The sequence below is a fragment of the Coffea arabica genome, chromosome 6c (assembly GCF_036785885.1).
Source record: "Coffea arabica cultivar ET-39 chromosome 6c, Coffea Arabica ET-39 HiFi, whole genome shotgun sequence".
NCBI classification, from domain to species: Eukaryota; Viridiplantae; Streptophyta; class Magnoliopsida; order Gentianales; family Rubiaceae; genus Coffea; species Coffea arabica.
The window spans coordinates 8,817,622-8,939,517 of NC_092320.1; the positions used below are offsets into that span (position 1 = coordinate 8,817,622).

At 37.1% G+C, this 121,896-nt stretch overlaps 13 protein-coding genes, 1 long non-coding RNA gene, 3 other non-coding genes and 1 pseudogene across 22 annotated transcripts; 6 read left to right on the forward strand and 12 right to left on the reverse strand.

Annotated features, from left to right (window-relative positions):
• The first annotated feature begins 8,510 nt into the window (after positions 1-8,510).
• Positions 8,511-11,368, forward strand: LOC113691348 (trihelix transcription factor ENAP2-like). Of its 2 annotated transcripts, none has more exons than XM_027209452.2 (2): positions 8,511-9,807; positions 10,906-11,165. In XM_027209452.2, exon 1 carries the CDS (start codon positions 8,723-8,725, stop codon positions 9,800-9,802), a length of 1,080 nt encoding a protein of 359 aa, XP_027065253.1. In that variant the 5' UTR covers positions 8,511-8,722; the 3' UTR covers positions 9,803-9,807; positions 10,906-11,165. The 2 variants fall into 2 exon arrangements, with proteins under 2 accessions (XP_027065253.1, XP_027065252.1); XM_027209451.2 differs by having other exon boundaries at positions 8,512-9,807; positions 11,078-11,368.
• A 629-nt stretch (positions 11,369-11,997) lies between these two features.
• On the reverse strand, positions 11,998-16,268 carry LOC113692407 (ARF guanine-nucleotide exchange factor GNL2-like). Its single transcript, XM_027210819.2, has 2 exons — positions 15,238-16,268; positions 11,998-15,147 (listed from the first exon to the last, which is right to left on the reverse strand). The coding sequence occupies exons 1-2, from the start codon at positions 16,266-16,268 to the stop codon at positions 12,045-12,047; spliced, it is 4,134 nt and encodes a 1,377-aa protein (XP_027066620.2). The 3' UTR covers positions 11,998-12,044.
• Positions 16,269-17,142: 874 nt separating this feature from the next.
• Positions 17,143-25,095, reverse strand: LOC113691522 (DNA mismatch repair protein MSH7). The gene is made up of 17 exons (XM_027209685.2): positions 24,464-25,095; positions 23,265-23,814; positions 22,583-22,678; positions 22,407-22,462; positions 21,944-22,010; positions 21,715-21,810; positions 21,399-21,530; positions 21,271-21,304; positions 21,079-21,126; positions 20,688-20,884; positions 20,481-20,607; positions 20,097-20,374; positions 19,375-19,569; positions 18,667-19,074; positions 18,456-18,552; positions 18,150-18,277; positions 17,143-17,820 (listed from the first exon to the last, which is right to left on the reverse strand). The coding sequence occupies exons 1-17, from the start codon at positions 25,078-25,080 to the stop codon at positions 17,338-17,340; spliced, it is 3,609 nt and encodes a 1,202-aa protein (XP_027065486.2). The 5' UTR covers positions 25,081-25,095; the 3' UTR covers positions 17,143-17,337.
• Positions 25,096-29,149: 4,054 nt separating this feature from the next.
• Positions 29,150-29,863, forward strand: LOC113691272 (multiprotein-bridging factor 1c). Its single transcript, XM_027209356.2, has one exon. It carries the CDS (start codon positions 29,296-29,298, stop codon positions 29,728-29,730), a length of 435 nt encoding a protein of 144 aa, XP_027065157.1. The 5' UTR covers positions 29,150-29,295; the 3' UTR covers positions 29,731-29,863.
• A 786-nt stretch (positions 29,864-30,649) lies between these two features.
• Positions 30,650-35,781, reverse strand: LOC113691270 (aldehyde dehydrogenase 1-like). The gene is made up of 9 exons (XM_027209354.2): positions 35,583-35,781; positions 34,450-34,592; positions 32,377-32,760; positions 32,177-32,266; positions 31,924-32,097; positions 31,670-31,807; positions 31,390-31,527; positions 31,225-31,286; positions 30,650-31,123 (listed from the first exon to the last, which is right to left on the reverse strand). The coding sequence occupies exons 1-9, from the start codon at positions 35,695-35,697 to the stop codon at positions 30,850-30,852; spliced, it is 1,518 nt and encodes a 505-aa protein (XP_027065155.2). The 5' UTR covers positions 35,698-35,781; the 3' UTR covers positions 30,650-30,849.
• A 5,060-nt stretch (positions 35,782-40,841) lies between these two features.
• Positions 40,842-44,208, reverse strand: LOC113691271 (aldehyde dehydrogenase family 2 member C4). Its single transcript, XM_027209355.2, has 9 exons — positions 43,982-44,208; positions 43,571-43,713; positions 42,971-43,354; positions 42,733-42,822; positions 42,420-42,593; positions 42,203-42,340; positions 41,463-41,600; positions 41,296-41,357; positions 40,842-41,219 (listed from the first exon to the last, which is right to left on the reverse strand). Exons 1-9 carry the CDS (start codon positions 44,082-44,084, stop codon positions 40,946-40,948), a joined length of 1,506 nt encoding a protein of 501 aa, XP_027065156.1. The 5' UTR covers positions 44,085-44,208; the 3' UTR covers positions 40,842-40,945.
• A 2,855-nt stretch (positions 44,209-47,063) lies between these two features.
• On the reverse strand, positions 47,064-50,041 carry LOC113691286 (aldehyde dehydrogenase family 2 member C4-like; annotated as a pseudogene).
• Positions 50,042-55,553: 5,512 nt separating this feature from the next.
• LOC113694082 (uncharacterized) lies at positions 55,554-56,276 on the reverse strand. Its single transcript, XR_003449247.2, has 2 exons — positions 55,957-56,276; positions 55,554-55,817 (listed from the first exon to the last, which is right to left on the reverse strand). It is a non-coding gene; the product is annotated as an uncharacterized lncRNA (long non-coding RNA).
• Positions 56,277-66,912: 10,636 nt separating this feature from the next.
• On the forward strand, positions 66,913-70,891 carry LOC113692410 (ras-related protein RABF2a). Of its 4 annotated transcripts, none has more exons than XM_072052671.1 (8): positions 66,919-67,430; positions 67,836-67,913; positions 68,004-68,171; positions 68,450-68,498; positions 69,074-69,147; positions 69,443-69,536; positions 69,680-69,804; positions 70,527-70,891. In XM_072052671.1, exons 2-7 carry the CDS (start codon positions 67,851-67,853, stop codon positions 69,778-69,780), a joined length of 549 nt encoding a protein of 182 aa, XP_071908772.1. In that variant the 5' UTR covers positions 66,919-67,430; positions 67,836-67,850; the 3' UTR covers positions 69,781-69,804; positions 70,527-70,891. The 4 variants fall into 4 exon arrangements, with proteins under 4 accessions (XP_071908774.1, XP_071908773.1, XP_071908772.1 ...); XM_072052670.1 differs by having other exon boundaries at positions 66,919-67,426; XM_072052673.1 differs by lacking the exon at positions 70,527-70,891 and having other exon boundaries at positions 66,913-67,426; positions 69,605-69,803.
• Positions 70,892-71,082: 191 nt separating this feature from the next.
• LOC113692659 (uncharacterized) lies at positions 71,083-73,135 on the reverse strand. Its single transcript, XM_027211127.2, has one exon. It carries the CDS (start codon positions 72,754-72,756, stop codon positions 71,884-71,886), a length of 873 nt encoding a protein of 290 aa, XP_027066928.2. The 5' UTR covers positions 72,757-73,135; the 3' UTR covers positions 71,083-71,883.
• A 424-nt stretch (positions 73,136-73,559) lies between these two features.
• On the reverse strand, positions 73,560-80,508 carry LOC113692658 (uncharacterized). The gene is made up of 6 exons (XM_027211126.2): positions 80,186-80,508; positions 79,885-80,017; positions 78,076-78,179; positions 76,240-76,384; positions 76,017-76,157; positions 73,560-75,797 (listed from the first exon to the last, which is right to left on the reverse strand). Exons 1-6 carry the CDS (start codon positions 80,224-80,226, stop codon positions 74,004-74,006), a joined length of 2,358 nt encoding a protein of 785 aa, XP_027066927.1. The 5' UTR covers positions 80,227-80,508; the 3' UTR covers positions 73,560-74,003.
• A 1,902-nt stretch (positions 80,509-82,410) lies between these two features.
• Positions 82,411-86,569, reverse strand: LOC140008418 (uncharacterized). 2 transcript variants are annotated; one of them, XR_011815800.1, is made up of 8 exons: positions 86,201-86,569; positions 86,032-86,101; positions 85,801-85,906; positions 85,126-85,224; positions 84,898-85,038; positions 83,494-84,827; positions 83,099-83,407; positions 82,411-82,951 (listed from the first exon to the last, which is right to left on the reverse strand). XR_011815800.1 is itself a non-coding variant. In XM_072052674.1 (6 exons), exons 1-6 carry the CDS (start codon positions 86,337-86,339, stop codon positions 83,571-83,573), a joined length of 1,812 nt encoding a protein of 603 aa, XP_071908775.1. In that variant the 5' UTR covers positions 86,340-86,569; the 3' UTR covers positions 83,469-83,570. The 2 variants fall into 2 exon arrangements, 1 of the variants encoding a protein (XP_071908775.1); XM_072052674.1 differs by lacking the exons at positions 82,411-82,951; positions 83,099-83,407 and having other exon boundaries at positions 83,469-84,827.
• Positions 86,570-86,641: 72 nt separating this feature from the next.
• On the reverse strand, positions 86,642-86,722 carry TRNAL-AAG (transfer RNA leucine (anticodon AAG)). The gene has a single exon. It is a non-coding gene; the product is annotated as a tRNA-Leu (tRNA).
• Positions 86,723-86,811: 89 nt separating this feature from the next.
• Positions 86,812-86,892, reverse strand: TRNAL-AAG (transfer RNA leucine (anticodon AAG)). Its single transcript has one exon. It is a non-coding gene; the product is annotated as a tRNA-Leu (tRNA).
• Positions 86,893-86,993: 101 nt separating this feature from the next.
• Positions 86,994-87,074, reverse strand: TRNAL-AAG (transfer RNA leucine (anticodon AAG)). The gene has a single exon. It is a non-coding gene; the product is annotated as a tRNA-Leu (tRNA).
• A 2,936-nt stretch (positions 87,075-90,010) lies between these two features.
• LOC113693767 (kinesin-like protein KIN-13B) lies at positions 90,011-95,614 on the forward strand. The gene is made up of 12 exons (XM_072052675.1): positions 90,011-90,721; positions 91,080-91,307; positions 91,632-91,817; positions 91,992-92,099; positions 92,237-92,314; positions 92,386-92,471; positions 93,208-93,363; positions 93,452-93,754; positions 93,853-94,071; positions 94,154-94,682; positions 94,767-94,832; positions 94,933-95,614. Exons 1-12 carry the CDS (start codon positions 90,557-90,559, stop codon positions 95,110-95,112), a joined length of 2,304 nt encoding a protein of 767 aa, XP_071908776.1. The 5' UTR covers positions 90,011-90,556; the 3' UTR covers positions 95,113-95,614.
• Positions 95,615-98,216: 2,602 nt separating this feature from the next.
• LOC113692232 (heat stress transcription factor C-1) lies at positions 98,217-100,016 on the forward strand. The gene is made up of 2 exons (XM_027210605.2): positions 98,217-98,618; positions 99,109-100,016. The coding sequence occupies exons 1-2, from the start codon at positions 98,409-98,411 to the stop codon at positions 99,913-99,915; spliced, it is 1,017 nt and encodes a 338-aa protein (XP_027066406.1). The 5' UTR covers positions 98,217-98,408; the 3' UTR covers positions 99,916-100,016.
• Positions 100,017-117,943: 17,927 nt separating this feature from the next.
• On the forward strand, positions 117,944-121,462 carry LOC140007962 (indole-3-pyruvate monooxygenase YUCCA2-like). Its single transcript, XM_072051613.1, has 4 exons — positions 117,944-119,198; positions 120,059-120,307; positions 120,742-120,864; positions 120,965-121,462. The coding sequence occupies exons 1-4, from the start codon at positions 118,488-118,490 to the stop codon at positions 121,160-121,162; spliced, it is 1,281 nt and encodes a 426-aa protein (XP_071907714.1). The 5' UTR covers positions 117,944-118,487; the 3' UTR covers positions 121,163-121,462.
• The last annotated feature ends 434 nt before the right edge of the window (positions 121,463-121,896 follow it).

The window sequence follows — 121,896 nt, forward strand, 5'->3', positions numbered from 1 at the left end:
AAATTGCAGGGTCACTACGCGACGCGACCGGGGATGCGGAAGGATGTGGATCTCCTGCAGTTGGTAGGAGAAAATGAGCTACACAAATAGTTAGTGGTGAGGAATGGCAACTGTGGCGAAACAGAAGATGGGATCCCCATACAGAAGATGGGATTGGGCTTTTCATCTCATCTCGTTGACTCATTTTCGCCCTTCTTTTCTCGCAATAGTTGGCATTAATATTTTTTGGCCATGGCTTTTCCAGGGTGGTTGTTTGTTTGTTTCTTAGGTAGTTTGGACGAGAACGAAAAGAACGGGTTGTTGGAGATGATGATGCTGTTGGAAATTAGGAGTTCTTGGAACGATTTTTTACTCTCTCTTTTTTTTTCCATGTTTTCTTTTTGCTTTCCTATTTTCCGTTATTACTCTCACTTTTTCCTAGCATTGTTGCTCCATGGCTTTCAACATTTAATTCCCTTCTCTTTACTTACTATTTTTATTTTTTTTAAAATCTTTCTTGCTTTATCTTTTATCTATGTTTCGTCATTCGGCTTTGTCCTGAAACAAAATTCATTTTGCAGGGCATACATTCTCCTGGAGCGATTAATTGTCAGTAGAGGAAAATGAATTACAGAAGAGATAAAGCATCAATAGAGATGCGAAACAAAACATAAACAAACGAGGAACAAGTTTACAACAAGAAATTAATTCGGACTTGCGAAGAACATAAAACATTTCCCATTGTGCTTGTCCCGATAAATAATTTAGCTGTTTCAGCCCCCCCAAGACTAGAGTTCTCCACCAATCCCACCTCCAGCTCCACCTCCTCCGCCAAATCCTCCTCCTATCCCACTACCACTACCAACGCCTACGCTCGAACCTCCTCTAAAGCTGCCACCTCCTCCTACTCCTCCAAACTCTCCGCCAGCACCTCCTCCAAATCTTCCACTGCCACCAAATCCTCCACCTCCTACACCACCTCCACTTCCACCACCTACACCAATTCCTTTGCCAATGCCATCTCCAAATCCTACTCCTGCACCACCTCCTATAACCCCTGCTGAACCGCCACTACCGGCTCCAACCCCACCACTTGCACCTCCACCTCCGCCTCCTATACCCCCTGCTGAACCACCACTACCGGCTCCAGCCCCACCTCCTATTACTCCACCGGTACCACCACCTGCACCTCCACCTCCTATACCCCCCGCTGAACCACCACTACCGGCACCAGCCCCACCTCCTATTCCTCCACTGGTACCACCTCCTGCACCTCCACCCCCTATACCCCCACTCGAACCACCTCCAATGGCCCCGCCAAGCCCTCCACCCTTACCAGTTCCACCTCCTATTCCTCCACCCGAACCACCCCCAGTGCTACCACCTTTACCAATCCCACCTCCAATACCTCCACCTTTGCCAACGCCACCTCCTATGCCCCCTGCTGAACCACCACTACCAGTTCCAGCCCCACCTCCTATTCTTCCATTGGTACCACCTCCAGCGCCTCCATCCCCTATACCCCCACTTGAACCACCACCGATGCCTCCACTAGAACCACCTCCAATGGCCCCGCCAAGCCCTCCACCCTTACCAGTTCCACCTCCTATTCCTCCACCCGAACCACCCCCAGTGCTACCACCTTTACCAATCCCACCTCCAATACCTCCACTTTTGCCAACGCCACCTCCTATGCCCCCTGCTGAACCACCACTACCAGTTCCAGCCCCACCTCCTATTCTTCCATTGGTACCACCTCCAGTACCACCTCCACCCCCTATACCCCCACTTGAACCACCACCGATGCCTCCACTAGAACCACCTCCAATGGCCCCGCCAAGCCCTCCACCCTTACCAGTTCCACCTCCTATTCCTCCACCCGAACCACCCCCAGTGCTACCACCTTTACCAATCCCACCTCCAATACCTCCACCTTTGCCAACGCCACCTCCTATACCCCCTGCTGAACCACCACTACCAGTTCCAGCGCCACCTTCTATTCTTCCATTGGTACCACCTCCACCCCCTATACCCCCACTTGAACCACCACCGATGCCTCCACTAGAACCACCTCCAATGGCCCCGCCAAGCCCTCCACCCTTACCAGTTCCACCTCCTATTCCTCCACCCGAACCACCCCCAGTGCTACCACCTTTACCAATCCCACCTCCAATACCTCCACTTTTGCCAACGCCACCTCCTATACCCCCACTTTTGCCAACTCCACCACCTTTACCAATCCCATCTCCAATACCTGCACCCTTGCCAATGCTACCTCCAATGCCTCCACCCTTGCCAACGCCACCTCCTATTCCGCCACCCGAACCACCTCCAATGCCTCCACTCTTACCAATCCCACCTCCTACTCCGCCACCCGAACCACCTCCAGTACCACTACCTTTACCAATCCCACCTCCTATTCCGCCACCCTTGCCAACGCCACTCCCTATTCCGCCACCCGAACCAGCTCCAATGCCTCCACCCTTGCCAACGCCACCTCCTATTTTGCCACCCGAACCACCTCCAATGCCCCCACCAGAACCACCTCCAATGCCTCCACCCTTGCCAATGCCACCTCCTATTTCGCCACTCGAACCACCTCCAATGCCTCCAGTCTTACCAATCCCACCTCCTACTCCGCTACCCGAACCACCTCCAGTGCCACCACCTTTACCAATCCCACCTCCTATTCCACTACCCTTGCCAACGCCACCTCCAATTCCGCCACCCGAACCACCTCCAATGCCCACACCAGAACCACCTCCAATGCCCCCACCCTTGCCAATGCCACCATCTATTTCGCCACTCGAACTACCTCCAATGCCTCCACTCTTACCAATCCCACCTCCTACTCCGCCACCCGAACCACCTCCAATACCACCACCTTTACCAATCCCACCTCCTATTCCACCACCCTTGCCAACACCACCTCCAATTCCGTCACCCGAACCACCTCCAATGCCTCCACCCTTGCTAACGCCACCTCCTATTTCACCACCCGAACTACCTCCAATGCCCCCACCAGAACCACCTCCAATGCCTCCACCCTTGCCAATGCCACCTCCTACTCCGCCACCTTTACCAATCCCACCTCCAATACCTTCACCTTTACCCTCGCCAACGCCACCTCCTATTCCGCCACCCGAACCACCGAAATTGAAGGAGTGGCCGAGGCTGTAGCCCTTCGAAATACCACCACTGCCTAGACCCTCATTCCCACTCCAACTAGCAGCAGCAGAGCTACCACCACCAACAAACCATTCTGGTAAATTCTTCTTCACACTCGCTCCCACTTCCACATCACCGTCATTAATATTCTTTGACTCCCAACTACTCTCTGCACATATTGCGGCCGCCAACGTTAAGAACAAAACGAGAACCAGGACAATTAGCCTCTTCCCAACCATGTCAGAATCCTTGCCACTAGTTATACAAGAATCAGTACAATCTAGCTAGCCAGACACGATTAGCTGTTTATAGATGAACAAAATGGGGTGATGCTCTGGCGTTAGTTAAGGAGAACACGACGTTACTCTCCACTTCTCAACTAAATGTTCTCTTTTCCATCCAACTTGTTATTCCCTACTTATTCGCTTTTATGGCAATTGTACGTAAGAAGCCAAACAAGGGAAACCATAAACTATTCTAGAAAAAAGGTTCTGGGTTGACGGGGCAACGATCCTTGAACAAATTCATTGCCTGCTGTGATCAATATTGTGCTCTTTACAACAAGCATCCGGCTCGCTCAAGTCATGACCAAGTGCCCCCTCCGTGCATATACTACTCTACTGTACCAGTACGTACGTGACTGCTCTAAATAGCGCCGTAGCCAGGCATGGTCTCCATGGCCACCGCGCCGTGTTGGATCATGCATGTCCATGCTATGCTGTTAATATTTGCTCCATCTCTTACATCACACGCAACCATGCAAGTATGCATGCAACTGGCTAGCTAGCTAGGGAGCATATGATGCAAGTCCAATTTCCAATCCTTCATTACTAACTAAATCTCCAATTTTGCTTGTCAAGATACGGGGTTGAAAAGTTTCCATTTTCTATCGTTACTATTCACCAAAAAAAATTATAAGTGCAAATTTCTTTTCACCTTTTTACGCAAAAAAATTAATCTGATAAATACGTTATACCATATTCTGGAGTCAATTGATTATTAGATCAATTTTAACTTGAACTATAGTTTCATTTTCATGTAGTCTTGATCTCTTTTTCCTTCTCTAAGCCAATCAAAAGTCCTTCTCAGAATTTGTGAACTTATCAAACATTAATATAAGTATTCTGTCTAACTTTTGAATTTGTTTAATTTGTCTTTATCAAGTATTTATAATCCAAATAGAATTGTTGCTCATATTTCATTACAAGCGTAGCGTGTGTCGCCTTTTTCCTGAGGTTAAATGGACCGGGGGGGGTTTGGGGTTGCGTCTATGGTGGAAAGCTGAGTCAGCTTTGTACCGTAGGCAGAACAAATGGAATCAGGACAGCACATGAGCATGGGCCAGGCAAAGGACAGCGACCGTGAAATAGCTACCGAAACCGGGCAGAAGGAGTTGTAAAGATGGGACCCACTTTAGTATATGAACTGTATTATTGTAAATAAACATGCACCCGCACAAGTTGTGGGCATGTTTTATGAATCCCAAAACAAACTACGGTTACCTGATGATGATTAACATCAGGTAAGCATTTATAGTTTAAGATTGGAGTACACATGGCTTAATTAGATGATTTATTAGAAACATAATTAGCACAGTACTTCAAGAAATTAGAATCGTGACATAATTGACCCAGTAGATTTTAATTTAAATTTAGAAATTAGATAAATAATCTTATATGTAACATGGTGACTTTTAAATTAATATCAAATTTGTAGATGGTAATCATAAACTTAATTAACATAGCACTTCAAGAAACTAGAATTGAGATTGTAGATAAAATAATCATAAATTTTAGAAGAAAATACTCTCCTCTTTGAATAATAAAAAATTTAGAGTGGCAAGTATTAATCTCTTTTTCTTGGTAATCTTATTAATATTGAAAAATATATATAAAAAGAGAGAGAGAGAGAGAGAGAGAGAGAGAGAGAGTGAGAGAGAGAGAGAGAGAGACCTAGAATTTGTCTTATGCACTAATATAATATTAAGTACCAATCATTCATTGACTTTTCTTTCTCTTTACTTACAATTGATCATTAATTCATTTTGCATACTCTCAAAACATTAAGTTTAAAAAAATTACTCATGGTTTGGGGATTGCATCACATATTTCATTAATTTTCACAACAAAATGATCTACACAAATTATGGCATGCATCTAGGTAGTTAGTTATACACTATCAATTTATTTTAGATTAATCTTTTTTTATACCATCCATCCAATATTTGGAATTTCCGATTTCAATTTCGTTTTATAATATATATATTAATATTTATTTATTTATTTATAGATATAATAATATTTTTTATTTCAATTTCATTTTATAATATGTATATTTATGTATATTTATATATATAATAATATTTTTATAATATTTTTATATATAATAATATTTTTATAATATATTTATATATAATAATATTTTTTATAATATATGCAATATAAAATTTATATTATATAACAACACATCTAACAAAAAAGAAAAAAAAGGTTTCCGAATTCGGTGAATTAAAAATTTACCAAATTCCGAATCGAATTTGGAATTGAAATCGAAATCGGAATTGGTGAATTCGAAATTGAAATCGATCGGTAATTCCTATGCCAAAATTCCAAAAAATTTCGAATTCAAACTTCTGAATTACCGAATTCGAATTCGATGCACACCCCTACCAAGAAACTAGAATTGAGATTATAGATAAAAAGTTCATAAACATAAATCACATAATACAAAAGTTTCAAAGATTGAACGTTTGAACTATTGAAATAACTAGATAGTTACCAACTTAAGTTCTAACTCTGCAACTAGTTGTACTGGACATGACAAACTATAAATCACAAAATTGACTAGTAAAATAGTGTCAAAATTTGAGAATTTTTAAATATTAACATTATCTAATGATAAGGATAACCAATTATAGCAAAAATCAAAATTTACTCTTAAAAGTAAGTACTGAATTAAAAGATTTTGTTGTGATAAGGATTATCTAATAAGAGCAAATCCATTGAAACAAACAAACAATGACATCTATATAAATGTCAATTACAATCTCGTATTCAAATTAATATACATATCCAAACAATGCACTTGACGATAAAATAAAGAGGTGAGATCCAACACATTATTTAAAACACCAACATTGTTTAGAGTAGTTACAGTAGTTATATTGGCAAAATGTGATTAAGTAGTCAGAGTAAAAATTAGTTTTTCTTTAAGGATAAAATAGAAAGTTTGAAAAATGACATAAAAATGTTTACACTAACTGCGATCTCTCTAACTTTATATGTTGAATAGATAGTAGCTTTTTAATTAGAATCAAAATTATAGATGATTTATTAGAAACATAATTAACACAATACTTCAAGTAACTATAATCGTGACATAATTAACCTAGAAGATTTTAATTTAAATTTAGAAATTAGATAAGTAATCTTATATGTAACATAGTGACTTTTAAATTAATATCGAATTTGTAGATGAGTAATCATAAACTTAATTAACATAGTACTTCAAGAAACTAGAATTGAGCTTGTAGATAAAATAATCATAAATTTTAGAAGAAAATACTCTTCTCTTTGAATAATAAAAAATTTAGAGTAGCAAGTATTAATCTCTTTTCCTTGGTAATCTTATTAATATTGAAAATATATATATATATATATATATATATATATATATATATATATATATATAAAGATTAGAATGGAGAGAGAGAGACACAGAGAGAGAGAGAGAGACCTAGAATGTGTCTTTTGCGCTAATATAATATTAAGTATCAATCATTCATTGACTTTTCTTTTTCTTTACTTACAATTGATCATTAATTCATTTTGCATACTCTCAAAACATTAAACTCGTGGTTTGGGATTGCATCGTATATTTCATGAATTTTCACAAAAAAAATGATCTACACAAATTATGGCATGCATCTAGGTATTTAGTGTATACACTATCAATTTAATTTAGATTAATATTTTTTTATACCATCCATCCAATATTTGGGAGCATCACTAAGTGTTGTTAATACACATTTTTCATCTATTAAATTCCTTTTGTGTCTTACTATTAAGAGTATTTAATATTTCCTCACATATATAAAAGTTACGGTTTCTTGAGTAGTTTTGTTAATTAATTATTTACCAATTACTCACCCTCCTTTCTGTGCCTTTCTTTTGTTTTTAAGCACTTCATTTGTAAATTTTCAGTTAATGTTAGTAATTACCAAATAAGTAAATACCGTACAAAAATCACCATATCATAAAAATTCTTTTACAAATTAAATTTCAAATTGAAAAACCAATTTTCATGAAAAAATACATTTTTAAATGACCATAAAATTAATTATTTCTACATACATAGGGAAACTTAATGCAACAGTGGTAGAATTTAAGTGATTCTTTGACTTTGTTCTTTTATTTATTTATTTATTTATTGCTTAAGTTTATCAATTATTGATCCATTTTTCACTCTCTTATAATATTAAGTTAAAAAAAATTAGCATCTACACCAACCAATTTATATCAATGTTGCTGTCCACTGCTTCAGGTAATATAAACTTTGCCGGTTACCTTTGGGACCCAAACAAATAGACAAAGATGCCTATGCTGAGTTGTCATCTTAGCAATAGTTCTGCCTACGGTGCATAGTTGATCCGACTTTCCACCGTAGAAGCAACCGGGGGTTTGGTGTCTAAAAGGGAAACTTGTATGTATGCCCTGTTCTTTTGTCTGCAAATCTTTCAGGCAATCCGATCGTGACCTGTTGTGCCAGAAGACTCTGATCATCGATGTCAGGTTAAATAGTAACAACAATGGAAGCAACTTTACAATTTTTGGTACCAAAATATTTTATTCACGGCCAAGGCATTAGTCTTCTCCTTTTTGGGTGCATTCCAAAAAGAACAAACGTGTCTTGAATACTTTTCAACCAAAGTACTACTGTAATAGTAGTATTTTTGTGCCACGTCCAAGACGTTTTTAGAAATGTTTGCAAATACAGGCATCGGCACAAGCTGATAAATAAGTTTCCCATTCGAAACCAATACTATTTAATGAAAGTGTAAAATAACAAATTGTATATATAGATAAGAATAGATGTATGCCTGCTTAGGATATATTATACATAGCTCTTGCAAAATTGTATTCCCTGAAGGAAAATAATTAAGTGGACTTTCATGATATCCGAAAATAATAAAAGCATCAGTTTGCCTTTATTCCATCGTAGCAATTTTGTGATTTTGGTTCAAATACTTAAAGTCAAGTCCCCTATTTTATCTTTCTCAATTGTAAAGTTCAAAAATATCTTTTAAAATTTTTTTTTTAAAAAAAAAGAAAGATATTCTTGTAAAAAGCATACCCAGTGGCAAGTCACCCATTGAAAAATAGCAAATCCTATACGCCAGTCAAAAGCTTACGTCATCTTCTGTCTATTATCCTTCCTGATTTATGCCTTTCCCCGCCTCTCACTGATCCTCAAAACCCTAATCAAAACCTCAAAAAATTGATGATATTCGAGGTTTACATAAAATTAGTAGTTTTTTCCTCTTTTCTTATCTAATCTAAATCTAATCGTTTGAGCAATGGATGATTCCGATGAAGAAGGTCCGTATTTAACAAAGCCCACATTTCGATCAAAGCCAGCAATTCGAAACCCTCACTCTTATCCGCTCAACACCCATTACACCACAAACGACGCCATCTTTGCCCAGGAAGATGACGAATTTGAGGATGACGAAGAAAGCCCACAATTTCAAAATGCTCAAAGCGGGTATTATTATCAATCTTTCTATGAGGATGAGCCCAAGCGAAGCAAAAAGAAAAGAAAGTTGGAATCTTTGGTCCCAAATTACGAGCTTGCCCCTCGCGCTGGGCTGAATGCACCAAAAAGTTCCAATCTTGGTGGTGGGAGCTCGAGGGATTCCTGGAATGAAGAGGAGAGCTTTGTGCTGTTGGAGGTTTGGGGGGAGAGGTATTTGGAGCTGGGGAGGAGGAGTTTGAGGGCTGAGGATTGGGCTGAGCTGGCCGAGAAAGTCTCCGAGATGAGTGGAAGGGAGAGGAATGAGATGGAGTGCAGGAATCAATTGGATGTATTAAAGCAGAAATACAAGAAAGAGCGGGCGAAAATGGAGAAAGTTGGAGGTGGATTCTTGAGCAAGTGGGTGTTTTTTAAGAAAATGGATGTGTTATTGAATCTGAGGATGAGAGGGCATGTTGGCTTGGGTTGTGGGGTTGATTCTGGGGAGTACGTGTTTATGAATCCGCGGGTGTATTTGGATAAGTCTAATGTGTTGGATGAGATGAGGGATAGTCCTGGAGTGTCTGATGAGGAGAATGAGGAGGAAGAGGAGGGTTTGGGACTAGGGAAGGACGAGGAGGATGGAGAATCGGCTAGACTGTTGGCTGACTCGATTCAGAGGTTTGGAGAGATTTATGAGAAGATTGAGAGTAGTAAGAGGAGACAAATGATGGAGCTGGAGAAGATGAGGAGAGATTTTCAGAGGGACTTGGAGTTGCAAAAGCAGCAGATAGTTGAGAGGGCACAGGCTGAGATTGCTAAAATAAGAGAAGGGGTTGAAGAGGAGGATGATGACGAGGAAGAAGATGATGACGAGGAGGAGGAAGATGATGACGATGTTCAGAATGAGAATATCCAGGTGTGATACAGGTAATGCTCAGCAAATCACTCAAGTGTGCCTGATTAAATACTATTGTCTACAAGGCTTCTACATGTGTTAGTATAAGAGTGTGGATGAGTGTTGCTTTGACACTACCTATTCAGTTCCTGTTTGCCTGCTGCTAGTTTTTGATTATTTGGAAACTTTAGTACCTTTTCTGTCGATAGTTGTATGCATGTAAGAGTTGTGCTTGGCATTAAACTATAATCTTCATTAATTGAAGCTGATTGCTTTTCTATTTGTTCCAAGTTGGAAAAATCCTATACGGCCTACGAAAAGACTTGAACTTTGTCTTCTCAAAATCAATACTCCTTTGACAAGTGGTCTGTTGCATATGATTTCCAAGCCTGTTTCGTTGTGTACCATAGAATTTTGTCTGATCAAATTATTGATCAGAATCAATTCCTCTGCTGTAGTAAAGATTGAAGTTCAGAGAATTTTTTTTGTGGTTCTTTTCTTCCTTTTTTTTTTGACAATTCTCTAGTAAAACCTTTTCTTTTTCATATAATTAACTCTTCCGAAAGGGAAGAATATCTTACGAAGATAAAGAGATGAAGTTGTTAGGTTGATTACAAATTGTAGAAAATTCAAATTCTACTTTCTATAGTTCTTTGCTGCTATTATGAGGGCAATGAGTTGGACATCAATATCAGAAGAGGAGAAGTTGAAATGTCAATTCCTCCTGGCATTGTCTCTATGATGTACTCGTCATGAAATTTAGGGATATTGATGACCAGTCTTAGCTTTATAGAAAGACTTGCTTGAGGTTTCAGCATAGCAAGTTATATTTGTGCAGGGTTGTAAGCTTGTCAAATATTGAAATAGCCTCGTAAAAGAGCAATGTGGAAATATTTATGAACTGTGAAGTGATCAGGGTCATCGGATGTCTTGCACCTTTAATCTTTTTTGTTTTTATAGGCATAAGATTGTCTTTAGTTTAAATTAACAATACGAGAAGGTTCCTTATTGTCTTTGAAATTTTTGGATTAGTTTTGGTGCAATGATGCTCAAAACCTTGTAGTAAATTGGTAGCTTTTCTGTATCTTTATCACAAAAAGTCTGTTTAAAAAGTACACTTGGTTATGCAGTTTATGTGCAGCGCTCCGAGGCAATCTGCTCGTTGTGGTCAAACACATAATTGCAGCATCACCAATTAAGTGTTGCTTTTGTCCTACTAAGACTTCGCCTGATATTTAAATTTTCAAAGAACAGTTTCATGTTGAAAGGACACGCATATGACTGTACTTATTCTATTTGCAGGAGGGAGAGCGTTTATGAGAAATGAAGGTCACCCTTCTACTGGACTTCAGCATCGATGGCCAACTGCCAGAGTGGTTGTTTTGGGAAAGTTTTGGCTCTTTTTGAGTACCTCGCCATATACCTTTTGTTTCTTTTTTGGTGCAAGGGTAATTTGGAATTACTCCATCTTGCAAGTATGACAATGAATTTCTGTATCTACTGTTAGGCTTTAGTATGAAATCTGGTATTTTTGGTTAGGTACAGTAGCTTTCTATTCTCTATCTTTCTAATTACCACAACATGTTAGCTCAATTTTGTTTTCCACCAGCATCTACTTCTTGTTTGATATGAAACAATAAAATGGGAATCCATGTGAAAACACATTCTTGATCACCTTATTATATGTCATACATTAAACTATCAAAATACTGTAACATTATTCGAAAAACATTTTTCCAGGTGATGGGCAGCCCAAATGGATTTGCACCACTGGCAATATTCTGTTCCTACTTGACTTTTATCAGCACATTCTCGTCGGAATTAAAGCCTCACTCACATGACATCTTATGAAGGGAACTCATTTGTTGCTCATCAGTGCCATTAAGATGTGCATCATTAGCCGTTTCCTTTTCTTTGTATTACCCTATTTATCTACGTTGTAATTTAGCGTCTGACAAATTCAAGTTTATCACACAGAAACTGGTCATGCTACAAACAAATGCAAAAAGTTTAACTCGATTCTGATCTGTTATCATTCTCTTTCAAATGGGTTGGTTGCGCAGCTTTGGGTAATCGGTCCAACGGCATAAACACAACTCGTTGGGCATGATAATTTCTTTGGTTTGATAACTCTCTACTCTCTCTTAAATAAATTAACACTGCATTGAAAATCTAACGAACAAAATAGATCCACTCCTAGACAGTAGATACATTTGGCTGGATCAATCAACCAGCGTAAAAAATGGAACATGGTAAAATGAATTCCCAACTACGGTGCACCAGGAAATAGTTCGTCCTTGAGTGACGGAGCAATCCACTGTATCTGAACATAGGTTATCTCCCACAGGTCATCACCTTCTTTGGGAATTAACAACTCGTTTTCCTTCATTATTGAGATAATCCTTTTTAGTAAATCCGGTATTACCTCTTGCATATCTGATTTGCCATACCCTCCCAAATCTACCTTCATGCACGTATCCATTCTTCGCAACAGTCCCATCCAGAAAGGCCTAAAATGAGGACTTTCTGATATCGGTTTCAAAAGCTGCGAATAAACTTCCACTAAGACCTCCATTGCACGCTTCAAACTTCCTTCCATGCTTCGAGTTTCTCTTTCTGCATTCTCCCTCCTTGAATATTCCAGCATCTTCTCGTGTATATCATCAACCATGGCAAAGATCAAGCTGTTAAAACAGTAAATACAGTTTGCCGGTGTAAAACACAGCTCCTCAGCCAGGATGAAGCTTCTCTGAAGAGAAATGACCGCATGGTTTCTCACTTCTTCTCTCCTGGCTAAGCATGTCCGTCGAAGGGCTTCACCTAGTTTGACAAATAAGTTCATGATGAAGCTGGCAGAGCTGCCTGATCTTGCATTGTCTTCCGTGGAAGAGGCGCTTGCGTTGCTTCCCGTACTAACATTGCTACCCGGATCTGAGTACCCACTTCTAAACCACTGAACCAACAATTTCACTGAATCAGACATGAGGTCCATAATTTTTATGTTCTTTTCAACTGGACTATTCTTGAGTGCAACAAAACCAAATGCACATTCAATACAGGAGGCATAGTTAGTCCGCGATATGTGCATTCCATCAGACATCAAATTGATGAGTGACTCAACTCCTTGATCATATGTTTCAGGATGACGTCCAGTGACTGACAACAAATGCAGGACAGTCTTCCATCCTAGGCTACTCTGCAAATTTGCAGGGTACTCGTTCAGGATTCTGCTCACCGACTTTACTAGGAACTCTGAGCAAGTGTCAAGAATTTCTTTTTCCAACTTCCACATTAGATTTATGGATTTAAAGATGAGTTCCTCAGAGACTTTATCAAGTTGATATGCAGAAAGGATCTTGAGGCAGATTTTCATCTGAGCTACAATGGCTTTTTCTGCAAATGGGATTGGTGAAAACAGAGGAAATTGGGCAACTCCAAGCAGATAATCATGGTAGTGAGGCCAAATGGTTGAGAATCTGTGCATATTAACACAAGAAATGATGACAATCAAATCCCAACAGAATGCCACAGTTTCTTCCTCCTCAACGGGAGTGCTGAACTTTTGGCCTTTCCCAGCTGATGCATATATAAGAGCACGCCCAAGATTCAGTAATGATTCATCGGGTAAACTTGAACTGGTGGTGAAAATGTTTTCAATATGGCATTGCTGGATAATGTTTTGATTCTGTTCAAATTCACTGACTCCAAGGTTTAGAGATTCTTCCACGCTCTCCAATGATAAGAAGTGTGAAAATCGACCAATTAAGCCAGAGGAACGGCGTATATGGTTGAATTTTGTATTACGGGTTGAAATAGATGCTGCTGACTCATTTTTATCATGCTTCGTTCCAATAGATGCATCTGAAGCAATTTCAAATTCGACAACCGATTGTGGAAGTAACTTGAGCCTTCTGAGTTTCAACAAGCACTCAACAATAGTTCTCCAACTCCCTCGAAGGGAATTTTTGAAAGTGTTTGCAATAGTGAAAACTGCGAGTGTCGCCATCCTTGGCTTCATATCATTGCTGAAAGCATACAGGGTTTCTTCTGCTGATGCATAAGGATTGAGCAAGGTAGTGAATTTGCAAAACGAACAAATAAGCTCATCAAGATTGTCTTCTAATTCATATTGAGCTATTCTAGCTATTGCAAACAATAACTCAATGCATTCATGGAGAATTTCCTCTTCTTCAGTTTGCTCAAAAATTGCTGCAAGAGTTGCAACTGAGGGTCCAGCAATAGCAGCAAACATATCTCTTCCTAATCGACGATCAAAATTACACAATACATATGGCTTCATGAGTTTGGCTCGGTTGACTAGCTGAATCCATCTCATCGGATTCATTTCTGCAGGTGTACCTGATTGACCAAAGAGTGTGATCGCTTTGGATGATATAGAATGAAAAAGCTCAGATAAATATTCTCTAGGGAGATCACTTCCGCCATTGATTTCTCGATTGTTCCTGATGAATTCCTCTTCTGTCATCTTTTTCTTAACTTGCGGGTTGTGTTGATCAGTGTTCAGCATGATGAGAGAATAGCAAAGAACAAACACGGCATCCTTGCTCACAAAAAGTTCCGAGGACTGCTGATCATAAAATCTTTCTGAAAATGCTTCAAGTATTCTGTGAATCTTCTGAGACTCTCCCGGTAATCTGAAAGTCTCCAAATAATTCCGTAAAGCTGAATCCAATATCATACCTGTAAATACAAATGTATTTGTAAATTCATTGAGGACTTGAATATGGAATTCATCAGGATCACCAAGATAATCCCCAATCATGGTCTTGTCAAGTCTTGGGGTGAAACGGAAAAACAAAGCGAAAGCTTTTGGATCAGGAGGATCAGGGATTAAGTGAGAAATTTTCAGATACTCCAACCCTTTCTTGTCATCTTGATTGAAGTGATTTCCAGCAATGAGTAGCTTCTTCTTTTGTGCCTTTCTTACTCTAACAAAAGTCACCCAATCCTCTAGACCATCATCTTTTGAAATCTCCTCCCAGAAAGGTGTATACTCAGTGATTTCAACTGGATATGGTCCAGAAGGGCATGTATCATCTTCCTTATCGATGTTCTCTGCAATATTATGAATGACAAGTACAAGGCCTTCAAATGCTTGGACCTGTAAACTTGTCAAAGGGCCACCAGTTGGGAATGCATGCTTGCAAAGCAACCTGCCTATTTCTTCAAACGCATTCCCAAAAATAGGATCACAATCATAATTCACATAGACTTCGATTATGAAGGTAGATTGCCGACAGAAATTCACGATTGCTTCAGTTGCAAGTTCTTGGAGTTGGGGAGAGCTTCCAAGATTTGCAGCTCTGAACAAAACAAATGAGAAGAAAGCTTCTAATTGTAGACGAACGGACCTGCAATTGGCCGAGGCATTTCGGTTAATTATTGATTGACCTTTATAGAAGCCCAAGAATTAAGTTTGTGCTTGATTTGGATATGCTAACCTGCGAAGGAAGTGATAGATATTCAGAACAGTACTGCAGATCATTGACAAAACTAGTGGGCTTGAGTACGTCCCGTAGTATATTAAATGGTGAAATAAGTCATCTTGGACCATCCTCAAAAGCTTTGGGTGCTTACCTATGCTGTCACCACTCAATTCTATCGCAGAATTGATCAAAGCCAAGGCAAAAAGCTGAACGTCTCCATCAGTTGTATGAGCATGCAAAACCTCTGACTCTGCAATTTCAACCACATTAAGTAAAGAGCATAAGAATTGAAAGATATCCACAGCCGAGCGAATTCCAAACCCCGAATCCAAATTGCTATCTTCTGTATCTGATTCAGAGTTCTCCCAATCATTCACCTCAATATCTGGCAACCGATAATATATTATTTGGATCAGTTCCTGCATTGTGTACCTTGCACTGCGCTGAAGCAAGTTGCCACGATGGGCCGACTGTTGGACAACCTGAAAGCATGTATTGACCACAGTACAAACTGCATGATCAGTGAGCAAAACAGAAGCTTTATGCCTCATAACAGCAGTCAAGACGTGCAAAATTCTCATCATGACAGCCTCCTCAGAAACAGGATCAGTTTTCTCCAGGCGACAAGCCGTGATTGCAGTCACAGTTGCATCCATAACATCTTTAGCCCCAGGAGTCTTCTCATCAAATATATCAAGCCTGAGGATCTTCAGGATGGATGAAAGGGCCACCCCCGTTGCTGCTGCAGGAATGTCATCGCTTTGTATTACATCAAGAAAAGGTGACAGGTAGAGAGACGGATCAATCTTCCGCCATTCTTGCTCAGCATTGAAGATGAGTGACCTTAATGATTTTAAAGATTGGAGTATCGTGGAATCATAATTTTCTTCAGAAGGGTGGTGAAATTGGGGGTTTGCTTCAGGTATTCGTCGAATCACAGCTAGAACAGCTCCAACCTCAGCATTCAACATGCAAGACAATCCCAGCTCCTTTCTTTTTATCTTAGTCATGTTGTTGTTGTTTCCTCCTTCTTGCTGATCTTCCATTAATCCTGTTTTGCAGATTTAGTGCTGATAAAAAACATCTCTTGAAGTTCGAAAAACGGTTTGGAAATAATGGTGGTGACGGGGGATGTGTCCTGTTAAGTCAGCGGATGAAGTTACTTCTTTAACCATGTAGATCAATTGTGTAAAGGACTAAGGATGCATTGTGAAATGTTAGAAAGATAGGCGGAATGTTTGCTAAAGAAATGGCTGTGATAATTCACTGAAGTTATTATTTGGTTTGTATGGTTAAAACTGCGTGCTTTGAATATGTCTGCCACCGACCTCTCCTAGTCTTTTTCCTTCTTCTGTTACACTTGGCAATAAATTATGTATGTTAATGCATATGATCAATTAAGCGTGAATTATTACCGATTTTTTTGTATGTAAATTGGAGATTGTTTCGAACAGTCAATTAGTTCAGATTTGATATAGTTTACTAATTCGTGTACCGTTTAGGTTCATTGTACCTTCCTTATTAATTGTAAATCTAACCTATGAATGGAGATGCTGTTCGAGTGCAAAGATAATAATGAAACGTAGACAATTTCTCGCAATTTCTGATGTTTTGTAACCAAATATTTTTCATGTCAGTGACCTTCATTCATATAAAAGTGGTGTGACTTACTAAAGATAAATGTGAATATATTTAAAGAAGTTTTTTTCCGCGTTCTAAAGGACTAAGGAGGAGAGGACGTGATTGCTTTGATCTGTTTTTCAACTGAAAAATAGATCATCACGATTGGCCCACAATAATTTGTCGTCCGCATTTTCGATTTCTTCATTTTGGCATTACTTTTGGTCGCCTTTGAGATATTAGACAAATGAAGAAGGAAACTTTGTGACAATGACCAGCATGCCATGCAGCAGAAACAAATTCAAGAAACTTTGTGCTACCGGCATTCGAGTTTGCCTCTGTCCTCTTTGTACATCCATCCGGCATCCTTCCTCACGGCTACACATTGGAAACAAATATTCAACGAGTCACTCAGCATGTACGAATTAGTTTTAAAAATGATGGAAACATTCCTGTGCAAGTCAAAATAAACAGAGAGTTTCTTCTACTGTTGTGTTAAATATTTTTAATTGCTCCCATTTTCTTTGAGCTCTTGAGCTCGTGCCACAAGCAAAACAATGTATCAAACTTATCGTCAGAATCAGTCTCAGGTGCCCTGGATATCGCCAGCAGAGTTTTGAGCCACTGTTCATGCAGGGTAGAGAAGTTAGCCCTTTGTTCGCTTGACTTGAAACTTTCTCCTATTAACTTCTTCATGATTTGAGCAGCCCCTGAAGCACTTTCAACAACCATCTCAGGGACCCCAGCCATTTTCGCCACTTGCATACCATAGCTCTCAGGACATGGTCCAGAAGCTAGCCTATATAGAAAAATCAGTTCCTGCTCACCCGGAGATGACTTCTTGGACTTCAGCTTAAAAGAGCAGGCCATATGTTGCAGTGAAACACGAGGATGAGAAGCAAATTCCTTCGTGAGAGGATGATAATGTGTAGCAAATAACAAACGGCAGTTCACTGTTTCAACAAGATAACGGAATACCTAGACAAAATTGGAAAGATATTACAAATAACAAGTCAGCCACAGTAAAATAATTTACAGTAACAGATAACTAGATCTAAAACCAGCTCCAATTTAAATTTTCAACAACAGAATCATTTGCAGTCAACTTTTAAAGTTTCAGGCTCTGAGCAACATCAAATCCCCAAATTTTTCATTTCTTTTTAATGTCATAGTCCCAGGTCACTACCATTTAGAGTCAACTTAAGATTGTTAACAAAGAATATTTTGCAGTTTACTTTGTCTTGAGAATATAAAAGCAAGATTTATTGCAGCTGGTAAGGTAAATAGCAAGTGAAAATGAATCTCACAGCATATGCAATTGCATAGCCATCAAATGTGCTAGTTCCTCGACCCAATTCATCAAGGAGGACAAGGGAATCTTGTGTGGCAGTTTGTAACACTGCTGCTGTCTCAGTACATTCAATAAGAAAGGTACCTACAAAACAATCAAAGTGCATCATGCATTGTAAGAAGCAAGCTTCCTTGTAGAACTATAGCTACGTTAAGAAAATAAAACCAAAAGATAAATTATTTGACCAACAAAATAAACTTTCAGATTAATGATCAAGAACAACTCAATCAAGAATCAAGTAGAGTCCAATTGCAGAGCATACTCTCGCCTGTCATAATTCTATCAGTGGCTCCAAGCCGTGTAAATATGATGTCCACAAGTGAAAGGACACAAGTCTCACAAGGCACAAAACAGCCCAGCTGCAAAGTACAAATTTTAGGCAAAGAAGCAAAATCAGCAAAAATTAAACATCAGGATAGCAAGGAAATCAAGCATATTTTAGTTGACAAACAGTAGGAAAAAGAAAGTTGAACCTGAGCTAGTATAACAGTTAAACAAGTTGCACGTATAAGGGTTGACTTCCCACCCATATTAGGTCCAGTCAAAAGCAAAGTACAGGGATTATAAATACTATTGTTGCCCCCAAGATGCATGTTGTTCGGAACAGGCAATCCTCCATTCTCACCAAGGGCATACGGATGCCATAAACCTTCAATTGAAAGTATTGGTCCTCCTGTCTCTGAATCTACAGATCTTGAATGAGGTAAAATTTTTGGTCTACACATAGCCCCAGAAGAAAAACTTGTGGTTACAGCAAATGATCTTAGTACATCTAAGCAACTTATAGCATGGATTACTTGAGACCATTGCATAGCCTTCTCTAGGAAAAGTTCCATTAAAATTGATAGCGTTTCAGCACTTGAATCTGTAGCATCATGGTCCTGTCACCATGCAAGGAGAGAAACAAATCAGGCTGCTTATTCTCCTATATGCAATTCATGAAATAAATCCAGCTCATGGGTACAGGAAAAAAATTGTCAAACAGGTAAATTTTAAAATTATCATATTGCAGATAAACACTAAGATGAAGACCAACAAAGGGAGTGGGACACACTACTAAATTTTAAAACTTGAAAACCTTGCCTAAATATCAGCAGACACTTCCCCTGTAACATTTCTCCAGAAAAGTAACATTGCATCTTGAGGACCAAAAAGTAACATTGCAACAAGAAAGTCGTGACCTGATAATTGGGAAAGTCACTGTCAATTGCTGCCTCAAATTGTGCAAGAAATTTATCAAGCCCATCATTACCAATTAACAGAGGAAGACAAAGAACTTTTGCTAATGAAGATGTCATAAACCCTTCCTTCTGTAATAGCAATAACAAATCCATTCCAATACGCAGGCCTTTAACAAGTGATCCAAACGCTTTAACCTGCAAGAAGACAAAATTTTGAGTAAACATATTGGTTGAGTACTGAGGATAGATCTTGATTATACAAGGCAAAGATTAGAGAGGATATTTGCCCGTAAACACTACTTGATGAGCACCTAAAACAGACAGTCACTGACCACCCATGATCTCCCCCATTGAGGGAACCAAGTGTCTTTGCACTTTAGCACAAGTCTTAAACGAAAACATTGTCCCTGACAAGGCATTCTCATGACAATGCTTTTTTGATTCCACTGTCTAGAAGATGTGAAAGAATAAATAGCATGAGAACTTAATTTAAGCATTGATGGGGAAAAAGTATTATCATTGACTAGCAACTTCATAAAGACTCAAGCTAACTAGGAATTGCAGTTTGCACTACTGCATTCTCAGAAATAATATTGCACTGTTCATCAAGAGTTAGCCGAAAAGAAACCACCAATCTTGAGCTACCGATGAAATGATGCAAGTGTGCACGCACAACAACAAGAGTACATACACAAGCAAAAAAACTTATTGAGAAAGCTTACTCGCTGTTTCAATTTTTTGCTGCCAATCAGTGGCAGCAAGAGCACAGCAGAAGAGTTAATGCTTGCCTTAACACGCCCAAGCAACCTCTCTAAGTCTGGAATCTTGCGAAGATATTGAGCCACAAGTAACATGATATCTGAATGTGCTATAAGCTCCTCAACAACATCAAGCCTATGATTGATTTTCTCGACATCTCTCAGAGGATGACAGATCCAGTTCCTTAAAAGCCGTTTACCAGATGCAGTGACACAATTGTCAAGATATTTGTACAATGTACCTATATATTAATGTTGCTTAAATTAACATAGGAGGAAGCATAACCTTCAGGTCTTATATTCTAACATAACTCTTTGATATACACTAAATTATACACGAGCACTTGCCTGCCTGAGCACCATCAGCATTGTTATTAAAAATCTCAAGATTGACAAGTGTCTGCCCATCCATTCTTAGACAACCCTTGTAGAGTTGATACGAGTAAACGTCTCCATTATGTAAAGTGTCATCTAACTGTTCAACAAAATAACTTAATTCAGAACAAAAGACATTGATGTTGAAGGTTGTACTACAAACAATTTTCACAGGCCTACCATCATTCGGGATAAATGGTTAGTGAGTCCTCCAAGAGCACATAACGCAAGATCCTGATGCATAATCCCCTCAAGAATGTGATCCCACCTGTTAAGAGATTCTTTGAAGTAACCCTTCAACTGAATGAAGTTTCTCACTTCTGATGCATTACCAAAATCAGCATGCAGAGCTGGAGTCAACATTGATACAGTAGAGCCTACAAGCCAAAGTTAAATAGGCTTCTTATCCAAAAGATCCAATCATCAATAACAGCAACCTTTGTAAATAGCCAAAACTAAAGAAAGAGACATCAAGCAGTTTCACTAAAAAGAAAAGTTGTAACTGATAATTGCAGTACAGAAGAATGTGCCAATTTGCAGATGAGAACTTAAAAGGTTAAACTGTTGTCACCTGTTAGCGAGTACTTTTTCAATGCTTTCTGTGCCTCTTTGGACAGTCCTATAACAGATTTGAGTAAATGACCATCAGGCTAGGGCTCAGCAAGATTAATATTTCTAACATATGACAGCTTTTTGCCTGGTTTCTAGAAACTCCTTAAAAGAAAAGTAAAAGTTGGATGTGAAAGCAATTTAATAGACTTACCTTGACTATCATAGATCACTTCCCTAGGTGACACCTAAAAGTCAAACCAAAAGAAAAAGAAGACCAATCATCCCCACTAAATATTGCACACAGAGCATATAACAGAAAATTAAGACCAAGGAGCATACTTGCATCAACAAAGCCCCCAAAGCTGCATAAGAAGCATCGTCACTGATGGAACCAACCCAAAATTTTAATGCAGCACAGTCGACAAAAGCAAACCCAAAAGAAGTTGAACCATTATCTGGACAAAAGCAATCCTAGATACAGAATGCAGCAAGATGTTAATCATTTTATAATTCTTATTTGCAATGAAACTACCCTATCTAGCTTTACTTGTACAACTTTACCAAATTTGAGAGCTCATGACACATTTTTTCCTACACCATCAGTAAGAACAATATGGTAAAGTACGGAAAGCAAAGAAAAGGTTTTCAAGCCAACCTCTTTTATTGCAAGAAGATGTACAGCGTTTGGCCCAATGTTGCCCTCAGTTGTGGTGGATGGTGTGAGAACGCCAATTAGCTTCCTTTCAATAACCTAAAACCAGCATTGTAAGCCATGATTAGATTTGAATGACTATCACCTACAGTTTGCCAGAGACCATACAATGACAGGCACAGGTCCATGTGGATAACGGAACTGCACAAACACAGGTCCATTTCAAACTTACAGAAGCAGAACCTCTTGATTTTGCTTGTTCTGAGGTCTCCAACTGCTCAACCCGTCCAACTTTGTAGCTTTAAATAAGAAATGACGAGTAAAAAAAAAGGACAGGATCAGAATGCAGCAGGAAAACAAATAGGATCTCTACACAAATATATTAATATGAAAGCACCAGTATATCCAGAAATTAGTAAATACTGAATAGATGTTCCACAAGAAAAGAAAACCAATCTGAAAACTAAACAAATCAGGATGCTTGATTTAACGTATTGATACACATTAGCCACAGAACTTGCTTACCAACCCCTTTGACAATTATAAAAGATAAAAGAAGCATAAAACAAGAAATTAGATAGAGTAGTGAATAATGAATAGAGGCTCAATTACCAAAGAAAATTAATATGAAACCAAACAAATCAGGATGCTTAAATTAACATATCAATGCACATTGACAACAGGAATTTGCTTACCCACGATCAATCAATTTCTGAACAGCATCATCAATCCCACTCTCAGATATCCCAACCTAATAGCAGCGCAAAGGATCAGTATAGATATGATATTGAGTAAAACCAAACACCTACCACTGCAAATGCCTCAGAAAACACTATAACAGGATGACTATAACTGTAGATCGGGACATTACCTGTCGACATTTACCCACCCCGCTTAATGTCATTTTCCAGTCAAGTTCCTTGTGACCAATTTCAGCATCAAGTTCATAGAGCTCATAAAACTTTCCCTGAAATAGAAATATGAGTGTTTTAAAAGAGTATTGCAAAAGACAGACATGAAGGGCATATTTTTTTTTATCTTCAACAGAGTTCTTCATTCACATTTTGCAGAATAAATTCATAAAAAATGGATATAAATTGGAAGCATGATAATCACAAAGCAGTATGGCACCAAAATTAGTTTGGACAATCTATAAACCAAAGAATAGCAAGTAATGTAAATCAAGCTTATAAATCTAACTGAAGTTAGATGATCCCTGTACCCTACTACAGTTCACTCAGAAGTCACAGATTCCTAATCATTAGTCTTATTTCATTACACAATGAAATCCCACTGGAAATCTCTGATAAGTTATAAACTGAAAGTCTTTGATTTTTGAGAAAGTGCCTAGAATATGAAATTAATCATCAAAAATTTTGAAGTTTAGAAATCATTCAGCAGTCACCCATTTAACCTATTGCAGAAGCTCACCTGTTAGGTGACTCTTTGAAATAAATGAAGTATGACGAATAAATTAGATTCACCAAAAGAAACAAGGAAAAAAAAACATCCTTAGTGCACTGTAATGAAGGTATGGGTTCGAATGGACTGACCACTTTAAAGAAAAGCACCACATCCATGTATTGACATTTAACTTCCCAATATTGCTTTTGTGATGCCGACATCTTTCTTAGAGCATCTGGTGGTATTAAGAGTGTTCTTTGGTCATATAGAGGATCACCTGGCCTTTTTCCCTTAGCATCCTTGATTCTTGAAGGATGAAGCCATTCAAACTTGCTAGCCATTTCAGAATCCTCTAGATATTTCTTTTCACCATCTAAATCCTGAAGAAATTTCACCCTTTTGGTAGCATTTGACTTGGAGAAACCACTCTTTTGCTCGAAATTACAAATATCATCATGTAACCTTTTTAACCGAGGGACTGAAGGTCGCATGCCTGGCGTGTCTGGTCCAAGAACATCAATGTCATCAGTTCCAACAACCAATGGGCATCCCTCACTCTCTTGCTTTGTTGTCCCATTAGTATGGCAAATACTTTGCCTCCCTATTTGCTTAGAAGTCAAGTTTCCATCTTCAAACTCTTTCTGCGACTTCGATTTATCAAGAACAGAACAAATATTGTTTGAGACACTTGCTTCCTTCCTGCCGTTTTGCAGTCAATATGCAATATGTGGGTCATAAGCAGACAAAGAATTTAAATGCTGCTTGGCAAAAAACAAAGGAAAAAGTAAAATAGCTAATTAACGAATTGATATAGTTAACTTTATGCAGTAATGCTACCTAAAAAGAATTGCATTGAGGGTATATAGAAGTTATAGGTCTCTTTCTGTAAACAGTTGAATTTCCTCAATAAGCTAGTGCAACGACTATCAAATGATCTACATTTTTATCAAGATAATCGTAGTAAATTATCGAGTTCATATAGGTTATATACACTGCTACATCTACCTCAAAAGAGAAACAGTTTCTCTTCACCTTCCAAGTACACCAGCTAGTACAACACTTCGGAACGTCACAGTATAGTCGCGAAATAAGAACAAAAATAGTGAATATAGACAGATGTACACTCACGAGTCATTTATCAGAACATATATTCAGAGGCTATCAATTTCTTACCGCAAAAGTTTACAAAAGTAGCTACTTAATGCTAGCAACATACAATTAAATTAATCCAACTTTACCAACCTATCATCGATGAGTATTTCAGTTTCATAGTCAAACATTTAAAAGAAAGAAATAAAAAACCAAAAAAAAAAAGGGGAAAGGAAAAGGAAAAGCATGAGAAACCTACTCATTGCAAGATATTTTCGTAGTATCGAATCTCGCGAACTTGTGCATGATACTGGAGAAGAGCGAATTTTTGCTTCCGCTCTCAATGTCGTTGACGGGGAAAATCTGACGCGGCACTTTTTCCGGCGGAGTATCGGTTCCTCTGACGTCATCAACCGAATCGTCAATTGTGGAGGTAGAAATAGCTTTGGTAAATTCAATACCAGCTCCAATCTGATTCTGATGTTTGGGAGGAAAATGAGGAGCTCGGCCGCCGGAGTTCTGTTGCTCCGCCGACGGTCTTTTGAGAAATGAAAGAATCGACTTCTGACGCTGCATTTTTTTTCCCCCCTGGTTGTCAGCGATTAGGGAGAAGAGGAAAGCCACTGACGATTTTAAATCAGAGAAAGGAGACAGTGATAAAGAGAATTGGCGCCAAGTTTTGGCTCCAAAATGGGTAACATTTTGGAGGTTCTCAGCTGGGCGGTGTATTCGTGGCCGTTCGATCCGTTTTTCGGATTTTACTGTTACCAGTGGCGCGTGGTAGACCGCGGAGAAATTTCCACTTGCCCCAGTAACGAGCGTCAGATGGGGAAATTCTAGGGCAATTTGGCTCTTTGCACCAATCCAGCCATCCATCCTTCGAAGGTGTCAATTTAATTATGTACCAGAGAAAAAAAGGGAAAAAAAAAAAAAGATGTCAATTTAATTTAGTCTTATACACGTTAACTCTTTTTTGATTTCCTGATTAAATAGTATTTCACCATAATGGTGTTCCATACCAATTTACGCACGTCTTAAATCAGTCCAGTGCCCTGAAATACCTCAAATTACATGTTAAGTATATCATTCACACGAGTTTTATATGATTAAACCAAAGTGTAAGTGTATGCTTCACCAAATTACATCATTTCTTTTTATTTGACAATTATTCAGTTTTCAACTATAATGACACCCAACATGGTACAAACCCGAGAACATTTTGCATCTAGTTGTGTCATTTTAAGCAATAGTCTGAGGCCAATTAGGCAGATTTCCCAATACGAGTAGTATCAATATCAAAATATATATATATATATATATATATATATATATATATATTGTAGAATAACATGTTTTGCATCTAGGACTAATTGCATTTGTTGGCTTAGACACGGTTAGGTAGATTAATCTCTTATGAGGCCTATAATCGTTCACTGGGCATAAAGGGGTTAGTTTACAATTTACATAACATTGATACCCTTTTGCTAAGTTCGAGCTCAGATCCTTGTTTTGTCTTGTATTTGTAATCTTTGACGTGTAATTTTGGAATCCACATGGATGAATGTAATTGCATAGAAAGAGATAAACGAAGTAGTAAACTTTTAATCAAAGGTTAATTTTGCATGTGTGTGTGTGTGTTTAACCTCATGTAATTTCTTGATTATCGTATACAGATAATTGAATAAGGGAAAACTTGTAGAGAAAATACGGAAAACTTTAAAGTAATGAAATTTGATTATTTCGAAAGTTATTAGACAATTGATTTTGGTTTGAAATAGATTTCTTCTTCTTTTTTTCCCCCTTGGATCAAGTGGAGCCAGAAGTGTAGATCCGATATTAGGAGAACGGAAAGACATACGGTAATTTTTCCTAATAAGGGTAATTTTGCCTTCAAGAATTTTGCAATGTGTATAATCTTCTAGATGTGGACACATTTTGGCTTTCTAGAATAATGCAAACGCCTTCTGTGAGCTTCAACTAGGGCTATCAATGAGGGGTCGAATTGATTCTAACTCGACCTGTTTGCCCCAAAACAAAAGGGGTCCAACCACTATAATTATGGGTTGGGTAGAATTTAGGCATACATTCATAACTCGATTAAAATGTGTGTCAAGTTTCGGTTTTTATAGGATCAAATTGATTAGAGCCTGACCCGTTGTTATATATGTGCGTGCATATGTATTCTAATGTATATAACTATAAATATCTTATTTTTAAATACATAATGTATGATTAGACTATTAGTAATTAATATTGGTTTTGAAATGATTTAGATTCATTAAATAATTATATTTAAAGAGAAAACTCTATTAGTATTGACTATTAATCATGTATTATTATTATTTTCAAGTATTTAAAAAGAATTGTTGACAAAATTTTTATTGATGAACTCTTAATGAAATTTAAACTAATTTATATGTAATTTTAATATTGTATATTACAAATTAACTTTACTACTTAATGGGTATAGTAATTATATTAAAGAAATTAATGAGTAATAATTGAATATGAGCTAAACTTGAATTAAACTCAAAATTCAAATATATTGTGAGTTTAAGCATGAACTTCGCACATATTAGCCCAAAACTCATTATTTGAAATCCAAATATCTTATTAACTAAATAAATCGAGCATGAGGTTGTTAAAATCCAACTTGGATGGCCCGACCCAACAAAGGCCTTGCTTGGATTGAAGGTTTTCGTCGGAAAATATTATCGTTTTCCGTGATCACATTTCCCTATCACCTTTTTCCCTCACATATATCAAATCGCTACAGTAATTTTTCCATGAAAAATGACGGAAAATGCAATCCAAACACAACCTTAACTTCAACTAGGATGTATGTATTAACTTTCAATTTTTATTAGTAGTATTTGAAACTAGAATATCTATTTTCACGAGGTGAGTCGAGCAGTGAATCCTTTAAACAACCTCTAGATAGATAATTAAACAAGAACAACTTGTTGTCAGAGGCTCAAAGAAAAATTTAAAGAAATTTGTTCAATAATACCTATTTTTTAATTATTGAATGTTGTAAAACTAATAAATGAAGTAAAAAACTGCAGAGAAAAATGTTATATTATTCATCATTTGAGCATTCGAGCGAATATAATAAACATTCTCTCTGCTTTTGACTACTTCTATCTATTCTATTATATTTTGTTATTTCATTAGTACTAGTTTCACAACATATTTATCAACATGAATATCCAACTTTAAGCAAAAGGGAAACATGTGTATCTAAGTTTGAGCAAGTACAGGTTTCTACATGTGTTCAACAATCATTTAAAATTGAAACTTGTATTTGATAATTCAAAATTATAAACTTGTACTTATTGACTAAAGTTAGATACTCATGCTTCACATTTATTCAAAGTTAGACACTTATGCTAATAACGTGTTATGAAATTAATAAAACATAAACTAATAAATGAAGTAAAGAAATGTAGAGACAAGAGGATTAGAAAAAGAGATTATATTCAAATATTTTTCCAAAGATTTCAAATAAGACTTGTGAACCGTCTAAGGGTCTGTTTGATAACATAAAAAAGTGCTGAATTTGAATTTTTTCAGACATTCAGATGTTTTGAGTATTTGATAAATAAAAATCTATTTGCTGAATTTGTTAAGCAGTGCTGAACCTGTGTGTATTTTTTTCAGCACAAGAATCCTAACTGAATGCTTAATTCTGGTAAGAATCAATTGAATTACTTCAACTACCCTATCTTATCTACCAAATCTACCCTTGTTGTTAATTATGTTCAAAATTCTTATATAATTAAACAATATAATATTCTCTATCTAACGATTTTTAGTTTATCTTTTCTCACTTTCTAATGACTTTCACAGCTTCTCCATACTCCTTTATATAATATATTTCACATTTTATATTAATTTGATTTAAAAATAAATATTGTCATTTTCATACCTAACAATTTTAAACTAATTAAATGATAGATTCTATTTCTTTTTGGAATGAAAGGATATAAGGGCAAAATTGTCAAATTAAACTTATTAAGCATTCAACTATAAATATTTATCAAACAATATAAATAGGTTTAACATTAAAATTCAGACATTTATATATATTTTTTAGTGCTTAAAATTCAACAAATTAATTGTTTCAGTATTCAGATTTCAGAATTCAAACTTCAAAATTCAGATTCAGTTTTATCAAAAGGAACCTAAGTGATACAAGACTAAAGGCACACGTATCAATATTAATATAGATATACGAATTTAATATTTCAAATACATAAATTTATCAATGAATGTACCAAAGGATGAATGCTTAATGCATCTCCTAGGGAGATGAATATACATCACACATATCATTTCATTAATTTCATAAATTTGAAGATGTATTTGTAGTTCTTCTAACAGGAAAAAAAAAGGTTAATCACATTTTGTCCCCTTAAAAAATATCTCATTTCTCAGTTTACCCCATAACCTTTAATTTTGCTCACTTAACCCCCTTTAGGATAAAATTGCCCTTGCATTATTTTGACTTTTAATTTATCTTATTTTCCTTTCTTTTATTTTTTTTCTCTTTTTTTAAATTAATAGTTATTAAATCTTAAGAAAATAATAAAGAATTAAAATATAATATTTATGAATGAAAAATAATAATATAATAAAAAATAAAACAAAGAATGACACGCAATGTGGGACAGACTTTCCGCGCGAAACGGGACAAATGGCACATCTCATTCGCTAATATCCATCGTTGACCAAGAGCCAAAGAGGCCAACCCTTTTTAGCGTTTTACTTGGGCACCAAGTTCTTGCAAAGACCAACGTGGCTTCTTTTCAACCAATCAACAGCTGCCAACTCACCAATCAGAGAACTGGATATTCACCACCACACCATCCTTGGACAACAAGTTTAGTAGTACCTCCGCGAACCTTCGAGATCCATAGCTATCACCTCGTGCCTTTCCTTTTTCCCCTAGCCGACTCTTCCTGAATCCCAACCCCATATAAAACCCGTCCTGGCCCTCCTCAAAAAATCGCTTTTGATGGTTAGTTTGAAAGAAAGACAGGAGGCAGAAAGAAGAAGAAGAAGAAGATCAACCTGCTATTTTTGTGAAGGATGCCGAGTAGATTTCAGGGGGCGATCAAGCAGGAATGGGAGCCGGTGGTGCTGCAAAAGTCTAGACCCAAGGCTGAAGACCTGAGGGACCCCAAGGCGGTGAACCAAGCTTTGAGAACAGGTGGTCAGGTGCAAACAATCAAAAAAGCGGATGCCGGAGCAAATAAGAAGGCAGCCCCCCCTGCTGTAAATGCAAGAAAGCTGGACGAAGCTGAGGAGCCTGCGGCTTTGGGGCGGGTATCGACGGAGGTGAGGCAGGCCATACAAAAGGCGAGAATTGAGAAAAAGATGAGCCAAGCCGAGCTAGCGAAGCAAATTAACGAGCGACCTCAGGTGGTTCAGGAGTACGAGAATGGGAAGGCTGTGCCTAATCAGGCTGTATTGGCTAAGGTGGAGAGAGTGTTGGGGGTTAAGCTTAGGGGATTAAGAAAATAAATGGCATAAATATAGGCTGAACGTTAATGAAGTTTTGTAAATGAACAGTCTGTCACCTTAGGTTGAGAATTTCAACCGTTGGATGTAAATTATTATTATTGTTGTTATGTCGGACGGTGATGTTTCTTGCTTACCTTGAGCATTTACTCAGCCGACAAATGATGCATGTTTATTTTATTTTTGTTGTCTTCTTTGATTAACAAAGGCGTATTTTCGGAATTTCCAGCAAGGCACGTCGATTGAGTATGGACTATCTCAATCGGAAGCACTACTGTTTTTTCAACTTTTTTGCAGGCAAAAGGAGTCACGCTGCGATGTAGTAGCTGGGTTTAAAGTTTCAAGCCTCCTTTCCAGGGACCACCTCAGCAGCAACCCCCCCCCACCCCCCCTTTTCCTTCCCGGCGGCCCAAAAAAAAAAAAAAAAAAAAAAAAAAAAGAGGAGGCAACGCTATTCTACTAGCACAGGCGGCCGGCGGCTCTTTCCTATAACTATTAGCTAATAAATTACTTTCGAGCTAGGGAAACAATCAACTGGGCTTACAATTGGAGTTTGCTTTTCGTTGTTTAGCTATTAAAGAATCTTAACAAAGCTATCCTCATTTTGGATTGTCTGGGACTGCTGAGACAGCATCCTCATTTTAAATACGACGGCCCCCACCCAAAAAGAAGAAAAGGAGAACGCTGGAGCCTCTTCGTAGTCCTTTCTCGGAAGAGTCTGTTCTCCCTTGCTTCGACGTTGAAATCCTGTCTCCTGCCTAACCGATGTGAAAAGATGGTAGCCTTTTTGTCATTTCTACCCAAAAAAGAAAATTTTCTTTTTGCTTGGGTTGGAAATTGCCAGAGAGAAACCAATATTCCAAGCTTTAATTAACCGTTTTAACGAGCAACTTAATCCATCAGAACTCGGGCGAGAGAGACGTCAATTTAATTTTCGACTGTCTTCTTTTTTATCAGCGTCGCAGGTAAATAATTTTACAGGAGAGTACGAATAAAAAAGTGCAAGAAATTCATTCTCAAACTGACATTATTTAATCCCGCATGAGGATGTATCCTCATTTCGCCGCCTTTTTTTTTTTTTTTTTTTTGTGCTTTTAAAAATTTCCCGATGCTACAGGATGCTTACAGCCAAGGTGAATTGTAAATGGGAGTAGCAACAGCTTTAACTACAAGATACTTCTTGAGGCCATCCATTCCCATGTCTCTTCCAAAACCACTCATTTTGTAGCCTCCGTATGGGCTGTCCCTGTCGAAGGCAAAGTAACAATTTATCCAGATAGCACCCGCACGAATTGATCTTGCGACGGTGTTGGCAATGTTAATGTCGTTAGTCATAACGCCCGCTGCCAGTCCATATTTGGTCGCGTTTGCTCTCTTGATTGCCTCCTCAACGGTCCTGCGTGTGTTATTTAGTATGAAATATTACTTAGCATGAACACGTGTCCAGGGAAGGAATAAGGCGTTTGAAGGCTTATTAGTCAGTACTAATTGACTTACTTGAATTTGAATACTGACATAACAGGCCCAAATATTTCTTCCTGTGCAATTGTCATCTCATCCTGCAATGCATCAAGCAAAATAATTATTGATTAATTGCAACAGGAATCCAAAATGCTTTTTGCCAGTCTCAAATCTGGAAAGTTGTTGATTCAAGAGATTTACCGTGACATCAGTGAATATTGTCGGCTCAATGTAGTAGCCCTTCCTGTCACCAGGCTTGCCACCATGGAATAAGGTGGCACCTTCCTTCTTCCCGAGCTCAATGTATGAAAGTATTCTATCGTACTGCTTCTTGTTAACCTGCATCAGACGGGAAATGAAAATTGAGAATGCAACAACCATGGAGAACTCGTCTCTCAGCATTGTGAGGATGATATCCACAGATGAGATGATGGCGATTAGATTTTGCTACTGGACATAAACCAGTTTCTGATTCACATACTTGGGGTCCTTGATGAGAAGTTGGATCAAAAGGATCACCGACCACCCAATTTTTCACCTTCTCCTTCAACTTCAGTAGAAACTTGTCATAAATCCCCTCTTGAACAAAAACACGAGAGCCAGCAACACATATTTCACCCTGGAATTGATTTTTTTTTTGTTTTTGTTTTGGAAGAACAAAAGTAAGTCAGCATTCTTCATCTTTGATCGAAAAACAGATCACACAGACGAAGAAAGAAATTAATGAAAGACGACCTTGTTAAATAGAGTTCCCTGCAGTGCCAGTTCTGTAACTTTGTCCACATCTGCATCATCGAAGATTAAAATGGGGGACTTGCCTCCCAGTTCTAGACATACGGGCTTCAAGTTGCTTGTTGCTGCAGCTTGCATGACAAGCCGCCCTACTTCCGTAGAACCCGTGAAACTTACCTGAACATAACAGGCACGTGTGTCAAATGAAATAATCTTTTTGCACGATACTCGTAGACACAATTCAAGTAAAGCTTACCATATCAATGTCCGTATGAGAGCTAATTGCCGCACCAGCTGTTTGTCCGAATCCTGTTACAACGTTAAGCACTCCATCGGGGATTCCAGCCTGTTTCAAGTAGCAGAATTCGTAAGTGCTATTAAAAAAAAAAAAAATTATGGGTCGCTCAATTGTTGTCTCGTTTAATTTCACTAAGCTCAAAGAAAATGCAAGATTACCAGCTTCGCTAAATGAGCGTAATAGAGAGCTGACAGAGGCGTTTGTTCCGCAGGCTTGACAACCATGGTGCAACCAGCAGCTAATGCAGGGCCAACCTTCATAGCAAACATTTGACTAGGGAAGTTCCAGGGAATGATGTGTCCAACAACTCCGACGGGCTCATGCAATGTGTATCCCTGTAGCGCGGTCGACATTTTCAGAGTCTCCCCATGAATCTTATCTGCCGCACCCGCATAGTAGCGAATTGTTTCTGCTGCTCCTGGAATTTCCATAATCTTGCAAAGGAAAAACAATTTTCCAGCATCAATTGTCTCCAGGGTGGCTAATTCTTCATTGTTTTCATCTATTAAGTCTGCAAACTTCATCATTATCTTGCGCCTCTCCTGGTAACAACGCATACAGAGAAAGAATGCTTAGTTTCAAGCAGTCCAAACCATGCACACTCTCAATTGCTCACAAAGCCATTGAGCTGTAAAATGGACAAATGTAAAAAGCTTTTCTGGATTGAGACTTGCAAGTTCAACCAAGAAAAACGTTTAAAGAAACAGCTGATTGCTTAAATCTTGAAAATATGGCCAGAGCGAACGGAAATTGATTTGTGGAAAATTAGGACGATATATTCACATCATATAGATGCTGAACTTCCAAAAGCCTCCAAATTAAAGCAAAGCATCGCATTCTGGTGATGATGACAGATACTAATGGTGAATTGGTGATTGAGACAAAATGTATACTTTTCTGGGCCATGTAAATCCGGAGTGAGTCAAAACTCGACGGGGAAGAAATTTCAGCCTATGGTCCCATGTATAACAAATATGCGTGTTCAAGTTTTCCACGCATGGCTTAAATTAGTACTCCTATTAGTTTCTTTGTCCTCTTTTTTCTGTTTTAAAAAAAAAAAAAATTAGTACTCCTATTTTTACATCTATCATATATCAAGTCATCATAATTCATACATAACTTAGGATCAATTTTATTACATAAGTACATCACAATGTAATTTTTGAATGGAACACATGATCTACTAATAAGCCGATGGTGAGTATAAAAGAGTACTATTCTTTAAGCGCAGAGTAGGCAATTTATATTTATTTGGTGGATCCCAGAACCCACAAGTGTAGGAATTGTGGCGGCACCCAGCTTAGGCGGTAATAAGATAATGATAGTATTGAAAACAACTACTCCTAGCATTAAAGAGTTTGATCCCAGAGTTGACTTTTTGAGTTCTCCCAGCATTTGCCAGCGGAAAAATAGGCTTAAGAACATGAAGCTGTCGGATACCATTAAAATATTACCTGCTACTTGCCGCCTTCCCCTTTTTTTTTTTGGGTGTATCCTGCACTGCACTAGAGGGAGGGGAAGGACATGAGGAGCTCTGAGAGTAACTCAGATATGACTGAATCACCGTCGAATCAGACGGGTGTACCACGCATCCATCTGATTTTTTTTGAACGGAACCACTTTTAATGTGACAAATTGATGGGAGGTAATGATAATTTTAATGCATTGGTGGTGGTCTGGTGGTTGACTTGCCCCCTTCCAGCTTAAATTTCATAGGCTAAAAACTGATAGTACAACAAATTGTACAACTAATCAAAAGTGAAAACCTGGCAATTAAGAGTAAAAGTTCCTGCATCGAAATCAAACAACAAGCAGGGCATTTAGATGTGCGTCACCGGTCATAATTGCCTTGTAGAGGGGGTATCAATGATTAATTCTACGTTGAGGTGTTCAAATATTCTTCTATGCAGAAAAATCAAAGTTCTATCGTCCAAAGCAAACCATATATTTCTCGTGGCCACTATTTCGGTTCAAAGTCTTTATCTTTGACAAGACTTTGAACATGGAAGAAAGGCCAATAAACAAATTCTTTAACTCGATTGATCCGGCAGGTTAGTTTGGTTGGTCCGGATACTCAATCTTCTAACTTATTAATTTGTCAGTAATTAACTTGGATATCATGTGTATCATTGACTCACGTAAAAAAACAGAGATGAATTTTAAGGCGATTACGGACTGTAACTACTGAAACACTATTGAAAGAAAGGAAGCACTGGAGAGAAGAATCTTACAAAGCCAGGTAAACGAGGCCATGGGCCGTTGTCAAAAGCTTCTCGGGCAGCTTTGACAGCCAAATCGACATCTTCCTTGTTCCCCTCGGCAATTTCTGCAATCACCTCCCTGTTTCTTGGATCTATTGTCTGAAAAGTCTTTCCTGTGTGATCAAATTTCCAAAAAGATTAGTCTCGTCTAAGGTCTAACAACGTGAACGAGAACCTATGCAATATCAACATCAAAGGTCTTCGGTTTTCGTATTATGCAAATGGTATGCACACTTGCAAACGACATGTTTAGAGGTAGAGATATTTATTGACCACGCCGCACCAGCCGATCGATATACACAATTGGAGATTGGGAAAACCTATAATCATATTATCTCTGTTTTTGAGGATACGTGTCTCGAATTCCAGAAGTTGGTTCCGATTTGTTTTGTATATGCATCGGCAATGCAGTATTGAGAATGAACTGTTGCAAGCAGACGAAAGGTTAAAAAGAAATGGTTATTGTTTGGCTCATCGACTTCTGAACTATCTTCTACTGAATGAATTATTTGGAAATAATTTTCCTTAGTAGGTGACGGTTTGGAAGGAAATGAAATGTATGCTGTAGCCTCTTCTCTGTCACTAGTAAAGAATTGCACCTTTCTAACGCCGAAATTCATATCCGGGAAGAACGGATTAGGTGCATCAGAGGATGGTTGCAACCAGCTGGGCTTTATCACTTGCGATGATCATGATGGATGACAAAACTATTCTTGGCCCTCCAAAGAGATTGGAAGAAATCGAGGCATAGTAGGATTGCCAAGAAGAAGACACCAAAGTTTGTATCAATGACTAAAGATTAATAGCTTTGCTTTCAGATAATCTGTAACCAGTACGGAAAACAGATGATTTGTCCGGCAAAGTTGCAGCAGTACGAATTTCTTTCCTGAAAAAGAGTTTCTTCAAATGCCATGTGCTATAACTGAAGCTCCCTTTTCCCTATCCGCCGCTCTTCTTTGTGCAGTAGAAAAAGAGTTTCCGTTCTCACGAAAACGTAAAACACATGCACTTAGGAAACATCGGAACAGACCTCTGTGTTTATTGTTCAATTAATGAGCGTGACAGAAATGATAGGAGAACATAAGGAAGAAAAAAGTAGGAACCTGAAACAGAATCAACGAACTCTCCATTGATGAAGAGCTTGGTGAACTTTATCTGAGGAACAGGAACCTTGACGCGAGAATCCAAGCTTCCATTGCCGTTACTTTGGACAGCCATCTCTCGAGCAGAATCAACACCTCGGTTTTTTGTAAATAACTCACCCTGTCTCCCACGTTATCTCCACTGAAAGAAACACCCCACGCTTGGACGACTATATATACACACACACACACAAATTAAAGAGCAAGGCAAGGCACGAGAGAACCCATACCTCACGCGTCACTGAACTGGGTCTTTTGTTTTTTGTGCTAGTCCAATTAAATATTTAGAATACGTCACAGGCAGCCAGCCCAGTAGAGCCGCTCGGTATTGGGCCCCCCTCCTATTGTCATCGCAGACAGATTCCTCCGTTTGTTTGCGTAGTCATACATTTATTATTTCTCCAAACATTAATTTGCTTGCTCACAATTACTACAAATCTTCAATAAATATGTCATATGTGCATTATTATTTGATCAGCTTTATGATCATTAATTATTGGCAATCTAGCTAGTGCGTTTCTGTCTGGTAAAACGAATTAAATTCTTCAACACAAGAAGAATCAATCACAAATTAATAAAAGCATATTTGAGTTAAAGCATTTAATGTTCGTAGAAGTTTTAATTTTAGCTTTAATAAACCTTTTTTTTCAAAATCCTTGCACCCCTCCCCACACCCTTTCTGCCCTCTATTATTATTAGGTCGAACACTGGACATAGTAGCGGAAAAGGTTCTCCAAGTTCACCGTCCAATAAATACAATTTCAAATTTGTTAGAATAATCAAGTAAATTTGAACTTTTTTTTTTTTTTACCAGTTGAATATTCAACGCATTTAATCTTATATGTACCCCAAAAGCTATGGGAATCTGGAAGAAGACGCGAAACTTTTCACCTAAAAGTTAAAACCCTTAATTAATCACGTTGGCTGCGGTAAAGCTATTGACCGCTGAAAAGGCTTACACTTTACCCTCGAATTTCCTTGCAGCTTGGCTCATTTTGCGGATTGTTAATTGGGTGTTCTGCGTTGAATTAGGAATTTATATACCATCTCTCATTGACTTTGACAGTCTAGACCAAAGTAACTTTTTTTTTTTTTTTAAGATAACAGATGGCTAGTAAAGTGGTTGAATGTTAAACGCAATTTTTTCCTGAGATTTTATATTACTGTACAATACTTTCTTGAGCAAAGGTGTGCCAGATTCATATTTATAAACCGGAAAATTCATCTTCGTCGTAGACTTTCAATCTCATGAAACAAATCCAAAGTGAGACGTAGGAGGATGAACCGATGAAGGTAGTTCATCATCAAGGTTTTGCTAATTAATTACATTCTTGTGACGATAAACTGATTTTTATTCCTTTTGATGAGATAGGCAAGCCACAAGAATTTATGAGAACATTGATTGGACAACTGCGCAAATTGATGATACCATCCTTAATTTAGATTGCTATTTTCCTAAAATACCCTTACATTAAATAAAGTACAATTTTATGGGAACTTGAATTGATGGTAAAAAAGATCAACTCTTATTAAATGGGGTAGGTTTATAGTAACAACAACTTACATTAAAGAAACAACTACATTCTTCAATTAGAAAGTGGACTACAATTTGGGACAGACGAAAAAGAAAAACAGGACTATCAAAGTGGGACGGAGGGAGTATAACAATTTGCTTGATTTGATGCGAACGCCCCCACTGACTCCATGTACATTACTACATGAGTAGTTGCGTTTTGACTTTCATCATCTTCCAATTTGTTAAAGTCGTGAAATATATAAATGCTTGCGGGGGCTTCTCTAACTTTGACAAAGTTTGGATTATGCTTTTTGGCAGAAAAATTAGAGAAATGTTATATACACTTTCACTATCATTTTTGTTATATAATTTTTATATATTAGATTATATAATATAACAAATGATAGGAGTATAAACAATAAAATATGAAGTGCAAATAATAATTTTCGAAAACTATCGGAATATTTTTTATATAATTTTTAATTATCTTTTTATTTCATATACATTAAATCGTTATACTATATCTTCTAGCGAGACAAACATTTACATGGGGGTTGAAACTGATCGCTTCTAATATTAATTGTCTCGTTATTTTAGAGAGAGAGACTTATTTATGTATACATCTAATGTTGGATATTAGAAGCTGGATAATATTCTAGAATGCCGCATCAAGTTTGTCGCTGCTTCTCTCTCATCACAAAACACTCTGCCTGTACTGCTTGACGATCATTTAAGATCCACCTCTAACATAAGCACTAAATTGCCGATTCACTTTCTCATTTTGCAATTAATACAGGATATCATAAGTCATGGTTGTCAAAATTCTTATGATAAAAGGAAAAAATTACAATTGGAAACCTTTTTGTATTATTGATTGAATACTTTTTTTTGTTATATATCTTGACGATTATCTCTTATTTACATCGCATGAAGAAAAATATTAAAGTGAATTAATTGAATATCATGAAGTATAGGAATTTTAGTTACAATCTATTGCATTCCTATTTCGCTTGGAGAATATGGCAATCTTGTAGAAATTTAAAAAAAAAATTGCCTATAAATGAAAATGTTAATTTGCAATGAAATTATGGAAAAAAAAAATGGTCAATCATTCATATAAGCTATTCAGGTGAGAAATGTCAAATACACCGAAGTTTGTAATTCCACGATGCGTTACTTGAAATTTTTTTTATAGATAACCATACGAGACAACTCGAGAATTTTTTTTTCCCATTTAAATCTTCTGCTCTAAAAAATAAATTTTGAGATAAATTTGAATATTAATGTGATAGGCCCAAAGAGCCAACAGCCATTGTATATGTCTTTACATATATTGAGCTAATTAATTGTTACATGTTGTGTTAATTTCAAAACAAACTTTAGCATAAGCATTTATTATTATTAGTATTATTTTAACATTTATGGTATGGCTAGTACTTATTCCGTCCCTCACATTAATATTGAACTTTCATTTTCAAGAAAAACCATTTCGTCTACGATTAAGTAAAATGTCTTAAATGAAGATTGTGAAATCACCATCAGCAAGTCGACTTTCCCATTGACGTGCCACTTATCAGAATAGAGCCAGAGGTTTTTCTGTCTACGCAACTGTTTAACTTTTTTTTTTTTTTGCCCATGCTCGAGCATTTTCAATGGGCTGCAAACTGCCAAATCTCTTAAATGGGACAACGTTCACAGGGTTGACGTTGACAATAATATAAGAAGCTCCTGATTTTATCTTCCTTTATTTTGGGGCAAAAACCTCTTTTAATCCTCAAATTATTTTTCATTAGTAATTGATCACTAAACAATTTTATCGAACTGGTAATTATTTAGTCGATAATTGCTCTTAATAAGTGAAATTAGCAGTATACACATGACATATTGCGGGGGTAATTTTATCCAACATCTATGCGACGCTATTTTACAGATTAAGTGCTAATTTCATAAATTATGAGTAATCATTGAGATCAAATGATCACGAGTTTACTGATCATGTTGTTTAGTGGTCAATCATTGATAAAAAAAAATAATTTGATGGCCAAAACACGATCTGATCAATAGTTTAGTGATGACGGAAGTTTTTTTCCCTTTGTTTTATCTTTCTCACGGGACTTTGGAGTCGAAAATGGGTCGACGGTCCAGTTGGGTTATGGAAATCCGCAGCCGCCGTCCAATTGAGCTCAGGCAATAGCAAGTTGACAAATTGATCATTTAAAATGGGGTTTCAAATTATACAAGCGAGATTCATTGTACGTAATCCGGCGGCCACAGCCCCAGACGCAGGCGATAGTACCCCCGTACCAGCACTCACATTTCCGCATCCATCGATTCAGTCAGGGAAAAAAAAAAGGCATTCCTCCTCATTTGACGGACTATTATTTCATGCAATACCTCTTTGGTGATAAGTATATATATTGGTCCGTTGCGTGATGATAATGCGTTGCCTAATTCAATACTCCTATCTAAGTTGACTTCACAATTCAAGTCTTGCATTCCATGACATTGGGTCAACATCAAAAAGAACCTTTCTTTCTTTCCTTCTTATTAAATATTAAAAGAGAAGCTAAGGGCAATATATTTCCTTCCTTGACGGACTATTATTTCATGCAATACCTCTTTGGTGATAAGTATATATATTGGTCCGTTGCGTGATGATAATGCGTTGCCTAATTCAATACTCCTATCTAAGTTGACTTCACAATTCAAGTCTTGCATTCCATGACATTGGGTCAACATCAAAAAGAACCTTTCTTTCTTTCCTTCTTATTAAATATTAAAAGAGAAGCTAAGGGCAATATATTTCCTTCCTTGACGCAAGACTAATAGACGCAACAGAACACACTAATCGGTGAGTAAAATAAATGCGAATGCTTCCGTCGTAAGATCATCCCCGTGTTGGCTAATTTATTCGTCTGCTGAAAGTCCAGCAAATGCCCAAGAATAATGCAGGTATCAGAAAAAGATATTGCTTCGATTTACACCCTCCCCAAGAATAATACGGATGAAGATTAATAAATCAAATGTATATTATACCGAAGAAGATATTAGGGACGGTCAATGTAATAGTAGTTAATTACAAGGTGAAAGAAGTATGTATCGTGTGGAAAGCTCTTGCAAAGTGGACTAGTTTCTTCTACCTTCGTTTCTAGCCAGGTCCATGCTACCTCGCAGCATCTATTTCTCCTCCTTATTTGTTTTGGGTTAATAAGAGGGATAAATGCCGTGAAAAGAAAACTGATTTGAAGGAACATCACAAATTGACAATCCATCATGAATGATGAGGAAAACAAATATTAATCTTGCTAAGGTCTGGAAACGGACTGTTTTTGGTTTGACATTAATTATGCTTTCATTCGTGATGTGAACCTTTCTTATTTGTTTTATTTTAAACAAAGCACCAAATTTGGTTCTTAAATCGACTTGAGCCAAATTTGGTCGTTGCTAAACCACACGGGGACAATCAAGAAGCCCAAAAATGTTGGAAAATCTGTCTTTTTTTGGGGGGCTAGTTATAAACAATCATAGGGGTAAGTCCAATAATATCATGGTGTGCTTAAATCAGAAGAACCAAAACTAGGGTTGTGGCTTTGCCCATAATAAAACTTTAAAAGCCTGAGCCCTGTACTTGTTTTTAGTTGGCTTTATGTCTATGCCAGGTAATTTATCCCAAAATAAATAAAGAAATAAAACATAAAACATCATTCAGAATAAACATATGTTCCAATTAGGAAGGCAATTCTCGTTCACTCATGTAACAGGAAATGTGCCCGGCAGTCTTAAGACTCGACTCCTAGTCCTAGACGGCTCAAAGCCAAGGTGAATTATAGAGAGGAGTTACAACGGACTTCACTTGAAGATACTGATCCAGGGCTTGCATTCCAAAATCTCTGCCAAACCCACTCATTTTGTACCCACCATACGGGCAGTCAATGTCAAAAGCCCGGTAACAATTTATCCAAATGACACCTGCCCGTATTGATCTAGACACCGTGTTGGCTATGTTCAAGTCATTGGTCAAAATGCCTGCCGCCAGTCCATACTCTGTGGCATTGGCCCTCCTAATCGCCTCCTCAACAGTCCTGCAGACGTGCCCCCGAAAATTTTAGTACATTGGCGGCATGCAGCCATGCAGGGCAAAGCCCAAGTAAAACTTACTTGAATTTCATGAGTGAAATGACCGGTCCGAAGATTTCCTCCTTTGCTATTCGCATATCGTCCTGAGAGGTGTGCAGAAAGAAGAGCGAAACAATCAGAAATCAAGAAGGTGTCCTTTTTGAAACATCCAAGGAAAGCGCAAGCTGTAATCTACATCCACAGCTTACCTTGACATTTGAGAAGACAGTTGGCTCAATGTAATATCCCCTGTCGCCGCATGGTTTGCCACCTGTTAACAATGTGGCGCCTTCTGCCTTGCCAATTTCAATGTATGATAGTATTTTGTCGTACTGTTTCTTGTCTACCTGCAAAATCATACTATTGACTTTACAATTACAGTGAAGGATTGGTATCCTGCAAATGGAAATTGGCAATTATTCAATGAGGAATTCATTCCCTAATGGAGACAAAGGTTCAACGTGTATGAATTAAAATGCTCCCAGGCCAAAATTTGAACATGACAAGGCCATCCCACCCTCGTGAGTTGTGACCCTCCCTCCCCCAAAAGCAAAGAAACAAAAAAAAAAAAAAAAACCTTTTCTGCTGGGACCGCTGGCTCTCTGCTTTCGTCTGTCATTTTTCATATCGAGTTGGTCGGATGCATAATCACGACAAAGAAAAGCAAGGTAGGAGATGGGACTTCTCTGGAGTTTAGCAGATAGAGATAGTAGTATGATCTAGTTGGCACTTGGAACTACGTAGAAACTGTTTCTTCTCTTTTTACTAGCCCAAGTATGCCTTGCATTCTTTCTGAAGGACTGTAATCACTAGAGATGAATCTTACTAAATTGGGGTCCTTGGTCTCAGCGAGGATCAAAAGGTTCAACGTGTATGAATTAGTAGTATGCCCTAGAATGCTCTCAGGCTTTCCGCAATAAAGAAGAAGAGATTCAATGATCAATCTTACTTGGGGCCCCTGATTTGAGCGAGGATCAAACGGATCACCAACAACCCACGTTTTTGCCATCTCCACTAACTTGTTGGAAAATTCTTCATAAATCCCTTCTTGGACAAAAATACGAGAACTTGCTACACAGACTTCGCCCTGGAGAAAGTATTACTAACTCTTATCAGAACTACTTTTCCGTAGATGATTTAGCTAAAATAATTGCTACAATCTTCACCTTGTTAAATAGACTGCCCTGAAGTACAAGATCAGCTGCAGTATCAACATCTGCATCATCAAAGACAATGAAAGGGTTCTTGCCTCCAAGTTCCAGCGAGACTGGTTTCAAGTTACTTCTAGCTGCAGCTTCCATTACTAAACGTCCAACTTCTGTGGACCCGGTAAAAGTAACCTACAGAGGGAAAAAAAGCCCGAAAATGCTTGCTATTATGATGTCAAAACACAAACACATTTAATTTCCTAGCAGGCTTAATTTTTCAGACGGCATTTTTCCATGGAAAAATAAGCAGCTGCAGAAGTTGAAGATTGACCTTATCAATTTCCATGTGAGATGAAATGGCAGCGCCAGCGGTATGCCCATATCCGGGTACAACATTAAAAACGCCATCTGGAATGCCAGCCTGCAGATTGAATAACGTCAGAGGATAATCAGTCGTTGAGCCCAAAAGAAAAAAAAGGTTGTTACATTAATAGCCTGTGGTAATTTCTGTACACAACTGATTGATATTACTCTAGAGGTGAATAAAGCTGACCGAAATCCAATCTTACTTTCTTTGCTAAATGAGCAAAGTAAAGAGCTGTAAGAGGAGTCTGTTCAGCTGGCTTTATGACAACTGTGCAGCCTGCAGCTAATGCAGGTCCAACTTTAAGAAATAGAAGATTGCTGGGATAGTTCCAGGGAATGATGATTCCAACGACTCCAATTGGCTCGCGCAACGTGTAACCTTGAAGTTCCCTTGTCATCTTCAAAGTTTCTCCGTGGATTTTATCAGCTGCTCCTGCATAGTATCGCAGAGTCTCGGCTACAACTGGAATGTCGACGGCTTTGAGCCAATGGAACAGCTTGCCAGCATCAAGTGCTTCCAGGGCTGCTATTTCTTCTACACTTTCATCAATTAAGTCCGCTAACTTCATCATTAATCTTCTTCTCCCCTGATTTCATCATCATCAAATTATTAAGGTTGTTTGCGCGAGAGGGTTCAACTTCTAAGTAATAGCATGATTCACTACCGAGTACTGACATGAGCTCAACTACTTAAAACTGAGGATGAAACTGGTGGAGAAATGAATTACAATTCAGAAGGTTGAACCGTGATTCGTTTAAAGTAGGAAACGAAAAAAATTGGATGGGAATAGAAAAGAACATACGGGGCCTGGGAAACGAGGCCAAGGGCCATTGTCGAAAGCCTCTCGTGCAGCCTTTACAGCTAAATCAACATCTTCCTTGTCACCTTCCGCAATTCTTGCTGTTGGTTCCCCAGATCTTGGATCAATTGTCTCGTATGTCTTCCCTATAGATGATAAAAAAAAAAAAAAAAAAAAAACCTGATGCTAGTGATTCCGTAATGGTTACATAAAAAAGGAACTGATAAAACAATAAAATCATTGCGTTGATTATGCTTGAGCTTGCTTAGAGTTGAAATATAAAAATATCTAGAACCATTCATCTTAACTTGTAAACTCCAATACCAACAAGAAGTTACAGCTCCTGCGGGTATACAACAATAAATCAAAGAAACTTAGACCCAAAAGATTTCATAAAAAAAAAAAAGCAAAGACCTGAGACAGAATCAACAAAATCTCCGTTGATGAATAGCTTGGTGAACTTTATCTCAGGAACCATGAAGGAATCCTCTAATTTTCCATTGCAAACAGCTGCCATTGAGGTGCAGTATGGAAAAATGGTATAGTAGGTCTGTGAACTGTTGAAGCTATTGGAAAGTGAGAGTAATGTAGCACTACCACAATCCTACTCTAAAAAGCCGACGGATGACAATGAACTGGCACTGCCCCTGACTTACTTGTAATGCGTGGATGAGGCCAAACGACAGGGATAGCGTGTTCTGTTTAAATGTTTAATTGCACGCAGATCATGACTTCTTGAAAGCTTTGGTATAATTTATTCACGACCTTTGGAAGCTTAATTGGATAAGCCAAAGTCTAATTGATTGCACCTGAATCATGACTTTCGGAAGCTTAATTTTCAAGTTTTCCCCTTCATGCATGAGCCAACGCCTAAACGGGAACCTCTTTCGTATACCCATTTTTCCTTCCTAGCTCTGGCTTCACGGCACTATTGTTCTAGATACAATATAGGAGTAGTTATGCTTTTGTGACTGGAATTTGAGTGGAAAAGACAGACATTTGATTTTGAGGGAACAAGAAAGGAGATGCCAAAAGATAAAACTTTGAATTTTCCGTCGGAAACTTGGAAAAGTGTCACTGACAAAACCAATTGCGTTGCGTTGCGTTGCGTTGCGTGTCAATTATTACGGCTCCATTTGGATCAGTTGTTTTTGGGGTTGTTTTTAAAAAACAACACTGTAGCATTTCGTTTTTGAAATACAAGCCCGTTTAAATTAGTTGTTTTTGAGATTATTTTTCAAAAACTATATGAAAACTTTTACTTGAGATGTTTTTTGGATTATTTTTAGAGGTATTTTTAAAACATATTTTTTGGTATTTTTATAATTTATAATTTTTATTTTTATATACATTTATGCATTTATAATACATTTATAAATATTTATAAATAAGTATATTTATATATTTATATAAAAATATATAAATGTATTATATTATATATAATACATAATATAAATATATTTATAAATGTATAAGTGTATATTATTATAAATGTATGAATTATAAATTAATATTATATAAATGTATAAATTATAAATTATATATTTTTTATATAAATATACATTTATGCATTTATAATACATTTATAAATATTTATAAATAAATATATTTATATATTTATATAAAAATATATAAATGTATTATAAATTTATTATATTATATATAGTACATAATATAAATATGTATAAGTGTATATTATTGTAAATGTATAAATTATAAATGAATATTATATAAATGTATAAATTATAAATTATAAATTTTATATTTTTATATAAATATACATTTATGCATTTATAATACATTAATAAATATTTATAAATAAATATATTTATGTAATGTATAAATTATAATTTTATTAATATATATTAATATTATGTGTAAATGTATTAATATAATTAATATAAATGTACAAATGTAATATTATGTATAAATGTAAAATTAATATTATGTATATTATTATAAATGTATAAATGTATTATATTATATATAATACATAATATAAATGTATATTATAAATATATAATGTGTAAATGTATATTTATGTAAATGTATAATATATAATATATAATATATTATACATAATTTATATAATATATAATATTCATATAAATATATTATAAATATATAAAATTATTTTTTAAATAAAATAATATATTTATAATATGTATAAATAAATAAATAAATATTTAATATATAATATACATTAATATTAATTACAAATATTATAATATTATAAATATGATGTTATATAACATTTCAATTTGTAATATTTATTCTATATTTCATTATATAAATATTTATATAATATATAATATATAAATATATAATATATAATTTTCAATTTGTATAATATACATAATATAGTATATATATAATATAATATACATAATATAATATATTTATACATAATATACATTATTACATTATTACATATTATGTATATTATATATTATACATAACATTATTATGCATTATTATACACAATAATGTACATAATAATATTATGCATTAATAATGTATATATTATAATATAATGTATATAATATATTATGTATAAATATTTACACATTTATGTATACAGTATTACATGTTATGTATATTATATTATATTATGTATAATATACAATGTTATGTATAATATTAATGTATATAAATATTTATTTAATATATAATATATATAATTTTCAATTTGTATATTTCAATTTATATTAATATAATATATATATAATATACATAATTGAAATATACATATGTATTTATTTTTGATATAATGTTTGGATATGGTGTTTTTGGAGTTGTTTTGGAAATACACATTTACTGTAGCATTTGGAATGTGAAAAACAGTTTTTCAAAAACAGCCCAAAAAATCAGGGATCCAAACGGACCCTACATCTTTCAAAGACGGGCGTAGGGACTAGGGACCAATGATGGGCCTAAATGCCGCCATTTACCTAAAAGCAATCTTGGGCCTAAATGCCTACAAACTCATCGTCATTAATTGGCCAATTTTTCCAAAACAATCACAAATTGTCGTGATAAATCCCTTTCTTTTTTAACGTGATTGTAACTCTAAAACAATTTTCTTTACAATTGTGGAAAAAATTCAATTTATATTTTGCTATTATAAGAGTTTTCAGCCAACATTAATGTAATATTTCTTATCTGAATGTGCATGTGACGTGAGACTAAAAACAAAATAGTTGGACATATCATTCTAGTTTTCAGCAACAATTTCTTGAAAAATTAACCATTAAACTGGAGCCTTAGTGCTTAGTTGGTTTTTTTTTTTAAAAAAAAAATTATACCATTTTAGTTCTCAGTAACAATTTCTTGAAAAATTGACCATTGTAATAATAGTTAATCATTCTTTTGAGATCCTATCCCCTTAAAAAGAAATCCCGATCTATCCCATATGAAATCCGTAAACATCACTGAGAAATTTAGGCCTTGTTTGGATTGTGATTTTTCGTCGGAAAATTATATCGTTTTCCGTGATCACATTTCTCTATTACCTTTTTTTCTCACATACATCAAATCGCTATAGTAATTTTTCTATGAAAAATCATGAAAAATGCAATCCAAACACAACCTTAAACATCCGTAAAACAATTACATCATCTCAAGGAAGGCATTTCGCGTTTCCTGCAACAGGAAAGCCATTCACCCAGTGGTCAAAGCCAAGGTGAACTATAGAGAGGAGTTTCAATAGACTTAGTATGAAGATACTGATCTAGGGCTTGCATTCCAAAGTCTCTGCCAAACCCACTCATTTTATACCCACCAAATGGACAGTTAACATGAAAAGCCAGGTAACAATTTATCCAAATGATTCCTCCTGCCCGGATTGATCTTGACAGGGTGTTGGCTATGTTCAAGTCCTTGGTCAAAATGCCTGCCGCAAGTCCATATTTTGTGGCATTGGCTCTCTTTATCGCGTCCTCAACCGTCCTGCAGATTCGCAACACGGCCCCAAATTTAAAAACAAAATCAACAGTCCGATAAAATGGTTATAGTGCTGATTTGTTGAACTAGATTGCATTAGAACTTGCTGCAAAATATTCCATTTGGAGCCAAAGCCCATGTAAAACTTACCTGAACTTCAGGAGCGAAATTACAGATCCCAAGATTTCTTCCTTTGCTATCAGCATATCGTCCTTAGATGCATGCAGAAAAAAGAGCGAAACAAAAAGAACTACAACATTAATCAAGGCGTCTTTTCTGAAACATCCGGAGAAAGAGAGAGCCTATAAGTTAATTAAAGACAAAGCTTACCTTAACATCTGAGAAGACTGTTGGCTCAATGCAACTAATATCCCTTCTCGCCGCAAGGTTTGCCACCTGTTAACAGCGTGGCACCTTCTGCCTTACCAAGTTCGATGCATGACAGTATTTTATCAAACTGTTTCTTGTCCACCTGCAAAATCGTTTGAATTTTAGAGCATCTGAAGGATCTTGTTAGGCTGTTGCAGAAAATTGTGTATAAAGGTTCTGTAAATGGAAATTGACAATTATTCAATGAGGAAATCATTCCTTGATGACCAAAAAGCTTCAACCTGTACGAATTAAGAAGCTCTCTGGGTTTCCATAACGGAAAAGAAAGTTTCAAATGATCAAATCTTACTTGGGGTCCCTGATCTGAGCGAGGATCGAAAGGATCACCAACAACCCAAGTTTTTGTCTTCTCCACTAATTTCTTGAAAAATTCTTCATAAATCCCTTCTTGGACGAAAATACGAGAACTTGCCACACATACTTCGCCCTGGAAAAAGAATTTAACTCTTACCACACCTACTTTCTGTAGATAATTCAGTCAATATAGTTCCTACAGTCTTCACCTTGTTGCATAGACTGCCCTGAAGGACAAGACTAGCTGCAGTATCAACATCTGCATCATCAAAAACAATGAAAGGGTTCTTGCCTCCCAGTTCCAGTGAAACTGATTTCAAATTGCTTTTAGCTGCAGCTTCCATTACTAAACGTCCTACTCCTGTGGACCCAGTAAAAGCAACCTATAGACCCCAAAAAAAAAAAAAAAAAAAAAAAAAAAAAAAAAAACCAAAACTTCTTCAAATTGTGATGTCAACGTGCAAACATGTAATTTTCAAACCAAAAATTTTCCCGGAAAAGGAAGCAATTCTTTAGAAGTTGAAAATTGAACCTTGTCAATATCCATGTGAGATGAAACGGCAGCACCAGCGGTGTGTCCATATCCTGGTACAACATTGAATACTCCATCTGGAATGCCAGCCTGTACATCGAAAATGTACGAGGATAATCAATCATTAAGGCCAAAAGAAAAAAGAGGTTGGATAAGTAGCCTGCTATGATCTGTATACACCGTTCCGTTGACATTACTCCTGAGGTGAATAAAGCTGACCAAAATTTGATCTTACTTTCTTTGCTAAATGAGCACAGTAAAGAGCTGAAAGCGGAGTCTGTTCAGCTGGCTTTATGACAGTTGTGCAGCCTGCAGCTAATGCTGGTGCGACTTTAAGGAACAGAATATTGCAGGGATAGTTCCAGGGAATGATGATTCCAACAACTCCAATTGGCTCGCGCAAGGTGCAACCTTGAAATTCCCTCGTCATCTTCAAAGTTTCTCCGTGGATTTTATCAGCTGCTCCTGCATAGTACCGCAGAGTCTCAGCTACAAGGGGAATGTCAACGGCCTTGAGATAATGGAACAACTTCCCAGCATCAAGTGCATCCAGGGCTGCTATTTCCTCTACATTTTCATCAATCAAGTCCGCGAATTTCAGAATCAATTTTCTCCTCCCCTGATTGCATCATCATAGAGAAATTAATCAAAATTCAAAAGGCTGTAATATGTGTTACTTTGCCTTCAATCAGGAAAGGAAAGATCTAAGGGAACAGAAGAACATACGGGGCCTGGCAAACGTGGCCAGGGGCCATTGTCGAAAGCCTCTCGCTGCAGCCTTTACAGCTAAATCAACATCTTCCTTGTCACCTTCTGCAATTCTTGCCGTTGGTTCCCCTGTTCTTGGATCAATCGTCTCATACGTCCTCCCTGTAAATGATCAGAACCGATACTGTATCATCTCATAAAATTTTTCATTAAAAAATAACTGATATAAGAATACCATTGATTGATCATAATCATATGCTTGAGCTTGCTTAGAGGTACATATACTACAGTAGCATATTCAAAAATTAGAACCACAAAACTTGTGAATGTAAACACTACCAGCAATATGAAAACTTATAATTCCAAAAAATACAAAATGAAATCACAGAAACTTAAGCCAAAAGAATTCAGGAAAAGCAAAGACCTGAAACAGAATCAACAAAATATCCATTGATAAATGGCTTGGTGAACCTTATCTTTGGAATCACAGATGAACCCTCTAATTTTTCATTGGTCTCCGCAGCCATTGAGGTATAGCATGGAAGCATGGTAGCAGGTATACGAATTGCTAAAGCTATTGCAAAGCGAAAATAATGTTGTAGGACACTGAACTGACACAATTCCCAGATTAGTTGGAACACATGGACGGGGCCAAATTATACGGATAGTGTGTTTTGTACTGAACTTTGCATGTGAATCAATAATCATGACTTCCTGCTCCTGGAAGCTCCCTTCAATCATAAGCCAAAGTCTTGTGTACCCGCAGGATCACGGGTCTCACGCGTTCAATTTCAGTCCAATTGAGGGCAAATTAGTTTCTTTTAATTTTCTTATACTATAACCTTTGCTTGTTTACACTTTGTCTAGATTTATTTGACGGTATACCTTTACCTGTTTGAACTGGAAGTTTTGGAGCCGCTGGTGTGGTGATTATGGCACCTCTTGCATCTTTTTACGCAGTGATGATAGTATAGCTGGTTCACGTACTCACGTCACTACTGCGTCGGCTAAAATAGAATTTTTACGTTTTTTATTTTCAAGCTAGTGAATTAAATTTGTTAGTCTACTCTTAAAATCATCCCAAATCCCTTTAATTATTTGAATTATTTAGGAGGTATTTAAATATATAAATTACAAATTATTATGATATTTGAAATATATTTTGATAATTAGTGAATTATAAATTTGAATACCTCTTAAAAAAATCCAAATAATTAGAGAGATTTGGGCGGATTTCAAATCTTTCATTAAATCCCTTAATTCGAACGAAGGATGAAAGTTCTTGGTAAACTATTTGAAATTCACTCAAAATCGCTCTAATAGTTTGAATTGCTTAAGAAGTTTTAGATTTGTTATTCATTAATTATTAAGATACATCTTAAATAAATATTATAATAAGCAGTGATTTACAAATCCAAATGGCTCCTAAGTAATCTAAACAACTAGAGGGATTTGAAAAGATTTTAAATCTTTCACCAAATCTCTCAATCTAAACGGAAGCAGAGATAATTTTTTGATGTTTAGTTTCGATAAAATAACAATGGAAATGACGTTCAAAACTGCAATATTAGTTGGAAACTTGACTAGTCCGAAGCCGGGTGTAAGGCAGTGGAGATTTCAAAAGCGCCCCAACCAACAGAGCGAAATTCATTTGGGCTATCATTCAGCTGAAAATGATCTTGGGCCCAAATCACGGAGACGGATCCTAACCGGGTTGGACTACCATTTATGGCGTTACGACTCTTAAACTGTTTAGCCGTCTGTTCCCTCAAGGGAAGTCTGACAACGACTGATATCTGTGGGCCGAAATGGATTCCGGGGTTAAGAAAATCATGAATGTATATATTTAAACCCAAATCCCGTAAGAAAATCATGGGTTTGGGTACATGTGATCATGTAAGGTTTGTACTCGTATAATCTGAACCCATATTCAGACCGAGATTTGATGATATTTTTTTATCAAGAGAGTTAATTGACGATGTTTTACGCTTATTAGTTCATAATTCTTACTTTTAACATTCTTGAACGTGAAATTCATTTCTGCATCAAATCGCCTTATGGAATTGCCAGTCCAAACTTCTTGGATATCAATAATATTGGTATTTATGTCATTTAATTAGTGCCTTGCACATTTGGAATCAAAGTCAATATAACCACAGTGCAAGAGGGTAATATGTCATGTTTAACTTCAGAAGGGTAATTGCCCAGATTTTGACTGCAACTTTTTCTTTCCTTCCTTTTTCCTCAATTTCTAACTCCTTCAAACATATCTTCTATCAGAATAATGGCCTAGCACCCTTAAACTTTTTTTCACTCAATGGCCTCTCAATATGGAAGATGAATTACTCTCTTTATCTATTCTACACAAATAGGTTTAGATTTGTAGTAACGTAACCTAATAATCTCAGAAACTCTTTGTAAAATTTAGTTATGCATGCTTGTGGCAGTAATCTAGATTTCAACCGATGGTGTGCAGAAAATCTTTTGCTAAAGTCATCCATTATATACAGGCAACCAATTATCTCTGATTGATTAACCAGGTCTTTTGAGTTTCTATTTGCTCTAGATTAACTCCATCTCCTACTTTTATCTATAAAAGACAAGGTACATACAATACGGTTCAGCGAAATGGAATTCAAAGTCGTATTACCATCCATGCACTTTTTTAACACTCCTCTCCATACAATACACCCCATGAGCTCCCCATGTTTGAAGAACAAGCCTACGAGCTGAGTTTCTGTGGAAACCATGCTCGATCAGTTGAAACTGAGTTTCCACCAAATAGATGCATTGAGCATAAAGATATGACTCAAGATTGCCATAAACCAACATCTTGATCACCACACTACTTATGCCTTCTCCACAGAACATGATCACTATACATTAAGCCACCACTAAAACGTACTAATCAAAGTATTCTTACACGTCCGCGTCGATCCTTTTCATGAAAAATGCTTGGAGGGATCAGCAAAGCGCATCGAGAAAGATCGAGACAGGAGATCATTCTGAACTGGTTCATCATCTAACATCTGCCCATCATCAAAGTTCTGCATATAACTTTGTGCATCGTAAGGGGACTTCACCTGCACCCGAGGCTCAAGTATTTTCCTCTTTTCCTTCAGCAACTTTCTCCATAATGCCTTCAAGGACTGCTTCTTGAATCCTGGGGAATTATTTTCCTTAGCTGCAGCGAACTTTTCGAGCTCGTTGTAATCGTAGGGCCGTCCCAGATAGATGTTTCGTGTACTGCTCGACCTGCGCGGCCAATTGCCTGTGACGTCCATAGCTGTACAGAGCAGCCAAGAAGCAAGTTACGCATCACCGCAGGGAGAAGGCCGTCATATAGGAGGGCCTATCTAACTAATAGAGGTGGGGTGGTTTTTGATGACTAGATTAGTCCAAATTGACTACCAGAATTTGCTATCATTGTTGGAGTATAAATTTCTTCGATCAAATTTGACCGGCCAACCATAAAAGAATTGTGTTTGGTCAGGGAAATTTATTAAAGATTGGGATTTGACAATTGGTACAAAGCGGGTGTGGAATTTGTAGCAGCTTGCTTATCCAAGTTGTATTTGTATGGGTCCTCCATATATAAATATATCCTTTTTGACCTTCAACTAGAAGCACGTGATTTGCACAAAGGAGGATCGTTTTGGGCAATTTGACACAGCTAGAGCTTTTTCTACTAAGCTTCCAGGGTCCTTAACCAAAAAAAAAAAAAAAAAACTAATAAGCTTCTGGGGTTGGACTTTAGCCTAAAATGATGCCCAAAAAGATCCTGTTCAAAGGTTGCTCTTATTGACATCTAAATAATAAACCGGAGCTAATTCTTGATTTGGCCCTTCAGAATAACAAATGTGTCATCAAAATAGAGGATTGCGTACATCAATTGAAACGCTCAACTAATTGTACTATTTTTTTTTTCCATTTTGACACTCCCAAGCTCCAAAAGTGTTCGATATCACTCCTATAACCGTGCAATTAGTTTCTGCCGTTTTGGCCCTTTAATTACAAAAAGGCTTTGATGGATCAAGTGAAACCTTCGGTATTCCAGGGGCTCAAACCACAAACAATAGAATGCTAATGTTCAAGATGAATAACTAATTATCAAAATGGTGAATTGGCACGTTCACAAATCACATGTTTTGGAAGAGTAGGCCTGTTGTAGACGGAACAGAAATTAAGCAAGACGGTGATAAAGAAGATTGATAGCATTCCTTTGGTGCAGGGATATTAAATCTCAATACAGTGCGCCCCAAAAGAAATGGGATACGGGCTGCAACCGTTTGTGCCGATTGTCCTCATTTTGCACTGCGCGTAATATTGGTTAACACGATGTAACTTTTTTTTCACAGGATGTATTTTTAGAACAGATAGTGGTAGACCCCACACTTGGCGCGGAAATCGAGTTACATGGTGTAATCTCAACCGCACAAAATTTTGAGGGCAAATCTTGGCCCTTAACCGTGCAGGGACGGTCATCAGTATGACCGTCCCTGCCCCAAATCCAAAGAAATGAGGGAGGACTGGGTATTGTTGATTTGACATTATGGAATAGGTGCTTGGCGTTAAGGGTTATATGGAATATTTGCAGCAAATAAGAGATTCTTTATGGGTTAAGTGGGTATGTGCAGTTTTGCTCAGGAATACATCATTTGGTGCGTGAAAATACCTTGAAACTGCTCGTGGGAAAGGAGAAAGATTTTGCAGTTGAAAACCATGTTTCAGCCTCACATTGGGAAGGTTCTTGGAAACGGGAAAAGTATAAATTTCTGGTACGAAAGTTGGCACTTAGTGGACCATTTGTACTAGAAATATTCCATGAAACTTTTGCATTGTTTTGGAATTTCTTCAGCTGATCGTGGGGCTAATTGTATATCAAATGGCAAGTGGAGATGGCCTGTAGGTAGGAAATGCACTAGAGAAGTAAAGGAATTAACGAGAAGCTACTCCTCAGCTATTAGTGCCTTTAGCTGATCAGGAAGATGGCACTTATTGGGCTGCTCATGCTTCTGGTAACTTCACCGTTAAATCTGCTCTCAAGTTGTTGAGACGATTACATGGTATAGTGCCTGGCACCCTTTAATTTGGGGAAGAAGCAGTATTCCTCTGCTTTCTTTCATTTTATGGCTGTTATGCAAGCGATGACTGCATATGTTAGTTGAATATACCAAAGATTTTCATCCATATATATATATATATATATATGAGGTGTTGAGTCACTCCATTCATTGCCAATTGATTTTGACACAAAAGTCCAACTTATTTTAACATATTATCAGAGTTGGGCCTTGTGTTTGTTTGTCATTTCATGGGTTTGTTTGTTACTCCGTTTATTTCATCCGTGACTTGGCTCTTGCTCTAGTTTAAACCCATTTGTCAAGTCACGTTTGCGAGAGGGTGTTAGTTGAATATTCCAGATTGATATTTTAAGAATTTTCAATCATATATATAAGGTGTTGAGCCACTCGACTATTGCCAATTGATTTTGAAATGAGAGTCCAACTTATTTTAACGGAATACATTTGATAGGGTGTGAAGACAGGGTATGGTTCTTCAGGATAGTAGCTGCGTGTTTTGCTTGGAGGTTGAAGAGCCCATAGATCATATTTTCTTTCAATGCAGGGTTGGGACCTGGGCTTTGGGATGGGGATTATCATTTCAATGCTTTAGCAGTGTAAATAGTTAGCTGTTTTTTCCCCCCTATCTAACTTTCTTGCGGAAATAAATAAAACATCTTTGATTCTTTTTTTTTTTAAGAAACAAGTGACTCACATACTTATTCTATGATTAACAACTTAGTTTTAGCAACGTGACACGTGCGATGACTGTTGGTTCGCCCAAATATTAGGAGTGCATTACTCATTTTGATTCATGTGCTGAAGGAAATTGTAGAGCAAACGTCTATCTAATGATCCAGCCATTAAGATAGGAGCTGCAAGGTATAAAACGATCAGAATGAATTAAAGTTCTTGACAAATTTAACAAAATTAATGCAAGTGTCCACCAAAACGGCAAGAGCAACTTGAAACTCTTGATCATTGATTGAATAGCCAAGAAGCCTTGTTGATGCCTTCGTTAACTCATTCAACGTCAGGAATTGGGCAATTACGACAATTATCGCCAGAAATGCTTCTTTTTTTTTTTATTATTATTATACCTCTGAACCAATTTCTTTACAAGCGTAGACAGAAGTACAAAAAATGTCATATATCTCCGTCCAAACAAATGGAGAAAATACATAAAGAATTTAATCAATACTAGTAATTTCTAAAAAAAGAATTGGGGCCCAGAAGAAAGAATGAGCTCAATGAACCAAGTATGTAATAGCCAGCGCAACCACTAGAAGAACATAGGCAACCCCTTGATCAATTGCAGCGCCTGCATTCAAAACCATTAAGAATAGATTAAGACTTAATTGACAACAACTACCAGTAGCTGAAAAATGCTAAAAGTAAAAGGCAAAAATCGAATCAGGACTTGATTAGAACAAGACGAAGAATATGGAAAAGGGACTCACCATCATTAGAAGGAGGGCCGATCGGTGCAGGGGAAGGGGCCGTGATGCTTTGTCCACGGCTCAATTCAAAAAGCGCCAACATGATGAAACCGATAATTGGAAGTGCAAACGATCTGGCGGAGTTCATCCTGTCTATAATTGGAAGAAACAGAGTAGTATTCCAAAGGGGAGCAAAAAAAAAAAAACAAAACAAAAAAAGGATTGAATTGTCTGTGAGGTTGAAGGGAAGAAAAGTTGAAAGAATTGGCGAAATGGGAAACTGAGGATGGGAGGACGAATGAAGAAAGTGCGGGAGGTCCTATATATATATATATATGTGTGTGTGTGTGTGCGTGTGTGTATGTATCTATACTGGGGGTAAGGGACAGGGGGGGGGGAACGTGGGTACGGAGTTGGTTAGAGGGCAAAAACAAGAAAATGAAGGTTCTGGGAAATACTAGCTGGAGAGGAGCAGGAGTGAGGTAAAAGGTACGCGCCAAACTAGCACGGTGTCTATAATTTGACGACGCGGCTGGCGGCTCCATTGACCCAATATTATTATTTCCTGTGGGAACTGGGAAGAAAGGAAGCCATGATGGTGGGGCGGGGAAGAGTGGTGGGACGGTATGATTGGTAGGACGTGGACGTTAGTTGAAGAATCGACCACTTCATTGTTCTAGAAGTCAAATTAGTCAGCCAAATGATAATACCCCCTCCAACGCCAAATTTGCCTCGTTAGTTAGTGCAAAGAAAACTAGAAAAGAAAGGTCTTTCTCTGCGACACCACACGGAGAAGAGAAAAGGAAAAGGAAAACAAAAATAAAGCAGGGGAAAATGGTCTTGGTACCTAATTTTCAGTTTTTTGTAACATCTACCACATGGCATATGCTTGCTTGTTGCTTTCCAGATGTTAGATTATTGGTACGAGTTTTGCAGCAGTCACAGTTAGGCATCGTCGTTTAGATCTTTGAGGCTAAGCAAACTTTTCAAAAATTTTCAGACTTCTTTAAGTCAAGAAAGTTTAGTCCTATCTACTTGGTGGCTGTTGCCTCTTCTTCTTCTTCTTCTTCTTCGGGTGTTAAAAATACGAGGGGAACTAGAGAACGGGGCTTCTGTGTCATATCGCAAATGGAAAGCGCCATCTGAGAACGGGCTGGGATTCGGGAATACAGAGCCATGTGACAGATGGGGCACCCTGGCGGTTGCCAGTCTCTGCAAGAACCTTGGGCCAGTTTTTATGTTCACAGTTTCTGGATTGACTACAAAACTACTATACAGATGATGGGCCGGGGAAGACTTCTAGTGTTGGGCCGATGAATAACACAAATGAGACCCAGCTGATACAAGGAAGCCACCAAATTCTGTAATGTTTAAGGAAGAGTCGGTAGCAGTAATTCCGTCGAAGGATTTGCCTTCTACAATGTTGCATAATTGTAACTTGAAAACAAATTTGATTACTTAAATCCTTCTCGACTAAGATCACCGGAGAGATTAGAGATTATACATCACCCGTCCAGTCTTACTCGGGCATATGCATCCAAGAACTGTAAAGATTAGACAGCTACAGGCCTACAATTCTACCAAAGAGAAGGGGAGGCTAATATTTGGCAAATTGTAGCTAAAAGGTGACCAAATCCTAGCTTTAGAAGAAACTGAAGTTTGTATAATGTGTATCTCGTTACAGAACTCCTTTTTACATAGCCATCCAAAAAAAAAAAAGGAACTGGTGGTTTATCTGATATGAAGAGCAAGAAAGATATTGTGCATGGGCATCAACAAACCATCGTATCCAGATAATTTTTGACCCAAAATGATGTGATTTCCTAATTGCATTCCATTGATTTTCTCTGCTCTACAAGAAGACCTGAACAATCCTCGACCCATTACTAGCTTGCACTTGCAGGGGCAACTTCAAAATGTGAAATGTGACCTACCAAGAAGTCAAGTGTGCAGGTAAAGAGCAAGTACATCTTCTCACATCTTACCTGGAACGGCATCAGTTCTTCTGTGTCTTTTTATGGAACCCCTGACTAGGAACTGCATCAGCATCACCCCACTCCCTGTCCCCTAAACCAGAAAGGCCGTTTAAACAAAAAGCCGCCCTCGTGTACGTACATATGATCCAACACAATATCAGTCCCTGTTACTATCACACTTGCGAAGGAAACCACCAAAATAAGACTATGTCCAATGCCTTTCCGAATATAGATTTGCTTTCCCCTACATCATGCTTTAATGAGAAAGTAGAAACCTTCCTGGTTTGATTCGCTGGCAAATAATTGGCCCCTCAAAGTTCAGCTCTTCCCTAGACAGTCGCAACAAAACATAGAAGAAACTTTTTCCTTTCGCTGTAAAAGAATGTCCATTCAGGCAATTATGAGACTTTTCACTCTTGCAGTTAAAAAGATTTCCATGATAAATTTGGGATCATCAGTTTCATATATACTGAAATGAAAAAAACCAAGTTTACACAGTGTTAGTAAGTAGCATTTATTATGCAAGAAGTGATTCTCCAGTCCTAGAAACCACTGAGTTTAGCTCAATAGCCACCATGGAGGACTTAAGTCCTTCCTTGGGCTGTAGGTAAGGGTTCAAATCTCACCTGCAGCAAAAAAAAATCTAAGGATAGCGCTATAGCATTCCATTGATTTAGATGGGTCCGTAGCCCCTAACACAAGCCTCCTTAGACTCTTCTTTCCCTTAGATTAGGATAGAGTAGGTTATACCCTAACACAAGCCTCCTTAGACTCTCCCTTCCCTTAGATTAGGATAGAGCATGTTATACAATGCATCGTTACTGGTAAAAAAAAAAAAAAAAGATTGTCCAGTCCTGGAAGCAACTGTGGTAGTGTGTCTGGACAAGTTTATAACTATGTTTTAACTTATCAGGCCATGGCTCAGCGAGAGTTAGGCAACTGTGACTCATTTCGTCGGACAAAGACAAATCAGCTTACTTACTAAGCAATTACAACAGGACGCCTTGTACCGTTAAGCAAGGCAATCATACCCGAAACTTCCTAACATCCCTCCTATGCTATATACGATGCCAAAAATTCACAAAACCGTACAAATAAGCTACCAGCATATTAATACAAGAGCAAGAACAGAAGAGAAAACGATATCAGGCGGATTCAAGCAAGAAGATGTGCCATCAGGACGGGGGATATTCATATGCAGACTCGAGGAACTTGGAGGCGCAAAGGAGAAGGCGTGGCTTCCTGGAATCTGGTGAGATCGATGACTATATACAAAGAACAACGAGAGCGTCTGAATCTTCAGGACGAGCAAACGTGGCGAAGCTGCAATGCCTATGTTCGCCCACCCATCATCCAGGCTCCTTTAGGTGCAGACAGCATCAGGCTAAATATGTGTGGGGGGCGAGGTTGTGCAGGAGTTTTGGAAGCTGAGTAGAAGAAAGGATACAGTTCAGTCCGTGGATGTTCACATGTAACAACATTTCTGTGGTTCACAGGATGGAGATTTATATCATCATGTATACAAGTTTGCTGCCTCTGTCCAAACACTTCGCTCCTTCAATCCCCAGGATCCTCAACCAAATGCTCGTTGCTGTACTTTCAAATTAATTAATTGTACTGAATTTTAGTCTCTTGAATAAAATTTTTTGCATCCAGATACGGGAGGATACAAAGGCTTGAAAATTAGTCCATCAAATAAGATCTCAAACAACTATCCATACGCTGCAATTGAGTCCACGGCTTGGATTGCGAATGAGTTTGCGTCTACTTTGCAGGTTCCTCAGTGTACTCAGTCATGTGATAATCGTCGGACTACACGTCAGCCGCTAATAAACCTGCGGCAATTCGACTCATTTCCGCCAGACAGTCATCTTTGCTGATCTTCCCTTATCCTTTTACTAGTTGAAAAAGGCCGTCATTCGTTTTCTTTTCTTTTTTTTTTTTATATACTTTTGTCCAGCAAAACAATTCCCAAAATGAAAAAAAAAAAAAAAAGTTCCCAATGACGCACTAGACATTAAATACTCTGAAGTGGAGAGCGGTGATATGACAATCCAGAGCAGGGTGGGCAAAAAAATCCGAAAATCCGAAAACCCGATCGACCCGCTCTGACCCGCCCCGAAAAGTAGGGTATCCAACCCTATTTTTATCAACGGAGCAAATAGGGTCGGGTACCCATAAAATTCGGATACGAATACGGATCACAAAATCTAAAATCCGCGGGTACCCGACCCGGGATATATTTTACAAATATTAAAAAATATAGGGATAAATTTATAATATTTTAAAGTTATTAACCCTAAGTTCCTAACATATCCTCACTTCAGTCGACACTCCAGCCTTCAGTCTTCACTTCAGCGCCGCCGCAACTTCTTCACCTTCAGACTTCACTCTTCAGTCCTAGTTTTGGGCTTCTGGACCTTCAATTTCTCAAGTCCCAAACACTCAAGTTGTACAAGTGCAACGCCAACGCCGACCTAGTCGATCTGCAAATCCATAGCAAAGAATTTTTGAATTGTACCATGTTGTTTAATACATCCGTATAGGTTTTGTTTCTGTAGTTTCGGCATGGAGTGCTAGAATTTTGGTAGAGGCATCATCAAGGAAGTGAATTTTGTGTTAATCTTCGAGGTAGCGTAGTGTAATTTTAGAGGTAAACTCTTTTCCAAAAATATTTCCTCATTGCGGCAGGAATTCTCAGCCTAATAGCTCTTAGCTTTTCTGGACCAACATGTCTTTGGAAGGCTGAGGTATACAGCGTTTTGTAGGTTTACAAGAATTGTGGTGTATGGAGACCTTCAGAAGAAGTACAGTAGCATAGCTTTGTCTGGATAAAGATTTTTCAGAAGTGCCCTGTTCCTTGGAGAGTTGTTTTTTCCACCTGTGCTTGTAGTAATTCTTTTACGGTGGAAAGTAGTTGGTGCTTGTACCTTGTTAGTCTATGAAATAACATCTCAAGTCTGCACGTTCCCCCTCCTTTTTTTTTTTTGGCTTTTCTTATGCTTCAATGAAATTGAAATTCCTTTTCAGTGTGCTAAGAAATCCTCGCGTGTGTGTGTGTGTGTGTGTGTTCGGCTACTTCAGCAGAGGACTTCCATTAACCTCAATTCTGGCAACTAAGGTATTTGGTTTTGCCAGAAAGAAGACCGTAGTAGCAGCCAGGTTCATCTTCTAAGATGAAATTGCAAATTTGTTTGTTTTGCTATTGTCTTTGTCTTTGCATTCATACAGGAATTCGCATTCTTTAATAGGGGCGGGTACCCTATGACCCGCCCCTATTTTTCGGGTATCCGAAGATCGGGTATCCGAGGGCAAGCGGAGCGGATTAGGGTCAAAAAAATAGTGACCCGATATGTTAGGGTCGGGTCAGTCATTTGACGTTCGGGGCGAATACCCGACCCGTGCCCACCCCTAATCCAGAGTGATCTCCTTAAATGCTAATTCTTTAGGTAAAATTAGGAAACAAGAATTTAATGGAGGTGTCAAGCAAAGAGTTTATTTGGACGGTAAAAAAAAAAAAAAAAAAAACTTTTCAATTGCATCGTAAACAACCATTCAACTTTGGCTTAGTGACCACAAAAAACAGGACTAAAAAATTTCTATTTGAACTGTAGGTAGGTGAGGGATTAAATTCTACTTGCAATAAAAAAAAATTTAAAAGAAGTGTCAAAGCACCCCTTTAGTCTACTAGCTCCCTAGCTTAAGATAGATTACGTTATAAAAATATTTTTTTTCTCTTTAAATTAGGAAAGATTACGTTACAAGAATGTTATTAGAGCACCCTTTTGGTCTACTAACTCCCCAGATTCTGATAGATTAGATTATAATAATGTTATCACCTTTAAATTATGATAGATTAGATTATAAAAATGTCATCGTTACTGTAAAAAAAATTGCGTCTTTTTCAATCAGCTTTCATGTTCAAACAAACCCAATACAGTGATTGGCTTGTAAGCAAATGGACGAAAATGCGGAAGCCAAATGAGCGATACGGTTGACGTTAAATCATCTCACCTTATCCTCTCAAGGACCAGTAAGTATTTGGCGCATTTTCCCCCAAGGAGGAAAAAAGGAAAACGAGAAAGAAAAAGGTGGGTATCAAATGACTAGGATATTACGACATCTCTATCGGGCATGATCTGAGCATGTACCTAATTCAATTGAACTTTATCCAATGGATTATGACATCGAAAGAGATACACAGACAGGCATCAATTAATTACCACATCCACTCCAATCGCTTAAGAAACTCGAACCAACCCTGTGGGATATCTTTGAATCATTAACATAACATGGCCAGGGGGAAAAACGTAGAGATGAATTAAAAAGTTCCCAGACCTACCGTTACCCTTACCCACCTGATGGAAGTGGAACCACTCGCTCAATTCATTTATCAATAAAAATAGAATATTGCCAAGTGAATTTTAGGTCCAATAGTTATTATTTATTTGTACCGGCTGCCATGCCATCATTATCGTTATCCTGATCCTGCTCTAGAAATTTTTTTTTTTTTTTTAATTTTTACCCCGTTGGCCTTTTTCACGGCGCATTAATCTCATCGTTTAGAAGGGGAGCTGGTTAAGTGCTGGATGGTGGCATCCATATTATGTGATGATGATAATACTTACTAGTAGTCTTCTGTGTATTGATAAAAAGGTTATCCTCCTGGAGATAATTCTCGTACTAAAGATAGAAAAGGAGGCAATTCCAACTTGTAAAGAGGTTTCTTCGTCGATGGCTCCTTTGCGTTAGAATTTTCCGTTTTAAAATAATCATCAAAAGTTAGATGGAAACGAGAAAGACAACTAATGCAATTATGGGTGTGCGATGACAGCTAAATAATGAAATTTCTCTTCAGCCGAAGCCGAAGGAAGCCGCTTGTCGTCGAGTTATGGGGGGAGGCACAGCGGAGAGGATCTGAATCCATCGAGGTTAATAGTAACATAAAGGACAAAATCCAATCCATCGTGCTTTACACAACCAAACTGGCAGGTGGATCCCAAGTGCGTGCATCTAGTACTCTACCTTTAACATCTGACTCCACGGAGATTGCAGTCATGCAGAAATCCAGGATCCATATTAAAACTGATTGTGCTATATAATAACCATGCCTGAGATTGCGAAAAATATAAACTGAAACGAGGATGTAAAAAGGCAGCCAGGGTAATATTTGCCGGTTGATCAACAATCTTAGACGTAAGAATATACAAGAAAAGTCATACACACACACACACACACACATATATATATATATATATATATATATGCTGGCTGGCTCCATGAAAAAGCAGCAGTTATATAATATTGCCCCTTTTTTTCATGAAATTGCCAAGAAGTTTATGCAAAAACAGAGGCATCATCACACAAGGAGGCAATTAATTGATTGAGGACTTAATACTAGTACAAGGGCTCCCTGATCATGTGGATTCAACCGATTTGGGAGAAAGAGAAGGGCTGTTGTTATGGACAGGCATGGACTTTGATCTCTTGAAATAGGCAGTAGAATTGGAGCGGTGAAACCTGCACCTGAACGATCCCTGATGAGTCGTGGGCGAGCAGAGACACTGCTGCTGCTGCTGCTGCTGCTGCCCTTTTGGAGACGAAGAATTCTGGCCGTTGGCACTCTTGGGGGATGTTGTGGTTTCCACCGTAATGCCACCGCCAGCTGGGCCGCGGGGGTGGTGGGAGGAGGCCATTTAATTACTACCAGAGAGAGAGAGAGAATGGAAGAAAACCATATGATATGGCAAGAGAGTCTTGTTGTGGTGCATATGATATAAGAAGAGGAGATCTGATTCTCAAATATAAAAAAGGTTTATCCCCTTTTGGTTTTGTGGGTGGAGGAAAAAAAAAAATAGAATACTAACAAAAAGGAATTATCTTCATCAAGTGTGAGATCATCAAGTGTTATTATGGTGTGGCCCTTTTCTCCTTACTTTTTCTTCTTTTATTTATCAATTTCTCATTTTTTTTTCTCTCTTTAGTGGATTTTCCTTTTATTTATCAATTTCTCATTTTTTTTTCTCTCTTTAGTGGATTTTCCACTTTACCTCCTCAAAATTCGTTATCGTTTTACTTTCCTTGATTGGTCTGCATTTCTAGGGAGGGGCTACTGTTGATTTCATTCTTGGCTTTTTGTGCGCAGAACTAGACTACTGGTCTTCAAACGTTCTTCCCATCCCTGGGAACGGGAATGGAGCTGCAGCCTACAGTGCAGCCCCTCTCGAATGGACGCGGGGCTGGAGCGATTGTCAGAACAACCGCTTCGAAAGGTGTAACATCATTTGTACATGGTATAACATTATCTGTACAAGGTGTAACAATAGAACAACAGCGAATAACATTAGAACAACATTTTTGTGGGTCCCACACGGCGTGAAAATCGAGTTACAAGACGTGATCTGAGCCGCACAAATTTTTGAAGCCTCATCCAGGCCGTGAATTGCCTGGGACGGTTGTCAGAGACAACCGTCCAGGCCCCTCGTCCCTCTCGACTGGGACGAGGGGCCTGGACGGTTGCCTAATCGTCCCAGGCCGTGAATGACAACCGTCCAGGCCCCTCGTCCTGGGACGAGGGGCCTGGACGGTTGCCTAATCGTCCCAGGCAGTTCACGGCCTGGATGAGGTCTCAAAAATTTGTGCGGCTCAAATCACGTCTTGTAACTCGATTTTCACGCCGTGTGGAACTCACAAAAATGTTGTTTTATTTTACTCGCTATTGTTCAATTGTTACATCTTGTACAGATGATGTTACACTATATACAAATGGTGTCACACCTTCCGGAACGATTGTTCTGACAATCGCTCCAGCCCCGCGTGCTCTCGACTGGTACTTGTCAGATGACCCCATCTCATCGTATCGCGAAACTGCCAATATTCTTGTCACTCCCTGCATAAATTGCCCAAAGATAGTTGGGACACGGGACGTTGAGTTAAGTGGTCCATAGAGATAGAAAGAGTCATGCTAATCTCTCAGCCGAGAGGCACTTTTGTGCATTGATTATTAATTAGGTAAATTTCTTTGGAGCGAGTGCATATTCGATTTGTTTTTGCCAAAGCAAAGGGTTCGCTGAGTAAAGCACTCTGTGGATTTTTTTTTAATTAATAAAAGAATTCGCATTCGAGTGCACTGCATAAACCCCAGCCTCGTTTGAAAACCCCAGCCCTGTTTGAAAGATGAATTTTTTAGGTGTTTATCTAAAATTTTACTGTAATTTATGTAGAAGTTTTTAAAAAAATTTTTGAAGTGTGTTTTTTTTTAAATATTTTGAAGTGTATAGTTTAAAGTTTTAAAAAGTTTTTTAAGATTATTGTAGTTAATTTTTAAAAAAATTATAACAAATAAACTTGACAAAAAATTTGGCTTCCAAACAAGACCCCGTTTCTGCCAATTATATGGAGGGCATCGGAGTAATTTGCGAATTGTGAGTGCAATGGGTAATTCTAGCATATTTTCCGTTCTACTTCCCATCGGATGTGACCCTTTGAAATACAGGTGACACCTAATTGTGGTTAGGATAGGATAAGACTAACGAACATTGAAAGTTTAGTGAAGTAATTTTAATTTAGCCCACAAACTAGTAGTATTAGCTACTAACCATGGTTGGGCTTAATTAACACACCAGCTGTAACTATAAGGCACGGAACAAAATCCAAGCAAGCACGTGGGAATGCAATGGGGAGATGGGTCCATGAAGAGATGATGTTCCGTCTGGGACATCATGTTTGGATCTGCGAACACGTATTAGATTCTATGATCCTGTCTCTATCAACAAAGACTAGTACTCTATTATCAACTCCAGGGGTAATAGTTATTCAATACTACTCTGTCTATTACCAGAATGAGCAACAGTCCACAGTTCGCACTAGTAGATTGTCCGTCACCTCCACGCGTTTCTTCTAGCAAACAAATCTGGCCTACGTGAAAATTCAGATTTCAGACGAATTATGTAGATATGGTCAGAGGTGTGAAAGATGAATTAAACTCCCTCGTATTCGAATTGAATTTGATTTGTTTGAATGATTTATCAATTAGTTAAGTCAAATTTAAATAGTATTTTTTATTTGATAAATTTTGAAATTTGATTTTGAACTTAGCTTGTTTAGTATTAAAATTTAATTGTAATGATTTTAAAGTAGTCGAATGCCCCGACGCAAGTTCAATTGGATAAAAATTCGTTTGAGTCTGGCTTGACAAATAAACAAATTAATAAGTTTGAACACAAAATCAAGTTTGTTACAATAATCACACAATTTTGAATAGATGTTTGGTTTTAATTAAATTGGTTTCCACCCCTAAATATCACGTTAATCAATGGATCATTGCCAAATCTTTTCGTTAAAAAGACCACGAGTGTTTATACATTCACCAGGGGTTTGTATAGAGCCATAAGAGTAGCAGACGATTTCTTTCTTCTATTAACGATTTCTTCAGATTACATCTCCCAGCGGGCGACCATTCGAAAGGAGATGATGCTAAACGTAATTAACGATTTCAACCCGTAATTATCACTTGACTTTGAGGTTCACTCTAACTGTGTGAAAGTGAAACCATAATGCATATGTTCACTAATCACACAAGACAACAAAAGAAATGGGAAAAAAAAATAATTTGAAAGAAAGGGATTTTAGAAACTACTCGATCCCGTCATTTTTCGAGGTTGCGGTCAACGTCATTCAGATAATTTTCTCAATTTGTAGAATATTCTTAACAAATTAATTCGAGGTTATGTTACATCTCTTTCTTTTAATTAATGTGAGCCCACACACTAGCTACACTAGTGTGTGTGGTACAACTTTTTTCTTCTTCTTTTTATAATCTGCAGTGCACAAGTTATTGGACAGGTGCAAAACTGAGAATTTGGTCATATGCCAAGTTCTGAACCTCAAAAGTCAAGAAACTTCGGGGGTCTCCACATGTCGGCAGGTGCCGCAAAGTAAGGCGGTCGGGTTTATGACCCTTCCTAGCACAAAAAAGTATATATAAAATACAAAGCTCTTATGAAACTTCTACCTTGATTATTAAATCAAAATCTGATTAACCAAAATCAAGGAATTCATCTTGCACGCTGGCGCATGATACAACAAATCTTGAATACCACCATGTCCTTTTGCTACCTACGTGATAGAGAAGAACAAGGAGCCCTGATGACGTGGCCTCCAGCTAAGCAAACCAAAATCAGCAAAACCTACCAGTCAACGACAGAGCTTCATTACCTAACGTTCTGTCTTTTCAATTTTACTAATAGGGACAGGGGTGGTTTTCTAGCGTTGTGCTTCCTTCTGGCTAGCTCGACTACTTAGATGTTAAGCAAAATCCGTGGTTTCTTTAACCAATCTTAGACTTTTGGTTATCGCCCCCCCAGAAGAATATACTGCTGTACAAGGATTGCTAGTGTAACTCTTCCTCTCCTGATTGATTCCTCTGTTCTTTTGTTGTAAACTAAGTTCTTCCGGTGGTGGAATTAACCGAGTTGATGGCTCCAACGGGGAACAAGAATATACAATCCAAGCTGGTGGGTATGTCTTCCCTTTCTCTTTTACTGCTAGTACGGGATTCTTCTTGCTCTCATACTTGCATGCAGTTCATGTTTCAAATACAGCGGTAATCTTATTAGGTTTCTTTGCTGGATGTTTCTGGGATGATCGCTAAAACTCTTCTTATACCTACCTCCCGGAGTTTGAAATTTTCACGAATTTTATTCACTGAAGTTCTGAAATTTCAATTGCTTTTACTATGTGTATTGCGATCCCTCTGGTTTTCTGCTTTTGATTATCTACTGTAATTTTAGTTCGTCTGGTCATGATTTGCCCGAGCAATTCCCTACTTCAGCATGGTCTTCTGCAGTGCACAATAAGAAAACTTGTTGTATACTTAATTGACTAGGTATGCTGCAGAATTAACCTATTCATCCCTTGTTTTAGGTGCTTCTTGGGGACATGGGGACTGGGAAGACCAGTTTAGCATTAAGATTTGTCAAAGGCCAGTTCCATGATTTTGAGGTACACTTCATTCAATTATGCTTTATCTCATTCTTTATTTTAACTATGTCTTTTGACGCCATTGAGTGAGCTTTTAACCATGACGTTCAGGAATCAACCATTGGAGCAGCCTTCTTTACTCAAGTCTTGTCACTCAACGAAGCTACCATAAAATTTGATATATGGGACACAGCAGGACAGGAACGTTATCATAGTTTAGCTCCAATGTACTATCGAGGTGCAGCTGCTGCTGTTATAGTTTATGATATCACAAACGCGGTATTGGCACTCACTTTTTTTTACCCTTTTTCTGTTATTGATTGCACTTATGGAGAAGAACAAGTACTGATATTATCAAAGGTGATGCAATTTTAACTAGCACTGACATTGTCAAAGTTAATGGGATTTTCCCTTTTGTTTCCGAAGAGAAGAGGAGGGGATCATAAAGTTGAAAAGAACACGAGGGAACCAGTGGGAATTTAATCTGAATATAATTGATAACATCACTGGCTAGCAATTACTATTTAGACTGACGTCTGCTGAAATTGTGGCTTCAGGATTCATTTGAACGGGCCAAAAAGTGGGTTCAACAACTGCAGCGACACGGTAAGATCATCTCCAAACCTTTCTCCTGTTGCTTTTATTCTTTTCTTGACAAGAAATTGGAACTTATACCGACGATGAGTTTCCCTTTTGGCTGAAAGAAAACCCGGGAAAGGAAGAGAGTACAAAACTACTGCGTTTATTCTGCATTGGTTGTGGAAGGACTAGGTGCAGGTGTGCAAGTGTTGAGGGAAATACCTTACCTCTTGAGCTAGCATTTGGAGTGGGAAGGCTCAGGAACGCCTAACTATAACTATTACGTATCAGCACAAAATTGCTACTCATCAAAAGAGAGGACGATTTAACCCTGAGACATAGCCCCGTTTGTCAGAATCAATCTTTCATCACTTTTTTATTTCGTTAATTTGTCCAGCCTTGTAAACTTATTTACCTTTACTGACAATATGTTTTGCAAAGAAACAAATCGAACAGTATTTGAATTTCGTGAAAGCAGTCTGCATTACAAAACTGAATAGTATATGAAGCAGTTTGGAATCTAATTGCTTTACATTTGGTATTATTGCATGTTTTTGATTGTTGAAAGTTCTTTCATCATAACTCATCATATACTTTTGTAGGAAATTCCAATATGATTGTGGCTTTGGTGGCAAACAAGGCCGACTTAAGTTCAGACAGAACGGTGGAAAATGAGGTACTTGTAGTTGGTTTTCCAATCAATAGCTTCACTTCATTTCAAGTAGACATGGATAGCATCCAAAAGTCCTATTATGATTATTATTATTATTATTTCCTTTCTTTCTTTGGTTAGAACATTTTACTCAAGCTTCATGATGATTGTTGGTATAGTTATTTAGACATTTGTTGTCCGTCTATTAAGCATGCTTTTCTATCTGATACGTTTTCCTCCCTCTTCTTCACACACCCTCAAAGCCCTTTCCTTGATTTTAAACTGAATGAAAGTTCTCCCATTCGTTAATAACCTTCAGGAAGGGGAGCATTATGCTAGAGAAAATGGCTTGCTATTCTTTGAAACTTCAGCAAAAACTGCACAGAATGTGAATGAGCTATTTTATGAAATAGGTAATTTCTTTCACTAATTTCTCTAGCATCTTGGAAATACGTATGAAATATGTCATACATATTACCAGGCATTAAATTATAAGCCGGTGGCCATGCAAGGTAGAATCGCCTGGTGCTGCTGACTAATGCTCATACATTTGCAGCCAAAAGTTTGGCAAAGGCAGTCCATATACGACAAGCTGGAATGAAACTGCAAAGCAGATCTGCAGAACAGAGAAGAGGGCTCTTTTGCTGCTCTGGATGAAGACAAACATGATTGTAGGAAAACGTAAGTTTTTAGCCTAATATTGTGCATCTCTCATGTTGCTGGTCATTCTTCATAGTAAGTCAAGGAAATTCAGTGGCGGACGAGGCCTTTTCAGATTAATTGCAAACTTCGATATTACTCTGTAATGAAGTCAATTTTTTTTTTTTTTTGTTGACTTGTGAGGCTAGTCTAAACAATGAAAGTACTTATTAAAATTTGCTAAACTTGGGTCTGCGCCGTAGAAATTTTAGACAGAGGACAAGAAAGATTCGGAAATGTTGGCAGTGGGAAGCTTTTCTTTAATTTTCGCAATAAACTTGTTCATTTGGTGCAAGTAGTGGACGCGAAATGTTGGGACTTGGGGAACAGGTAAATGGAAGTGAAGTGAAAGCAACCCCCTGGTGAAGTTGACCGTTCTTCAATGAAATGTTTAGAATGTCATAATTGATACCCCATAAAACTATTTGTAGTGATCTTCTGTGACCCATTAGTTGTTTTATCTCATCCATCAATATGAGAAACAGTTAAAGAAGTCAATGCAGCAAGGAAACTTGTAAAGTGAGACTGGGTGAGTCTCCATATGTTGATAGATTTGGGGGCATAATAGAAATTTTGTTTTACGGGAGCACATTTTATTTCTTACTCGGCATCCAATATGATTCTAGGTAACTATTTTTTCCTTGTATTTATATAGTACCTGTTTTCTTTCTAATGCGGTTTCTTTGCCATGACACTGTTTACAGGTCCCTTCACAAGAAGCATCGTGGTGCATAACTGCTGTCCAATACCATTGTTTCCTGAGGACAGAAGAGGAAGAGAGAAGAGAGAAGGGGGGGGGGGGGGGGGGTTGTTCCTGCATCTTCAAGTGTTACTTTTGAAAGCTACAAATTCTTTGATTGCTTTGGATGCTTTGTATACTTGTGCGCATAACATTAATTTCCAAGTCGAGCACTAATCTTCAGTGAATATGATGGATGATATTTAGAGCCAGGTTTCAATAATAAACAAGAGAATAAATTGTAACAGAGAATTGGACATTTCTTATAACCTCTCGCATTTTTCTTAATTAATCAAAGTTTTCTGCCTAGTTATGATGGCCCTTTTCTCATCTTGTGAATGGGCATTATTTGCCCTTCCTTGCAACGGTCTTTAGTCTTACATGTGCAAAGAACAAAACAGGGCCTCTTATCGAGGATTACAAGTCACTCCCTGCAGATTGGGTCAAGCACCCAGTTTGACAGAGAGCAAAACGTACTGAAAGAAAAGGAAAAATTAAAGAAAAAGGAAACGAAAAGAAAGTATACCAATCGAAGCACTAATTTGAGTTTAGCAGAGCTAGCAACGTGCATGAAATTCATCTAAAAGACATCTCATCGCTACATGGGGAACAAAATCTTTCGAATCCAACAGAACATAGGGCCAAAGTCCCTGCCCTCGGACTCAAAAAAAAAAATTCAGTTCTCGTGCTCTCAGGCAATGAAGCTTCTACTTTTCTTGGGGCCTGGTGTGCTGTACCTAGAGATTAACGGCAAGAGGCATCCTCATCAAAGTGGACAAAAGCCCGCATATACAACATTGGCACAAATTCATAGGAATCGGCACACGATGTTTTATCAAAAACAGAGGATTTTGTTGCCTGTTCTTTGGTCCACCGATCATTTCACGTGCATCATTACAATCCCCACAAGTACAAGATGAATTAAGCGCTCGGTGTCTCCTTCCAAAGCCAGTAGAAATGTACTTGGATTATGTAAAACAAAAGATTGGGTCTTGAAAATATACACAAGTAGGCAAGACAAAACAAAAACTGTACTTATTAGGCGAAGAGATGGACACTCGCAAGGCAACTCTGGATTGGGATATAAGCGTGGCCTCGGCAAAAGAGCCATGGTCAAGCCTTAGAGGCAAAAGCGTTCGCCTGAATAAGGGCTCAGATTTCTCTTTTTAAGAGTACCTTTTTCATCTTTTTCATTCAATAACAAGTTTCCATTAAACAAAGTAAACACTGACGAAAAGAGAAAGAAAGGGACCAAAGCTACATAGTGAACAGTAGAAAAACTAACCTGGAAAACTAACGTGGGAATTCGGATAGCTAAATTTTTACCACGAAGGAGAAGTACAAGGTGACCCTGAAGTTGATGAAGACGAAATGCCCTCATTGTTGGAATCACTACCGGAGGTGGCAAGGGAACGAGCGTCCCTCAAAGAAATTGAACATGCCTGAGCTGGAAGCTTTTTTATCGGAGATAATGGAGGGGTTGTCATTGGAAGTGAGGAAGGACTAGACGCAGTCGATTTAGCATTATCGTTATCATCTTCTCCAGAAGAACAGTTGGTGTCTAGACGAGAAGGTGATGAATCAGGCGTCTCAAATGGGGTAGCCACCCTGCTAGGCCTGTTGCCAACATTGTCATAAATTGGATTGCTTATGTATATATAAGTTTCCTTACTGCTCCCACCACAAAATTCATCGTTGCGAGTGCTTGTACCGTCAAGAGGTGCCTCATGAATGAGTCTTGGTGGTGCCAGGGGTACAAAGGAAGGCGATGATGGTAGAGAAAAGACATGCCGGTGTAGTTCATTAGGGCTAGAGGTCGGTTGTTGATTAGGAATCTGAGAATCACGTTGCTTCTCGAGGTCCTCATTGCTTTCGTTGCCATAAACTGCGGGGAAGAGGAAGTTTCTTGGAGCATGCAGAACGCCATGAGCATAGAAGGCACTGAGAGATGGAGTTCCCGAAAGGTCCTGATCACGTTCCGGGGAGCCATCATTAGAGGTGGCGGCAGCTCTGGAGGTGGCAGCAGCTCTGGAGTTGGGAATGTTGGAAGTGGAAGCTCGCAGTGGCCGTCTGCGGCGGAGTAAAAGAGAGCAGTAGAGCTGAGCCAACAGGACCAAGACCAGTCCTAGTACTATGCCAATGCTCACAACCACAATTAGTGTTGCTCCCATTATTACCTGGGAAGTACCCTTCATCTCTTTTCTCCGAGTGTCTCTGTGCGTTCAAGTCTGTGACTCTGTGTCTGTGTGTGCGTACGTTAGGAAATGAGAATGGCACTGTAATAAATGGGCTGTTGGAACCATTGAAGGTGACAAAAGATTTTGGCGGGCAAAGCTGTCTTCGGTCTTTAACTTATTTTACTCCATTCACCTTTTTGAGCATATTTTAGTCTGGACCTGTGGCCTTTGGGCTCGTGACAAGGAATTGGGAATCTTTGCTGGGAATTTTGAAGTAGGATTTTCATTTTTTTTCTGTCGAAGAAGTGGTGATATGATATATGCGAGAAATAAAAAAATTATTATAGACATAAAAATGTGTATTAGAAGATGGATTTATGACGCAAGAAAATAACTTTTGAATAAGTGCGTGCTATCCAAACACACTAAATTGTCCATTAATACAACTTTCACTTTCAAATTCTGGTATAATCAGGTTCACTGAAGCAGTACGTTATTAAACAATGGGCCTCAGGCAAATCCCACTTATGGAATCCAAATATCTTATGAAATGGCTTACGAGCGCAGATCCATAACAAAACCTATTCATTTTCCATGCGAGAATCACCCTACCATGCCAGCCTTGCTGCACTTGGAAGTTCTAGCTCGTCATCATGGTCAGCTAGGGAACGTGACAGCGTACAACTTCCCAGCAAAAAGAACTAATTTCCTACCAACCAATTAAGAGATCTATTTGGGGCAACGAACATTTTTCCTTCTTTGTGAACATCCCTCTTTCTACAGCCCACTCGCACTACACCTCCGGAACAAAGTATTGGATATGTAAACAATTGTACTAGACAGTGACTATATTAAACATATCAATTATGCGGTATAAGTTGACACACCAAGGATCAGTAGATAGATGCCTAAAAGAAGGAATTAACTAATAAGCTCCATCTTAGTCTCCGTCCAACACATCATATCGGAAAAATCAGATGGATACAATTTTACAACCAGGCGCAGCACCAACTTTAGACACAAATCTGTATAACATCTCATGCGATGAACTAATAGAAAAATGAGGCAGCACCAAGAATGAGCAAGTACTTGTACCTTTAGTATAAGTAAGAGGAATCAATCAGGGTTGAGCAATGAATTCGGTTTCTCCAACTATTGCAGCTAACGAGCCTGGAAGTAAGCCAGTTGTAGGCAGCGGGAAGATGGATATAAAAGATAGAGATGTAAACACAAACAATTTCGCGTGTTTCAAAAGCCATTGCTCTTTATCGGCCTTTCAGTGCAGCAAAGCGAGCAGCCAAATCATCATAATCAGGTAACTTGGGATGCACATGCCGAGCCTGGCCATCTGGATGAAAGGACTTTGCACGGGTAAAAACCTTTTTGGCCTCTGATTGAGTCGTTTCTTGACGAGGCAAAGATATAGATCTAGTGGTGGTTGGTATGACATCTGCGTTCGAATCATGCCCATCTCTCATTCGATCATGAGAAGATTCACCACTACCATTACTTATCTGATGAGATGGATGTGCTTGAGAGCCTTTTCTCATATTTCCACCGCCATAGGTTGATGGTTTCTTACTGTAATGTAGCAAAAGTTTATCAATCATTCTCTCTTCTTCATCTTTTTGAGAATGCTCATCATCAAACAAAATCTGCAAGCCCTTTCGCGAACTGTCCCTTCTCCTGCTACTGGAACTTCTTTTTACAGCTACAGCATCTTCAACATGAGCCATGTCATCATGATTGGAAGATGATTTGTGTTGCTTCCTCCTAATTGATCTTGGTTTTGGCAAGGCTATTTTATCATCCTGATAATATTGATCTTCGCGATGACGTTGACTTCTTACTCTGCCAGGCCCAATATTTTGTCCCTCATGGCCAGGATTATATGGCCCCATCTGAATCCTGTTAGATCCATTCTCTGAAGGTTCTGTAGAATGCCCATCACTGCAAGGACCTGCTAGCTCAGACTTTCTACTAGGTCTGTTTTTATGGTCTTTAGGTTTAACATATGGAGGGATGAGGTTGCTCTTTGATTTTATGTACGGTGGAGGAAGTAGAGCATTCTGGTAGGATTTTGAACTGTCTACATCTTCCTGTTGAACTTTTCTCTTTGAGTTTGCCATATTCTTCTCCCTGACTTGCTCATGGGCAACTGACATATCCTCATTCCTTCCTGGAAATCCCCCACAACTTGAACGCATTTCTGATTTTCCATGAGATGGAGCATCCGAGCTCTCCCCATCATGCATACTAGTGGAACCATCATCCTGACCTGAATATCCACCACTGAAATCGTCTAGCCCTTTCCTACGTGATGAAGTGCCTGCTTTTACAGCTTTGAACAAAGTTTCATCCTTTTTCCATGATAATTCATGTTTGTCCACCATCACTTCTTGCCTTCGCTCAAATAAAAGGTCATTTCTGACTTGTCTTGGAGTACTCTCTCCTTTCTTGGTTGGTGATATGTGTCTATCAGTGCCACTTCCCAACCTTCCTCTGAAATGGAGGTTCAACTGTTCTCTTGAATCCTTATCCTCTCTACCATTGCGCATTCCGTGCCCATCATTAATTAGACCACGTGGGTCTTTAGGTGAAACATCATACCCATCAGATGTTGCAACAGCAACAGCAACACCTTCTCTTCTTGAATCTGTATCCTCTCTGTATTTATGAATTCTATGGCTACCATGACTAAGAGCACGTGTTTTTTCAGGTAAAACATCATACCTATCATATTTTGCTACAACTCCATGTCCATCTCCCCTTTCTGATTCCTTAGTACCCCTGCGGTTGTGCATTCTCTGGCCATCATTACTTAGACCACATTTTTCTTCAGGTGAAACATCATATTTTGCAACATTAGTACTTCCATCTTCTCTTCTTGAACGCTTACCCTCTCCAGCACTCTGCATTTTCTGGCCACCATTAGTATGATCATGTGTTTCTTTAAGTGAAACATCATGTCCATCAGATTTTGCAACATTTCCATTGCCATTAAGAAGATTAAGTTCTTCAGCAGCAACAGGGAAGTTTCCATGTTTATTTGGTTTGGCCTGGAAGACATCAGCCACAGAAAACACAATCAGTTTATATATAATTGTCTTTCTTTCATCCTTCTTTGGAAGATGTAGCGGGATACCAAATTTTGTGGAAAACAAAAATAAAGAAAGAAAGCCCATTCATTTAGTTTTCCCTGCTAGGTAGGATGCTGCTTTTAAAAGAATTAACATTTTAAGTCTTTCTTCCCCATCTCATTTCAATGAGTGACATACCTGTACTAGTGTAGGTGGATCAGCCATCCTCTGCTCAAAGCCCCCAGAATTCCAATTTATTGAAAACTCTGATGCTATATCTTTCAGTAACTGGAGTCTCTTCTCCATGGCAGGAGGCTTTGAAGACAATATCTCAACAAACTATATCATTCAGAAATCAAGCTGTCAGGCACAAAACTAGAGCTCTGAAACTAAAACGTCCCAACTAATTGCCGAGAATAACCTTTTGATTAACAAAACATTCTAGAGTACTTCCATATCTCTCCTGAAATAGATTCCTGAGATCTCGCAATTCAGGCAAATCAGAAAATCTTGCTGCTGCAAACATCAGAGAAGCCACAGGCTCCCTGCACTCTTCTGGGCACTCTCTGGGAAGAAAACAATTCGGAAGAAGATTGTAAATACTTGAGATTTATTATATTAAAAAAATAAGAAGACGAAGAAAAAGAAGAGTAGAACTTCATAAGATAAAAGCCTGAAAACGTTGTCTCTTTATTACATGATACCCTTCAGATTGAACTTCCCCGACACGAGGATTGAGACATCTGATGCTCATGCACACAACATTAATTGTTCAAAATCGCCAATATTGACAGTTTAGAAGCATTCAATTCTTTGGACCACTGGTCTTGTCAATTACATTGGTTCTAAAAAAAATAGTACATACAAATATACCTGAAAACAAGTTCTTATACGGGTATTTAAAAGTGAATATCTATATATCCAATGAATCATCTCCATCAAATGGTCCGTATCAAACAAATGCTACTGTGTTCAGGTATCTCAATGGGAAGAATGTATAGAGAATTTTAAGCTTGACCAGGACACAAAGCTAGGATGTTTTGACCTTGAATAAGATGTAATAAATGCAGAAGCTCCAGGAAAAGACATATCACCACATACGACATTTTTACTAACAAACTACATTTCTGAAGGTGATCCTGAAATTATGATTTTAACGTTTAACAAAAAAGTAGTATGGAGTTTTCACCAAGTCACTGACCTTTTTTGTACCAAATGAGTATACATGCACTATTGTTTTTATTTTGAAACTCTGCCTTAATCCATCTGGCACTTAAAATTGGTCTGTGCTCAATTGGCTAGGATGTTTTGTTTAGCTAATCAAGTACATATATAGTCCTCCTAAATACTGTGAATTGGTTCAATGACTGCTGCAACCACGTTATATCAACTTAAATGAGAAGCCCATTAAGGTGATAATGCATCTTTCTTCTGCCAAAATATTGCCTATGGGCCATTGCCTCATTATGTACTTTCAACTTTCTTTTCTTCTCCTCACTGTAAAGTATAAAACCATCTATTTGTGTCATTCAAATTATAAAGCTTTAACCAAACTAAAGATTGGTCCCACTAGTGAGCTTCAGAAGCAATCAAATGAGTCATCCGGTGATTAGGAAATGAGAACAATTCACAGCATTAGCAAATTACAAAGCATTAAAAAGAAGCATCTTCCAAGAATAGGAGACCAGAGATCCTAATCATTCCTGGTAACTTCCTATCAAAGAGAGAAAAAGCAATATTCCTCTTAATCCTAATACAAGAAAAGGACACTTCTGTACCACCTAAGTACCAGTTAAATGACACGAGATGATACCATTAAAGTAAGTGCGCATGAAGTGCAAATCATGTATCAACGAAAGCGCATTGGCATGTTTGTTTCTTTTGCGTAACTCTAATCTATGCAAAGTTGCAGCAGGAAAGTTTTGCCAGAACATTGATGAGTGCATATACAGCCTGATCAAAATCAAATCCTAGCACTAAATTATAAAATCTCTGCTGCTGCACTTTATAGCTGCCCATAATATTCTAGCCTGTGATCATATATCCCCAACACAATGGATTTTTCTTTTAAATTTAAGATGTAAGCTACAAAACCAAGCAAATGCACATACTATATCAAAGACAACATCCAATTTGTAAAGACAGCAGGAACTGCAATAAATTCTAGTGAATTTCAAGCTCTCGTTCATATGACAAAAACTGCAGATTGTAGCACAGTTTCTTTTGCATGCTTAGGGCAGAGAAGTTTAGCTGATACCTTTGCTTTTGCATGCTCAAAAGCTGCTTCAGAATATATTCGCACGTGTATTCAATGAAATCATAACAGGACAAAAGGTTGAGTCCAGCAAGAAATTCTTCTGTCTGTATCATCTCATCAAAAGGAAAACACTTGTGTCAACTCATTTTAAGTAACTGGGAAATATCTGATGATACATCAGACCCATAACCAACTGATTTTACTATATACTCTGCATGGTATAAGAAAAGATCAGTTGTTTGTAAGAGATATGCTTAGAAGTTCACTAATTCATGCAATAACAAATGGATTCACTGTGCCCAAGTTGCAAGAAAGACAGCAATCAGATCAACCCATTAGATACAAATGCAATCTCTAACTCTAATTTACCAGATAACCATAATTAAAGGATTATTGGAAGAGTTGTGACATGAAATTCAGATGAGAAACTTGGATTGTTGCTCTAGAAAATTGAACTACTGGATAACGGGGATAAATATCTGTTACTCCTTACTTCATTTCACCATAATCTCACATGCAAAAATTCATTATACATCAATCCTTGGTAGAGGCACTGCTTGTTGAAGTAATAAACTCTGACAAAAACCACTTCAAGAAGTAACAATATCCCTTTCTAAATTTGAACACAATACTTAAGCATGCAGTGTGACTTTTAGAATGGGACAGTATCCACCAAAAAAATTTCAAGTTGAATGCCAGTGTACTTGCGTCATATAATTAACCGATCCATCTCCTTTCAGATTATGCAGTAAAGCATGAATTAATATGGTAAGCAGCAACACAATTGAAATTCTTGAATATCATGAAAAACTTGCAAGAAGTACAAGTTTTGAATGTACAGATGGATAAACCATTTGCTAGATTTCCCAATTCATGCATAGGTCTACCCTTGTGGGCAAAAACAAACAATGTTGGATTGTATGCAATGCTGACATGTATAGCTAAGTAGTTTCAAGATCTTGGTCCACTTGTTTGCATAACTTTGGCAACATTGAGCTACTAAATAACTGGTTATCATTAGTCTATTGCATTGATTGCATTGTAAATGAGGTATGCCCCCCATGTTAGCTTGTTGGCAGAGCAAAGCATCTGCACATCATCCCTTTAAATCTCAAAATTGACATATTTTATGAGCAGTACTTAATTTCACGGCTTCGTCCTTGGAGCAGCAGAATCATCCTCATTAGATCAGGACTCGCATTATGCGGCTAAGGAAACCATACAAGAGGCATGCTTTCCAGTAAGCAACTAAACTGTACCTATTTAGCCACGACTTGGCAACTTCATCTGATTACATCACACAAGTCAAGTGTTTACTTCGATTAGCAGCCTTCATATTGTGTTTTAGATACAATTTATCACACACAATCAATTTAACTGAACCTAATACAGAAACAATCCACCAAAAGAAAAGAAACCACAAATTGCATGTTTTTCTAAGAAAGGTGAAACAAAATTGAATCCTGATATCCTAATTTCGTTCTTCAAAAACAAGGATGCGGCCAAAACAATAGACACTGCACAAATTTTACAACGTAACCGCAAGAAATTCAAATTTTTTAATTGACTCCAAGAGAACCAAAAAAAAAAAATTTACAAGTCAATCTGAATATACCCTGATAATAAACAAAGAGCAATTTCAGATTTCCAACATCAACTAATCCCTCCTCCAAATTCATAAATCATCTTTCAAACTAATGCTTGATCAAACAACAAATGAAGTTCCAATGAAAGAAAAAATAATCAACCAAATTTATGCTATTACGAAAATAAGTAAACATGAGAATAAAAGGTACAAAAAAGTATTACCCGTCCATAGGCATTGATATCGAGACCGTTAGCAAGCAGGTTGGCAAGATCCTCCTTCAAAAACCTCTGCTTCGCCTCCGCTCTCTTCCTCACCACTTCGATCCTCGTCCGAGTTGCCTTCATTAGCGATTTACTTCACACACAAAAAGAAAAAAAAAACAAATAAAAAATACTTAACTAAAACGCGCATTAATAAAAAATCGATAAACGTCACCTATAAAAACATATAACATTTTCTGAAACCTCAGCTCATTGCTATGAATACTGATAGAGATCGGATTGAAGGTAAGGGAACACATACCATTTGGAGCTGAAGCCACGGTTTAGTAAACCGTCAAGCATCTTCAAATCGATTATAAGATTAATTTCAACTTTTTTTTTTCTGAGAATGGGAAATGAGAAGTGATTTAGCAATTGGCAGCAGTATTTAAACTGAATAGGTGCAATAGAAGAACCAGCGGTTTTTGAGTTTTAACGTATAAGGAAAATCAAGTAGTAATAGTAGTAAGCAGATCCGCCATTATCGTTCAGTAGTCAGTAGTATTAGTAGCTGTATGAAAAAGTGAACTTTTTTTTAAAAAAAATTCCTCTCCGTCGTTCTTCGTTTTGTGTTTTTTACCTCAACAGAGAGCATAAGAAAAGAGTAATGGTAGTGAGTCGGGTGGGGCAGGACAGCGAGGGAAAGTCACATGGATGCTGGATGATGGACGGATGGCTTTTTCCGCATGACAACGTGGTCAAGAGAGTCAACCCATTTCAAATTCTCATGTTTCCGTTATTATTCTATTTCTGTTTCTCTTTTTTTTAAGAAGAAAATTCATATAGAGAGAGTTTGGATGCACATTTCTCAATCAACTCTTTTTATCTCAAAAAATGTTATGGTATATTTTTCTACAAAAATTTTTAAAATAGCAATTCAAACCGAGTCTGAATCTATTTCACATTTCCTTATATCATTTTCATAGAGATATTTTTAAGGGTGGCAATGAAACAGAGTTGAGGTGGAAGAAAAATCCCCTACCCCCGTTCCATTGTCAAATAATTTCTCTTATCCCTTATCACATCCCCGCCTTGTCTCATCCCACGACTCGTTGTCAAATAAATATAGTAGAATTCTTTTCGAAAAGTAAAATATAAAGGGAGAAGATTTCAATAAATATCCTAGTTTGAACTTTAAACAATTGAACTTGATAAAGACGAAAATGTATAAAATCGTGAAATGTGTTGGTTATCTTAGATTTATGACAAAGGAAAAAAACAGAGAATTGACAAACTAATTTGATTTTTTTTAATACTATAGGAAATTGTTTTGCTTGTGAAAGTTGATGTAACTTTTTTTTCCCTAAGCTGACATAATTTTTTTTTTTTAACTCAAACCATAAAAACACTGTAAAGGGATAGTGGCAATACAAAGAATTTGAACATAATGAGAAAAAGGAGGGCCACTAGAGCAAACAAAATGCACCATACTCGAATACAACTGTTTGGGTGCTTCGTCTTTTTGCCAAGTCCAAAATTTCATTCTTGATTGTCCAGGGGAGATTATTTGGGAAAAAATGATTTAAAATGACATTATAGCATTTTTTTTTTGCGATGTAATATATATAAAATAAAAATTACATTAATAATACGAACATAATAACATTTGAAATTCTTTTTTTTTTTTTTTTCAAATTATAGCATCCAAACGGAATATTACCACATCCGAATTGTTTGTGAAGTGTTGTTCATTTTATGTTCCATGCTCAAAGTAGAATAATTCCCTTTCAACCAGACCGAAAAGACAAAAATTTCTTAAACAAATGGTTTTATTTTTGACTGAACCACTAACTGAAATGGAATGGTTCAATAATGGATATTACTAGCAACTGACTTCAGTTGGGAAGCGTCCAGTTAGGTATACCTTCTCACCCTTTGTCCCAAAACTTTGGCTATGCTTATGATTAGATGCGAAGACTCTGACAAAACTGGTTGGTTGGTTAGGTAATAATCTAACACCAATGTGTATGCGGAACTCAATCCACTTATCATAAATTAATCTACATACATTTACCCGCTGCTGTTCCATTGGCGTTGAGCCCGCTACAGGCTGATAGGAGTAGACAGAGAAATGAGAAGCATTGACATAAATAGAACGCGTGCCATTTTTTCTTCGTTCGAAAGAATGAAGTTCGTGCAAGTGCTAAGGGTTCTTGATCCAAAAACCTTGCGGGAAAATCAGGAATTCTTGACCCCTACTTGATTCATTAGAAGGACAGTAGTATTGTTACACGAGGACGTGGATCATTAACCTCTAGCTAAAATTAAACCTAATAATTAATTTACCATCTTCGCATTTGAATCCGTACAGCAGCATTTGCATTTGCATTTGCATTTGAATCCAGGAGGCTCAAAAGAGTGTGAATGCACAAACGAACTAGAAAACGGAGGTCCTAGCAGAACTAACAGAATGCAGAGTAGTTAAAACTTTTTCTGAAATAAACACAGAGAACCTGCTTTCCTTCGTCTTCTGCTGGCAAATAGACGGATGAAATTCGGGAAGCACTCGAAATTATCAGATGGAGCTTTACAGTTTACACGCTACTAATTAGAAGAATACATTGTGGGCTCAAAATATCTCAAAAAGATAAAAATATAATTATGAACTAACAAAATAGATGCAACCTAAGTAACCAATTTTCACATTGAACCCCCAGGAAAGCGGCGGGCAGAATAACTGATGCGACTTGTAAAATCAGTAGTGTCCCAGTTCCCTTCCCGGGATTTATTTTATTCTCACAAAGCATGAGAGACTAAAAGCAAAAAAGAAGGATTTGTGAAGCTAGAGAAGGTGGAAATACTACTACCATCGACAATCCGGTTACGCCAAACATCTCAAGAAATTAATTAGTACATTAAACAGAAGATTGTCACGGTCAAACAACTCTTGCCTAACCAATCTATTCAGCGAGTCGTTCTCAGGAAGAAGATCGCCGTAATAGAGCATGGTTGTAATTGAAGCGGCCGGCTGCGCCACCAATGATTTCACGAGTCTAACCAGCGACCGGAACATCAGCGCTGCAAGAAACTGCAGTAAGGAGCAAAAAAGTTTCAAATTAGAAATTTTAAAAGCACAAACTTTTATCCGTCAGGAGAGCAGATACTAATCTACAGGAAAAGGACGACTAGACGTTAATTCTGATGATTGAGGAGTAGAGTGAAAAAGCAAGCATACCATAGTAAGGAACAGCGCCAAAACTAAGTATAGAGTTTGGTGTTTGATGGATTTTATTCTGTTCAAATGGGTTTTCAGCGGACATTCAGACCTACCGGTCCATGCTTTGCCTTAGTAAATGCTGACAGATGAAGCTATTCAAGGCATTGGAAAAGTAATGCTGTAATACCGCGAAAAGCATATTAAGGCCAGTAAATGCGAATTACAAATGGTAGTTGCCCTTGAACAAGGGAACTGGCAGGAAGTACGAATGTCAGTTATGCTGTGGATGGCTCCAAGATGGAAGTGCACAGGATTTTCCCACAAGTGCTGAAAGTCAGAGTAAGTTAGCTGAGATATATTACCGATTGGGAATCATGGCAAGAGAAAATTTGAAAAACTTTAATAGGCATTACAAGCTAGAAGGTGCAAGGCAACATGAGCAATTACACCAGCTAAAATAGGAACAGCAATCGTTTGTCAGCCTTTGGACTTATGGTTTTGACTTCCCTAAAAAGCGCCTCCGTGCTATTGATAGCCTAGATTTAGCAACTCTGCCCTGCTCCTCATCACTATCCTCGCTATCTAACACAATCACTGAATATGCGTTACATGATGGAGAAGTTTCTTCCTGTTTATTCATCTCCCCCAAGAACATTGCTCTACAATCTTGCTTGGGTCGCTCAAGCTGCTGCTTCTCATCATAGCAGCTCTCAGGTTGCTCAGAAGGAATCTTAGATGGTCTCAAAGACTGCATTTCAAACTGGTTATTGATATTAATGCTCGAGTCACCAAGAGGTTTCAATGGCTGTCCCTGCACTGTCCTGGACAACTTGTTAGGTAAGTATGTGGTGTGGTTCTCCATGCCCCTCTCATTACAATGACCAGTTTCTGATGCCTCTGACAAACTGGAGGATATTGTACGATTCTTGCTCTCCCATGCAATGTTGAAGCTTGAATTTGGGTCCAGGTTCTCTATGTTATCCTTTTGCTGACCTTGATACGAACTTAACTTCCAGAGAGCAGACTTCCTGCCGGCCAAACCTAGCTTCCTTTGTTTTATCCTGGTGAAGTCATTAGCATCTCCATTAACAATTTGACCATGTTGTTCTCTGCCATCATGTTTAATCGTTTGGGCCAATCCAAAGTTTTTGTGCAACTCACGAGAGTGAAACTGAATGTCAGACTGCTGAGGAACAGAAAGTAGCTTCTCATCATCATCCCCAGTTCCTTGGTTTGAGTCAAGAGACTCTAGGAATGGCTTCTTCTCCAACTTGGTTTCTGTGCTGTTACTTTTTGAAATACCATCACCATCTTTATTTTTATTCTGAGAATACAAATCAGGCTGCTCCAAGGGCCCAGATTTCGAAGAAGATGTTATCAAGCTTTTGCATTCTGAAGTGGCTGAACACTCATTTGACACCACACGGATCACGTGATTATCATGCTTCACAACAGAAGGTTCGAGTGACAGTTTCTTCCTCGTTCTAGGTGGCTCTTGATGAGTTTGGTTATGATCATTGGATGTTATCATTGAATCTTTTTTCAATCCTTTAAGTTCCAGCAGTTTTTCATGGAGATGGCTACTTGGGGCCTGATTTACACCCTTTCCTTCATTACTTCTTTGATCTAACTCTGAAGACTCCAATGACAACTTCCTGCTGATTCCACATAATCTCTTGTGCCCGACTTCATACTCGTCAACTCTTTTTTCCTTGACTGATGTATCCATTCCTTCATTAACTTCTGCCTGCATAAAGCGTGTATGAGTACCTAATCAGAAACTCACAGATATGGAGATGCTAGAGCAGAAAACTTACTAGTTGGATGCTTGGCTTCAGGACAGCCTGAGAACCTTGCCCTCTACCAGCAATTTCACTTTCACCAATCCTGGTATACTTTTCAGTCAAGGATCTTGCCTTCTGATCAAAAGCTTGTCTATTATATTTGTACTCCTGGCTCTGTACGTTAATCAGAACAAATTACAGAACTAGGTAACCTGCTCACAACGAGCATTTTCCACAGCAATTGAAAGTGTGATTACTCACAGCTTCATGCATCAGGCCATCATCAGGATTTGGTTCACTCAATAACAACCCGATGCTTGTTAAGACAGTTGAGATGTTCAGAGATGGTTGCCATGCACCCTGCAAAATTGAAAGCCACATCACCAGCCAAGCAAATTAAACTATAATGCTTTTCAATAATCTGCCTGTAGGAGAGAAAACTAAGGGCACATGGTCCACCAAAGTCAGCAAACAGAGGGCAGGGTCTAAGAAGCATCTAGTATCATCAATTAGGCCGCTAACAAAGATCCCTCCCGAAGAGCCAGATAATACATATTGCCTTTTTTTAAGATGCTATTCCTCAAGTTGTAGTTAAAATGATGTGAGGAAACATGAGAATATTGTCAACTGGTGATAATACACAAAAAGTCAGGTGCTATAATTTGGACATCTCCATGATTGTGCCTGAGGAACCTTTGGATGCAAACATTGATCAACCTAATGAAACAATACGTTTGAGTGCTTTTTGAGGAAATGAATTATTCCGACATAGAACGAGAAAATTAAGCATTAAGAAATGAATAGGGCTATAAAATTGGTGTCCAGTTTTTGTGACCCACGCATTCTGGCATCATTTCAATTTTTAGAACTCTATGCAGAAGTCGAGAATTGAGATATCTTTAAAGAACTGAGGGATGCAAATAAAACTGGAAAAACCTTGGGAGGAAGATTGAGGATATCCAGGCAAATGCGGCCTCCGTTGTCAATGTTGGGATGATATATTGGGGTGGCAAAGGTCACCATAGGAGGCTGAAATGGGTACCTAGGCACGACAAGGAATAGTCTCAATCTAAATTATCGCCGGTGACGGAATTTATCCATATATAAAAGAGAAAGAATATCACAATCCACCAAAAAGAAGGGGGATAAAAGTAAGAAAAGTAATACCTATCAGGTATTTGAATCTTTAACCTAAAGACCCCTTTAGCATAAACAGTCCCTTCTGGGCCTTCAATCTCTGTACAAATACACCATGTTAAGTGGATCAATGCAAACGTAGATGCAAGTGAAAGTAGCAATGATAGTATGCATAAAGACATAATTGCGGAAGACTTACGGGCATCGATGGATGTAAGAGAAGGGGCGGAGGAGGAGGAGAGGGAAGGGAAAGAGGCGCCGGGAGGTGGGTCGGTGAGGAGTAACTTGAGCTCTTTCTGCATCCGGAGATTGAGTCTTGCTGCTTGTACCTGTGCCATTCCTTTTCTCGATTTTTTTTTTGGAATGAGTCCTTCCCTGCTTATTGTTTCCTATGGGTAAGGTTTGATCTTTCTGGCAATTACCAATGCCATAGAAGATGATTGAAGAGGAAAGGGTGTAAAAGTAAAACCGCAAACTGCTGAGAGGGGAATGCGAAGGTGAAAAGCGCGCGGTTTGCCCGAAATTTAAACCCAAAAAGAGCGACACGGTGCATTTGGACCCAAACGAAAATGAGAGCCAAATGTCCAGTCCAATCCAATCCAATCCAAGGGGAAAAAGAAAACAACATTAATATATGTTTTGTTGAGAGTGGGATTTGAACCCACGCCCTTTCGGACCAGAACCTTAATCTGGCGCCTTAGACCAACTCGGCCATCTCACCTATGCATGTGGACCCAAACGAAAATGAAGGTCAGATGTCCAGTCCAATCCAATCCAAGGAGAAAAAGAAAGCAACTGCTATAAAAAGTTTGTTGAGAGTGGGATTTGAACCCACGCCCTTTCGGACCAGAACCTTAATCTGGCGCCTTAGACCAACTCGGCCATCTCAACTATGCATGTGGACCCAAACGAAAATGAAGGTCAGAACTCAGATGTCCAGTCCAATCCAATCCAATCCAAGGAGAAAAAGAAAGCAACTGCTATAAAAAGTTTGTTGAGAGTGGGATTTGAACCCACGCCCTTTCGGACCAGAACCTTAATCTGGCGCCTTAGACCAACTCGGCCATCTCAACTCTGTTGTTGCAAGAGAATAAATATAACTAATAAATAATTTGCTTATTTCGGGTTTCCAATCAAAAATATTATGTGCCAGGTAATCCCTAATTTTTATACGATAATGTGCTTAATCTGACTATAAATCTGGTCGAAGTCCGTTGAGAATTTTGAAAACAAAGTAGTAATTGCAATACTTGGGGCAAAATCGAGCCCATGATGATATTTTTGAGGCCAGCCGAAATTTGGAACTAACCTTCAAAAAAGAAAATTCGAACTTCAACTGTTCTAAAATTGTTTTTTACCGGCATCAAGTAGGAAACTTCGACGAAAAAATGGGTAGTAAAAGATTACATGCTATTCGTTTTCAATGATTGTATCTGTATGTATTTCAAATTTTTTGACAAAAAAAAAATAAGAAAAAAATATTTCAATTGTATGAGCCACATATTTTTTATGCGATTCACATCTGCCAGAAATCACTACCGTGCCTCAAAATCATTCCATTGCCTCCATAATGGAGCTTTTATAACTTGGTTTTCCCACATTTGATCAATTGAATGGCAGCCAAAAAAAAAAAAGAAAAGAAAAGAAGATTAAAAACATTTGAACTTTAAAATACAAGTTCAGCATTTGACGAGCAACATTTCAATAATTTAATTGCAATGCAGTCCAGTTCAATGCCAATAAAAAGTAAAAACACTCTCTCTGTCAACTTATTCATTTAACTAGTAGATCACACAAAGGTGAAGTGGGGAGGGGGTCATCATTTCAAACTTATATACTATGTTAAAGGCTCGCTTTTTTAGAAATTTTAACCGCTCATGCACAAAATTTTTACTGTATAGCCTGTGCTTTGGTCTCTTAATCTGTACGCAGCAAGAAATAAATAAATGAATCTCCGTTGATAATTAATGGTTGAGACTTGGGGCACAAGTCCACGCGGTAGAGGCAAGAAGTGTATCATCCAGTATTAGTTAAAACGTCCATGTGATGTAGGTTGAATGTCAATTGGTCATTTCGATTGTGTATGTGTGGATTAAAGTTTAAGCGTGCTTCAACGCGTACTCTGAACCATCTCTTTTAATTTCCACTTCGTGCACTGTGTTTTGTAGTTTTTTTTTTTTTCGCTTCTATCTTTTTCTTTTCCGTTTTCCTCTTGCTTCATCTTTATTCTTCAAAAGAAGAAGAAAAAAACTCATCGATGTGAGGAGAAAGAAACAAAATTGGCATTTCATTCACTTCGGGTGAAGCACTTGCTGTGCAATTAAAATATGGTGCACTTTCTCTGCAATTAGCATGAATTAGTTGTTGGTTAAAGTCTATTGACTCTTGAATGCATATTGTGTATGATCTACATCTCTTTGACTTACTTATTTTAGCGCTATACGATACTTTCACTACTCCAGTGCTATAAAATATAATCTCGAAAGATTAGAGGGAAAAAATGGTAACAGTGGCGGCGATTAAGAAAGCAGAGTAACGTGTTAAAATTGACCGATCTTCGGGCAAGTAAATGAAATTATAACATATTTTTACTTTACATATATTAAATCGTTGTCGTATATTTTTATACAAAAATTCCTAATCAAACGGGAATTGTTGTCAAGTGTATTTATTCCAATCTCCTGCAAGACCTGATTACTAGAATTTGCTCCTCAGAATTTTGAGAAATAATTAAAAAAAAAAATCGTTGGACTTTGATGTACAACCCACTGCACCACCGTCGGGAATAGAATAAGCATTAGGCATAATTTCAAAAACTTCCCTTGAGATTTTTAACAATTTTACCTAGTTCTCTTGAGGTTTGAAAAATTACTTATACCTCTCCCGAGTTTATCGTTTCCGTAACAAAAACTATTTAATGATCAAAATTTTGAACGAATAACCCAAAATGCCCTCATAAAATTGTGAAGTTTATTTTATCTTTTTTTTTTTATAAAATTATTCAAAAGCTATGCAGTTGTAAAACCTCAACAATTTCTAAATTCTAAAACCTCAATCGAAATTTAAAAAATTTGTAATGTTAAACTAAAATTTTTTTAATAACCACATCAATATAGCATCCTATCCCTCAACTATTTGAGTATCAATACCAGTTCTATCCTTTTTAAACTCAATTTACATAATTTTCTATGCATCTTCAGATCCTCCAAGTAAAGCTAAAATTAATTTTAATATATTATTATTGTGTTTAGAACATGATCAATTATTCCACGAGGGGATTTTATTTTTATTTCTATTAAATGCCTATTTGTGTGATGCATTCATATGAACAAGATTAGGAGTGAATTGTTTAATTGCATGAAAAGATTGTTAACACCACGAGGGGATTATATATGTTAAGATTGTTATGGTCATTTTGTACGATCAAAAGAGATATGTATAATATTGAAAATCTCGAGGGTACTAGGTAAAATTGTCAGAAACTTTGAGGGAGGTTTCTGAAATTAACCCTAAGCAATATGATGAGCAATTTGTTTTTTTTTTTAAGAAAAAAAATTTTGTTTTGGCGAAGGTCAAGTGTAGATACGTAAGATAGTCTATATATGTTTTTTTGTATGGGTTGGAGAGAGAGCGAGGGGGGCGGGGGTGTGTTGTGCAGGCGCGCGAATTGCTATGGTCTTCCATTTGCTTTAAAGTCAAATTAGACGCTCCTCCTACCACCAGTAAGTGTCATAGTACAAGTGTACAACCAAATTTACGTACCAGATACCACTGCTACTATTACAACCTCGCTTGGAAGGGGATTTTTCATTAAAAAAAAATTTTTTTTTCTTCCTTTTTTTAATTATTTTTTATTTCATATATATTGTTAGATCGTTAGTATATATTCTTCAAAATTTTCAGAAAATTATAATCCAAACACGTTAGCATCCAAACTGACTGGAAAAAGAAAAAAGAAAAAAGAAGCGATTTCTCGATACATGGCCAGGGTCCCAGGTGTCCCCAGTCTCCTCCATTGAAAGAGAGAGAGAGGGAGAGAAGCGCCCGGTCTTTGTTTTCAAAAGTTTCAAAGCTACTCAATTTCAATGATGATACCTTCCTTTCAAAAAAGCCTCCAAACTGAATTGTGAACCCCCTCTTGGCCTTAACACCTCCATTTCCCAGCACGCCTAACCAGTAACCTCCTCTCTTCCATCTTTGATTCCACCTGTTCTTTCTTTCACGCTTTCACATGAGTGACCAGGCTCAGCCAGGCTGCTCTTGAACAAATTTTCTGTCTTTTCGACAACCACCACCATCTCCATTTTGTTTCTCCTTTTTCATCCAAAGCTCTCTCTCTGTCTTCCACCCTGCCCCCCTCCCCTCGGCCCCTCCTTTGCTTTGCAGGACCGACATTAACGCTTCTGTTCTCCACTTCTCTTGAAAATCAGTTTTCCTGCCTCACCTTACCGTTTTCTTATTGCAGTCAAAGCCCAATAGAGAAATACTCAAGCAAAGAAAACCATTCCAATCGACTCGATCAGTGAAGAAGCAGCAGCTGAGAATCCGCAAGAAGATGAACGTGGTGGGGAGGCAAATGCAGAGATCTAGTTCAACCGGAGGTCACCACCAGCGTCAGTACTCCGACAACTTCATTGATACTGCCTTCAACAACAAATGGCTTCGGTCAGTTGGTCTTCATCATCTTCACTCCTCCAATTCCTCCATTCCTCCTCTTCAGGTTAAACATTGTTCCTTTTTTTTTTTTTTTTTTTTTTATCGACGTCGATACCATACTCCTTTTCCTTTTCCTTAAGGTTGATGATTGCAATTATACTTGCATTTGTTTTTCATATGCATAAATTGCCGCACTCTGAGCAGTTTTTACTCAAGCCGACTATCATCACTTATTTATATAGTTATGTTTGTGTCATGCAACTCCCTCATCTCGAGAATCTGACTATAGCCCTGTAGTTCGGGGTCTCTTTTCATCATCTTGCGACTGGCGTTTGATTCTTCCTGTCACCATCCCCTTCTGACCCCTCCCCTTGTTAATTGGTAATTCCTAAATGCTGGCAATTGAATTGGTAATGTTGCAGGATTTTGGGTTTTTTGGCGCTAATGGGGGAGGCCAGGGTTCAAAATGGGGAAAGAATGGGCAGAGAGGTGTAAGTGGTGGAGGAGGAGATGAGGACCCATCCTCTCCCACGGCTTCTTCCAGGTCATCTAGCATGAGGAAGAATGGAAATGGAGTTGAAGTGTTGCCAGGTGAACTCAGCCCTGGATTGCTTGATTTGCATTCATTCGATACAGAACTTATACCTGAGGTTTGTAAACTTTTCTTCTTTCAAGCCCCTCATGTTCTTATCTTGCCTGTCATTTATGAATGAACTTGTCCAGTGGATGAAGTCTATGTGAACTGATGCGGGCTGTTTTTTGTCTATGCTGCTGAGAAGCATAAATTAGGAATTCTACCTTTTGGAATCCTAAAAGTTATTGTGTTCTTGAGAGCTATTACAAGTTCTGTATGACATAATGGTAGACGAATGTGACAAGTTCTATGTCGGAAATTAAATTTGCATCAGAGCCATGGCTTACTTGTAATTTGACATTTCGTGGGTTTTAACATATTAGCAATCTCTACTTTGCAGTTTCCTTCCCAGAATGATGGATCTTTACTCAATCAACCCCTTTGTGGTAGAAGTTTTGATGATTCTAGGCCGTGCATCTCAGCTAAATATAGTAAGAATCCTCGAGGTTTATCTGATAATGATCTTCTCAAAAGCTTCTCCGCAGATAAAGAGAAAGCTAATAATGTTGCTAAGATCAAAGTTGTGGTATGCCCTTCTTCTTTTTCTTTCTTTGAAAGAAGCTCGTAACCTGGTCTTTTCTAGTTGAGAGATTACATTTAGAGGACTTTATGTAATTGTGGCTAAGTTTACAATATAGCTTTATTTGGGTCCCATACTTTGACTTATAGTACCAGTGAAAAATTGCAACTGCAAATGCAGGTGCGTAAGAGGCCGCTCAATAAAAAAGAAATTGCAAAGAAAGAAGGAGACATCATAACAATAGATCCAAATGCTAATTCACTTACTGTCTATGAGACAAAGCTCAAAGTAAGTTTCTGTTGGCTTGTCTTTGCTATAGCTATTTTCTTGCACAAGTTTACCTGTTCAGATGTTAGCCTTCCTCTCGTAAATGCTGCTGTCTGTTCGATCTTAATTCCTGGAATTCTCATTACCTCATTTGGCAGGTTGACCTGACTGAGTATGTTGAGAAGCATGAATTTGTTTTTGACGCTGTGATGAATGAGGAAGTCTCTAATGATGAGGTGAGTACTTCACAGGACTTATTATCTCTTCTAAAAAGTAAATCTGTTAATGACCTTTCTTAATGTGACAGGTTTATGCTGAAACTGTTGAGCCCATAGTCCCAATTATATTTCAAAGAACAAAAGCAACTTGCTTTGCGTATGGCCAAACAGGCAAGTAGTTGACTTTTTTTTTTTTCCAAATTTTTTGGAAGTGCAGTTCCTTGGCTCGTGTCTATAACATGACCTAACATAGAAAATTATTTTGATGCATATATCATTAACTAGACTCCACAGGAGATCCTTAAATTTTAAAATGTCCCGCAGATTCTGAAGAACGATTTTTGATCTCCCTCTAACAAGTTATCATTCTATATATTGAAACTAAAACAGCGTTGCACTTTTCAAAGTGAAGATTAACTGTTTCTTGTTTTAATGACCTCAGCTTTTTATTCTTAAGATAATTATGCCTTTGATAATTATATCTTTGGCAATATTGGATAAGTTTGTCTTGAAGATATTAAAAATTTACTCCGCTTGCCAGCATGGAATGTTCCTCAATGTTTTGCCAAAGCCTTTTCTCATCAAGCAGAAGAGTAAGAACCAAAGCCTGATATTTGGTGTTCAGAGATCTGATGTATTGATATTGTAGCTACTCTTACATGAACTCTTTGTTCTGTTAAACATGCTGCATATATTGTACTTACATAAACTCTTTGTTCAGTTAAACGTGACAGTTTATGCTGCTGTGTTGGTTAAGGATGCTGATTCAGCTCTTTATTTGGTCAACCTTGGTTTCTTAGATAAGCATATATTTTATCAAACCGTCCTGTTTTTGGGTCTTTTCAATCTTTCAGCTCATTGGTCACGTTTAATTGCTGAGGTTAAGTTGTTCATGAGCTTTTCTCAGGCAGTGGGAAGACTTACACTATGCAGCCATTGCCGCTGAAAGCATCTCAGGATATACTGAAGTCAATGCACAACAATTATCGAAATCAAGGATTTCAACTTTTTGTCAGTTTCTTTGAGATATATGGAGGCAAGGTTTTTGACCTGCTAAATGATAGAAAGTGAGCCTCTGACTTTGTATAACATTTTGACTAGGCAGAGGTTTTACTAAATTTGCTTTTCATTAAAGAGAAACTTTCTTTGTGTCAGCAAGCTATGCATGAGGGAGGACGGGAAGCAGCAGGTCTGTATTGTAGGTTTGCAAGAATACAAGGTATCCACTGTGGAGACAGTCAGGGAGTTGATTGAGAAAGGAAATGCAACAAGGAGTACTGGAACCACTGGTGCAAATGAGGAATCCTCCCGTTCGCATGCCATACTTCAGCTCGCCATCAAAAGAAAGGTTGATGACAATGATTCAAAACCAGCTCGACTAGTTGGCAAGCTATCTTTCATTGATCTTGCTGGAAGCGAACGTGGGGCTGATACAACTGATAATGACAAACAAACTAGGTAGCATTAGATTAGATAGATCTGCTATGTGTATGAGTAAGAATTGCAAGAAATTGTCAACTTATTTGAGGATCACTGAATCTTACCTTCTTTTGCAGAATGGAAGGTGCTGAAATTAACAAGAGCTTACTTGCTCTAAAAGAATGCATTAGAGCTCTTGACAATGACCAGGGTCACATTCCATTCAGGGGGAGTAAACTGACTGAAGTTCTGAGAGATTCATTTGTTGGTGACTCCCGTACAGTGATGATATCCTGCGTTTCACCAAATTCAGGGTCATGTGAACATACTCTGAACACTCTAAGATATGCTGACAGGTAAAGCCATCATGTAAGAGAAGTTTCATGAAGTTAAAATGTACTTTGCTTTAGAAAGGTCTAAGGTTCAATTGCATATCAGGGTTAAGAGTCTATCTAAGGGGAACAGCTCAAAGAGGGAACCGCTGTCCACATTAAATCTTCGTAGTTCAACTCCAGTGCCTTTGTCCTCAATCAGTCAAGTTATGTCAGGCCCTGAGGATAATGTATTTGGTGGGCTGCAGAACCAAGAGCTCAGCAAACTTGGATGGCCTAAACAACAAGAAAGGGAATCCTCACTATCTTCCAACATTGAGCGTGTTCCTAGTGGTCAAGCACAGAGCAATTTGGCTGCCACAGTGCATATAGAGAATCACAAGCAATTTGGTCCAAGTATTGATCGTGTTCCTAGTGGACGAGCCCAATGGAGTAGTCTGGTTCACACAAATGAAGATAATTTTGATGGCTCTAAAGGGATCTCTGACCATGCATCTTGGTCTATAAATCCAAAATTGGATAGCCATCAGCTACGAAATATAGATGATAAGACTGGAAACGTAAAGTATGGGGACCCATCTGAACTTGAGCCAAGTAGCTTGATCGCAGAAGATGATCTTACTGCTTTGTTAAAGGTAAAAGCAATATTTGATCTTGGTTTACTTGTCAAAAGATAAAATAACAACTGCTAAGTTAAAATTCTACTTGTTTGATGTCAGGAAGAGGGAGATCTTATCAATGCTCATAGAAAACAAGTTGAGGAAACTATGGAAATTGTCAAGGAGGTTGGTTATTCAGTGCTTTTTGCCTATCTGCGTACAATAAGTTTTAAAATACAGTTAAGTATTAAGCTGCATCTCTTGTTTACTGTGTTTCTCTATGCAGGAGATGAGTCTATTAGTTGAAGTTCATGAACCCGGTAATCAGCTTGATGACTATATTTCTAGACTGAATGCCATTCTATCCCAGAAGGCTGCTGGAATTCTGCAATTGCAAAATCGCTTGGTAGAATTTCAAAAGCATCTTAAAGACCACGAGGTTTTCTTATTTCCTTCTGGTCATTGAGTCAACTGTTGAGATTCGACAGAAACTACCACTTATACAGAGTTAGCCTCAAATTGGTGATACTATGACTTCTTGGTCCTACCTGGTCTGCAAATTTTAGGTTGGTTGCTTTGAGATCTACTTCCGGGGGACAATACTACTAGATGTACAGACTTACCGAGCGGATTATGGAAGGCTCATCAAACGATGCAGAAATGCAGTAATTAGATGTTCAATCGAAATGCTGCCAATAGCTATATGGGACGGGTTATGCAACTATTGGCAGTGTATCTTGGAGCCTCAGAAGTCTCAGCATGTTGAAAGATATTGTAAGAAACTTTGGATTGGGCTTGTGCTGGTGAAAATTTTCACCCCAATTGTTGGTTATGTTGTATGGGTGACGGTACGAGAATGCCTGTCATCTGCTTTGTGTGCATATAATGGGTACCGTTCCTTGGAGTTTGCCATGTTATTACATCCCGACTCCTAAGATAAAACTACAACTCAACCTAAAGTGTATTTTCATTTGAGTGCATGAGGTAATCGCTAGATATCCGTATGTTATTTCTAGACTCACAGAAGTAACGAACTTTGACCGCAAGCACCGTATCTCACTTGTCCCTATGGATAGCAAAAGTAGTTTTTCAGAAGAGAGATTATGGCAACTTGTTTTCATCCCTCATGATGAATCTACAGGGAAATATTTACACAAATATTGAAGTTCTTTAAGGAGACCATTAATTCGGCAAAACACAAATCTATAAATCAACGGGTTATATATAACAAAAAGATGAGGAATCAGCTAGATCAAATTGCAAGGAGGCCACAGGGTTCGATCTCCATCCGACCCATCATCCAAACACTTGGGATCCTCGGTTACATTACACTTGGGATCCTCGGTTACATTTTTTTTAGTGCCAACCCAATGCCACCACTAGAATTGTGTCAAGTGTCTTGTTGTCATTAGCATTTTAATTTTTTATTAACTCAAATTGGTTCAAAATTAACACAAATTTTCTTATTCTCTAAAACTCTAAACCAAAAGGCACCCGGCCGGTCTAACTCCTGCATCGATAATTTTATACCGCTGCTGCTTTGGGGAAAAAGAATAAGAAATATGAACTGTTTTAGTGTACACGCTGAAATACCAAATAATGAAAAATATGAACTGTTTCGTATCTCATATATTGGAAAAAAAATATTTATTTTTGTCCATCGCTTCTAAAATAAAACAAACGAGTCCCTCCACATTTGAAAGATGAAGCAAATTAGTCTTGGTATGACTACCTGGTTTAGATTTTAGGAGTAGAATTTGAACATCACTTTAGTTTCTTCCAAATCCGATATGCCCATGATATTAACTCAACATAAGAAAGAAAGAAAAAATTTTAAATTATAACATCAAAGACAAACCCTCCTGTATAAAAATATTTTTTGAGCAAATAATATTAAGTCAACATTAAAAGAAAAACCAAAAAAAATGTAGCATCAACGAGGTTCTTAATCTGAATAAAAAGTTGTATTACTTACATTACAAAGAAAAGCAAATAGTAAAGTCACGTGCGCTGATGCACATCTCTCAATTATTAGTTGTACTTTTATATAATTTAACACCTCCAATCTTAATGTAATTTTTTATTTTCTATCTTAAATTTTTGAGTGTATCTATTTCTTATGGAAATTTATACTCACACAAATTTTAATTATTTCTTAAATTGCCAAAACTTCATGAATTTGTGTATAATTTTTAAGATTATAGCATTTGCAATACTAGCATGACTCTATTAGAAGTTTATTCTGTGAAATTCATTTGGCATATCGTGTTTTAATGATCCATTATAAAGAAGTTTATCCCTCTTAAGTTGACTTGGCAAGTGCACACGGGTGTTGGCCAATGGAGGGCTTTTTAGCGTCTTTCCCACGGTTAAATTTAGGGTTCAAATTCCGTCTTTACGGTTGATGGTGGAAAGAGTGTAGAGAAGGGTGGAAGGGTTAAAAAAAAAATGCATAAGGTGTTAAAAAAAAAAATGCAAATTCATATTTTTCAAGCTAATAAGTTCCAAATTGTTATTTTTATGTTGCATTTGTACCTTGCTTCACATTTCGTTTGAGTTCTACATTACTTAGGAAATAATTGAGATTTTTAAGATATTTTTTTGCTACATGTTTATTTTTACAATCACCATTTTATCTGACATAAATTATAAATATATGTTATAATTAAAAAATTCCAATGCAATCGTTAATTTTGTAAGTAAATATAAGTACTGCCACCAGTATTACGATAAACACTTTCAATTGCTTAGAGTATATATTTTTTTGTAAATTTTTACGCTTTTTATTGCTAAAAGTTTTAGTGCACGTATAGTTGTATTTAAATCAATTTAGCAATTGTTAAAGAAATAGTTATTTATTAGGTTGCAATTGTTATGTATTCGAGAATTAGTCAAGAGTATTTTGGTCTTGTAAAATATAACCTCGCCTTAATCATTATAATAATATTAAAGCGTAAAGTGTATATATTTGCGGTTTATGGGACAAAGTGTTAACCCCATTTAAAACTTATCTCTTTCTTATGTAGTATGACCTCAACCAAAAAAAAAAATTTTTTTTTTTGACCATATCATCGCGGATTTTTTTTTTTTAAAAAAAAACTTTCTTTTTTTATATTCGCAGAAACACAACATGGAGTTACTGTGGTCCCTGATGTATGTACCCAAGAACCTATTGGCCAACCTTTTTTTTGAAGCAAGCCTATTGGCTAATCTTAAACCTTGAAATTAATACCCCATTCAAAGAATTAAATTAAGAAAATGTCAGAAAAAAAGAATTAAATTAAGATGATGAAGGTGATTCAGCTAGGTGTTCTTTCCAGGTTAGCAATTTTGGCATCACGCCATGTGCTTAGGACACGTTGCATATTCTGTAAGGGACCACGCCAATTTTTTCAAAAAGTCCACCACCTTCACTCCCCGCGCGTGACCTTAGAACAGAAGTCATAAAAGCTTGGAAAATATCTAAACGGCCGGGACTCTGACGTGTATCAAAAGATGATACCCCAAGTGGGCCCCCTTCTCTTGAGCCCAAGAAATATCGTCGTCAAACCCAAATGACCTCCACGTTACCACTTGTTCACTGTTTTGCCACCTTCCCCACTTATATACCCTCCACCATTCACCTCTCTCAAATTCAATGCAAATTTTGCATCCTCACTCGTCACCGCCACCGCTATCAACCTCCTCCGTCACCGGCGACCGCCTCTTTTTTCTTTTTTAACCCCTTCTGGAGGGGTAACAGTTAAAATATCGGTATATGGGATGGAGGCTGCTAACAACAATATAATTGCCCCGTTTGTTATGAAGACGTATCAAATGGTGAACGATCCTTCCAGTGATGGACTTATTGCCTGGGGTAAAGCTAACAATAGTTTCATTGTTATCGACCCTTTGGACTTCTCTCAAAAAATTCTTCCTGCTTACTTCAAGCACAACAATTTCTCCAGCTTTGTTCGTCAGCTCAATACTTATGTAAGTAAATATTTAGATGTCGTCATAGTTAATTTAGATTTTTGTTGATGCGGTCAAAGTCCTACATAATTTCAAGAATCTTTATTTCTATTCGTAAAAATGAACATTCTTGGCTTAAGAGTAGAGTAAAGAGAGTTTAGTTTAGTGGATAAAGAGGGTTCAAGTTTCTCCTTCTACTTTCCTACTCATTAAATCCCACTCTTTCTCTGTTTTGAAGAGTGGGTTGGGGGGGGGGGGGCGGAAGAAAGTTCTTTGTTTTGTACTTGTATATCCTCGTCTCTATAATTGAGGGTCGTGTTATGTTGTTAAACAGTTACGTGCCATGAGGATCTGGTGTGGCTTAGTAGTTAGTAGTTAAGGGTCCTTTTGTTTTTTTTGGTCACAGTACAAGTGGATTCCATTTTTATCCTGGCTGCTTTTACCTTTCCACAAAGTTAAAAAGAAAAGTGCTACTAATATATGTGTGTAAACTTGATTATGGAAATTTCAGGGTTTCAGAAAAGTGGATCCAGATAGATGGGCTTTCGCCAATGAATGGTTTTTGAGAGGGCAAACGCATTTGCTCAAGAATATTTCTAGGAGGAAGCACTGTAGTAGAAACTCAAGTAACAGTAGAGCTGAAGATGATGAAGATGATGAGGGAATAATAATGGAGTTAGCTAGGTTAAAGCAAGAGCAAAAGGAATTAGATCTACAGCTCTCAAGGATGAACAAGAGACTTGAAGCAACCGAGAGGAGACCCCAACAAATGATGGCTTTCTTGAGTAAAGTTGCTCAAGACCCTGAAATATTACCCCGTATGATGCTTGAAAAAGAAAGAACTAAAAGGTTAAATATTGCTAGTGGGGACAAAAAGAGAAGCATAATGATGATTTCCTCAACTTCGCCTTCGGCTTCTGTTTCTTCTCCTCCCTCCTCATCAGGAATGCCTTTGACAAGCTCTTCAGTAAAGAGCGAGGAGGAAGAGGATGATGCCAATCTCGACGTTGATAACTATTGTCACTTTTCCTCTTCGCCGGAGACACCTTCCTCTGCATGGTTCAGCCAAAGACCAGTCCTGGGTCGGTCCGTGATTGCCCAAGAATCTAGTAACAGTGGCGGCAATATTTCAAGCTCTCTGTCATCGGGTTCCTCCGCCGGTAGTAGTGGTTCTACTGTTGCTCCGCCATTGGATGGTGTTCCGGCAAGTGATGCTACGTTTGGTGGTGATATAAGTTATGTAGGACGAGCTGCGGTCGGGGAGGCTGTTAGTCCACAACCGCCTTATCCATTCTCACTTTTAGGAGGCGGTTTCTAGTTAAACACTTTCATAGATTTTAAGGCTTTTTTTTTTTTTAGGTGGCAAAATTACTATTATCGAGCTATTTTGATCATGTAATTCTTCAAACATGTGCCTTACATCAGAGCCTTATAGGATTAGGACCCGATACCATTCTTTATAAGATGGTAAAATGGTGATCCCAAGAAAAGCCAAAAAAAAAAAAAAAAAAAAAAATTTGCAAACATAGGGTCAGTTGTGTACATTTCGTATTTGATCCTTAGCTTACTTAATTTATCGGGTGCATTCTTACATACATATTCTCCGACAGTGCTGGTATTATAATGATAATGCAAGTTTCAAAGGAGTGCAAAGCGCAAGGATGAAACTTAAGTTGTGTACCTACGGTTCTTTGCTTTTGGTCGTTTTTGTGGCCGAAGTATCCAATTGGCGACTATTGTATTTATGCACATATATCATAGAATATGTTAAAATACTCTTACCACCCTTTTTTATTCCAAAAGACTAAAATTTATTTTTTGTCTACAAAATTTATTTGAATGTATTTTTCAATCATCTTTTTACTTTACATATATCACATTATTATAATATATTTTTTTAATAAAAATTTTAAAAAATAACAATCCAAACAGGCTGTTACAACAGCGGCTTTTCTCCTCAATAAACTTGGTAGGCATGATGATGAATTCGGAGATGGGCAAGACTTGCTTAGTCACTTGGGTTGGGTAACTGAGGAAAAGAAAAAGTTACATAGTTTCTTATATGAGTTAAAATTAGAACATATTAGTTTCTTATGTTGGAACAATATGCTGCCAATTTTTACTGTGGTTGATTAAGCCTTCATGTTTGGTTAGCTGTCAAGATTGGAAAGAAAATCTAGAAAATACGGAGGGAAGGGTTGGATTGGATGGTAAAGTGGGAGGGGTTGTAAGTAGATTGGAAAGAAAATCTAGAAAGATAAGGAGGGAAGGGTTGGATTGGGGTGGTAAAGTGAGAGGGGTTGTAAGTAGGAAATCCATTTTGAAAAAAAAGTAGATAAGTTTAATATTGTGAAAGAAATGCAATTTTGGTCTCCAAATTTTTTTTTTTTTTATATTTGTGCAATTTTATTCCTAAAATTTAGGCAAAAACAAATCAAACCCCTAATGTTTGACACTTGATGCGATTTTAGTATTTAAAATTTTGGTAAAAACAAATTTAATGACCATTGTTATCAATTCAAAATAGATTTGGGACAATTCAGTGGATTTTTCAATTATTGACCAAATCAGAGTATAATTTCAGAAACCACCCTTGAGGTTTTAATAATTTCATTTAGCTCTCTCAAGGTTTTAAAAATTACACATATTTCCCATTGAAAATTATTGTTTTTAAATAATTTAATGAAATTCCCTTGTTTGGTGTGCTTATTCTTAGAATAACTTTTAAAATTATTTTTTCATTATTTTTTCCTTCGTATTCCTTTTTTTAATTATTTGCTAATAAAATTGTAGAGCTACCACTATTACATCTAGTTTCTATTATAACTAAATGTCAAACTAGTGATTTTTTTTATCAGTTAACTTATATGTAATCCAATGTTTTTTGTTGATCTTTATTTTCTATTTTGTGCTATTAAAATTAGAAATAAATCAAAAAGAAATGGCCCAAAATCATTACTAAATTATGATAATTCCACTGCTCAAAAAATTCACAAATTCTAAATAAATTATTTCAACATTTTCTTTTATATCATATAAATCTAAATACATTATAAAATACCATTAAAAGTATCCTATCATAGTAATAAAATTATTGTTATAGTTGTATATCAAATAGTAGGTATGGACATGAAAAAATTTGACACTTTTTCCTTATAATTATACTAGATAATTTTATAATTGCATAGAAAAATAAATTAAAACTCATTATCCAAGGGCATTTTTGGGTATTCATTTAAAAGTTTGATCAAGTCAATATTATTTTAAAGTTTTGTTGCTAAAACTATCAAATCAAGAAAGGTAGGTGTAATTTTTCAAATCTCAGAAGAGTTCATTGAAAATGTTAGAAACCGTAGGAGAGGTTTCTGAAATTATCCCCCAAATCAGTCACGTATAGTCTCATGTTTGTTACATTAAACATCTAAAAAAATAAGCAGAATAATGACTAACTTTGAACAACAAGAATAACTAGTGCAATTATCAGATGACTAACTAATTAACCAAGAAACAAAAATAAAATTGTTAAACCATACGCAAAATGTAAGTGTCAAGGTTTTTTGTTCGGAATGGATTGTAAATCGATGAATTAGGTACTGCGACTAGTTTCAGTTTTGTTGTTTAACAAATTCATTTTAAACTAGTTAATTAGTTAGTACATGAGTTGTTTTTGTCCTTAATCTTGTTGTTTAAAATCAATTGCTATTTTGCTTATTTATTTTGAAATTCAATTTACATGACACACAACTATACGTGACTAACTTCTATCACTAATTGAAAAATATTTTCAAATAACCTAAATATGCTTTAAATTGGATACGCTAGGGACCAAATTTGATCTTGCCGAAATTTAGAACCTAAAACTACATATGTACTAAACATTGAGGACTATTTATTTTGGTCGAAATTCTAAAGACTAAATTGCACAAGCACTTCATATTGAGAACTAAAATTGCGTTTTGTCCTTAATGCTAGACTTCAATTTAAGTGGTAAAAGAAAGGAATAAGGTTTTGAAATAGAATGTTTTGAACGTCATGACCAAAATTTCAACAAATCGCGACTTCAAGTAACCGATCTTTCCGTTCCCTCTCATTTTCCAATTACTGTGCGAGTACTATCTGTTTACACCACAAAGTATAGCTCAAAGTCAAATGCCAAACTTGACAATGCCAGGGGTGCTTACGTTAGGACCGACTGCAGTTGCATGATTAGCAGGAGACATTCACCCAAACTATATCTACCACAAATTATGCATTTAAAGTTTAGTGATAATACATTCATTTTTCTTTTTGCTTCTAAATCAAGCGTGCAAATATAAAAAATTACCAGTCCACGTTGCCTAAGCGGAATGGCAGAGGAGTTTGCTCATTTCTGGCATTGTAGGGTTGGAAAAGTAAAGAGACGATGAGCCCACAAATGAATTGGAATGGAGGCAAGCAAGGGGTGATTTGTTAGCCAATGAATTAAAGCCATAAATGGATTTGCCCACTTTCCCATTCTGGTTCAAAATGCTATGACGATGCCCGTTGCAATTTGGCAGGTTATGATAGCTCCCGACAAGGTCCAGCTGAAGAGAGTCCCCACTCCCAGTCTCCTACTCCCTCCCATCTGATTATCCTGCTTCCATGTGATCGGGCCCTGTATTGGGAAATGGTTTTACTTTGTGCGTCTGCGAACTTCCCTTTCGATGCCCCATGTTAAAGTGAACGGCAGGAGCATCCGCTAGTTCTTTGTTGTGCCGGCGTCTAAAAAATTGTAAAGCAGTAATATTTTGTCAAATTTCGAATCCTGCTCACTGCTTTGTTAGTAGATTATATATAGTAGTGCAAGCCTTTAAACTAGATTTTAAAGACGTGTTTGCTTCGGATTCCGGAATCTGAATTGAAAATTGGAATCATGAACTTCGGTGTTAGATTTTGGTCTTTGATCCTTGCATGTTAATATGGTTTGGGAGCTAAACGAATTCATTCCATTATAAAATTATTTAATCAATTTGGAAGTTCAAGCTATAACTGAGGAGTGGTAAAAGGCAAGATCTTACACTTTCATTCTTATTGACTCATTCTCATGATGATCTACCAAGCAATAAATATGAGTATAATTAATTTTAACATTCCTTCTTACCCCTCGTACTCATTTATTAAAAACCACCTTAATTTTTTATTGATGTCGAAAAACTATGGAGCTGACTTAGTCAACCTCTAAACAAGACTCTCTCTCTTTTTTTCTTTTTTTTTTTGGCTTTCTACCATCAACCTCTCATTGATAATTGACCAAGAAAAAGGTACGATTTGCTCTTTACAAACTTCGTAAATAAACAATGTTTGTTCCTTCATTAGCACTTCTATATTTGAGGTTCGAATTTACTGAAAATTGTATCCATAATAGCATTACAAGCTGAGCTTGCGCAATAGGGTTGTAATCAAGAACGGAGCTACAATGAGCTTTCCCTAATTAACCACGCTAAATTCTAAAAATTACATATATAAATTTTGATTTTACTCCATTCTCAGAGAACATTGTTTCCTACAACCTCTCAATAAAATATTTATCTAATGTGTTTCTTTTTTTTAATTTAAAATAAATGGGACGTGTTGAATTCAGAATCTCCTACTTACGACCCGTCCCACCATACTACCCAACCTATATTTTTAAACTCGGATCGAATCGGCCGGTCGAACCGAAAACTGGCCAAGTGCTCGATCCGAGTTATCCTAAAAAACTGGATAGATAGAAACTCGATCAAACCAGGTCAAAAACTGTGTTTGACCGAAACAAGGAAGAATCGATTTGGTGTCAAAGTATTTTTTTGAAAAGGTCAAAGCATTTTCAATATTATGTTTTGACCCTTAAGTTGTTAAAAATTATTAATATACCTCAAATATTTCTTACTTTATAAATATTGTCTTAAAGTTTGGTGTTATTTTTCAATCAAGCCCATAATTTTAATTCTAAACTTGTTAATGTTCATTGAATAATATAAATTGCTACTTGATCGTTCAAATTTCTTTGTATTTTCTTGTTAAATATATTTGAAACATCAAATATATATATAAATATATATATAATATACCTTTATTAATATTAACATGCTCTTAGCTATTTTACATACGATATTTTAATTTTTAAATAATTTTTATTTATGATGTCGTCCAGTTCAACCCGATTGAATTCGATCAAATCCATTGACCCCTGAACTCGATCGAATCGATACCCGGTCCAAGTCTGAAAACATAGAACCTAACCTTTTCATCTCTAATGTGCTACCTTGTTTATTACTTTATCCGCACTAAGTCAACACGTTTAAAAATAATAGAAAAACTCATTTCATCTCTTATAGTTGATCAAAATCAACCAAAAAAATGTTCAACTTTACTTTTGCTCTTTTTCTCATTTCTCAATGTACTCTCACACAAACCCATTTGAAAATCAATCATATTTTTTTTCTCCATACATTGAAACTCCAAAAAAAAAAATTCTATATCTTTCTTCATTTTGTCAGGGATTTGAGAAAAGTGAGAATAACTTTATTAGAACTTTGAAATTTGAAAGTTGTTGCAAAGATACCCTTTATTGGTAGATTTTTCAAATAAAATAGCACAATCGGTCTAAAAAGGTAGTGGGAAAAATTGAGAAATTTATGAAATGATATTAGAATATGAAGACATATTGGGAACAATTGTAGGGTGGTTATGTATGCAAGTTTTGATGTATGTATTGATTATCTTGTATTTAAACTTTTGTCGTTTCGATAGTTTTTTTATACTTATTATTTAATATGTTAAGTTTGCCCCCACATAATGCTATGATCAAGTTGAACATGGATTCAAAGTTCTGAATTGGTGATTCGAGATCTAAATTCATTTAGTGGTACTGATTCTAAGTTTATTCTGATTACTTAACCGATTCTAGGTATGTAAATCCATCCCTAGTTCCGATCAAATACAAAACTAAATTCGACCCATAAATCAATTCCGATTTTTTTTTTATAAAGTCAATGGCATGCAACTATGATGAATTCGATCTTTCCAACCTTTTTGTCTACTCAAAAATTTGTCACTAGAACGTTAGATTTACAAAGAAAATCATTCTAGCATTCTGATTCCGAACTTTCAATCTTTAGACATTAAAAATTACAGACATAGTGAGTCTATAAATCTTAGCAATTAACAAGTACAATATGTATCATAAACACAACAAATAAATTTTCACATGAAGTAATATGTACTTCATTTATTTGCACGTACGTAGACGCATATCTTATATGGGTCCAGAAAAGGTCGGAACTAAGTGCTTATGTAAATGAAACTCACCTGCCGGCTGCCATGCTCATTTTACTTGGGAAGATCTTTTTGACTTATCATTTTTTAAGTGACAAACTGCACGTGATAGAGATTAATCTAACAATAACTTGGAAGTCTTAGATGCAGTTAGCTAATACCCGATTTATTAATTCTGCAGCAAAACTTCTCAACAATAGAAAGTTTAAAATCTGAAAAAAAAAATTACACAAAAAGAGGAGTTCTCCGAACTTCATTTTGATGGAAGATTTGAGCAGCAAATAAAAAACCCATGGCATTGTTCTAATTTGGAGGGATTCAGTTCAGTTCCCTTTGAATCCTGTGTGATCCAGTTAGGTCTCCATCGTGTAGGAGTGGATGAGCTTTTAATGTGTTAGGCCAAAAAAAAAAAATGATTACTTAGCCAAAAAGCAAATGTCGAATTACAAAATCAGCCTTGTTTGGTTTGTGATTTTTTTGTAGAAAATTTTTACATTTTTCATGAATATTCCTTATATATAATTTTCAAACATTTTCCCGCCAGGCTAGTGCTCCTATTACATTTTTTTTTTTTTGTCGGACACGATACATTCTATATTACATCTACTCCTAATCTATATTAGGGGGATGGGAGGTCAAGGTAAAACTCGGCAAGACATTCCAAGAACATTCCTACATACCTGCTAGCGAAACATTTCAGAAAATCCTGAATATTAAAATGCCTCCTACTCCCTCCATCCTATTTATTTAATTATGTTTGGGGAATCTAACTTTTTAAGAATAATGGTTTGATTGTGATGTTTGTAATTCTTTTTTCAGTTTTAACCCCACAAATTCAAATTTTAAATTTGAATGGTAAGATGTATATGGTTAGGAAAAAGAGTTATATTAGAAAGAGAAACTAAAAAATGATTTGACTTTTCTAATATGACAATTATTTTGAAACATCCCAAAATAAAAAGTATACGGAGGGAGTACTTGCTAATAGGGATGTACGCGAGTCGAGCTACTCGCGAGTAACTCGGTCAACGACTCGGCTCGAACTCGGGTTGACCGAGTTCGAGCCGAGTTTCGAGTAGCTCGAATGAAAATCGAGTCGAGTTTCGAGTCGAAATAGCCCAGCTCGAGTCGAGTCGAGTAGCTCGACGAGCCGGAGTTATTTAAATAATATATTTATAATTTAAATAATATATATGTATTATAATTATAAAATGATCATTATGGGTATAAAGTTATATGAAATTTACAATATATCCTTCTTTATAATAAAATCCTATAATGACAAAAAAGTAATAACATAATTGTAAAAAGACCTAAAATGAAAAAAATTTTCGAGTCTCGAGTATCGAGTCAAGGCTCGAGCCTAAAGGAAATTTTTCGAATCGAGTCTTGAGTATCGATTTTTTGGGCTCGCTCGAGCTCGAGTCGAGCTCGAACTTTGGTGTATATGAGTCGAGTCAAGTCGAGCTCGAGTATAGCAATACTCGAGCTCGACTCGCCTCGATTACACCCCTACTTGCTAATAAGCAAATCATCCTTATTGGAGGTGGGTCAGGAGGGTTGATCGTTGATAACGATGGATATTTATGCGCGAGGATCGCGTGGTCCCCACATAATGGACGGGCTTTAATGATTTGTGGAGAGAAACCCCATGGGTCCCGTGGCCTTGTCCAATAAAGCATCTTTTGCTTTATGGCTTTTCAAGGGACCAAATCAAAAATCGAAAGGGCAGCCTGTGCGGCCCTGCGGGCTCTTTCCCTTCACGACGAGAAGGCGTCTCGCATCCCGCCGAGGTTCGGCTTGTTGGATTTGTAATTAGAGCCCATTAACCTTAAAACACAGATAGTCAAAAACATGAATTAAATCATTTTAATTATGTTAAACACACTAGTACTTGATCCTAAAATTTTAATTGAAATTAAGTTTTTTCGATTAAGTTTCTATTGAGTTAGCATACGTGTGTAGAAATATACTTCCAAGAAAGCGTCGTGCATGATACTTCAATTGGTCCAATTGATAAGACCCCTAATAATGTCCAGAGAAGATAGGCTAGACCGACCAAAACAATCGTTCTATCAAGCTTATAAAGAGGCTAGAAAATCACAGCACGTGAAATTCTAGTTAGCAGTTGTTTTTGATCAAAAAGTGATACCTCGAAGAGTTTCTGGTTATAGTTGATGATTCCCAAGAAAAATGCCCAAGGTCAACAAGAGTCTGCCTGAATATATTTGTTGAATCCAACTTCTCAACTACTGCCTCCCCACATACAAAAGGGAGAATGGGCCTACGTTATATTGGTACATGCACTAACTTCTTATGCGTGTTTGAGAAAGGCTTTTCTGTATTGGGCCAGTTCAAGTTGGACAACAATATCCATGTCGTATGCGAAGCTGCCAGCCGAAATCTTCACCTGCCTGCTCAGACCGTTTTTCCATATATATATTTTTTGGAGATGGCGGGTTTCAGCAAGCGGATTTAGCTCTGGTTCGTTTTGGCGATTTATTTTACAGTTTTGTAACTTGAAAGAGATTTCGCGACTTCCACAAAATTTTTTTCGGCGTTTTCATGTCCAAAATACCCTCAAACCGGCTGTGACATTACCTTGATATAATAAATTGTAGGGTTTATTACAATTTATCCCCTTAAGGTATAGTTCATTTCTCACTTTATTCCCTAGAAGGCAAAATTATCCTTCCATTATTTTAACTTTTCATTTACCTTTTTTCCTCTCTTTTATTTCTTTTTCTCTGTCTCCTCTCTTTCATCCTTCCCAATAGAAAACTCCATCTCAACAGAAATTTTTATTTTGAGTTTGTAATTGTATTTCTGGGTGAAGGTTTAAAAGACATCAAAAACTAATTTTGATTTTTTGTATGATGACACATGTCACAAATTTCAATTGATAATTATTGATCAGATCACAATTTCATCTTATGATATTTTCTTGAAAATAAAATGAGAAACTAGAAAGGAAAGAGGAAAAACCAAAATTGAAAGAATTGAAAGGCTAAAAAAAATATTGTATTTTAGGAAAGTGATTTGAATATTTTTTAATCATTTAAGGAGAAGATAGATCTCTACAATTCCTCGTTTTAATTTCAATTATTAAGATGAAGATTTTTGTGGAAAAGAGGAAGAATTAAAGAAAGAAGAAAGAGACAAAGAAAATAAAAGAGCACAAAAGGGGAAAGAAAAAAAATAAAAGAGAAAAATAAGAGTTTAGAATAATAGAGGGATAATTTTGTCCAATGGGGGATAAATGAGACAAAAAAATTGTTAAGGGGTAAAGTGAGAAATAAGGTATACTTTAAGGGGATTAATTGTGATTAACCCTAAATTGCAAGCATTGATCAGAAAGAATTTCTCTCATACACCATTATCAGAGTACAAGCCAGAGTAAATTAATATGAAGTATACAGGACATCTCAAAAGAATCCACCAAAACTCCTCCTTTAATTTGGGACTTGTAGATTGAGTTTTTTTTCTCAGCTTTTCTGCACCAACCTTCCAAAGTACATCTGAAGGGCATCTATGCTTTCAACTTGACAGTTGAATTTGGTAAAAGAAAATTGTGATAAATGTCAGTGCTTCTCAAAAATGCCCTTTTTCAGATGTTGCTTCTTTAGCTTTTTCCTTCAACGAACGAACATAACCCGTCCCTCCAACATATATTCATCCTCCACTGAGTTCTGTTAGCTTTCTTTTCTGCTTGACGTGGGACATACTATGCGTTACATTGTATCACTACTGGTTTTCTTTTATTTACATGTTCTTTTTTTTTTTTTTTTTTAACATTGTTCTGCGTAAAATTTTTTTATATTCTAGATATATGACATACGGCATCCATTTCCATACGATCAGAAAGGAAAAAGTAGAGCACACGACTAGAGTGGGATTCCGTTGTTTTAGACTTTTTGGTTAATTCATTGTGGAAAAGAAAAAAGTATAATAAACAATGGAATATGGTACGAAGATTTCCTCTTTGTCATTGTTCATAAGGATTTGATATGATCAGTAGAAATGCTGCATCTGCCTTTCTGATTGTGCAAGACAAAGATATCCGCTGCAGTCTCAGTTATGTCTTGTACTTAATGATTTCCAATTGAACGTAAACAATCACATATTAATGATACAAATTCCTATCATAAATAGGCTAAGAAAAAGCTGTCACTTATTTAACCACTCGCATTTTTTTTCTTTCTTTTTGGGTGTCTGAAGAGCAGATTTTTAATTAGTATGAACAAGATGGTCTAATAAATTTTGTCGTTAAAGTTGTTATACCCAAAAACAACCATTTTAATTCCATTTTTTGGTCTTCATTGTGGGAGATTAAAGAATTTCCTGGTTAACTCAATTTGTCAGAGCATAAACTGATTAACTCAACCCAGTTTGTCAGAGCATAAACTGAAGTCATGAATTCGGTACTGTCCTTCATGTTTTCTACAAAACCAACATTTGGCAGCAGCTATGGCCAACGGTCACTCAAAATCTGAAAACATGTTTATGTTGCATTCAAGAAACAACATGATTCTGTCCGCATCATCCTAACTTGTGACCTCTATGCCTCGTCGGACCTTGCTCCTTGCCCCTTGTTTTATGCCTCCTTTGTTGCATTCAGAGAGCAAGACACTATACAGCAAGCAGAGCGCAGAAGCAGGCCTAACAAAACTTATTCACTGTCTATTTCGCAAAAGCTCGAGAATCGTCTGGTTGAACAAACTAAAGGAACAAGCTAGCATCTTTTTTTTTTACGTAAATCTAGCTAGAATATTTATTACTTCGAAAGGCTAGAATTGGATATAAGCAACTCAGAAAAGGCTATGAAAAGGGATTGTCCCGATTCGCTCTCTTTCCGTTATAGACCAGTGGAGGAGCCTGCTTTCTGCATTTCCTCGTTGTAACATAGTATTGATGCCTAACGGATCTTCTGTCACACATCTTGTGCTACTCTATTTCTCACTTTTTATTATATTGCTATTTCTCCTATATAAACATTATGTTTTAGTTCTTTTTTGTTTCCTTAAGATCCAATAACTATTAATTAAGTAAAAAAATAAATACAGCAGCTTCACAAAAGCAATATATAATAGAAAATTAAAAAATATAGCAGAAAATTCATAAAAAATCTCAATTTTTATGCATTTTGATTTTTGAGTTTGTTAAATTTTGTGTATTACTCAATTAATAGTTATTGGATCTTAAGGAAACAAAAAAAAAAACTAAAACATAATGTTTATATAGGAGAAATAGCAATATAATAAAAAGTGGAACAGAGAGTGACAAAGGGTGTGAGACATAATATTTGCAGTATTGACGTGTGTGCTATAAGACGCTAGAATATTTTAAAATTCACTTTTTAGCTGATGCAACTACAACGCAAGGCTTCACATGAAATTAGCTTGATTTCACCATTTAATTTAATTGCCTGGTTTTCGTTATAACATCCATTATTACGTGGACATGCAGCTCTTTTGATGTATTTTTGCTGGCTTTATATCGTAAACTAGGGGAAAGGACTCAACGCAGTTGGGGTTCAGTACAGTTCGGTCAGGTTATTGTATTTCTTTTCATTACTTGATATATAATTATATTACATTGTTGTATTTTGAGTAAAAATGGTATATATAAATAAAATATTTGATATATATTCAGTATAAGATTATAATGTATTTATACACCAAAAACTCGAGCATGTAAATCACATAAAATACATTTGCACTGAGTCCTTGTCCTTGAACTAGAGAATACAACTGTTTTTTGGTTGGCCAGAGTTGCTGTATGGTGCAAATGACAAAGTTGCATCCATCACACGATCGATATAGGCTGTATGTAACACTTTCTACCTACCTGATGGTTGTGTCTGCTCACTTTCAAAGAAGACGAGAACTGGGAAAATTTTGGAGATTACGATTTCTTTTACCTTCCAAAGAATATCAGATGTTGTTAATTTTCAAGTGTATATGACTATGTATCCAACGCAAGCATATGTATACATATGTGTGTGTATGTGTATATGTATATATATATGGATGGTGACCTAGAGTTATGACATATTCAGGTGTATAACAGAACAAATTTAAGCTATTCTAGTGGCTGCATCTGTTGAGTCGTGCCTCTCTTTTGCTGATTTTAGAGCTTACCATCCCTAAGACTTACGTTATGGGATACATATTGACATTAAGTCTCCCAATAAAAAGTCCCATAGAAAGGGATACAATTTTGTTTGCGTAGACGAAGCTGTACTGCTATAGCTAAGTTGGCTTTTCAATCATCCAACTATTAGTAGACAAAGGAAATGTCTTTAATTCGCTTTTCTTGGCCAAAACTGATCATGCGAGGCCGGCCATCGATCATAAGAATGCACGGTTGCACTCTTTCACATTAAAAAAAAAAAAAAAAAAAGTATGCATGCGAGCCTTTATATTATCTTGTTTTATACTTATCAACAGAATAATAAGCCGAGCATTCTGTCCCTGAAGGGGGGAAAAAAAAAAGAACTTCTGTTTAAAACTTTCGAGAAGAAAAATTTTCATGCTACAAGCGGACCTGCTGCCTCAGTTTAACGTAAAAAAGAGTTATTGAATGACCCAAAAAAGAAAAACAAAAAGGAGTTATTATAGGGGGAAAAAAAATCTAGCATAAACAACACTCCCTCGAGCACGAATGCTTGCCAGTTGGCACTTGGACTTTTATCCATTTGAATTAAAGGAATTGTATGAAGCCACAAGTCCAACCTATAATGGTAACTGCTCATGGACCAATCAATTATGTCATGATAAATTTCTGAACTTATTCAAAAATCAAGATTAAAATTTGAAGGACTGGAAAATCTCACAAGATCTAGTATCAGTAGTGTTCCTGTCAACCTCCTCCAGCCATTACTGGTCCAAAGCCTCCGTACTTCATGACCACTTATGTAAGCCATAACTAATGTACATTGACGGCAGACCCCAAAGTTAGCCATGTAAAACTAGTCCTGGTTTATGCATCAGAAGTCAAATCTGAACTAACCCCTTGGTCCCTTTTTTCTTCAGGCGACCATCTTAGTCTTGGGCATCATTCCCGTCATTATCTCCTCTAAAAATTTAATACAATCATATATCTAATGCAAATTAGATATCAAGCCTCATAGGATATATCATTGTTACTTGCTAAACCCTTAAGCCTGTAAATATCTTGATTCATAATCAATAAAAGTCTAGTCAACATCGCATGGGAAATTGTCTGCGTTAAGATTTAGTTTTCTTGCAAATGTTGGTGACTAGAAGATAAGGATCTGCAAATTTTAGGTAACTCGTGAGTGGTGGAAAGAAATCCAGAAGTACCTATCATACCCGGCCGCTCTGAGCGCATTAATTGCTTAATCATTTGCTCGGTGCTGATCGTCAAGATAATAATTCCTTCATGACACAAGCGGATCATAAATACCACTGGACCTCTGATGGTTGCTATCAGCATTTGCTGACGCCGATATTGTATCGTGTAAACTATTACTATTCATTTACTAGTTTGCTAGTAGAAGAAGCCATCCAATCCTAGTAGTATTCCGTGAATCTTTGGACACATGATCATGGAGGTGGTTTCAACTTTCTACCACCTTAATTGTAGGTTGTTCATGGTATATATGGTAGTCTTTAGAGATGTAAGTTATACCGCCAGTATATTTTAGCACATTCTCATTTGTATTTTTACTGCATCTTGATAAGGACGCAGTGAAAGATTGAATGCTAGCTCTACTCTTGTATCATATCCGAATCACATGTGACTATCTAATTGATATTTACGATAAGTAGCACGTACTCAGAGGATCTTGATTATCCTTCTGATTCGTTTTACGTATATCTACTTCACTAATTTTTGGGTTTGCTACTAAAATGAATATAATACCCAGATTAATCGCTGGCATTTTCTCCCACAACAATAGTAGCATTCAAACCCACAATTTTTATCTAGTACAAAAGACCACTTCCAATACATATTTCATGCTTATAACCATTGGTAATTATTAAGATCCTTTTTAGCATCTCTATTCGCCCTTCGTTTGGCCTAGCTTTTTCTTTCGCCATCTTTCTTCCTTGACATGATCGTGGCATTTCCTTTTGCAAGTTGTTCAGTGGCTTTTATCCCTACATAGCTGAGATCCAATTTCACCAGATCATATTTGCAGCGAGTATCACATAATTGGTATCGCAGCCATTCTATTTGGTGGTGTGGTATTTTACTCTTTACTAAGATCATGCATTTGGGAGTCATGGATTCCTTTTCCATATTCACCCTAGTTGAGGACAAAGAAAACTATCTTTGGCATGAGAGTTGATGCCCTCCTCTCTCTTTTTTCTTTTTTGTTTTTTGTTGGGGGGGGGGTGGGTGGGGTGTGTGGGAGGTTTCCAAAACACATTTCCTAAGAAAGCCTTACTGGGAAAGAGATTCTCCAATGTCCAAAACCGTGGCCTGCCTTCCCGCACCATAGGATATTGTATAACAACAAACATGGTGGACTTTTGCCTTTAGGTATATCGTGATAAATTTTAGATCTATGACTAGGAATAGTGCCCTTGGATTCTCATTTACCACTCCACTCGACACAGCCAGCAATTTTTTCGTAGTCCAATCCCCAGGAGGTGGTTAGAGAATTGGGGGATCTCAATGCTCTCAGCTCTCAATTGAAGTCTAAAGTTGTTAAAGCTTTGTTCTCAAGCTCTAGTAAAATATCCAGACCTAAACCAGATGGATTCTTTCTACATCGATTTATAAACAAATTAATTTTTTATTACAGTAGTATTTCTTGTAATCTTTTTTATTTTTTTTCCATAACATAGGTAAATCATAAAGGATTAATTTTGGAAACACTGACAGTCTAAAGATTTTTAACAAATTTGAATAGTAATAATGTGATATTCATCTAAACCTATTTTTCTACATCGACAATGTACAAAATTAATCTCAATCACAAATAGACATCTTGGTATTGTTAAATTGTGAACAATGGTGGTCCAAAGTGCAAACACTTCTTTTGGTTTTACAACTTTCATTTTTTCCTAGCTTTATATATCATTTATTCAATTAAGTTAAAAATTTCTGTCAGCTATATAGTTCTTCAGTTGATAGTTTCAAGATTGATAAAAAAAACTACAATGATACCTTAAAAAAAACGGCAATGATAAAAAATGCACTATATATAGTAACAAGTAAGGGAAAATCGTTCAAAAGATGTCTCATATTTCGCCAAATAAATTTTTTCATCATTCGTTATTAAAATGATAAGTTTACCGTCTCTTACAAAATCCAGTTGATAAAATTTGGTTCTCACTTAGGTTTTCAACTGCTTTTTACCCTGAATCTATCGTATGACCCACACATGGTCATTTTTTAGGGGGATTAAAGGTTAGATTCCATTTGTATTTAGTTAAATGATCCAATCCATATTTTTTTTTGCTCTTAAAAAGGTAAGATATGGCCCTAATTATACTAATTTTTGTCACTAACAAAGTGGAATCTGATCTTTTTGTATAAAAAAATGATTGCATGAGAGTCATGTAATGATTTCAAGGTAAAAAGTAGTTGAAAATTTAGGTTGTACTAAATTTTGCTTACTTGAATTTTTAAGTGCGTCAATTTTAACATTTTAAAAGTAAAAGACAAAAAAAAATTCATTTGGTAAAATGCGATAGATATTATGAACAAATTTTCCTACAGGTAATTAGGTTTATTGTGTTATTGAAGAGAAAAAGTACGAGCTTCAAGGAAAAGGTTTTTGAAAAAAAAGAAAAACAAGAGATTGGAGTACTACAGAAAAAGACGTGATTAAACGTTTGGGGTTGAAATAATGCAGAGTGAAAAAAGTTGTTGCATGGATAGCCATTTAAAACTTCCACAGCGTTTAGCTAAAAAAAGAAACCAATAAACCGTTCAAAATAATTCAACCATCACGCAGAAAGGCAAACTTATAAATTTTCAACATTTAAACCATGATGAACTTGATTAGATAAAGATCATAATGTCTAAAATCAAGGTAAACCAATCTGTGAACTGGTGTACATTCATTTATGTGCACAAACTTGCTAACGCGAACCAATTATAGTATAGGTGAAAAAGCATCCATGTGAGAACAGGAAGAAAAGAAAGATCCATGTAACGTGCTACATTTCTGCTGCTAATGCAAGCTGTCCGTTCTGAACTTCTAGTGTAGGTGGTCATAAAAGCACTGGTGGATGATCTAGAAGTGTCCCCAAATAAGATGGCTGGGAACTGTCGACGGCTTGTTGATGGGATTGGAATCATGCTGGATATTCTTATGATAAGTAGGATAATGAGAACGCTGCCATCATGGTACTGCTTTAAGCTGCCCCTCTGTTTGACATTTCAGGACCATTTATAATGGTACCTGGACCAATCAACAGGATTGCATTGATGTGAGCTCTAATTTTTCGTCTTATTTGAGTTGAAAGTTGAATGTTCAAATCAAGTAGCAGTTGAATTTTGTTTCGTCTCAACAACCTCAAATGATCATCTTCAAAAGTGTCTAAACTTTTCCTCAAAATTTTTGTGGAGTATTCAAGCTGTTGTTTAGGTGAATCTTGGTCAGGTGGATCAGTTTGGTCCTTTTGCTGTAATTACAAAATTGTGCACAAATATTAAGGGATAATTTTAGAAACCTTTCCTAGGAGATTTCAGACTCCCCTAAAGTTTGAAAAAATTACACTTACCTCCCTTGATTTGATAGTTTTAGTAATAAAATCTTAAAATAATATTGATTTGGACAATTTTTTAAATGAATACCCAAAAATGTCCTTGTGGAATGAGTTTTAATTTATTTTTCTATACAATTGTAAGATTATTTAGTATAATTATAAGAAAAATGTGCCAATTTTTTCCTGTCCATATCTACTATTTGATAAACAATAATAATAATAATTTTATTACTATGATATGATATTTTTGATGGTATTTTATTATGGATTTAGATTTATAAGATAGAAAATAAAATGTTGATATAATTCATTTAGAGTTTATAAATTTTTGAAGTAGTAGGATTATCATAATTTAGTAGTGTTTTTGGGCCATTTTTTATTTATTATTAATTTTAATACCAAAAAATAGAAAACTAAAATCAACAAAAACATTAGATTACGTATAAAATTAATTCATCAAAAAATTACTAATTCGATATTTGGTTATAATAGAAACTTAGAGGCAATAGTGGTAGTTTTACTGTTTTATTAGCAAAAAATTTTAAAAAAGGAATAAGAAGGAAAAATAATGAATTAAAACTCATTTTAAGTATAAACATACCAAATAAGAAATTTTTATTAAAATATTTAAGGATAAAATTGTTATTTTAAATGACAAGGGAGGTATGTGTAATTTTTCATACCTTAAGGAAGCTCAGTGAAATTGTCAGAAACCTCAGGGAAGGTTTCTGAAATTATCCCAAATATTAATCCTTGATCTTTTAATTGTTTAGACTAAGTGATCAACGTATATCATCTGTATATTTATCTTGCTGTAAGTGCGAATGCCCTAGAAATATTAGGCATATAGCAAATTAATATTCAAGAGCAACAAAGGATTTTCAAGAGAAAAAAGAAATAAAACAGTCGGCAAAAGATTAAGGCGGTCGTTTTGGAACCGTTGGGACAGTATTGACAGTAACTAATGTCATTGTTGATTGATGTGGTCAATCAGTTCTATCTCTAATAGAAAACTACTTTTAGCATCCCAAGCCGTTATCTATCGTCCAGAGCAAGTGCAAAAACATTCTTATTAAAGTCCACCTTCCTCCATCGAGTTAACACAGTCAAATTGTTCCTTCGTAGAGTAGAGTAGTTGTGACCTACGAGAATGTTTCAGAACAACTCTCTGAGACTCTTCACGTCCGAAAGTAATTCATTTCAGCGGTTGCCTGGACAACATTAAAGCCATGGTGAAGAGTAGGGGGTTGTTGGTTAATGGTCGTTGTTAACTTATAATTCAAGAGATGTCCCACTTTTAGGTTTCGCCTTCTCCCACTTGCCATCTGCGCATATATATATATATATATAAGGGATAATGCTAGCACTCGACTTATTCAAACTGTCCCCCGCAAAATTTCGTTATCAAACTTCCCGCTTTGCTAAGTCCTCATCTCAATCGCTTCGCACGCTAACCAGCCCTCCTCAGTAACATTTCTGAGTATTATTACTATTTTTTGAGGGGTTTCCCGTACCTCCCGCTCTCTCCTAAGATTTCATTGAATCATAGCAAACATCACAAGCTCATTCATTCCACACATATTGGATAAGACTCTCCAAATCCATTCCAAGAATCCAGGATCTATTCCCATAATTTCTCTCAAATCTCTATTAGATAAGGTTTTATGTAAGTCTAATATCAATCTAATTAGCCTAATCTTTTAACTAAATCAGCAATCAGAGTTCTACTTTGGGTCAACAAGAATATTTATTTTTCATCGTCATCATCATCATCATCATTGTTAATAGTAGTAGTAGTAGTAGTATGGTTTTGTGTATGTGTGTGAGTTGTATTATTTTGCATCAACTCAATATTCTTTTGAAACACAGTTAGGTAGAGAAGTAAGAATAGTAATCTATCTAGCTAGGTCTTCCACTGTGAATGGAGGACTGCGTCATCAGTACTAAAGAAGTTGAAGGAAAAAGAGTTCATGATCTTTTCCAAGCGAAGATGATGTCAAGATCAACGAGAAGAAGACTCTGGGTACCAGGATCAGTCATAGTCGGTGCTGGCCCTTCTGGACTTGCCACGGCTGCTTGTCTTAAAGAAAAAGGGATTCCAAGCTTAATACTTGAAAGGGCCAATTGCATTGCTTCTCTGTGGCAGCATAAGACTTACGACCGACTCCGACTCCACCTTCCCAAGAACTTCTGCGAGCTGCCTCTTTTACCCTTTCCAAAGGATTTTCCCACTTATCCAACCAAGCAACAGTTCATTTCCTACCTGGAATCGTACGCCAAACATTTCGACTTGGAGCCTGCATATAACAACACGGTTGTGAGTGCAGAATTTGACGAGGGATGCGGGTTTTGGCGGGTTAGGACAGGCGTGGGACTAAAAGGGGATCAGGAGACTGAATATGTATGCCAATGGTTAATTGTTGCCACGGGCGAAAATGCAGAAGAGATAGTACCGGATTTTGAAGGGATGGACAAGTTTTTAGGGCCTGTTGTACATACAAGCTCGTATAGACGTGGGGATTGTTTTCAAGGGAAGTCAGTTTTGGTGGTTGGATGCGGGAACTCAGGCATGGAAGTCAGTTTGGATCTCTGCAACCATAATGCTTGCCCATCCCTTGTGGTCAGGGATTCCGTAAGTCAACCTCTTCATTTCTGTTCTCTGTCTCTCTCCCCAAAGTCCATATTTCTAAGCGAATTCTCTAAGAAGAAAAGTAAGTAAACAACGTCATAGAATGTTGGAGACAATTCTCGATTGGAACAAGATTTTTCCTGCCATGGGATTCTGAGAATTCATTTTAGACATAATAGCACTATCAATATGTAAATAGATTCCAAAAGAAGAGCGACTTTTCATTAATTACGACCACGTACAATAATAAATCTCGAGAAGATTGCACCTTTTTATGCATAAAAGAGATGATATTAGATCGCATCTGAAAGTAAATCAGGCGGGTTTTTTTTGGTTGTAGTTCCATCCAGTTGAAGGGTATAATTTACAATATTACTTTGAGTTGCAGTCAGAGTAAGTGCTTGCATGAGAAAGTTGCTTCAATGTCACTTTAGTTGTAAAAATATGTGTTTCACCAATAATTTAGCAATGCAAGTATCACACATGAATTCTTTTCTCCTAAATGAAATAGTAGGGTTTGTACTTTCATGGATTTTAGTTGCATGCGTTGTACTTAGCCAGATGTTGTCGGAATAGTCCGTTACAGTTGATATTCTTTCCTTTCCCTACTGTACTGTAAAGGAGACCTCCTAAGTCGCAAGTTACCTTTCCGTGCTGAAGATTCCATTATGAAACAATTTCTTCTTTTTTATGTTCCTTGATTTTTGGACCTAGGGTACCGGAAAAAGAAAGAGGGGAAAAAAAGAAAATAACCATAACATAGCAAGGGGTATTGCATCACGAAGAAGGCATACAGTAAAGTTAATCTTGTCTAGTCTTTGGTGTTCCAGCTTCTAAAAAGACTTCTACTACATGTATTGCAGGTGCACGTCTTGCCTCAGGAGATGCTTGGGAGATCAACGTTTGGACTGGCGATGCAGTTGCTCGAGTGGTTCCCCGTCAGGCTAGTTGATCGATTTTTACTTGTAATATCTCGGATTATGCTAGGAAATACGGCACAACTAGGTCTCCCCCGACCAAAGATTGGGCCCCTGGAACTCAAAAGCATTACCGGGAAGACTCCTGTATTGGATGTTGGGACACTTGCCCAGATTAGAACTGGAAAAATAAAGGTGATCATCCAAATATAATAGATTGCCAGGTTTTAGCAATTCAAAAGGCAAATTTTTAGAAATTTATACCCGAATTTTATTTTACAAAGCAGAATCTTTGGTGTCTATTCCACTTTTTGAAAAATTCGTGGGCTTTTGGCATATCCAATTACTTTTAATTTGGGGTAACAGCAGGGTTAGGTTATGATAAACATTGCTTCATGACGCTATTCTTTTTAATCTTTTTTGGGAGATAATATGTATGAAACTTACAGTTACTATCTCATGTTTTCTTAACCAGCACTGTAACCCTTTAATCTCTTTCTTAAAAGGGCTAGTGCAAGTCTAAAGAATCACCACTGTTTCTCAGAGAAAAATTTTCTTTGTGCCATAAAGAAGCATTCAATCCTTATGGTACTTTACGTAGTGATGATATTCCTTTTGAAAACGTGCAGGTGGTCCGGGGAATAAAGAGATTAATGCGTAATGCAGTCGAATTTGTTGATGGGATGGTTGAGAACTTTGATGCCATCATCTTAGCGACAGGTTATAGAAGTACTGCACCAGCCTGGTTGAAGGTATGCCGCTGTAGATATTGAACACATTTTCAGGAGCTTAGATTTTCGTTATGCATCATAGATTTGTGTGTGTTGACTAATGATCTTTCATTGCATTCAGGGGAAGAATTTGTCCTCGGAGGAAGATGGCTTCCCCAGCAAACCATTCCCCGATGGGTGGAAAGGTCATAATGGTTTATATGCCGTGGGATTCACCAAGCGTGGTCTACTTGGCACGTCAATGGATGCCAGGAGGATTGCGGAGGACATCGAGAAACAGTGGAAGGTGAGGGCTGTGCAATTCCAGGGCCTTTGCTAATTCATCAACATCTCAGCCTTGATTTGTATGGAACCCAGCTTGTAAATCGACTTGCTGCGCATAATTTGTCCACTATGTACGCATGTGGAAGAATCTAATTAGTCTCTTCCCCGAACAAACCATGTATAAGTGTACATGAATGTAAGCTTGAGCTATTTTTTGTGTAATTAGGCTAGGTGAGTTGGGGTGATGGCTGGTAATGTAGATTAGATTTTCGGGGGTTAATTATATTGATGCCGTGAGAATGTGTGTTGGATGTTATTAGACGTACTCTGATGTAAATGTTATTCATTGGCATTTCCGGAATCCTTTCTAATAGAATAGTATACTTAAAAAAGAATCATCGCTGTCTTTCTTTTCCCTTGTACTGTAAACTCAACCATCTATAGCAGTTTTGCAACTAATGGTACGTACTTGACTTATCATAATATAGCACAAATCTTCAGGTTATTAGTTAAAATTATTTATTCACAAAACGTTTATGCAAGTACGTACAACACCATCTTATATGCTATCATCTATTCAATTTTTTTTTTTTTTTTTTTTTTTTTTTTTTTTTTGCAGAGGACTTAATTTCCTTTAGCATAATTTTTATGCAACGAACAGTCACCTTCAAGGATATTTATAAACTTAAGTCGGAAAATTCATAACCTTAAAGTTGGATGCCAATATTTTGTGAAAAAGAATGGCTCTGTTAGGATAATTATTTTTTAGGGTGTTCCTGTTCCAGAAAT

What these genes read in the sequence shown, in the direction of transcription:
- LOC113692232 (XM_027210605.2), top strand. Translation starts at nt 98,409, where the DNA reads ATGGAGGCTGCTAACAACAATATAATTGCCCCGTTTGTTATGAAGACG. An exon ending in TTCGTCAGCTCAATACTTAT is followed by an intron (nt 98,619 to 99,108) that starts GTAAGTAAATAT and finishes TGGAAATTTCAG; the next exon opens with GGTTTCAGAAAAGTGGATCC.
- LOC113691522 (XM_027209685.2), bottom strand. Translation starts at nt 25,080, where the DNA reads ATGGATGGCTGGATTGGTGCAAAGAGCCAAATTGCCCTAGAATTTCCC. An exon ending in ACGAAAATATCTTGCAATGA is followed by an intron (nt 23,815 to 24,463) that starts GTAGGTTTCTCA and finishes GCAAAACGGCAG; the next exon opens with GAAGGAAGCAAGTGTCTCAA. An exon ending in GCAAAAAATTGAAACAGCGA is followed by an intron (nt 19,570 to 20,096) that starts GTAAGCTTTCTC and finishes GTCTTCTTGCAG; the next exon opens with GTTAAAGCGTTTGGATCACT.
- LOC113692410 (XM_072052670.1), top strand. Translation starts at nt 67,388, where the DNA reads ATGGCTCCAACGGGGAACAAGAATATACAATCCAAGCTG. An exon ending in GCCAGTTCCATGATTTTGAG is followed by an intron (nt 67,914 to 68,003) that starts GTACACTTCATT and finishes CATGACGTTCAG; the next exon opens with GAATCAACCATTGGAGCAGC. An exon ending in TCAACAACTGCAGCGACACG is followed by an intron (nt 68,499 to 69,073) that starts GTAAGATCATCT and finishes ATACTTTTGTAG; the next exon opens with GAAATTCCAATATGATTGTG.
- LOC113693767 (XM_072052675.1), top strand. Translation starts at nt 90,557, where the DNA reads ATGAACGTGGTGGGGAGGCAAATGCAGAGATCTAGTTCAACCGGAGGT. An exon ending in ATACAGAACTTATACCTGAG is followed by an intron (nt 91,308 to 91,631) that starts GTTTGTAAACTT and finishes TCTACTTTGCAG; the next exon opens with TTTCCTTCCCAGAATGATGG. An exon ending in TTGCTAAGATCAAAGTTGTG is followed by an intron (nt 91,818 to 91,991) that starts GTATGCCCTTCT and finishes CTGCAAATGCAG; the next exon opens with GTGCGTAAGAGGCCGCTCAA.
- LOC113691271 (XM_027209355.2), bottom strand. Translation starts at nt 44,084, where the DNA reads ATGGCAGCTGTTTGCAATGGAAAATTAGAGGATTCCTTCATGGTTCCT. An exon ending in TTTTGTTGATTCTGTCTCAG is followed by an intron (nt 43,714 to 43,981) that starts GTCTTTGCTTTT and finishes TATCATCTATAG; the next exon opens with GGAAGACATACGAGACAATT. An exon ending in AGGGCAGTCTATTTAACAAG is followed by an intron (nt 42,341 to 42,419) that starts GTGAAGATTGTA and finishes TACTTTCTCCAG; the next exon opens with GGCGAAGTCTGTGTAGCAAG.
- LOC113691270 (XM_027209354.2), bottom strand. Translation starts at nt 35,697, where the DNA reads ATGGCTGTCCAAAGTAACGGCAATGGAAGCTTGGATTCTCGCGTCAAG. An exon ending in GGCCTCGTTTACCTGGCTTT is followed by an intron (nt 32,761 to 34,449) that starts GTAAGATTCTTC and finishes CGTTGTTACCAG; the next exon opens with GAGAGGCGCAAGATAATGAT. An exon ending in ACGCTCATTTAGCGAAGCTG is followed by an intron (nt 32,267 to 32,376) that starts GTAATCTTGCAT and finishes TACTTGAAACAG; the next exon opens with GCTGGAATCCCCGATGGAGT.
- LOC113692407 (XM_027210819.2), bottom strand. Translation starts at nt 16,268, where the DNA reads ATGGAAGATCAGCAAGAAGGAGGAAACAACAACAACATGACTAAGATA. An exon ending in ATCTATCACTTCCTTCGCAG is followed by an intron (nt 15,148 to 15,237) that starts GTTAGCATATCC and finishes GGCCAATTGCAG; the next exon opens with GTCCGTTCGTCTACAATTAG.
- LOC113691348 (XM_027209452.2), top strand. Translation starts at nt 8,723, where the DNA reads ATGGATGATTCCGATGAAGAAGGTCCGTATTTAACAAAGCCCACATTT.
- LOC113691272 (XM_027209356.2), top strand. Translation starts at nt 29,296, where the DNA reads ATGCCGAGTAGATTTCAGGGGGCGATCAAGCAGGAATGGGAGCCGGTG.
- LOC113692659 (XM_027211127.2), bottom strand. Translation starts at nt 72,756, where the DNA reads ATGAAGGGTACTTCCCAGGTAATAATGGGAGCAACACTAATTGTGGTT.
- LOC113692658 (XM_027211126.2), bottom strand. Translation starts at nt 80,226, where the DNA reads ATGCTTGACGGTTTACTAAACCGTGGCTTCAGCTCCAAATG. An exon ending in TTGAGCATGCAAAAGCAAAG is followed by an intron (nt 76,385 to 78,075) that starts GTATCAGCTAAA and finishes TTTTCTTCCCAG; the next exon opens with AGAGTGCCCAGAAGAGTGCA. An exon ending in AATGTTTTGTTAATCAAAAG is followed by an intron (nt 76,158 to 76,239) that starts GTTATTCTCGGC and finishes TGAATGATATAG; the next exon opens with TTTGTTGAGATATTGTCTTC.
- LOC140007962 (XM_072051613.1), top strand. Translation starts at nt 118,488, where the DNA reads ATGGAGGACTGCGTCATCAGTACTAAAGAAGTTGAAGGAAAAAGAGTT. An exon ending in CCCTTGTGGTCAGGGATTCC is followed by an intron (nt 119,199 to 120,058) that starts GTAAGTCAACCT and finishes CATGTATTGCAG; the next exon opens with GTGCACGTCTTGCCTCAGGA. An exon ending in TTAGAACTGGAAAAATAAAG is followed by an intron (nt 120,308 to 120,741) that starts GTGATCATCCAA and finishes GAAAACGTGCAG; the next exon opens with GTGGTCCGGGGAATAAAGAG.
- LOC140008418 (XM_072052674.1), bottom strand. Translation starts at nt 86,339, where the DNA reads ATGGCACAGGTACAAGCAGCAAGACTCAATCTCCGGATGCAGAAAGAG. An exon ending in TCTTACATCCATCGATGCCC is followed by an intron (nt 86,102 to 86,200) that starts GTAAGTCTTCCG and finishes GTATTTGTACAG; the next exon opens with AGATTGAAGGCCCAGAAGGG. An exon ending in AAGATTCAAATACCTGATAG is followed by an intron (nt 85,907 to 86,031) that starts GTATTACTTTTC and finishes TGTCGTGCCTAG; the next exon opens with GTACCCATTTCAGCCTCCTA.